Genomic DNA, 116,458 nt, shown 5'->3' on the forward strand with positions numbered 1-116,458 from the left:
AAACCCTAGGCTAGCCCTGCGCAAATAAATAGATGTGTCTTAAGCTCGCGGCGGAAGGTTCGGAGGTCAGGAAGTTGACGAAGCCTTGGGTGAAGCTCATTCCAGAGGGTGGGAGCCCCCACAGAGAAAGCCTTCCTCTGGGTGTTGCCAGTCGGCACTGCCTGGCAGATGGCACCCTAAGGAGTCCCTCTCTGTGAGAGCATACGGGTCGGTGGGAGGCGATCGGTGGCAGTAGGCGGTCCCGTAAATAACCCGGAGCGCTTTAAAGATGGTAACCAAGACCTTGAAGCACACCCGAAAGGCCACAGGTAGCCAGTGCAGTCTGCGCAGGAGTGGTGTAACATGGGAGCCACGAGGGGCTCCCTCTATCACCCGCGCAGCTGCATTCTGAACCAACTGAAGCCTCCGGATGCCCTTCAAGGGTAGCCCCAAGAGAGCGTTGCAGTAATCCAAGCGAGATGTCATGAGCGCATGAGTGACCGTGCATAAGGCATCCCGGTCTAGGAAGGGGTGCAACTGGCGAACCAGGTGAACCTGGTAAAAAGCTCTCCTGGAGACGGCCGTCAAATGATCTTCAAAAGACAGCCATCCATCCAGGAGAACGCCCAAGTTGCGCACCCTTTCCATCGGGGCCAATAACTCGCCCCCAACAGTCAGCCGCGGATGTGACTGACTGTACCGGGGTGCCGGCATCCACAGCCACTCCATCTTGGAGGGATTGAGCTTGAGCCTGTTTCTCCCCATCCAGACCCGTACGGCTTCCAGACACCGGGACAGCACTTTGACGGCTTCGTTGGGGTGGCCCGGGGTGGAAAAGTACAGCTGAGTGTCATCCGCGTACAGATGGTACCTCACCCCAAAGCCACTGATGATCTCACCCAGCGGCTTTATATAGATGTTGAACAGGAGGGGCGAGAGAATCGACCCCTGTGGCACCCCACAAGTGAGGTGCCTCGGGGCTGACCTCTGCCCCCCTGCCAACACCGTCTGCGACCGATCAGAGATAGGAGGCGAACCACCGATAAATGTTGCCTCCCATTCCCAATCCCTCCAATCGGTGCAGCAGGATACCATGGTCAATGGTATCAAAAGCCGCTGAGAGGTCTAATAGGACCAGGGCAGAGGAATAACCCCTATCCCTGGCCCTCCAGAGATCATCAACCAACGCGACCAAAGCCGTCTCCGTGCTGTATCCGGGCCGAAAGCCGGACTGGAACGGGTCTAGATAGACAGTTTCATCCAGGTACCAGGGAAGCTGACATGCCACCACACTCTCTACAACCTTCGCCACAAAGCGAAGGTTGGAGACCGGACGATAATTACCTAACACAGCCGGGTCCAGGGAAGGCTTCTTGAGGAGGGGTCTCACTACTGCCTCTTTCAAGGTGGCAGGGATGACCCCCTCCAACCAAGAAGCATTTATAATCCCCCGGAGCCAGCCTCGTGTCACTTCCTGTGTGGCCAGCACCAACCAGGAAGGGCACGGGTCCAGTAAACATGTGGTGGCATTCAACCTCCCCAGCAACCTGTCCATGTCCTCGGGAGCCACAGGATCAAATCCATCCCAAACAGTCTCAACAAGACGGGTCTCCGACATCTCACCTGGATCCACCCAACTTTGATCCAAACCATCCCGAAGCTGAGCAATTTTGTCGTATAGATAACCACTAAACTCCTTGGCACGCCCTTGTAACGGGTCATCCCGCATCCCCTGTTGAAGAAGGGAGCGGGTCACACGAAACAGGGTGGCCAGGCGGTTATCTGCCGACGCAATGAGGGAGGAGATGTAAAAACGCCTCGCTTCCCTCATTGCCACTAGGTAGGTCCTACTAAAGGACCTAACTAGTGTCCGATCAGCTTCTGAACGGCTAGATCTCCAGGCACTCTCTAGGCGTCTTCTCCGGCATTTCATCTCCCTCAGCTCCTCAGAAAACCAAGGAGCTGGTTGAGACCTACGCCGGGTCAGAGGCCGCAAAGGCACGACACAATCAAGAGCCCCAGCCGCGGCCAGTTCCCAAGCCGCGACTAGTTCTTCAGCCGTGCCATGGGCAAGATCCTCAGGGAATGGCCCAAGCTCCGTCAGGAACCTCTCTGGGTACATCAGGCGCCTGGGACGGAACCACCGTATTGGTCCCATCTCCCTGCGATGGTGAGTGGCAGTCTGAAAGTCCAGGCGGAGGAGAGAGTGATCTGACCATGACAACGGCTCAATGACTACGTCTCCCAAAACCAGATCACTCATCCACTGTCCAGAGATGAAAATCAAATCCAGTGTGCCTCCCCCAATGTGCGTAGGGCCATCCACTACTTGCGTCAGGTCCAAGGCGTCATGGAAGCCATGAACTCCCGAGCCGATGTTGATGACATCCCGGTAGATGGCAGGTTAAAGTCCCCTATGACCATAAGTCTAGGGGTCTCAACCGCCACCCCAGCAAGCACCTCCAACAGCTCAGGCAGGGCTGTGGTCACGCAGCAAGGAGCCAGGTACGTGACTAACAAGCCCAACTGACACCTATGGCCCCACTTCACAAAGAGGGATTCACAACCGGCAATCTGAGGAACAGTGGTCTCCCTCGGCTCTAGACTCTCCTTTATGACAACCGCCACCCCCCACCCCTACCTTGGGCCCTCGGTTGATGGAATGCCCGGAAACCCAGTGGGCACATTTCTCCAAGGGGCACCCCCCCTTCTGTGCCCAGCCAGGTCTCTGTAATGCCCATAAGGTCCGCGGAGCCCCCCTGTATAAGATCGCAAATAAGGGGGGCTTTGTTCACCACGGACCGAGCACTGCATAACATCAACCGAAGGCCCAAGCTCTGAGGATCCTGACCATCCGGGGAACAGGAGAGGTCTGAGGGGTCGGAGCGCATGATCGCTTTCAAACATCGAGCACGCGCTCCCGAGAATCGATACCTGCCCCTCCCACTTACCGTCTCAATACAACCACCCTCACGAATAGGAACATAGTCCTCCCCTCTGACCTCTGAACCTAATAAAAAGCCGCCGCGAGCACACGTAGGGACTAGCCCCCCACCCGATGGGTTACCCCCATTACCCGACCTTACTCTCCCACCCCTTAAAAATTCCCTATCTAAAAAACCCCACAGGTTCTTTTTTTTCGCATGCCACCTCTGTGGGTCCCAAAACCCGTCATGGAGGCCGGCCCTCGATAATGTGGAGGGCCATTCCTGCGAGGCGGGGGCACCTCGCAGGTGCAAGAGTTCACAAGAAGAGTAGCGCACGGCAATTGAAGATAAAATCGGCAATAAGGGGGCTCCATCTCCGAATGGCAAGAGTGATGATAAATGGTGGTAGTCCAGAATGATGGTAGTCCCAAATAAGGGCAGGCATAGAGTAGAAAACAAAGGACAGTCCAGATGGAGTGCCTAGTTTATCGCCTTTTTGTTCATTCATAGATAATCATCAGAGGAATTGAAACTTCAAACAGTACTAATTTTATGGACTTGGCCTGGGCTCTAGTACAGAAAACAAACCAACATTTTCAACCTCATGCCATAATACATACTTTTACAACCACAGCCTACAAACAACTCATATATACATTGATTAAGCAGGTAACAGTTCATTTGTAGATATTTGTCTATAAAATCATACAGCACATATTATATCCAATGCATTAGGGTATTTAACGTCTATTACTACACTAATAAGCAAATTCTAACTATGCTGCATAAACCAAATTCTTAGAAACATTTATTCATCATACCAGTATTAAAGAATGCTTTACATTTGTTAAATATGAGATTACATTTATTGGGAAGCTATTCATAAAAGTTTATTTGGAATCAAAGAGGATCTTTACTTGAGCCCAGTAAGTTTTGATCAGAGGAAAAGAATTATTGTTTAGAGCCTGAGTATAACTGCAACAAATAAGGGCATGGAATTAAATATGGGGCTTCTACTGATGACATTAAAGGGAGTGTAAATAAATTTCATTTGTTTTCCTAATAAATTTTAAGTTTATAAAAGAGGGAGGCATACATTTAGCTTCTACTGAGGTCAGCAACTTATGACTCTAAGAACATATGTGTCTCTTGACCTAATTGCAAATATTTGGTGATCTAATTTCAAATGCACTTTGGAAGCAATAAATTCAGAATGCTTAGACCTTTCTTTCCATTCAAGAATCATAGAATTGGAATGGGCCACAGAAGAAATTCAATCCCACCCATTGCTCAGTGCAGCATCTATGACAGGTGAGCATCCAGAATTAGTGAAGGAGAATTTATTACATAATGAGATAGCCTATTCTGATATTCAGATAGTTTCTGTATTAAGGCTTACAGGTCATACAGTCAGGAAGTTTTTCCTGATGTGTAGCCTTGAGTTCCTTGTTGTTTTAATCCATTGGTTCTGGTCCTATGGTTTGGGGCAATGTAGAGAAGTATATTCTCTCTTTGAAGACTGGTTCCCTTTGGTCATATTTTGTATAGGATAAACTTACCCAGGTACTTTAAACATTCCTGCTAGGGTTTGATTTCCAGACTCTTCACCATCTTGATAGTCCACCTCTGAACTTGCTCCAGTTTGTTATTCTCCTTTTTGGACTGTGGTGACCTGAACTGAACAATGGTACTCCAAACAGATGGATCAATTACTACCTCAGCAACTTAGGGGACAAGAGGAAAAAAACAAGAGAAAGGAGTATGGAAAGATTCAATTTTGGTTTGGGGTTACCCACCACTTGTTCCAGTTTTGCTTGCTTCAATATTGTCATGTGGTCTGAACAGATTCTTTTGAGGAAATGCAACTTTTGAAAGAAAAAGTTACAAGGGAAGTTGTTTTGGAGTTGGGTAAGACTTATATGCATCTCTTCTTTTTTAGAAACTAAGAAAGAACAACATGATATAGTCATACTCACCTTTTTACAGCTTCTTCCTCAAAAAATATCCAAACTGCACCCCACTTCTACCCTTAAAGTAGTATAAATCACAAATCGCTACTAGTTGCCAAGTTTATGAAGGTTCTTAGAGAAATTCCCCAGGAGTCAAAAATTCCATGGTTTTCTGGCTCCAGAAAACGGCAAGAGCATTCATTATGCACAGCATAAAAACACAGATAGTTAATAGAGATGTAGTATCTTTGTAGGCCTTTGGAAAGAGGCAATCACTGAACTCAAACATCATGATGTTTGAGTTCAATGATTGCCTCTTTCCAAAGGGACCCCAACATGTGGTTTATCTGGTTTGGTCTAAGTTCACTGTGAGAATCTAGTAATTGTTATTCAACAAGCCTTGGTTAAGAAACATGTTATGACAAAAACCTAGCCATTGTGGTTTGTAAACTATTGCTGATGACTTGCCCTAGCAGATGGATGCAGCTAATGTTTTATTCAATGAGCTACAGTTAAGAAAACCATGATTTCTCACAATGTGTGAACTAATCCAGTATGTGGTTTGTAAAAGGATGGGAGCAACTAGAAGTCATAGATTTAACTCATTTTCTATCTGGTAATAGTGGCACAAGCAACTAAAATTCTTATCACTCTTCCTCTCGTTTATGAATGGAAGATCCAAACTTAAAATATGTGGCACAAAAAAGACTTTTGTCCCACTTGCTACTCGTACTTCACTTGCATCTGCTGATGCAATGCTGTAATTTTTTTCTAAATTTGGAGAATTTCCGTAATGGAATACTAACCAATGTGTCTAAGCTGTTATCAGAGTGACAGATATTCATATTACCCAAACCAATCAAAGAATCTGCTGGATGAGGATGAAGAAAGCTATGAATCAAGTTATCTGGATTGACATAACACTGTAGAATACTAAACCTACCTAACATAAAACATGCAAAAATTCAGGGTAGAATGTTGGCTCATTTACTGCCAAAATTACATATAGATTATTGACAAGGCAGAACACAGAATAAACATGCTTGGCAGGTAACAGACAACTATTTTTGTACTTCTAATCAGTCTTCCCATCTCCTCCATTACCAACTTTTACTCCCTGTTGGAATATAAAATTCAAAAGCTAAATATGAGTCCATGTCTCTGTGATTAGTAATTAGATGAAGATCATCAGTTGGAAGCTGGGGACCTAAGGGAGAATTCAATACTTGCTTCAGTCATGTTTATTAAACTCCTACAATTTTTTTTCTCCTCCTATCATCCTTAAACTAGAAAAGGATGCATACAACTTCCCCAACTTTACATTCATACTAAATTCCAGACATAACACTAAGTCTAATATGATTTGCTTTATTTTGGTTCAGTACAAACCCAGTTACTGTTATTGATTTATTAAATTATAATTAAACGAACATTGGTTTACTGTGTTGTGTGACTTTCGGGAGGAAGAGAAAGAACAATACTTCTCAAAACAAGAAGTCATGCAGTGCTTGGGCAGGTTCAACATTCCTCAGATATTATTTCCATAATACTATCTTATTGCTTCCTATAGAAATGAAAATCAGTTTTTAATGTCTGAGGCTACATTTACATCTATTGGTCTGACTCCTCAAATTTATGTAAGGTATACTTTATTTAAATTGTTCTAAGAATATATTGAAAATCGTTCAGATATGAAACAGCAAATCTATATTTCATACTTTATTTGCATAGCCTTCTTCTAACTCATTTTTCTAACCATTTTGGAGTACTGTTGCAACTAGTTTTACTAGATAATTACTCCGAGAAGGAATCTGGGACAAGTTAAATGACTAATTTACTAAATCTCAAAGGCCAAGTGATATTGTTACAAAAATAATCAGTCATATAGGTTATGTCTTTTTTTACCATTCGATTAGAAATGGAGAGAAGCCTACATTTCAGGTGGACTGTATCTGGCATTCACGTTTGACCTCTCTGGTAAAAATAATGAAATGTTGTGAAGGTATGTAAGAAAAGAACATTGAAATATCAAAGTAACACTGGGGAAAAGAAGGTGTTCAGGAGAATGCTGGGAATTGAAGCATTTTATACATTTAAACTCTGTGAAACCCATCTGCCCACCAAGATTTAACATGGCCACTGACTATAGCATTTTATTGTATGAGCAGTATTATAAATCTTTGAGTTATTTATTCTTGTTGAACTATTGCAGAAATTTCATTTTTGGCATCTATAGGTGAAATAGAAAAAAATACCTAGAAATCTTATTATTTGCAGTCAGTATTAATACTACTATCCTAAATTGACTATCTAGCTTCTTCTATTCCTATCACATTATTATTATTATTATTATTATTATTATTATTATTATTATTATTATTATTATTATTATTATTATTATTATTATTATTATTATCTTTATTATCTTTATTATCTTTATTATCTTTATTCATTAAACAAGAAACTCAGTCAACTGAACATTCAAAAAGGCATCATCATCATCATCATTATTATTTACATTTTACATTTAGAAAGAAAATTCTAACTATATAATTTGTGACTGAACTGAGATTACAACTTGTGTAAATCCCAGCACTCCATTCACAGGATCAACTTGATTGTGATTACTTCCCATCTCTCAAATTTTATTGCCTCATCTTACCAAAACACAAAAATATTTTTTTATCTCCATGAGAAACAATACACACAAATAACTTGAAACTTCAAAAGATTCTTAGATTCTATGAATAATTACAATGAATGAAATTCAATAGATTTTCCACCCATTTGCTTATATTTCTATCTCAATCAGTGTTTGCAGCATTTTATTAACTTTAAAGACACGCTCAATAATCTCTTTTTTCTAAGGTGATGAGCTAACTCAACCATGTGCATTTTTAAAAAATGTACAAAACCTTTTATACTATAAGAAACTAAAATCTGATTATTATTACACTTGTATTTACACCATTAATTTAGAAATGTGTTCTAGTATCACCTTTCTGACAACAAAACTGCACACAATCCTTTCATTAAAAATACAAAATAAGTTGTAGCAAAACACAAGAATATTTTTGCCATAGACATGCAACATTGCTATATCATTATATGGTATCTCCCTAAAATTAGTGCCTTACATTTCAATCTGCACAAAAGAACACTGAAAATTACTGTTAATATTGCATCAGAGAATAAAAACAATATTTTACACCTAAGCATTAATAGACATTAAGTTTTTTTTCATCAGGATAAACTAGGTTTAAAGTACATGCAAACCTCGAGAACATCCACAAAAATAACATAATTTATATATTACAGCCGCATATTGTTCTTTGTCAACATACAAAATAGTTATAGGAATTAAAGAAAATAAAGTATTTACATACCGACTTGGAGTGATGAATCTGGCTTTTTCTTCCATATCAGAGGAAACAAATAGTCTGAAAACACCCCCTCCCGCAATTAGCAATGCTCATCAATCTCTCCCCACCTACAAAAATATTAATTATCTTCTTGTATCTCAAGTGCTCAGTCACCTGCTCCTGGATTACATGCATATTAATAACATGGAACACTTCTTGGCAGCCCTGTAGAACAATTGGGGGAGGGGAAAACCCATTTAGCTACTCATTTCTCACCACGTGTCTCTTCTAAAGATTTTTAGGCTGATTCCTGATCCATACTATTTGACAATTTTCTGTGCAATAAACTAGAAATAGTGTTGGAGAGTCCTACTCCCCATATCATATCATAACATATATTTGGCAACCATACTAACTACTGATTGCCCATGAAGGTCCTAGGCCTACAAAGTCCTTTTATCCTAAGAAGGGGAAACTGGGGCAGCCTCTAAAACTCCAAACTATGGGAAAGAAATAAAAAGGTAATGCTACCTGTCCGGTCTCCCCTCCCCTCCCCATTGCACCATCTCCACCCTTTTGGAAAAAGAACTATTTTGCATTAGTAGTTTTTAACAGGTTTCAAAGGTAAAGCAGAGGGAGAGAAGGATATAAAGTATCCGATGCTTGGATTAGTGAGAAGCTCAGAATCTCTTCATAGGGAGAGATTTCAGAGAAACAGACACATAAAACGATGTACACATTAAAAAGTGATATTGCAAGCAGAAAGACATGTGGACAAAAGAAAAAGCATCTCCCAATAAAGCATTACACCTCTTGGGAGCAGAAAAGGGATGCATTCAGCAATACAGCTGACAGCATCAGTTAAATAAATCTGGTTGGAAAAAAGCGCCTTGGCAGAAACAGGTTGATGAGAGAGGAAAGGCACCCAAAAGTGATACCGATGTGAGAAATGGATGATATGGACATGCAGGGGTTGAACAGGAATGCTTGGGGTGGAGGATGTGCTAGTGGGACTTCATGCAGAGGCAGGATCAAGCATGCAGGACAGTGTTTGCTATTGCCCTTTCTCAAGTGTAAGTAATTACTGCGGCCTAAGTATTGGTACTGAACAGCTTCCCTCCCCCCCCCATAGAAAGGATATGGCCATTCGGTGATCTTTTTGGCGTATTTCCTCACCACGTTGTCTTCGCTGAAGAGGAAGAGGGAGCGGTTGAGAGTCAGACAGTTCTGCCGAACAGGAATGGGGTTGTAGAGTGCCATGGTACGGGCTCGCTGGGCCATCGACTGTTTATATATCCTCTGGGCCCCTGGGGGACCACCTTGCCGAACGCCCCCAGCACCCCGGCCACCTCCGCCGCCTGCTGTTCCAGCGCCAGCTCCCCCTGAACCTCCTGCCCCATAGCGGGCTGGCACCTCATCTCCAAACCGAGCCATCCTGCAAAGAGCAAAGGGCCGGGGGTTATGCTGCTGAGGATGTTGCTGGAGAGAAGAAGCTCATCGCATCCCATCGGCTGCTGTCGATGCTGCTGGGGAGCTTGCAGCAGAGGGAGGGGGCACTCAGGCAGGAGCACAGCCAAGGAAAGCAGCAGAGGTCCTGGACATGGTCACTCACACCTCCCTATGTAGAATGGAAATGATGTACAAATTCTCTCCACCTCTACCTAAATGACTGCAACTGGGGAGGGGGGGACACACCCCAAGAAGAAGAAAAAATAACTCCAAATAGTAGATTGCAGTTAACAGGGAAAAATGCAGCAAACTGCTCCTAAAACAAATTGCAATGAAAAAAGATTCGATGCACCCTCAATTAAAAATATTTCAATTAAAAAAAGACATTGCCTTTGGGAGGTGAAAAGGGGGGAGGATGACAAATTAAATCAGTGACAGCAGTACCTCTATCCTACCAAGGAAGGAAAAATACAATTAAAGAAAATGAATGCACCAATTCCTCACTCCTACTTCTATATTCAAAGCCCGAGGGGAAATAAATTGAAATAAAAATAAAAAGACACCATCAAAATTAGCCTCACATCGACTCAGTGCTTCAGTTCAATTTAATGAGAAAAATGCAGGCTTCCTTTATACTGAGCAGGTTGGCAAATATCTGTCCTCACAAAAAGGAAAAAAAGATATAAAATATTTCTATCAGATTTACGATATCACTGTACTTGCCTTTCCATCTCACAAAACAATGCACTGTAAAAAAAAACCAATAATTGTTCAAAAAAAGAAAGGCAAAAATAACTTACAAATATACACACCAAAAAAAAAAATCAAAACAAAACAAAAATCCTAAAACCAAAATAAAAGCACCCCCCCACCCCAAGGTTTGTTTTCACTTTAGCTCCATCCTGCTATCTTCAGCACTGTCCAAGATCTGAAGGTGAAAGGGGTTTGGGCTCCCTTTAAGCTGCTGAAGCTGTAGGATATTCCTCCCCCCTTGCTATCCAGCGGTCTCTGCTTTCTCTTTTTTTCACCCGGTGTGACTGCGTGTATAATTTTCTCTGTGTGTCAGTTTTGCTTCATCTTGGAGCTGAATGCAGCAAAGAAATCCTGTAAAATCCAAAAATGAAAGAGACAAGAGAAGTAGTTTCCATCCACCATCTACTCATAAGGGTTCCCTGGTTGCTGCAATGTCTAGTATTTTTTCTGCCTGTATTCTTCTTCTCCTTCTTCCTCTTCCTCCTCCTCTTCTTCCTCCTCCTCCTCCTCCTCGATAAGCTAAAATAAGACTGGTGCTACGGAGGCAGGCAGGCAAGCAGGCAGGCAGAGAAATGGAAAAAAAAAAAGAAAAGGTCTGATTCACTGGCAGGTTCAGCTCTAATGTGCAGCAGTGGATCGATTTAATGCAAGCACAGAGCATCCCAAAGCCTCAGCCAGGCTTGGCACATGATGGTCTGGAACCAATAGCAGGGGCTATAGCCAAACCAAACCCATCTCAATTTATACAAGGAGAGAAACACACACACACACACACACACACACACACACACACACACACACACACACAGTATGAACATCCTGCATACAAATGATATTTCTCGACAATCTATATCATAGCATATTAGACTGATGTCAGCTTTCTGCTTAAGCTCAATTTTTCCATTGGAATGTAGATACCTGAATATTGTATGTACCTTTTCCCCCAAAGACAGGCTTGTTTTCATTTAAAAAGGTCAGAATAGGATTGTTATGTTTATACCAGATTTGTGTAGCTATTGTCTATGCATGCTTGTAAGGCAAATAAAGTTAGCAAGAGGAGTGAGAGGAGAATGCTACAATTGTAGTGTTTCAGGACAATATTGGAGACTACACAAGCCACGACCTGTTGGGTCATCATTTCAGAAATATTTGCCTACTTAAACTGAGAACAAAATGACCAAGGCAGGGAAAACAGCAGTGGGAATAGAAGACCCCTCGGACTTCCTGTTAGCTTCCCCACTGATATTTCTTGGAGGAACTTGGCAGGGAGCACTGCAAATGACAATCACGTGACTGCAGCTGCACTGAAGCAGCCACAACTTTGCCAAATTACAATCCCATAGGAGTAATGGTCCTGGAATTTCGATGCATTCTTTAAGCTAACCCATTTGAGGTACATTGATTAAAAAACTGTTGCCCCATGATGCATCATTTTGCCCTATTGAAGGTTACAAACAGACGAACACTGAGAGTTTTAAACATATGTGTGTGTGTATCTGTGTGTCTTTGTGAATATATACACACACACAGCATGCTAATAGAATGACAATCTACAAGGTAGTATAATTTTTATGAGTCTAAATGTCCTTACAAAAGTTAATGTAAAAAAAGATGGCCACCTCCTAAGGCGAAAGTATGGGAATATAAATGGATTATGTGTGCAACAGATTTCATAAACTGTAGTGGGCAAAATGCTGAGATGCCCAAGCAAATAACAGATGTGACAATCACCAGCAGCAGCAGCGTCTAAGTATTTTTCCTGCAGGTGCAGAGTCCACTTTTCAGGTAAACAAGCGCCATTTTGCATAATAAAATGCAGCATCCAGGTCCAGATGGGCATTTTTCATGTCCACATTTATTGTATCTTGCCATTTTTGCTTCAGCCTTCCATGCGGGTGGTTGCCATCTAAATTAAATTGGAAGCAATGTAGGCAATGGTGTAGGGTGCTGCTCATAGAACATGACCATATCACTGTAGACATTTCTCCCCTATTTTCTTTGATAGTGGCATAGTGTCCATTTGCTTCTGAACTGTGTCCTTGCTAATATGGTCAAGGAGAGAAACACCTAATGATCAATGAAGCATGTGCATCTGCATGGCGTGTAAAGTGTGCTCAATGCATTTGATGACTGGCCAGCACTCATCACTATATAGAGCTGCTAGGCACACCATTCTTTGACATATCTTCGATTTTAGATGGACTGGCATGCATCCATCATAGAGCACACCAGTGATCTCCCACTGTAACCATGCTTTGTTCACTCTTGCATGCAGTCTTCGTCTTTCAAGCTGCCATCACTTTCTAGATGTGACAATTAAATGTATTAAAATTGGTGTCCCAGTATCATCTTTCATACAAAAATAAAAATACCAATTAATTCTACCTGCTAGATTCTGAGCCCAGTTCTGTATGTGTAAATCATCATTAGCACTATTGTGGACTCCATGGTTAGTTATCCTGAAAATGATCTTACAAAATTACATTACACAGGTAGCAAATGAATAAATTCAGCAAATCTGAGTTCATAAACATGTTGCCTTAAATATTAGGCTATCATCTATATGTCATCACAAATGTTTTATTTCACAGATATGTGATATTAAGGAAAAAGCCTGTGGAGTTGAGCCACAGCACTCAGATAGCTCAATGCTTGGCCTTAATTTTACAGGGAATAATTTAATGGTGTCTATTCAATAGATAGTTCCATTGTTACCTTTAACATATAGCTATTTTTAAGTAATCTGCTCGATGCCTACTTTCTCTACTCTCTTACTACTTTGTCACATTGATATGTTTCATCATATGGTTTTGTCTTCTATAGCACATTTTTCTGGTAGCTACAACAGCACAATGCTATTTGTTATAGCATGGCAAAGACACCACCCAGAATTTTCCTATTAGTAGTCCCATAAGAAAAAGATTTTAGTTAAAATATAATCAAGGAAGGTTTTTGTAGAATCAGAACAAATGCTGAGCATTTTTATTGCTGTATATAGTGATGGGGCCACCAGATTTTCTGATTGCATAAGGTTGAGCAAAGCGAGATCTACAGATCTACAGATCTACCCCAAGGCTCTGTTTTAGGCCCAGTACTCTTCAACATCTTCATCAATGACTTGGACGAGGGGACAGATGGGGAACTCATCAAATTTGCAGATGACACCAAGCTGGCAGGAATAGCCAACATTCCAGAAGATAGGCTCAAGTTACAGAAAGATCTTGACAGACTTGAACATTGGGCGCTATCTAACAAAATGAAATTCAACAGTGAAAAAAGTAAGGTTCTACATTTAGGCAAAAAAACCAAAATGCACCAGTACCGTATATGTGGTACCTTGCTCAATAGTAGTAACTGTGAGAGGGATCTTGGAGTCCTAGTGGATAACCATTTAGATATGAGCCAGCAGTGTGCAGCAGCTGTTAAAAAAGCCAACACAGTTCTGGGCTGCATAAACAGAGGGATAGAATCAAGATCACGTGAAGTGTTAATACCACGTTATAATGCCTTGGTAAGGCCACACTTGGAATATTGCATCCAGTTTTGGTCGCCACGATGTAAAAAAGATGTTGAGACTCTAGAAAGAGTGCAGAGAAGAGCAACAAAGATGATTAGGGGACTGGAGGCTAAAACATATGAAGAACGATTGCAGGAACTGGGTATGTCTAGTTTAATGAAAAGAAGGACTAGGGGAGACATGATAGCTGTGTTCCAATATCTCAGGGGTTGCCACAAAGAAGAGGGAGTCGGGCTGTTCTCCAAAGCACCTGAGGGTAGAACAAGAAGCAATGGGTGGAAACTGATCAAGGAAAGAAGCAACTTAGAACTAAGGAGAAATTTCCTGACAGTTAGAACAATTAATAAGTGGAATGACTTGCCTGCAGAAGTTGTGAATGCTCCAACACTAGAAATTTTTAAGAAAATGTTGGATAACCATCTGTCTGAGATGATGTAGGGTTTCCTGCCTGGGCAGGGGGTTGGACTAGAAGGCCTCCAAGGTCCCTTCCAACTCTGTTATATTATATTACAGTGTTAAAGTGCTGTCTGCTATATGATGTGGACTGTGACAGAATCAAAGGTACTAGGTATCGCAATTGTAATTATAAGTCTCAATTTTCCGCCCACCCCACCCCCATCCCCTCTCCCTCTCTCTTCCTTCTCCATTTTCTACCATAGATTTATCATATTGAGAAACCAACATAATAGTCAAGGTGTCTTTTCGTAAACAAACAAGAAAAAGGAAGTAAAAGGAAGGAAGGAAGGAAGGAAGGAAGGAAGGAAGGAAGGAAGGAAGGAAGGAAGGAAGGAAGGAAGGAAGGAAGGAAGGAAGGAAGGACTCAGAGGAAAAGGAAGGGTGGGAGGGACTCCAGTATACCAAACTAACCAAAGAAACCTTATGTTCAGTGAGTATATGACAAGGATTCTGAGTTTCTTTCTACAACCCATCTTTACAAGTAGAATTCACACTGCAAAAATCCCTAATCACAGATAAAAATATGATAAAAAGATCAATGCCAGTTAATTTCTATAGTAATGCCTTTAAAACTACTGAAGGACCCAAAACCAGAATGGCAAATCTCAGAGTGGGTCATAGCCAACCAGATTTTTTTATCAGATCCATATCTCATCTACTACCAAATTTTGGGAAAGCCAGCCCTTATACACAGACCTAGTTTTTACCATCAATTTCTGAAGGCCACAATCACCCTAGAAACTTTCTTGCTGGCAAAGCAAAATGTTAGTTTTTAACACCATGCTTATTTACAAGAATGCTCTGGGCAATAATGTTATTCCTTTTACCAGGGCTGTCAAACTCGTAGCCTGTGGGCCGGATGCGTCCCGCATAGGCCACGCCTCATGCCCAGTTTAGGAAAGGGGGAAAAAGTCGCGATATGACACGTGACACTGTTGTGACAACATGGTTTTGATACCCCTTGCCTTATACTGTGTTTGAAATTGTAACATTTTACAAAAGGTAGATTATCTTTTAACTGGAGTTTTATTATTTGATTTTAATAACTTAATTTTAATTGTTAGCCAAAATTTAATCAGATTTTTATAGTGTTTTTAATTTATCTATATATATTGTATGAATTCTGTTTTACGTTGGCTGTGAACCGCCCTGAGTCCTTCGGGAGAAGGGCGGTATAGAAATTTAATAAATGAAATGAAATGAAATGAAATCTTGGGAAAGTAAAATAGTTATATATTCCATTTTTTCTTTTATATCCTAGCTTCTTTTGGGATGTACTCCAGAAGACTAAAAGTTTCCTTCATCCTCAATCATACTGTAGCAATTCTCAGTGGTACCTTTTCTACAAACTTCACACAATCTCACACTGTAGCCATAGCTTTTCCACAAGTTCAGTTAAAACAATACCATATTCTGCTTTCACAGCTAACTTACACTGTATGACTTCAGATGTCTTCTTGTTTCAATAATCCAATGGCACTGATCAGTATTACCAGAATTAAAGCTCAGAATTATAGCCTTTATTGCCATCCCCCATCCACTGCTTTATCACACTACAGCAAAGCTAATCGTCTTCCATGCATAAATCAGCTGGAAATGAAATGGCCTAAAGAAACCTCTTTCAAGATTTCAACCTCTTCCTTTTCTGCTGTGGTGGATGAATTAATATTCTGTTTAGATTATATTTACTAGGTTTTCTTGATGGGTGAATTTAATTGGAGGGGGAAAAAGAAAAGAAGGAAAAGAAGGTGGTTTCCTAGGTAGCTCAGTAGCTAAGACGCTGAGCTTGTCAATCAGAAAGTCTGGTGGCTCAGACTGCTAAGACAGTCTGTTATTAACAGAAGCTGCTTGCAATTACTGCAGGTTCAAGTCCCACCAGGCCCAAGGTTGACTCAGCCTTCCATCCTTTAAAAGGTAGGTAAAATGAGGACCCAGATTGTTGGGGGCAATAAAGTTGACTTTGTATATAATATACAAATGGATGAAGACTATTGCTTGACACAGTGTAAGCCGCCCTGAGTCTTCGGAGAAGGGCGGGATATAAAAATAAATAAATAAATAAATAAATAAAAAATAAATAAAAAAGGTCGGCGGTTTGAATCCCTACTATAGGTCTCCTGCGTGAGCAGTGGGCTGGGCTAGATGACCTCCAAGGTCCCTTCCAACTTTGTTACTGGAGGAAGGAAGGAAGGAAGAAGAAAAGAAAGGGAAAGTAGAAAGAAACTCCATTTTTTCCTTTATTTAATCACTGAACTTGTTAAAAATTTAAAGTTTTTCATCTTTTATTGTGAATCTGTACAAAATGGCCATGGAGGGAAACAATTAGTGGTCAGAGGAGATAGGCTGTTCCTGCCATAGGGCAGTATAACTAATTGAAGTAGAACTGTTTCACTACTATGAAATACAACTGCAACAGGTGAACCAGGCAATATCGTTTGAGATGGCAGACAGAAAATACCACTTTTGACACAGAGCAGGGGTAGAGGAAGCCATTATGTACTTGTGTCTTTAATAAATAGTTAATGTCCGTACATTCCAGATGGCTTTTGGTTACCTATATAGAGTTAGATACTGTAGCAGATGACCAGGCTGAGCCTGAGAATGAGATCAAATGCATCATCAGTTTGGAGCACTTATGTCCCCATAAGAAACATGTCCAGTTCCCCACCTCCACCCCCGATGGCTGTTGACTCCTATCTGGTGCCAATCCGCCTTGACAATTCAGATTCTTGTATAGAGGTAACATGAAAAAATTTGTAGTACTTTTGAACTCTGTCCTGGTTCCTGATTTTTTGCATCTGACAAATACCCTAGTTTGAGTTTGATAATTTTAAAATGCAGGGTAGAAGGCCATGGAGAAGCTAAGTGGAGACTGAGGTTTCTTGTTTTCCCAGCAGCATCTAAGTACACTAGTCTAAAACCTTCTTGCAGCCAGAGAAGTCTGAGAAATTGAAGTAGAGAGCTATTTGCTTCAGGGGATCTATTTCTATAGAAATAAGTAAATATGTGCTAGGTTTTTGATTACTGTTTTCAGATTTGTACTAAATGTCATTTTCCAAATCACTATGAATAAGGCATGGAACTGGGTATTTAATTTCAACCTTCTTCAGAATTGAATCTATGTCCATGAAAATATAATATGCTTTCATACTTTTTGGGAATTGCAAGGTTTTGAACTTTCTCTTGGTGATCTATAATATTTGGACAGGAAAATCTTCATTTGTAGCAGATCAGTACCATATTGTAGTCTGAACAGCATATTATATTTTTTTCTGGATTTCTTTTTAACTGATTTTCAGGTTGCCATATTGCTATAATCTGGGCAATACTGTAATTCCCTTTTTCATACAGAATGTCTACATGTTAATACTTACAATTACAGTGGGGTTATTTTTAATAATAAGGTAAAAGGATATGCAGACCCAAAAGGCTCTTGGGAGAAAAGATTTAGGATCGCTAGTCTTTTATCCTGTGAATCTCAGCATCTGTTGCTACTGCTGTATAGTCTCAAAATTCATTCCCCTGGCAAACAGAAAACTCAAATGTACTGTAAATTGTTTTAACTATTTTGTTCTCTTATCCCTTTTACTTTTGCTTCATCTGACACTTTTAATAAACAGAGCAGAATAACAGAATTGGGAGGGACCTTGGAGGTCTTCTAGTCCAACCCCCTGATTAGACAGGAAACCCTACACCACTTCAAACAAATGGTTATTCAATCTCTTCTTAAAAACTTCCAGTGGAGGCAAGTTGTTCCACTGATTAATTGTTCAAACTGTCAGGAAATTTCTCCTTAGTTCTAAACTACTTCTCTCCTTGATTAGAATAGAATAAAATAGAATTCTTTATTGGCCACGTGTGATTGGACACACAAGGAATTTGTCTTGGTGCATATGGTCTCAGTGTACATAAAAGAAAAGATACATTCGTCAAGAATCATAAGGTACAACACTTAATGATAGTCATAGCTAAATAGTCAATATAAATCTTAAGGATACCAGCAACAAAGAATAGAAAGAATAGAATTTATTTATTGGCCAAGTGTGATTGGACTCACAAGGAATTTGTCTTGGTGCATATGCTCTCAGTGTACATAAAAGAAAAGATACGTTCATCAAGGTACAACATTTACAACACAATTGATGGTCAATATATCAATATAAATCATAAGGATTGCCAGCAACAAGTTATAGTCATACAGTCATAAGTGGAAAGAGATTGGTGATGGGAACTATGAAACGATTAATAGTAGTGCAGATTCAGTAAATAGTCTGACAGTGTTGATGGAATTATTTGTTTAGCAGAGTGATGGCCTTCGGGAAAAAACTGTTCTTGTGTCTAGTTGTTCTGGTGTGCAGTGCTCTATAGCGTCGTTTTGAGGGTAGGGGTTGAAACAGTTTATGTCCAGGATGTGAGGGATCTGTAAATATTTTCACGGCCCTCTTCTTGATTCGTGCAGTATACAGGTCCTCAATGGAAGGCAGGTTGGTAGCAATTATTTTTTCTGCAGTTCTAATTATCCTCTGAAGTCTGTGTTTTTCTTGTTGGGTTGCAGAACCGAACCAGACAGTTATAGAGGTGCAAATGACAGACTCAATAATTCCTCTGTAGAATTGGATCAGCAGCTCCTTGGGCAGTTTGAGCTTACTGAGTTGGCGCAGAAAGAACATTCTTTGTTGTCCTTTTTTAATGATGTTTTTAATATTAGTTGTCCATTTGAGATCTTGCGATATGATAGAACCTAGAAATTTGAAGGTTTCTACTGTTGATACTGTGTTGTCAAGTATTGTGAGAGGTGGAAGTATGGAAGGGTTTCTCCTAAAGTCTACCACCATTTCTACGGTTTTGAGTGTGTTCAGTTCCAGATTGTTTTGGTTGCACCACAAGGCTAGTCGTTCGACCTCTCGTCTATATGTGGATTCGTCATTGTCTCGAATGAGACCAATCACTGTCGTGTCATCTGCGAACTTCAGTAGCTTAACAGATGGATCATTGGAGATGCAGTCATTGGTATACAGAGAGAAGTGGGGAGAGCACACAGCCTTGGGGGGCCCATGTGCTAATTGTACAGGTATTTGATGTGATCTTGCTTAGCTTCATCTGCTGCTTCCTGTTTGTTTGTGGACTTCAACTCCTCTGGGAGTTGAAGTCCACAAGTCTTAAAGGGACCAAGGTTGGAGACCCTTGCTGTATAGTTTTGTTTTGAGGGTAGGAGTTGAAACAGTTTATGTCCAGGATGCGAGGGGTCTGTAAATATTTTTACAGCCCTCTTTTTGACGAATGCAGTATACAGGTCCTCAATGGAAGGCAGGTTGGTAGTAATTGTTTTTTCTGCAGTTCTAGTTTCCACCCATTTCTTCTTGTCCTACCCTCAGATGCTTTGGAAAATAGCTTGACTCCCTCCTCTTTGTGGCAGCCCCTGAGATATTGGAACACTGGTATCATGCCACACCTAGTCCTTTTTTTCATCAAACTAGACATAGCCAGTTCTTGCAACTGTTCTTCACATGTTTTAGCCTCCAGTCCCCTAATCATCTTTGTTGCTCTTCTCTGCACTCTTTCTAGAGTCTCCACATTTTTTTACATCATGGCGACCAAAACTAAATGCAATATTCCAAGTGTGGCCTTACCAAGGCATTATAACGTGGTATTAATACTTCACATGATCTTGATTCTATCCCTCTGTTTATGCAGCCCAGAACTGTGTTGGCTTTTTTGGCAGTTGCTGCACACTATTGGCTCATATTTAAATGGTTGTCCACTAGGACTCCAAGATCCCTTTCACAGTTACTACTATTGAGCAAGGTACCGCATATACTATACCTGTGCATTTTGTTTTTCTAGCCTTAATGTAGAACCTTACTTTTTAAGTAAGGTTCTACATTTTTAAATATTTACTTAAAAATACATAATTTATCACTTACTTGTTGAGATTAAAAATATGTGAAAAATACAGCTAAAATCTGGCTGAGGGTCTTCCTTTCCTTTATCTTTGGCTTAATTAATGGAAGGAAAAACTGGGCAAGACTGGCAAATATAAGTTTTACTAAAGGCAACACAGCTTCAACAAACAAAAACAAAACACCAGCACTTCACCTTCCCACTTTGGTAAGCTACAATGCTATGATTATATTGCATTGAGAATGACATTACATGGAATTTCTTTTTTTAAAACAGGGAAGAAAAAGATGACAATTCCAAAGAAAGTACCCAAAGGTGCTTTTATTTTTAAAGGCAACTGGACTTTCTGATTTTTCTTTAAAATGTTCACTTCTCATCCATGAAGCTTCTTCAGTTTGAAGAAGAAAAAAGCAACTTTGGGACAACCATTACCTGGGTGACTGAGAACCTCCATAGATGTCCAAAGAATAGAGTTATCCTAGAAGCAAGCAATGAATGTCACAGTTGGAGAATATACAATGACGTCTGAAAGAGATGTGCTGTAAAAAAAAAATCAAACCTACATACATATTGAAGTAGCCATTATGATCCTGTCTTTTGGACAGGCATCATGTAAAACATGCATAAAGAATAGTAAACAGTAAATAATAAATAAAATTAAAGGCAGATGATAGAAAATAAAAATAAATCTAGTTTGTACTATTATATCTCTCTGCAGTTTTCAATTCATAGAAACGTATCTCTGCTCCACTACATCCATAATGATTCATATAGTGCATTTTGCTTCTTAAAATTCTCAAATCTCTATTTTTTCAGGATCTCATTAATCCCATAGAATCACAAATTTCTTAGTTTTCCCATTTCTCCCAAGCCAATAAATCTTCCTCAACTGATTTTGCAATTTAAACATAGTTCATTCTCTCTATATAATCTTGTATTCCACTGATATTTGGTCAGCAACAGTTCATTCTTAACCATGCTATTCTTATTTGGTGGCAGGTTTAGCATGGCTAAAATGAACAAGTCAGCACTACTTTTTTAGAATAAGTTGTGGCATATTGATTTATTTCCAAACTAAGGTTTGTTGGCAAATTTAAAATGGCCTGAGCAGTGAATGCTGGGTGAAACTGAGACAAGACTCATCAAAGTGTTCAAATACCCATTTGGAGGAAGAAAAATATTCCTGGGCCCCAGCAGGATGAGGACATGTATCTGGATTCTAAGGATTCTAAGGTCATGGTGGAAGAGGATGGAAGATCAGAAAAAATATAAAATTTTTGCCTACCACAGAATTTAGTCACTTATTGCCTCTTCATCTGGAGAGTGGATAGAACAATACAAATTAATTATATGAACTGTCTTTAGAAATAGAGGTGTAAATAGGAGTAGGACCTAGGGAATGCATGTATGTAACGAACATGCATATTTTAGGCACAGAGAAATTGTGCAAAGAATCCCTTACACTGGGGAACATACAGTACATATCGTGTTTCCCTGAAAATAAGACCCTGTCTTATATTTTTTTGAACCCCAAAATAAGCGTTTGGCCTTATTTTCAGGCAGGTCTTATTATTTTGGGGCTCGTGGAGCAAGATGGAGCTCCTCTTGCCGTCTTATCTGATATCCAGCTGTGCGTTTAAATATTTTCGGGGAGGGCTTATTTTCAGGGGGAGGCTTATTTTAGCGCATGCGCTCAAAAGCCTGATTGGTCTTATTATCAGGGGATGTCTTATTTTCGGAGAAACAGGGTAAGTTTTAACCTATGTCAATCAGCTCCTGAAGTCATGCTTATGCATTCCCAGTGCAGTCAGAAGTGTTCTTGATTCATATATATATGCTGTCCATCATAATGTCAGCTATCCCACAATCCACTACTTTTGACATGAACTCTTTATATTGTGTTGCAAGACTGAGGGAAAACCTTCTCTCCTTCTTATTTTTCATACCCTGGTACCACGTTTACCACTTGTAGTTCCTGCCGTCCCCCACTTGTGCAATGGGGGATTATTTCAATAATGTCATCTCTTGGTTGTATAAAGTATAAAGGCAGCCCATCCTTGATCTCGTAAAAGATAAAACAATCTCACCGGAGAGAAACAAAATAAACTTTATTTTAAAATAAGATAAAATATAGAAGCTTCTTTTAAATGTTGAATACTAAAATACAAATATTAAGTACTGATAAAGATAAGTTACAGAACCTTCCAAATCATAACATCTGAATTGTAAGCTGCTCAGAGTGCTTGACTGAGATGGGCAGCTATTGAAATTAAATAAAGAAGCAAGAACTGGCAAATGCATTAAAAAGGCACTGGCCTAATACAAATAAAGAGATCAATGTACAAGATTTAGATCACAAAAAGAGAAATCAAAAATTTATAAATCATAAAAAGATTCTAATGAAAAATAAATCTTTATAGCCTAAATGTGGACTGAGACTGAAATTTAACAACTCAATTTCTTGTATAGGGAGATAACAAAAATAAGTCTTAGCATAACACGGAAAATGGGGTGGGAAATAGTGTAAATTCCTGGAAATTTGCATTTATCACTTTTTACTGTATAGAAATACATTTCCCAATGCAAATATCCCTCTGCTTCAATTTCTTGTATTTGTCCAACTTCAGTACGAATCAAAACTAGGGGTTCCTACATGTCTTGCCATCAAACCTCTCTTTAGTGTAATCTTAATTACATACTTTAAAAATCCAAACATCAAAATGAATACAAGTGAAAAATGGAAACAATAGAATGAAACTTTGGGAAAGGAGGATTTATTGTACAACGAAAAGGTTCTTCACAACTCCCATGGACTCCGTCTACACCTCCCCAAAGGGAAATCCTGTCAGGGAAACCCTGCTCTACAGTAATCAGAACCCACTGGAAAAGATGGAAATCTCATTCTTCACCTAGCCTTGGGCTTCTGCCCTGTCTTTTAAGAAGATTAAAGCTTTTATCCAGCAAAGGGAGAATTTGGGGTAGCTGACATTGTGTATGTGACAGGAATTATATTCACTCATACAGGAATATATTGTGGGTATGTAATCTACAGTCTACAGTCTGGCATTCAGACTACAGTTAGAACAGAAGGGCTGATAAATCATATAAAAAAATACGTTTCAAACATTTCTGGGGAAAGATTTAACCTTGTTAAAAATGGGAGGGAAGGAAGGAAGGAAGGAAGGAAGGAAGGAAGGAAGGAAGGAAGGAAGGAAGGAAGGAAGGAAGGAAGGAGGAAGACACACCATCTTTTTCCAGATGATATGTATGCATTTAACATTCATTCATTAAAATGGTGAAAAGTATGAACAGGTCTTTTATTCAACATGAGTAAAATAGTGGTGATACATTTTAGCATTTGCCTTCATAATTTTTTTAAGGAAAATTGATAATATGTGCAATAAGGCTTATTTGAAACAATATCTTCTGTGCAGATACCCATTTCCACACATTTCAGATGAGACTGATAATGTTACCTAGTTTGGGTAATGAAATACCGGCAAGAAAACAAGCAAGGCTCAGAGAGCATCACTCATTTCAATCTGAGTGGTAAATATTCTCCTTTATCAGATTCTGACTCCTCCCAAATTGTATCTGAGGTACAACCTCATTCTTTATGTTTAAAAAATCAGGTCTGGGACAAATTTTTTGCCAATAAAATGGTATTAAATGCTCCATAGACACCACACTGCCTTACATCATTAACTTAAAGCACTTGGTACTGGGCACAGAGTTGGATGTGCCCTTTGATCTAACAAATACCTACCTACATAGAAGCATCCAAGGTTCTTAAGAGAAAATAAGCAACATTTGTATTTAAAAAAAAGATTAGTCTGTTTAATTATTTTAATATCATATAAAATCCAAAATAAGTTGGTCAGCTGTAGCTCAAAAAACTAGCACTCTGTACACAAGGAGTAATGGTTTGGTTTGTTTAAGTCCCTAACCTATTTTCCATTCTTTCTTTTCATTCCCACTGGCCTTGACGTCAGCAGGTTCTTTGTTTGAGTGTAATGCTTTTGTCCCATGCTAACAGATCTGAGGCTGTCTAAATATAGTCCTTAGGCACCATGGTCTTAAGAAATCATCTAAAGTGCAACTAAAAGGCTCTGGAATGGAAGAAAATAAGCAGCACTATCGGTCATTTTTTAGATAGTTGCCTATGGGCCTTTCCTAGCAATGGACATGAGGTGATAACAAGGTTACAAAGGAATTCCTGTTACTAAATATCATGAGATATAGCAAAACATGAATCTACCATATAGATAGTTATTTATATGAGAAACTGGTTTGTGCCATCCCCAGCAGGCAAAATGGGAGGAACGGTGGCACATTTTTTCTATATCCAAGTAATACATAGCGAACAAGCACAAAAGGTAGATTAACTTTGATCACTCTCAATCAATGTGAGCCAACATTTCTGACTCTCTTATAACGAGATCATATATCACCTTCCATATCAGTACTGTTGTATACTCCAAAAGTTTGTTTCCATTTGAAAGATATCCGCACATGGTGCAGGAATGATGGCATGCCACCGTTTTTGCAAAGTTAAAATATTCTAATGAGTACTCATAGGGAAACAAACCCATATCTGGAGATTGTCCAATCTAGATTGGGATGAATGGGTTCAGGCTCAATTCTGACAAGACTGAGTAACTTGGGTTCCCTGGATAAGGGGACTTTTCCTCTTTGGTCCTAGTAGGTAGCAGATGTGTATAGAAGGGCCTTTGTAACATAGGTCTATCTAGTTGCACCCATTGCTAGATTGGGAGGGTCTTCTGATAGTCATTCCTACCACCTATCACCTATGCAGAATGGACTATTATAACGCACTGTACATGGAGCTGCCCTAGAAGACTACTCGGAATCTATTCCTAGTTCAGAATGCAAAGGAACTGATGGATATGCTACTCTGCAAGTTGCATTAGTTGCCAGTAAGCTTCTGGGTATAATTCAAGGTGGCTGCCTATTTCCAATAATTTCTGTCAAACCAATACATTCAGCTAGATTAGGCTCACTCTAGATCTCTTCAGTTAAACAATGTCTTATATCAGGACCTAAGAAAGTGTGTTCGCCCTGTGGAAAATTATCCCTCTGGAAATCTATATGGTTCTTACTCTACAGTTGTTCCAAAGAACACCTGGCTTTGTTCCTAGGCTGGGATTATAATGACCGTCAAGTCCTATTGTTTCCTCCCTCCAACCCAAGTGTGTTGGGTTTATTTTCTCTGGACATGCTTATTTTTCCTTTACCTTTTATTGTTTCTCACTTTTAAAATGCATGCTACCCAGAGTCATCTGGAAGTTGAACCTATAAATTAAATAAAAATTGGACATTGGTCCTACCTGAATGTCCTTTCTCAGTTGGCGGGACCAGCAGCCAGGCATGAGATTGACTCGGTCTGTGTCCAATGGGATCGAGTCTGCTAGTTGAAAAAAACCTCCTCCTCCTGGTGCTTCTCAGCTTTCGGACGAGGATGATGCGGCAGATTGACGCACTGAGCTGCAAAACAAGAACTGCCAAAACAGGTTATGCCCCCCCCCCCAGCTACCGACGACCAGAGATCCCTTCCTCCCACCAGAAGAGACCGGAACTGGGCGACCTAGGGCGGGGCTGGCTGCTGGTCCCGCCAACTGAGAAAGGACATTCAGATAGGACCAATGTCCATTCTCCAGCAGGGCGGGACCAGCAGCCAGGCATGGGACATACCAAAGCTAAGTCCTATTGGGAGGGACCCACCCGGTCCGGGCTCGCACTCCCCACCAGGACTTTCTGGAGAACCCTGCGGCCAAAGGCCGCATCTGCTGACGCATAAACGTCGAGTTTGTAATGTCGAATGAAAGGGTTAGGAGAAGACCATGTGGCGGCTCTGCAAATCTCCTCTAAGGAAGCCTGGGTAGCCCAAGCGGCTGACGTGGCCGCACTTCTCGTAGAATGGGCCGTAATGTGGCTTGGGATAGGTAGCCCCTGAATCTGGTAGGCCTTGGCAATACAGGCTCTCAGCCATCTGCCTATAGTAGAGGAAGACACCTTGAGGCTGATGGTGGTTGGTTGAAAGGACACAAAGAGAGCTTCCGTCCTCCTGAGAGAGGCGGTTCGTTTAAGATAGATTCGAAGGGCTCTCCTGACATTGAGAGTATGCCAAGACCGTTCCAGCCGGTGTATCGGATCTGGAGAAAAATTAGGAAGGATCAGTTCCTGGGATCTATGGTACAGGGAGTTAACCTTTGGAAGGAAGGTGGGATCTAAACAGAGAACGACCCTGTCTGAGTGGAAAAACCAGAGATCTGCCCTGGATGAAAGGGCAGCCAGCTCTGAGATTCTTCTAGCCGAAGTGATGGCGACTAAGAAGGCCATCTTGTATGATAAATATTGCAAACTACATTCCCTTAAAGGTTCGGAGGGACTCTTGATGAGGGAGAGTAGAACCTTCGTGAGGTCCCAAGTGGGATATCTATGGATGACTGGAGGGCAAATGTTGGTTGCCCCTTTCAGAAATTGGCGAATGAGGGGGTGGTGAGCTAATGAACGCCTGGAACTGCAAGCCAAGATAGAAGAGAGAGCAGATACCTGTCGTCGAAGGGTGTTAGACGCCAGTCCCTGCTCCAAACCATGTTGTAGGAATTTCAATATAGTGACCGTCGAAGCGCTCGTTGGATCTATGTCTTTGTCAGAACACCACGTGCAGAAAGTACGCCAGGTAGAACCGTAGATGCGAATGGTGGAACCCCGACGAGCAACTTGGATGGTATTGATGACATTAGTAGGTAGGTGTCTTTTCCTCAGGATGTGCCGCTCAAGCGCCAGGCGGTCAGCTGGAACCACTGAGGGTCCGGGTGGACCAGCTGCCCCTGGCTGAGCGACAACCTGGACTGAGGGCACTGAGGCCAGTGGGGAGCCTGTTCCTCCAGCATCTTCCTGATAGCCTTGGGAAGAATTGGGATGGGAGGAAAGGTGTATAGGAGACCGGGGGGGGGGGCAAGGGCTGCGCAGAGCGTCTTTGGCCTCCGCTCCCGGAGTTGGGTACCTGGTGAAGAACCGTTCCAGTTGTTGATTGTCGTGATTGGTGAATAGGTCCACTATTGGGGTCCCGAAGCGGCGTGTGATCTCTAAGAACAACTCCGGGTTCAGTTGCCACTCTCCTTGGTCGACTGAGACTCTGCTCAGCCAATCGGCCTGTGTATTTGTCACTCCTGATATGTGAGAGGCTTGAATGGATTTCAGATGAGACTCCGCCCAGAGGCCCAGTTGCACAGCCTCCTGTATCAAGGGCTGCGAATGAATTCCCCCTAGGCCTTTGCAGCCACATTGTCTGTTAGAATGTCCTGATTGAGGACTATGTCCTGAAATGATAGTAGAGCTAGATGGATAGCCCGTAGTTCTAACCAGTTTATGTTGTGGGTGAGGTCCTCTGGGGACCATTGACCCTGAGCCATGTTTGATCCCAGATGGGCCCCCCAGCTGTGAAGACTGGCGTCTGTTGTCAGTATTAATCGTTGGGGTTCCCTGAACTCTCTGCCTTTTGACAGGGCTGGGGAGATCCACCACTGCAGGGAGTCCTTGACTTGTTGAGGAATCTGGACCCGCAATGGTAATGAGGCCTTGTGGTTCTTTTGAAATGGAAGAAGGAACCACTGCAGAGCCCTGCAGTGTAGGCGTGCCCAAGTTGGGAAAGAACCCGTAAGGGAATTGGATGTCCTCTCCTCACATCTAAGATCAGATCTTATAAGCTGGAGAGGCATTCCTGCGATAGGTAAATTAACCCCTGGAGTGTATCTATGATGGCCCCTAAATGCTGGATTCTGGTTGTTGGTTGCAGGTGGCTTTTGGATTTGTTGATAGAGAATCCGTGGGTCTCTAGAATCTGAATTGTTGTAGACAAGTCCGCCCTCGCCAAGGTCTCTGTCCGAGATTGAATAAGAAGATCGTCCAGATAGGACTGGATCCGTATTGGAATAGCCCGGATATGGGCCATGAGAGAGGCCATCAGTTTTGAGAAGACCCTGGGGGCTGAGGAGAGTTCGAACGGAAGGGCACAATATTGGAAGTGTAGACCTCCGTGGCAGAAGCGGAGGAAACGTCTGTGAGCCAGAAGGATTGGGACATGGAGATACGCCTCCGTCAAGTCCACCGACGTGAGGAAGTCGCCCTTCCTGACACTCTCCAAGATAGTCTGGAGCGATTGCATCTTGAACCGCTTGTAAATGATGTAGCGGTTCAAGGACTTGAGGTCGAGAATTGCTCTCCAGCCCCCCGAAGACTTTGGGACTATGAACAGTCGGGAATAAAATCCTTGACAGTGCTGATCTCATGGCACCGGCTGGATGGCCTGAATTGAAAGAAGATGTTTTACGGCTGATGCCATGAGAAGCCTTCTCGTCGGGTCGCGAGAAAGAGGACACCTGACGAAGTGGTTCGGGGGAGTGGAGAGGAATTCTAGGGAGAGGCCCGACCTGACCGTCTCCCTGACCCAAGCGTCCAAGGTGGATTCCTCCCATTGGCTGGCGAAAAGAGCCAGTCTGCCCCCTATGGGAGGAACTGAGGAGCCGTCAACGTGGGTGACGGAATGGGTGACCCCTACCGCCTCGAAAGGACCACTTAGAGGAACCCCTCTGGCCCTGACTTCCCTGTCTATCCTGCCTACCCTGTCTGGGAGAGAAGGACCTTTGGGGTCTGGAAGGACCGGGGCCTGCATCTGCCATTCTGAAGGGACGAAAATAAGGAGAAGGTCTAGCGTCCGAACGATGGGACATACTTGGGAGAATTTTACGCTTGTCCTTGGTCTCTATAAGTAAGGGATCCAAGGCTGCTCCAAATAATGAATTACCTGAATACGGGGCTGAGGCCAACCGCCATTTATTTTTAGCGTCCGCCTGCCAACGTCTGAGCCAAAGAAGGTGCCGTGAAGAAACTGTGGAGCCAATTGATTTTGCTGCAAACCTTGAAGCATTTAGGGTGGCGTCGGCCAAGTATTCAAGGGCAGCTACAATTTTGTTTAGGTCCTGATGGGACCGGGTGTCAGAGGCGGGCAATCGTTCCTGTAATTGCTTTAGCCACAGGAGGGCTGCCCTATTAAAGAAAGAGGCAGAGGAAGAGGCTCTAACAGCCCAGGCCGCAGCCTGATGAGACTTAACTAGTGACTGTTCTGCCCGTTTGTCCTCTGGGTGGAGGGTTTCTTCCAGGGGTCCTGTTACTACTGAAGGCCCCGCTAATGCGACCACCGGGGGGGTCTACTATAGGGACCTGCAACAACTTGAGAAAGGAGGGATCCAAATTGTATAAGCGGCGGTCTAGAGCATTGGGATTTGGGCCAGCTATAGGAGTGGCCCATTGTCTGTCAACCACTAGTTTTGGGGCAGGCACTTCTTCTGTCTCTATCACTGGTACAGAAAATAAGTCTACGGGAGGATTTGCTGCCTCAGAAGTAGGGTCAGGGGCAGGACGGGTCACCCCCAGCCGGGTGGTGACCTTGGCTTTGTGTAGTAGAGACCTAAACAACTGTGAGTTAAAAAGGCCCACAAAAGAGGGTTGGTCTGGGACCAAATCCTCATCTTCAGAAAGGTCCTATTCCCTGAAGTCACCTTCATCTGCTAGAGAAAGGTGAGTGGGTGACTGATTTTGGAAATCCTCAGCTCGTTCAGTGATATGATCACGCCCTAAACCCTGACTTGATTGAGAGGCTGCATATTCAGAAACCCATGATTGGTCCTTGGTTTTCTAGAAGCAGCAATGCCACGTTGGACCGCAGCTGCTATCATATCTGCCATCTCAATTGGATCATGAGGAAGTGGTCTAGCTTCCTGTTGGCCCGCTGAAGCCCTGGGAGCAAGAGTGGCCATGGTGGCCTCTACCATTGGTTCCTGCAATTGAAGGACCTCAGGGATAACCTCCCCTTCAGCCCTGGGGAGAGGGCGAAATAAATCAGCCAGCAGGTAGGGGTAAGGAAGATGCCAAAGAGCCATCTGGAGACAAAGAAGCCAATGGAGCTTCCGAAGCTAGAGGTGAGGCCTGCACTGTTGTGTTTTGCTGTGCTAGGCCCAATTGTTCTTGAATTTTCCTAGAGGACTCCCTCATTGCCTTTTCAATTGCCCGCTCCATGGCCTTCTGTCGTTGTAAGGCCTCTTTTTCAGAGGTTTTAGAAACCTTCTTATGTTTTAGAAATCTTCTTAGGTCTGCAAGGCCTCTGTGCTTGTAAGGGAGAGGACGCCCGAAGAACTTGGCTCTGGCTGTGGATTAGTCTGCTGAGCAGGCTGCTTTCTTTTGTTAGGCCAGGCAGGTGGAACGGCGGCCATCTTGGAAGGCTGCAGCCGTTGAATAGGCCTCTAAATGAATGTGGCCAAGGCCTGTGTGTGAGGGAGGAAGGCCTGTAGGGGTACTAACGCTAGGCCTGTTCCAATTATTAACCTGGAAGAAGGTAAAAAGTGGCAATGAGAAAGGAATTCTTTTAAAAAATTTTTTTTACCCTTTTAAGGCCTTAAGGGGACAATCTGAGAATAGAAGGGCAATCTTGCCACACGGCCAGCCAGGGCCGGAGGTGGCTAATGGGAGGTATACTCAATGTCCCTTTGGTGGATTCTCCGCGTTGCAGGCAATCGGGGCAAGCCCGGGAGCGCCTATGAGGTCCAGCAGCCCACCCCGCTCCAGTGCCTTGAGATAGGGCTGGTCGATCAAGCAGAGCCTGGAGAGACTCCCGAGTGTTATGTCTGTTGGCTCAGATAAAGTCCTCGCGGTTACGACCCGATTAAGCCTTGACAACAGCCGGCGGTCCCTGATTGGTTTAGACGCGCCAGGATAAAAGCGGGAGTTTTAGAGCCCTGTCATTGGAGGAGTTTCCTGAGGCAGCGAGTATTTAAGAGCTATCAAATGAGTTATCGTTGTTACTGTTCCTCACGTTGTTAAGTTTAGCTCGGGGTGTTAAATAAAGGTTTGAGTTCATTGCAACTTCTGTGTGGGCCCTTTCTGTACCCACTAGCGACCGACATAATACTGGCGACGAAGGTGTGGAGGGTCCGCACCACTCAGTAACCAATTCGTCGGAGCCCGGAGGTGTCTCCCCATGATGGCGAATGCCCACTCGTTCTTGCCATTCGAGCCGGCGGCTGAGACCTGGGATTCGTTCCTAGCGCGGTTTCACTGTTATATGCAGGCTCAGGACTTTGCTGATCTGCCTCTCCCGCGTAAGTGCGGCTATTTCTTAAGTCTTTGTGGTCGTGACGTGTTTGCAACGGCCAGAGTCCTGGCCGCGCCGATGCCTGTTTTTGATGTGCCGTGGGACACATTATTAGAGAAATTGCGGAACCACTATTCCCCCACGCCATCGCGTATAGCCCGAAGGCATGCGTTCAGGCAGCGCCTCCAGCGCCCAGGTGAATCGGTTAATGACTATCAATTAGATAAATAGAATAGAATAGAATAGAATAGAATTTTATTGGCCAAGTGTGATTGGACACACAAGGAATTTGTCTTGGTGCATATGCTCTCAGTGTACATAAAAGAAAAGATACGTTCATCAAGGTACAACATTTACAACACAATTGATGATCAATATATCAATATAAATCATAAGGATTGCCAGCAACAAGTTATAGTCATACAGTCATAAGTGGAAAGAGATTGGTGATGGGAACTATGAAACAATTAATAGTAGTGCAGATTCAGTAAATAGTCTGACAGTGTTGAGGGAATTATTTGTTTAGCAGAGTGATGGCCTTCGGGAAAAAACTGTTCTTGTGTCTAGTTGTTCTGGTGTGCAGTGCTCTATAGCGTCGTTTTGAGGGTAGGAGTTGAAACAGTTTATGTCCAGGATGCGAGGGATCTGCAAATATTTTCACGGCCCTCTTCTTGATTCGTGCAGTATACAGGTCCTCAATGGAAGGCAAGTTGGTAGCAATTATTTTTTCTACAGTTCTAATTATCCTCTGAAGTCTGTGTTTTTCTTGTTGGGTTGCAGAACCGAACCAGACAGTTATAGAGGTGCAAATGACAGACTCAATAATTCCTCTGTAGAATTGGATCAGCAGCTCCTTGCAGCAGTAGCGGGAATCAAGAGATTCCATCACTATCTGTACGGCCGCTTCTTTTCTTTGATTACTGACCACAAGCCGTTGCTCGGCCTTTTGGCCGGGGACAGGCCTTCGCCCCAGATATTGTCACCTCGAATGTCCCGCTGGACAGAGTTCTTAGCCGCTTATAATTATAAACTGAGTTATAGTTTGGCTCCCGTATGACACCTATCCTGCGCAGACTGCACTGGCTACCTGTGGCCTTCCGGGTGCGCTTCAAGGTTTTGGTAACCACCTTTAAAGCGCTCCATGGCATAGGGCCGGGTTACTTACGGGACCGCCTACTGCTACCGAATACCTCTCACCGACCCGTGCGCTCTCACAGAGAGGGACTCCTCAGGGTGCCGTCAGCTAGGCAATGTCGTCTGGCGACGCCCCGGGGAAGGGCCTTCTCTGTGGGGGCTCCCACCCTCTGGAACGAACTCCCCCCAGGACTCCGTCAACTTCCAGACCTCCGAACCTTCCGTCGCGAGCTTAAGACACACTTATTCATCTGTGCAGGACTGGACTAGATTTTAAATTTATAGGGGTTTTAATTAGTTTTAATATTTATATCATTTTTTAAGGATCGGGCTTTAGAATAAGTTTTTTAAATGGTTATTTTTAATTTGTATATAAATGTTTTTATCTGCCTGTGAACCACCCTGAGTCCTTCGGGAGATAGGGCGGTATACAAATACGAATAATAAATAAATAAATAAATAAATAAATAAATAAATAAATAAATAAATAAATAGGCCGGGGAAAGCAATCGGGCATGCGGATGCCCTGAGCCGCTGCCCTTTGACCGCTCCAGTCACTGACCCAGCCCCTGCGATTCCTATCTTATTAGTAGAAGAGTGGCGGACCCCGATATCCGCTGCGGATATCGCACGCCATTCAGCAGAGGACCAGACCCTGGCTCAGGTCCTGGACTGGGTCCGGAGGGGCTGGCCAGGAAGCTCGGTGGAAGGGGAATTCATTCCCTTTCGACGCAGACAGCATGAGCTGTCTGTCTTTAAGGGATGCCTCCTGTGGGGGAGTAGGGTAGTGATCCCGTCCAACTTGAAGAGTGCTATACTAAAGACCCTCCATGAGGCCCACCTGGGCATTGTCCGCATGAAACTGCTGGCCAGGAGCTACGTTTGGTGGCCGGGAGTGGACCGGGACATTGAGTTATGTGTCTCCGGTTGCCAGAGTTGCCAGCAGTCACGGCTGGCTCCCCCGGCAGTGCCCATTAGGGACTGGGAGCTGCCCTGATCGCCATGGTCTCGAATCCATTTGGATTTTGCGGGGCCATACTTAGGTCAGTCATTCTTGGTGGTAGCTGACGCCTACTCCAAGTGGGTGGAGTTGGCAAACATGTCATCTACCACTGCAGAAGCCACCATCCGAGTACTAGAACGGTTGTTCATCACCCACGGGTTGCCAGATCTCGTGGTGACAGACAACGGGCCTCAATTCGCATCGGCACCATTCCAGATGTTTTTGGCTAGGCATGGCATTCGCCATGCACCTACGGCTCCGTTCCATCCGGCGGCGAATGGCCGGGCAGAACGGGCCATCAGGTCTGCAAAAGAGGCGCTGGCCCGTTTAGGGCCCACTAATTGGCATCGCCGGATCTGCCAGTATTTACTGGCACAACATACCACCCCGGATCCGGTTACCCATCTAAGCCCGGCGGAGCTGCTAATGGGACGGCGGCTCCGGACTACCTTGGACCGACTGCACCCCCAATATGACTCTGACCACACCCGAGACTATGCCAAGATAAGCAGGTCATTTGAAACAGGGACACTGGTATTTGCTCAGAACTTCGGGTCTGAACCCAAATGGGTGCCCGGAGTGATCACTCGAATAACTGGACCCTATTCCTACAGGGTCCGGCTGGCCAATGGGAGAGAGTGGCGACGACATGTAAACCAGCTGAGACGACGAGTACCGGGCACCGAGGAATTGCACCCTGAACAGGACTACCCAGGGTCGTTGACCCAGAACGCCGACCCAGCTCCAACCGCTAGGCCTATGACCCTTATGGCCCCTTATGACAACGTTGGACCACCTTCAAGGGCCAGCCGGCCGGACCAGGGGTCCGGGGAGGGACACCAACCCTCAAACCGTAGAGCGATCTCACCGGCAAACATACGTGGGTTCTCTGAGGTTCCTGCGCTGAGTAGTCCTTCCCCTTGGGTGGAGTCTTCATCTTCAGCGAGTCCGGAAAAGGCCTCGCCTAGTCCTTCTCCAAGGGCGGAGTCGTTTTCGGCAGCAAGCCCAGCCCAAGCCTCTCCCACTCCTGCCGCAGCGTCATCATCCCCTGTGCTGAGGAGATCTGGGAGGAGCCGGCGACGCCCAGCATATTTAGATGATTTCGCATGCGCAATCCAGGAGGGGAGGGGTGTTATGTCTGTTGGCTCAGATAAAGTCCTCGCGGTTACGACCCGATTAAGCCTTGACAACAGCCGGCGGTCCCTGATTGGTTTAGACACGCCAGGATAAAAGCGGGAGTTTTAGAGCCCTGTCATCGGAGGAGTTTCCTGAGGCAGCGAGTATTTAAGAGCTGTCAAATGAGTTATCGTTGTTACTGTTCCTCACGTTGTTAAGTTTAGCTTGGGGTGTTAAATAAAGGTTTGAGTTCATTGCAACTTCTGTGTGGGCCCTTTCTGTACCCACTAGCGACCGACATAATACCGAGGGTCCTAATAAGGCCTGGCTGGACGGCTGGACGGCCTCGTGATGAGGCCAGGGCGATCGGGAAAGACCCAGGAGCACCTGAAAACTCTGCTCCCAAAAAGGCCTCCACGCGGTTTTCCGCGTGATTCAGCAGCCGCCGAACACGGCAGCAACGGGGAGGGCTGAAATGAGTCCTCTTCGCCTCCCCTGCTATCCGTGGATCCTTGCCAGCAGCGTTTTAGCCAGCAGCAGTCTTAGGCTGTCCCCAGCGGTATTAGGCTGAATCGCCCTTCTCGCTTGAGGGGGGGGAGCGCTCAACCAAGCCTGGGAGCCTCTACCCCAATTACAGCAGCCGCGGAGGGAGCGGATTACCCTAATAGGTCTAATTGTTTTCTTTATTTTCTTTTGGTTCTCTAAGAAACTGAATGGGAAGCAGCTCAGAAGGGCGTCTGTCCCAGTCAGATCGAGTCTGAAAGCTGAGAAGCACCAGGAGGAGGAGGTGTTTTTCAACTAGCAGACTCGATCCCATTGGACACAGACCGAGACAATCTCATGCCTGGCTGCTGGTCCCGCCCTGCTGGAGAATAAACATATTTTAACAAATGAAGAGGGTGATGAAATTTGTTAACCAGTCACTGTCCAGTTTTGAGAAACTAATAATAATTTTGCACAACTCCAAGGTTTAAAAATAAAAATATTCATACTGGTAGTCCTCAAGTTATGACCACAATTGGAACTGGTACTTCTGTTGCTAAGCAATGCATTCATTAAGTGAATTGCACCTGATTTTACAACCTGTTTGCGATGGTTGTTAAGAAAAAAATACTGTAATTATGCAAATCCAGCTTCCCTCATTGACTTTGCTTGTCAGAAGCTGGATGGGAAAGTATGAAACAGTGCTCCATAATGTCATGCTGGCCACATGACCATGGAAATGTCTTTGGACAGCGCTGCTTAATGGTCTTGAAGCAAGATGAGCATCACCCCTTATAACAGGCAAACAGAGGAATAAAATCCGCAGGGACTCCTTTATCTTTACTTCTACTCATTTTTGTATTTAGACTACATTAACTTGCCAACTAAACATATGGTTTATTTTTCTCCTTACATATCCAAATCTTGTTTCCATGTACTGTAACCAAGTGGACAGAATACTCCAGCCATTCTCATTTCTTTGACCTTTATTCCTCACAACATATATTTGGACATACTAATTTTCTACAACTTCTCTATATCTTAATATCCTTAGTAAACTCCCTCTAATTTTCAGTATTTATGTGTAACTTGCAGTCATTCATTCCATTTTCTTTAACAACTTTCTTAGTTTTTGAGATAGTCAATTGAAGATAAATACTCCTCATTGCCTTACACAATGTAAGCCGCCCTGAGTCTTCTGAGAAGGGCGGGATATAAATTCAAAAAAAAAATTGTGTCATATATATATGCCTGGAATGCACTACCTGACTCTGTGGTCTCTTCCCAAAATCCCCAAAGCTTTAACCAAAGACTATTTACTATTGACCTCACCCCAATTCCTAAGAGGTCTGTAAGGGGCATGCATAAGAGCACCAAGGTGTCTACCATTCCTGTCCCAATGTCCCCTTTGATTGTATCCAATTCGTATGGTTATTTCATGCTTATATATACTGTTGTGTTTGACAAATAAATAAATAAAATAAAAAATAAATAAATAATATAATCTAACTTCCTGGAAATTATTTGCGTTTGCAGCCAATTATATAGCACTGTCCATGCATAAAAGTACACGTAGATTCATATCCTCAATATCCCTCTATCATCAACCTTAGCATTCAACTATAAATACATCAAATAAGCAAGAGGACATCACATAATTTTGCCCTACTCCATACTGAAGATTGACACATTTGGTAAACATTCTATTTGTTCTGAAGCATACTTTACTTCCATATACCTCTTTCAGCAAATAACCTTTAATTCTATATTTGTGCCAAATGTTTCAAAATTCAAGCCTATTTACAATAGGCTTTCTCTAGAGTACAATACAATTTCTTTCTCACATTCATCCATTTCTCAATGATCTGTCAAGTGCATTTAATAAATCAATCCCCCTAGAGTTTCTGCATTCACTTTTGCTGCACTCCCCTTTGTATAAGGTGACAACAATGGTATTCTTCAAATCAGCAGCCTCAGATGCCTTCTTCACAAACAACCAAGTAGCACAACTTCTCTGTAAGCAATCCACACCTGTATTTTACAGTTTCTCCAGTTATATCATTAATACCTACAATATATATATAAATATATAGATGTAGGTCTTTGGTAGCACGACCACGAACACGAAGCCAAACAACAGCAATGCAGCTCACCAGCTCAAATCCCCCTGCAACTCAGATTAATCTGAGCACAACCAAGTCCCCATCCAAACAGGACACACCCCCATCCAATCAGAGCACAAAAAACCCCATCCAATCAGAGCACAGCCAAGCTCCCACCCAATCAGTTCAAACCCTCACTAGCAGTTAAAAGGAAGAAACAGCTGCGATCACACATTGCTCCCTGAAGCACGAAGCTGAAGCCTGAAGATGACGAATGAGACTTCGTCGAAACGTCGCCAAGACACTTCCAATTTTACGCGGGAGAAAACCCGAATAACCAAAGACCTACATACTAACACCCGCAAAAACCTCAGAAAACAAATATATAGATATATTTATATATATGTTTTCTGAGTTTTCGTGGGTGTTTTTGCGGATATAATTATACCATTATATATACAATTATATCATTAATACCTACATCTACATTTTTAAACATTCTCACAGGACCTGCAAGTCCCTTTTCATCAGTTTTCCTTGGATATCCTTATTTACAACCTTCATTTCAATTGCATTCTACAAAATATTACTATTATTCCCCTGCTGTTAAAACGTTCAGTTGCTTCCAATTCTTTGTAATTTGATGGACATGATTTGCCATGACTGTCTGCTAGTAACTGCTGGAATTTTTGAAGGAGCATGATTGTGTCATCAGTGAGAGTATAGGGCAATCTGGCCTTTTGTCAGACTCCTTTTCAGTTGCTTTTGATTTTTCAATCTTCAGGTTGTTCACCAAGGACTATAATTCTCATTCAAATATCTATCACTTGCCTTCCTTTTAGTTTCATCCCAAATAATTTAATCTTCTTCTTAATTATATTCATTCTGCTGAAGATTCCTTGCTTAATCCATTTCCAATTTTTTCATCAACATTACTGTGCTTTTTTCGGTTCCTTGTACTCATACATATTTTTGCAATGTTTTTCTATGCACATTATATAATTTCTTTCTTTTGTTTATTTATTTTTATTGCTTTTAAACCACTAACAGAAAAAGGGGAAAAAATCAAAAGGAACAAAGCACAAAGATATAAACATAATAAAAAATTACATGTAGAGAGTGTGGTGGCATGTCAGCTACCCCAGTACCTGGATGAAGCTGTCTATCTAGACCCGTTCCAGTCCGGCTTCCGGCCCGGATACAGTACGGAGACAGCTTTGGTCGCACTGGTGGATGATCTCTGGAGGGCCAGGGATAGGGGTTACTCCTCTGCCCTGGTCCTATTAGACCTCTCAGCGGCTTTTGATACCATCGACCATGGTATCCTGCTGCGCCGGTTGGAGGGGTTGGGAGTGGGAGGCACCGTTTATCGGTGGTTCTCCTCCTACCTCTCTGATCGGACGCAGACGGTGTTGACAGGGGGGCAGAGATCGACTCCAAGGTGCCTCATGTGTGGGGTGCCGCAGGGGTCGATTCTCTCACCCCTCCTGTTCAACATCTATATGAAGCCGCTGGGTGAGATCATCAGTGGCTTTGGGGTGAGATACCAACTGTACGCTGATGACACCCAGCTGTACTTTTCCACCCCGGGCCACCCCAGTGAAGCTGTCAAGTGCTGTCCCGGTGTCTGGAAGCCGACGGGTCTGGATGGGGAGGAACAGGCTCAAACTTAATCCTCCAAGACGGAGTGGCTGTGGATGCCGGCACCTCGGTACAGTCAGCTGCAGATGCGGCTGTCTGTCGGGGTGAATCATTGGCCCGATGGAGAAGGTACGCAACTTGGGCGTGCTCCTGGATGGTCGGTTGTCCTTGAAGACCATTTGGCGACCGTCTCCAGGAGAGCATTTTATCAGGTTCGCCTGATCCGCCAGTTGCGTCCTTCCTGGACCGGGATGCCTTATGCACAGTCACTCATGCTCGTTACCTCTCGCCTGGACTACTGCAATGCTCTCTACATGGGGCTCCCTTGAAGAGCACCGGAGACTTCAGCTAGTTCAGAACGCAGCTGCGCTGGTTATTGAGGGAGCGCCTCGAGCTCCCACATAACACCTATCCTCGCAGACTGCACTGGCTACCTGTTGTTTTCGGTGCGCTTCAAGGTATTGGTTACCACCTTTAAAGCGCTCCATGGCTTAGGACCGGCTATCTACGGGACCGCCTACTGCCGGCTTCTATCTCCCATCGTCCGCACGCTCCCACAGAGAGGACTCCTCAGGGTGCCGTCAGCCAAACAGTGTCGACTGGCGGCCCCAGGGGAGGGCCTTCTCTGTGGGAGCTCCGACCCTGTGGAACAAACTTCCCTCGGACTTGACAATTACCTGACCTTAGGACCTTTCATGAACTTAAAACTTATTTATTTCGTATGGCTGGACTAGCCTGATTTTTATTTTTATTGGATGGGTTTTTAAAATTTTGTGATTTTACGGGGGAGTACGTTTTTTAACATTTTGGGCATTTAAATTAGTTTTTTAAGGGATGTTTTTAATTATTGTGTGTATTTATATTTTATCTGCCTGTTCACCGCCCTGAGTCCTTCGGGAGAAGGGCGGTATACAAATTAAAATATTATTATTATTATTATGTGCTTAACAATAAGCAAAAAAAATCAACAAAAATAGCAAAATATGAAGTATAATAAGCTATCACAACAGTAAACAGTTATATTTTTTTATAGTTATCTAATGAAAAAAATAGTTTTGTGGTTAGGCCATCTTTGACCCAAGAGACCAGAGTTCAACTTCCAGCTACCTTTCTACCTTGGGAAAAATCTCCTAATGTTTCATCTGCCTACCTAAAATATGAGCATAACACCAACTAGAAAAGTCGTGCCAGCTTTGACTTCACCTGGATTAACAAGGTTTGCAACAGATGTCCTCAGGAACCAGGACAATCTGATGATAAATGGGCTACTGGAACAAAATAGATGAGACAAAAGAACCTGGAATTTAAAACTAAAGTGGTCCCAGTAATGGTTGCAGCACTTGGAGCTGTGACTCCCAAACTGGAAGAGTGGTTTTAACAGATTTCCAGGAACAACATCAGAGCACTCTGTCCAAAAGAGTGCAGTTCTAAGAACAACTAAGACACTGTGCAGAACCCTGAGACTCTCAGGCCTCTGACAGAGGAACCAAGATTGAGGAAGTCATAGAGGGAGTGACTAATGACTAGGGAATGATAGGAGCCAGAGCAGTAGTGGGTTTCAATTTAGTTTGCTACTGGTTTGCTCGTGTGCGCATGCGTGCAATGCTTCTGTGCATGTGCAGAAGCATCCGGGCGGGTGGGCAGAGCCTCCCACCCCCGCCACTACCGGTTCTCTTGATCCGGAGCGAACCGGTAGCAACCCACCACTGAGCCAGAGGGATTTTTTAAAATACCCTTATATAACTACCATGGTTTTGTATAAACAAAACATGGGATTTTTGTATATGTCCCACATTTCAGTATACTTATCGACATAAAGTCTATGTCTATAGACAATCCACTCACAAATAGCAAGAATAATCAGATTTTCAATCCATCGAGTAAATGGGGACATATGTTTATATTTCCAATACTGCAATATCAGTCTTTTAGCTAAAGCAAGAGCAGAGAACCAATTTACACTGTTCTATCAAATTCCATATAATAGATATGTAGTTCAAGAGAATATTAGCTTTTTTCAGAGTCATATTTATATAGTCCAGTACTTCGCCGCAATAGCAATAGTACTTAGATTTATATATCGCTTTATAGTGCTTTACAGCCCTCTCTAGGTGGTTTATAGAATCAGCATATTGCCCTCAACAATCTGGGTCCTCATCTCCAGTAAAATGCTGCCATAGTCAATCCTTTTCTGTGGAAAAGAAAATCAAGCAACAAATCTGCAAATACCTACAAGCAAACAAAGTTATAACCAGTAGCCAACATGGGTTCATCAAAAATAGAGCATGCCAAACAAATCTAATTTCATTCTTCAACAAAGTAATTAAATTAATGGACCAGAGAAATGCTGTGGACATAGTATGCTTAGATTTCAATAAAGCATTTGATAAAGTAGTCAAAGCAATCATATTTTTTCAAAGCAAATATTTATCAGTTGCCATTCTCATTCATTACTGGATTTTTAATGGTTATTTTTATAGATTTATACATTTAATTGTGTTGATTTAAATGTTGCAATAGTAGTAAAAACTCCCTCCAGATTAGGAAAGGAAGGAAGGAAGGAAGGAAGGAAGGAAGGAAGGAAGGAAGGAAGGAAGGAAGGAAGGAAGGAAGGAAGGAAGGAAGGAAAGGAAAGGAAAGGAAGGAAGGAAGGAAGGAGGGACATGGTTGGAGATTTGTTTGCTTTTTTAAATTTTTATTTATTTCCAAAGTTAAAAGTCCATAAAAAAGGAAAGAAGGTACAAAACAAAAACAGAAAGAAGACAAGTGTATAAAACAACCTATGAAACATATACATACAATACCCCACATTGAATGCTGAAAAATACATTTCAGCAATAATAATTGCACCCTCCCTTTTCAAAACAGATCCACAATTTATAAACCTCTACATCTACATTCGCAAAATTGTTATATAACATTAAAAAATATCACAAATATAGACAGCTATTACCAATTTGACCTACCTTCTATCTACTATATAAAAAAAACAGTCTCAAAAACAAAGCTTAACTTCAAAGCCCTTTGTTAATAATCTTTTTTAGTGTTTAACTTGCAAAAAGTCCACAAGTGGCTTCTACTCTTTCATAAACCCACTGCAACCGTGGTCTCTGATCTGTCCAGGATCAAATACCAGTGATCAATTCTTGACAATAAAAACAAATCCTTCCAGTTTATCATCTTTACTCTTCTTCAACATTATAAGTGGAATCTTTCCAAACAACTGCTTCCCACTCCGAATAAATATAGGTCTCCATTAAGAATATCTCCTTAACACTTGTTGTTCAGTAATTTTTGCTGCAAACTGTAACACAATGTCTCTTGACAGCTCTCTTCTAGTTGAGCATGATGGCTCTATTCTGCAGATTCTATCAACTTTCCTAAAAAGGTCCAGTTTGTTAATGCCCCCTATAGCCTCCTCTAGCAAGTTTTCAAACAAAACTTCTCTTTCAAATCTGTTAACAGAGAATTTCTTTCCAGTCTATCCAATTGCATAGCTGATTTAAATACTGCTGACTATATCTGGTTGTTTTCTTTAGGATGATTTGAAATTGTGACAAATTCATCCAACCTTTTATCTCATTTTTCATTTAAAATGTGTAAATTGGCAAACATCTTTTCAAAGTTTCCAAGGCGTTAATACATTAAAGCAATCTGAATCTCATCTTTAATATCTCTTTGGGGGGCATTGTAGAACATATATAAGCTATAATATTCAAATTTCTTAATTTATTTTTACTTTGACTTTAATATAATCCACATACTTCATATAACCAAGCTTTCACAGCAGAGTGTAGATTTTGAGGGACAAAGAGAGTAGATTTCCATAACAAAGTAACCACAGAAGAAGCTGAGATAAAAAAGGGAAGATTCCTGACTTTTTTAAAATAAAAAGACAAAGATATTTACAAAAATAAAAGTAATGGACTTCTCTTACAAAAATTAGTAAAATATAAAATCCTTAGAGTAAAAATCCAGTATAAATCAGATTGAATCACTATCATTGCAAAGAAAAAAAAAGCCTTCACACCATTGCCTTCCTTGCAGTGAAAGAGAAAGCATTTTAATACTCCGAAATAAGTTGCTAAAGTTTACATTTCTAATCAAACAAAAGTATACAAGGAAATCAGCATTCTACCAGGCTATTAACAATTAAGCTTCAAAAAGTGGTATTAAAAACAGAGGTACATCTAAATATTATATCATATTATACATCTAAATATTATATCATATTATACTTTAATGACCTCTGTGACCATATTATAAGTAATTGTGTTCTCTTCGCTGATGATGTTAAACTATTTAACACTACCAACAATACGGTTACCCTTCAAAAAGACCTTGACTTTGTGTCGGAATGGTCAAAAATCTGGCAACTCCAAATCTCAACCAGCAAATGCTCTGTCTTACACATTGGAAAAAAGAATCAGAACACTAAATACAAGCTCGATGGACATTACCTTGTAGATGACTCCCATCCCGTTAAATAATAATAATAATAATAATAATAATAATAATAATAATAATAATAATAATAATAATAATAATAATAATAATAATAATAATAATAATAATAATAATTTAATTTGTATACCGCCCTTCTCTCGAAGGACTCAGGGCGGTGAACAGCCAAAATAAAATAACAATCAATACACACAGTAAAATAAAAACACTAGTTAAAAAACTTATTTAAAGACCTTGGAGTTTTCATATCCAATGATCTAAGTGCCAAAGCCCACTGCAACTACATCACAAAAAAGGCTTTCAGAATTGTAAACTTAATCTTGCGTAGCTTCTTCTCCAAAAACATTACACTACTAACCAGAGCATATAAAACATTTGCTAGATCAATTCTTGAATACAGCCCGCCTGTCTGGAACCCATACCTCATTTCAGACATTAATACAATTGAGCGTGTCCAGAAATATTTTACAAGAAGAGTTCTCCACTCCTCTGATTACAACAAAATACCTTATGCCACCAGACTTGAAATACTGGGTTTAGAAAATTTAGAACTCCACCGCCTTCGACATGACCTGAGTTTAACTCATAGAATCATCTATTACAATGTCCTTCCTGTTGAAGACTACTTCAGCTTCAATCACAATAATACACAAGCACACAATAGATTTAAGCTTAATGTGAACTGCTCCAATCTTGATTGCAGAAAATATGACTTCAGTAACAGAGTTGTTAATGCCTGGAATGCACTACCTGACTCTGTGGTCTCTTCCCAAAATCCCCAAAGCTTTAACCAAAAACTATCTACTATTGACCTCACCTCATTCCTAAGAGGTCTGTAAGGGGCGTGCATAAGAGCACCAGCGTGCCTACTGTTCCTGTCCCAATGTCCCCTTTGATTGTATCCAATTCGTATAGTTATTTTATACTTATGCTTATATATATGCTTCTATATCTTATAGTTATTTCATGCTTATGCTTATATATACTGTTGTGACAAATAAAATAAATAAATAAATAAATAAACAAACAAACAAGCAGTGTCAGGAAAAGATGGGGATCTGACTCTCCAGCCACTCTGAGAATTGCAATCTTCTTCCCAGGCAAGTATATAGTTGTATGAGGGTAATCATGGATCATTCTCTGTTCAAATCTTGGGAGAATGCTGAGAAAGAGCCACTTTGGCAGCAGAGTCAGCTTTTTGTTGGCAAGGAGAAAAAAAATCACCTTGCTGTTCAGGGGTGGGTTTCAAAAACTTTTACTACCAGTTCTGTGGGTGTGGCTTGGTGGGCCTCGCATGGCTTGGTGGGCCTGGCTTGGTGGGCGTTGCAGGGGAAGGATACTGTAAAATCTCCATTCCCACCCCACTCCGGGAAAGTATACTGTAAAATCTCCATTCCCTCCCCACTCCAGGGGAAGGATACTGCAAAATCCCCATTTCCTCCTGATCAGCTGGCACTTAGGAAGCAAAGAATAGATGGGAGTGGGGCCAGTCAGAATTTTTACTACAGGTTCTCCAAACTACTCAAAATTTCTGCTACCGGTTTTTCAGAACTGGTCAGAACCTGCTGAAACCCACCTCTGCTGCTGTTCAGCATGCTGTTTTCTGAGGTCCAGGTATGGGTCCAGGTATGTTTTATGCATTCTCTCAACTCATCCTTTCTTACCCATTCAAGTCAACTAGCAGACTGTCATGCATTTTTGTGGCACCCCAAAAACAGAGATTTAGAATTAGACTTCTCCCCTGCTACCAGCAATGACTAGAACAAGTCTCAGACAAAGGAGAATAACCACTGAAGAACTATGCCATCATCCCCAACTCCTTCAACCAGTCCAGAAAAACACCATGATCAATTTTATCAAAAGCTACTGAGAGATCAAGCAGTGCCAGAACCAATACACCAACCTATCCTAAGCCTATCAAAGGTTAGGCACAGTGGGAGATCTGTGATCAGTAGCGTATCTGTGCTGTATCCCAGCCTGAAGCCTGGCTGAAATGAGTCTAAATAATCTACTCCTCTAAAACATTTTGGATTTGCAAGGGTACCACTTTCTCAAGATTAGACATTGGATAAAAATTACCCAATACCTACATTTTTTGTTCCCTTAATATATTTACCAATTCTACTCCATGAAATCAGAATACTTTAATTCACCTGTATTAATTCATTTTTTGGTTTTTATTGATTGTTCAGTTATATTACCACATACATACGTACATATTTCTTTTTCCCCCATTATTTCATACATTTTAACATATACTGCTCTTATATTCCAAGTTACCATAGTTGTCAATAGTTTGATCCATGAATACTTATTGGCATGGCTTTGGTCAATTAGGCCTCACATAATGCTTTTTTTTAATAAATTAAGACTAGTTTAACAATCTTAGTTATAGCTATGTTACATGTAGCATTCACAGCTAACAATAATAATGTAAAACCAGCCAGTTTGGGACATTTTGACTAATACATCACAAATGCAAACAACCAAAGTCAAGTTTTACCACAAGGATACTCATGCTGTTGTGTGCAAGGTAGGGTATCTAATCTACAAACTTCCAAATACAAGCCAATTACTGTTGTCAACATCCCACCACTTAGGAGATATGTGCAGTAGGTTGACAAATATCTAGAAAAAATATCTGCGGTGTCTTAACTGGTTGGAGTTTTCCAGAATTCTGTTTGTCCCATTTCACACAGTCCCCCACAAAGAACTAAATTCAATGTGTCTAGAAAAGTATCTATGTTTTTGGCCACTATAATCAAGACTTGGAATTTAGAAATTGGGGAAGGGGCATTGCACAGTCATGGAGTACTATAAATCTTTTGTATACAGAAATTCTTTTACAGCTGGAAAAGCTTCTCCTAGAATTTAGGGAACCATTCACAGTCAGGATAATTAACAATTAGATGGACCAATATATCTGATTTGGTATAATATCCTTTCCTGTAGCCATGTGGCACTTTACACCTACAATTTGGATAAAACTTCTTTAGCTATGACGGTCAGCCATTTACCTTCAAACAGGACTTGCAATGTATGCAGTTTTCAGTATAGGTTTCAGAGTTGTTTTGTCAGATATGCATAAATGACTCTAGCAATGTTTTAAATAGATCCATTCCAGGCAGAGTGCCCAATAATTCTATCGTAGTGCCTGAAAGCTATGGTGGTGCGGATGGGGAAGAACAGACTTCAGTCAAGCCTACCAAAACTGAGTGGCTACGGATTTTGGGAACTCCAGTCCTGGAACCTGAAGAGTTTCCAGCCTTGACTTTGGCTAAATGGCATTGACTCGCTTGGGCTCAGTGTGTAATCAAGGGTCCTTCTAGACCAGAGATGGGCAATTAATTTTCCCAAGGAGCCACATAAAAAACTGGGACTGTTGCGTAGGCTGAACTTAATTCTGCTCTATTGTGTGCGAGGTGTACACAATTATTTACCTTTGATTTCTAATTCCAATTGACCTCGTGAGCTGGTTAGGAACAGTCAAAGGGCTGGATGTGGCCAGGGGTAGTAATATATCCAGGTCTAGATTCACATTTGAGAAGAAGTGGCAGCTATGTTTGCACAATTTCTGTTCTAATTGCATTCCTTCCAGGACTGATAGGCCCTGCTCATGATCATTCCCAATAAGATTGTTGTCTCTACATGGGGCTGCTCTTGAAGATCATCTAGAAGCTACAATTGGTCCAGAATGCAGCATTCCGTATGCTAGCCTTTTGGAATACACACATTTGGGAATATTTTCATAGTTGCCAAGGAAGTATTTTTAAAGGGAGGCACTCTCAATATTGCCCAAGGAGCCCTTCGGTGTCAAATAGGACTAGGACTTGTAGTGTCATTATATTAGTGAGCCTGCATTAAATGGAAATCTTCTTCTAAATAAGTATATCAGCTTTCTTCCAGATTTTTAACCAAATATAACCAGACAGATCCCATGCCTACAATTAATGTTATTTTATGCTCTGACCCAGTTGCAAAAATTAACATGCAAGTGTTTCTCTATAGCCATTTATTCTATTAATAGTTGTGCTTAAAATATATGACCAGAGAAATAATTCATAAATTTGCCATACATATTTTAAAATACCTGATGTTGGCCACTAATGGAAATAAGTTGATTACCTCCATATATCATTTTATTTATTAGAAACATTTTACCATAATTTTTGCATTCAATATTGCATATACTGTAGGTAATTTAAAAACAAAATATTTCTTTTAGCTAAACTGTTTAGACTTCATCCTGCAGTCAGTACTACAGTCAACTTATTTGTACATGTTTTTTCAACATCATAAAAAGGGACTATTTCATTGCAGCTAATGATTGCTTGCTCCTTTTTTGCTAATCCCATTAAACCTTTTTTTTGAGTAGGAGTATATTTCATAATCACTTTAATTTTAAATGTTACTTCTTCAAAATATATTTTATGGTTATATACTCATTATGTGTTACCCCTAACCATTAAAAGTTGTGTTTCCCATATGGATGCAAAGTGTTGCTTTACTAATGAATCTATAGTATATAATATATATAGTGTATAATATAGTATGATATATAGTATGTAGTGTATAGTATACCTTTATAAACTATAATCAGGCTAGCAATGTATTAATAAGAGAGATCAGGGTAGCAAAGAGAAGCTACTCTAAAAAGCTGAGAAATCAGTTCTCAGCTAATGAATCTGCAACTGTGTGGAGAAGCCTAAGGAACATCATTGGCTACACAAGACCTCCCTCTCTTACTGAAGACAATCATCAACTGGCAGATGACCAGAATGTATTCTACTGTAAGTTTGAGAGATCACTGTCATCTACTACTACCTTCCCCACCTCAAATACACCAACAGCAGCCAAAATTCCTACATCTATCTCCATCCCTCTGGGAGGTCTCTTTTATAGAAAAAAGATTGGAAAAGCTTCAGGCTCAAATGGAGTAACTCCTTGCTTGAAAGCCTGTGCTAAACAATTGGCCCCCATCTTCACCCACCTCTTTAATAAATTACTGCAAATGTGTTATGTCCTTTCTTGCTTCAAACGCTCTACCATCATCCTGGTTGCTAAGAAACCCACATCAGTGAGCTAAATGACCACACACCAATTGCTCTGACATCTATAGTTATGAAAATCTTTGAGAGGTTAGTGCTGGCCCACCTGAAAACCATCATGGATCTACTGTAAGACCCCTTGTAGTTTGCATACCAAGCAAATAAATCAGCAGATGATGCTGTCAACATGGCACTGCACTATCTTGCAACATCTTGAATCCCTGGGGATCTATGAATGGGTCCATTTGTACACTTCCGCTTGGCATTCAATATCAACATTCCAGAAATTCTTCACTCTACACTGATTCAGCTAGCTGTGCCTGTCCATACTTGTAGGTGGATTATTAGTTTTCTGACAGATAGGAAACAGGTGAAACTAGAGAAAATTACATTTAATATCCAGGCAATTAGGGCAGATGCCCCTCAGGACTGTGAGCTGTTTCCATTGCTCTTTTCTCTATATGACTGCAATGAATTCATCTCTAGGGATTCCTCTGTTAAAGTACTAAAGTTTGCAGATGATAGAACAAGCATTGGTCTCATCTGAGATGGTGATGAGTCTGCATATAGACAAGAGGATGAACAATTAGCCATTTCCTCTGGTTGCTTGCCATGCAACCAAAATGAGTCGAGGAGGTGAGGCCGGAGTGGGGGGAAGGCAGGGACATGCCCTCCCCTCCCTGGTTTTCGCGCCGGCCAAGCAGCCCAACGCGTCCCACCCCATCCCAATGGCAACAGCAGCCTGGCTGCTTCCCTTCCCGCCGTCACTTTATCAAGAAGGGTGGTGGGGCGGGGGAGAAGCAAGATGCATGGAGCAAGACGTGGGTCTCCTTACTGTCTCTTCTTCCCCCCTCACCAGGCATGACAGGGCTCCTGCCCCTCGCTTAGCCACCTGCCCCCTTTAGGGATGCAATTTCGGGGTAGCAGGTAGGGCGGGTGAGAAGCGGGACACGCGTCTTACCTTTCAAGCTCTGTTGTGTCCAGGGAAACATGCTGTAAAAAAAGACCTTCTTGCGAGTTTGAGAAGTTTGATTGAACCGTGAGACGGCTTTCTTTTACAGCGTGTTTCCCTGGACACAACAGTGAGGAACGCAATGGAGCTGGAAAGGTAAGATGTGCATCCCGCTTCTCACCTGCCCTACCTGCCACCCCCAAATTGCATCCCTAAAGGGGGCAGGTGGCTCAGCAAGGAGCAGGAGTCCTGTCATGCCCAGCAAAGGGGGGAGAAGAGACGGCAAGGGGAGTCATGTCTCGTTCCATGCGTCTCACTTCTTCCCCGCCCCACCACCACTGCTGATAAAGAGACAGTGGGAAAGGGAATCAGCTATTGCCATTGGGGTGGGATGGGAGGTGTTGGGCTGCTCATCTGGCGCAAAGAACAGGGAGGGGAGGCGTCGGCAGTGACAGGACATCCAGTCCCACACTCGCAACCTCCGGCACCCCCAAAATAATAAGATCCCCGATAATAAGGCCAAACCCTTATTTGGGGGGGGGGTCAAAAGAAAATAAGACCCTGTCTTATTTTCGGGGAAACACGGTATCATTTAAAAAACACAACAAAGAATCTTCTTCCTTCATCAACTTAGGAAGTTCAGACTGCGCCATGAGCTGTTGATACAGTTTTGCAGAGGAATTATTGAGTCTGTCATTATACTTCTATAACTATCTTTTACAGTGGCTGAACAGGACAGGACAGACTCCAACGGATAGTTAGAACTGCAGAAAGGACAATTGCAATCAGGCTGCCTTCCACAGAAAGCTATAGGGGATGTGGATCAGGACGAGGGCTGAGAAAATATCTATAGACACATCACATGCTGGACATAAACTGTTTCAACTCCTCCCCTCGGGACACCGCCATAAGGCATTGCATGCCAAAACAAGTAGACACAGAGGCAATTTCTTCCCTTGTGCTGTCACTCTGCTGAACACATAATTCTCATAGTACTAATGTCTATGTACATTTACCCATGTTGTTTGGTTTTAGCATTATTATCTTCTTTACTATTCCCCTCTTACTGGTATTATTATTGTGATTATGATGATGATGATTACTATGTTGCTTTGCATGTACACTGAGAGCTTCTATACTGGAGAAAAATTCCTTGTGTGCCTAATCATACTTGGCCAAAAATGTATTCTGTTGTGTTCTGCTCTGCTCTGCTCTATTCTAGTCCTGGGTTATTGCTGCAGGTGACAGATAACAACTCTGTCACAATTCTAAACATGATATTTCCTAGAAGTGAAATGCTAGGCAGATTGTCCCATTGCCATGATAAATTATAATCAAATATACAAATGGTATTGATGTTATGATATGTCAATGTGAATGGGCAGAATCATTCCAAGACAAGACACATGTTGAGGATCTTCTATCTATCTTATTCAAAGAATGCCCTTCATCTAATGGCCATGAATTATTCATGACATCTCTGCACTATCCTCCCACCTCAGTGTTGAACATTTGGGGTTTTTTGGTAACTTGGTCAACTGGTCAGGCCCCATGATCACTATATTCTTTGCATGCCAATAAAGAAACTTGGTTGCAGGTCTCAGACTTTTAGTTCTTTAGAGATGGGTATATAATTTTATTACAACATGATACATAATCAAGAAAAATAATGATTGCTAACAGGAGGGTATATGCAGTCAAAATAGCTCAATCCTCTTTAAAGGAACATAAAACAGCATATAATGATATGCAAAATGGAAATGGATTGTTTAAATATTGTTCTAGATGCTTTGGAACAAAATACAATTTCTATAGTTGAGAAAATAGCAATCCATTTAGAAAGGAGCAGATAAAATTCCAAGAAAAGAAGTTGTTTAAATAGTTTAGATTCTCCCAAAAAGGAGCTGACCAAGAACAAAGGCATTTTTGGAGGAAAAAAAGTATTCCTGAAAACTGCAAAAATGACATTAAACAGAGAGATAATATAAAAATAATCCTAACATATAGGACTCATATTGATGATATTGGACATAAAACTATTTGCATTAAAGCTAGATGGAATCTACACAAGATTTTGCTTACCATAGGAAAATAGGGGAGAGCCCCAGATATATGCAAGCAACTTTCCTTGTGGTCAGCTTGAAAACAGACTCCAAAGATATCAAAACCATCCTATTTTCATTGTCATCCACCTGCTTGATGCTAGATGGTTCTTCTCCATTGTCTCTCCTAACCTACAAATGAAGTCCACATTCTTCTCTTGTCTCATTCTTGAATACCTACATGCAAAGCAAACAATATGCTAAAGAGAATTGGAATTCACCATTAGTCAAGATTTCTCCTTCTTCTCAAGTATTTGCCCAGCATGAGAGTAGCAACCGAAGCTACTGTTACATTTCAATCCTATATAAATAATTGGAAGTGTCTCACTCTATTCAGTGAAATTTACTTTCACATAGCCTGGTGGTACTTGATTTTGACTTACAGGGATTCAGTTTTTTAATTAACATAATGATTTAGAAATTGGATTATATAGATGCATTTTATTTATAATTGACACAAGATCTGAGGCCAGAAGAAAGTGATGTTTGTAACTTGGGGAAAGGGCCAATATCGCAAAGCACTATCTAGAGCTTTCTAAAATTATTTGTGACCTGCTATATCCAGTTTATGCATTTTAAATTGCTCATCCAAATTTGAATCTTTAGCTGTATCTCCTGAATTTGCAAATGCTTGTTTCAAAGGTAAAAGAGTAAGGGACAAAACTAAAAACAGAAATCAGGAAGTATTACTAAGTACATAAGATGAATCTCTCTTTTAGCCATATGCTACAATTACATTGTTTCTTGTCTATGTTCATTAAAATTGGTAGGTTGGCAGATCCTACAAGTCAACAATGAAACAGACTTACTGTAGATTTCAGATTAAATCAGCACTAATTGTAGAGTATTCTGAGAAGTAGGCTGGCTCTATATATCTATTATGTTATATGCAAGACATACGTAGAACAGAATAATAGAGTTGGAAGCAGGGGTGAAATGCTCCCGGTTCGGACCAGATCGCTTGATCTGGTAGCGATGGCGGCGGATGGTTTGGAGAACAAGTAGCAAAAATCCCTCCCCCTGCCCAGTGGTGGGATTCAGCCAGTTCGCACCTAAAACACCACACTACTAACCAGAGCATATAAAACATTTGCTAGACCAATTCTAGAATACAGCTCGCCTGTTTGGAACCCTCACCACATCTCTGACATCAATACAATTGAACGTGTCCAGAAATATTTTACTAGAAGAGTTCTCCATTCCTCTGAAAACAACAAAATACCTTACCCCACCAGACTTGAAATCCTAGGCTTAGAAAACTTGGAACTCCGTCGCCTTCGACAAGACCTAAGTTTAACTCACAGAATCATCTATTGTAATGTCCTTCCTGTTAAAGACTACTTCAGCTTTAATTGCAATAATACTAGAGCAACCAATAGATTTAAACTTAATGTCAACCGCTTTAATCTAGATTGCAGAAAATATGACTTCTGTAACAGAATCATCAGTGCTTGGAATACTTTACCTGACTCTGTGGTCTCTTCCCATAATCCTAAAAGCTTTAACCAAAAACTCTCTACTATTGACCTCACCCCATTCCTAAGAGGACCATAAGGGGCGTGCATAAGCGCACAAACGTGCCTACCGTTCCTGTCCTATTGTTTTTTCTTTTCTTCTTCCTATATACATATATGCTTATACCTCCTTATATTTACTCATATATGTGTTTATATATCATATAATCTTTTTGTATGATACCTACATATATTGTTATGACAAAATAAATAAATAAATAAACAAATAAACAAACAAACAAACAAACAAATAAATATTCGGGAGAACCGGTTGTTGGAAGAAATCTTATTCTGTTTTTTCCCTCACTTTACAGGGCTAATCCTGCAAGGAAGGCAGGAAGGAAACATTCTGCTGTTATTTCTAGCCTAATCTTTATTGCCCTGCTTACAGAAACTGCCTCTCTGGTTAACCCTTATTACATTGTAACAGCTAAAGCGAAGCGCCCATCGACGTGAGTGATGTTGAGTTGGGCACGCCCACATAGTCACATGACCACCAAGCCTACCCAGCTGGTCGTTAGGGCAGAGGACTGGTTGTTAAATTATTTGAATCCCACCACTGCCCCCGCCCCATGCCCAGCTGAGGCATGTGATCATCAGATGGGGTTTTTTTTACTTTTAAAAGCATTTTTTCCTTCGGCCGAAAAAATGCTTTTAAAAGTGAAAAAAAAAAAGTTTTAAAAAAAGCCTCTGATGATGATGATAATAATAATAATAATAATAATAATAATAATAATAATAATAATAATAATAATAATAATAATAATAATAATAATAATAATAATAATAATGTTTTAATTTGTATACCGCCCTTCTCCCGAAGGACTCAGGGCGGTGAACAGGCAAATAAAATACAAACAGAAACATACACTATAATTAAAACAACCCTTAAAAAACTGATTCAAATTTGCCAGAAAATTTAAAATAACATTACACCCCATAAAAATTACAGAAATTTAAAACCCACAATTAAAATTTAAAATTTAGAATTTAAAATCAGGCCAGTTCAGCCAAACGGAATAAATCGTGATCGTGAGGCTCAGCTAGTATCGTCAGAACCCTTTAAAATCATTTTTACAGCCTCTTCAGCTGAAGAGGTTGTAGAAAAAATGCTTTTAAAGGGTTCTGGTGATCCCACTGAATTGCCTGATCTCCAGAACCCTTTAAAAGCATTTTTTACAGCCTCTTCGGCCGAAGAGGTTGTAGAAAAAATGCTTTTAAAGGGTTCTGGCGATCCCAGCTGAGTTGCCTGATTGTTAGAACTCTTTAAAAGCATTTTTTAAAAATGTTTTTAAAAGTTAAAAAAAAAAGTTGCCCACACCCACCCAGTCACATTACCCCCCCCACCAAGCCACACCCACAAACTGGTAGTAACAAATTTTACATTTCACCCCTGTTGGAAGGGACCTTGGAGGACTTCTAGTCCAATCCCTGCTCAAGCAGAAAACCCTATACCTTCTTTCTGTATATACCTTCTATATATCAAAGATATTAGGATGCATGTACATCTGTATGAATGTATCTGCTATCAAAACAAAATGGATTTGCAGCAGTTTGCAATAAAAATAATCAGTAGTACCATCATGATAAGAGATGCATAACCAGCAATAAGTTTTAAAATAAGAGTAGAATAATTCCAACATTAAATATATGTAATTGTGCTAGCGCTTAGAATTCTTAGAGGTTATATTATATGTGTGTCTGTGTGTTTTCGTAGGTTTTCATGGGTGTAGGTATGTAGGTCTTGGCATATTCGGGTCTTTTCCTGTGTAAGGTTGAGGGCATCTTGGCGACGTTTCAACGAGGTCTCACTCGTCATCTTCAGGCTGCTGCTTTCGGCTTCGTGCTTGTGGGAGCAAAGTGTGATCGGAGCTGCCGTCTCTCTATAAATACTGGTGGGGAGGTGTGAAGTGTTGGCTTTGTTGCTGTAAGCGGGTTGTTTGGCTGTGTGGTTGCATCTTGATTGGTAAATGGGGTGGATGTTTGCAGATTAGTCGGCTGTTTCGTAGCATCCTGTGTGGGTATGGTCCTAGTTGTGTGCCCATTAGTCTTCTTTGTTGTAACGACCTGGGTAATGGGCTGACTGGAAACGTCCTGCGTTCTGGTAATGTGACTTCCTGAGTCTTGTGCTGTAACATCCTGGGCTTCGGTGTTGTGATCTCTTGAGTTCTGTGGTGTAATGTCCTGAGCAGATGGCTGTGATACAGCATCCCGGGTTTTGGTTTGGCTCTGAGTTTGAGGTCTTGTCATGTGTTCATGGCGTGTGTCACTTTGCTTTGTGTTGGGATCGGAGGGGGGCGCAGCAGCCGGTGGTGCCGACGTGGTCTAGCTTCTGGATTGTGGTTGTGTTTCATCTGTGGGATGGGTTTGGGTTTGAATCTGGTGAGGATGATTGGTGGTGGCATCGTGTTATCCTGGGTCTGGTGTCAATTTTCGTGGCTGGGACTCGTTTGTTGACTAAGGCTAGTTTCCAGATGTCTGTAGCTGGGAGTATTGTCACATTTGTTCATGTTGTGGGGGTTCTCTATTTCGATGGCTTCCATAATTATTCTCTTCTTGTAGTGTTCAGTTTTGGAGATTAATTTGGTTCCTTCAAAATCAATTTCAAGTCCTGTGGTTTTAAGGTGCTGGAAAAGGGAGAAATTTTTTCTTCTTTTCTGACTGCGTTTTTGTGTTCTGCGATGCGTGCATTTATTCTCCTATTAGTTTGTCCAATGTATGTGGCTGGGCAGATTTTGCATGGTATTTCATCGACTCCTTGGTTTTCTAGCTGGATCTTGTTTTGGGGGTTTCTTAAGATGTTGGCTATTTTTTGGTCTTGTGTTTGTGGCGAATTTTGCTGATTTTATCTGTGGTGCCTTTGATGTACGGGAGGAGGGCGATGCCGTTGTCTTGTTCTGTGTCTTGGTTCTTGGGCAGTGTCTCCCTTTGGATTAGGTTGGTAACTGTGTTTCTTTGGAATCGCAACAGCCCTGCAGATATTGAGCTGAGAAAGAATTATTGGCCCAAAGTCACCCAGACAGCTTTCATGCCTAATGCAGGTAGTACTCAAATTAGAAGCACAACTGAGCCCAAAATTTGTTGCTAATTGAGACAGTTGTTAAGTGAGTTTTGCCCCATTTTATGATCTTTCTTGCCACATTTGTTAAGTGAACTGTTGCAGTTGCTAATAATTTTTTATTTCTTACAACGTGTTTAAATTGTTTGCTATTTCACTTAATGTGCCAATAGCTATAGGGATAATAGAAGATATTTTCTACAACCTAAGCATTTCAATTGTTAGATCACTATATTTTGTATTGTGTTCTTATTCTTTTTCCTCAGTGAAGCAGGGTTTATTTTTTTGAAGAATATCAGTTCAGGAATATTTCTCCTAAGGGTCCAGCAGCAGCCAATCAGGATACTGGACTTTACTTGCTTTGGTATTTTTCCATTTTTGAAATATCCTAGTGAAATGGTTCACCACCTTTGCAATGAATGTGCCTGAGTTGTCAGGGAAAAAGTCCATGTTAGAGTCCATGAAATCATTGTTTTATATCCCATAGCTTGGTACAACTTCAGATCACTCATTATTCCATAATAGTTTCTTGTTTTATAATTTTTTAAAGGTTTTGCAGATGTTTTTGAATGATTGCCATGCAGTCTTTTCAATTTCACTTAAACCTACATCAAATTTGAACAAGAATAAGCTTTTATTGTTTCTTTTTCTGAGAACCTGCAAAAATACTTTCTTTAATCTTTGCATCATTAATCCTGAGAAATTTATTTCTCAACTACATGAATCCAGTTTCTGTTTTACCTATCACTTTAAGGAAGTTTTTATAAGCCCAAGTTTGATTTGCAAAGGAAGGAGGAAGACCATTTCAGGGTCTATAAGGGGACCGATTACCACAATTGTTTTTCCTGGAACAACTGAGGTACATTTGGCTAATTTTTCTGAACATAATGGTTTTTCCTGTACCTACTGTTCCGCTCACACAGAAAACAACCTTACTTTGCATATTTGAGCTGCAAGCCAAGCAGAAGTGTAATGACCTTCAGTTCTCTACACATTTTCATTTATATTTTTCATACTGAATGTTTTCTAAAAGTAGTTTTAGGTTCTCATATGATTCTTTCATGTTAGCAACATGGGCTAATGGTATAGATGTAATTTATTTCCATTATGAAAAAAGAAAGCTTTCAAACTGTTTTTTAGGAGCCAGTGACCAAGCACCACTCATTTATAAATGGCTAAGATTCTCTAGAACAGAACTTCTTTATAAAGTACTAGCTCATCTTCTTGGAAGAAGAAACTGATTAAATTCATCGTCATTGTGCTGGTTAGGCAGAAACACTAACAATCTGATGAATAGTCATTTGGCTCTTTCCAAACCACAGGAATGGCAAACGAATTCAATATGAACCCTTTAATCATCCTGTTAAAAGTCAGTGTGACATATGTCAATGTCACATACCAAATGTGAGGGGTCCAATTCTTATTTTAGTTATTCACTTTGCAACCAAAATAAATCCCATAGAATTTCTTGACAGATAAAGTGAGATTTCATTTCTGAAATGTAGATACTAACTGACCAAATACATAGCAGACTGTGTGAGGATGATTTAAGTTCTGTAATATGAAAACAGTACGTAGATAAGCACAACAATGTTAAAACCAAACTAATATTTAACTTGGGAACATGGAATATCCATTTAAACTACTTGCAATCTTCTCTGGCACCAGACAACAAAAAACCACTCACCAGGTAGATACTGGGCTCATGTCTATAGACAGGTGCAAATAGGACTAGACCTGCACGTTATACTGTTGTGCACTATCTGCCATGATTTCTACTTTTGTCTTGTAGTTATTTATGCTTTTTTTTCTTCTGTTCAATCATGTCCAATTCTTGGAGAGTGCTTGGATAAGTCCATGCAGTTTTCTTGTCCAGGTTGTTTTCTCCAGATGTGGTTTGCCATTGCTTCCTTCCGAGAGCAGAGAAAAAGTGACTGGCCCAAGGTCACCCGGCTGGCTTTGTGTCCAAGAAGGGGCAAGAACTCATGACTTCATGATTTTTATCCTGGTGCCTTAACCATACTGGCGCCCTTATTTATTTTGTATGCTAGAAAACAATAGTAACAGTTTATTTTGCTTAATGACTATTACAAATATACAACTATACCAGTGTTATTGCTATACTAGTGTTATTGTTATACCTGGTGTGTTGTGTTCTTAAACTACTTGACCCAACTACTATTCTCCAAAGCACCGAGGGCAGGACAAGAAGCAGTGGGTGGAAACTAACCAAGGAAAAAACCTAGAACTAAAGAGACATTTCCTGACAGTTAGAACAATTAGTCAGTGAATCAGTTTGCCTCCAGAAGCTGTGAGCACTCTAACACTGGAGGTTTTTAAGAAGAGATTGGACAATCATTTGTCTGAAATGGTACAGGGTTTCCTGCTTGAGCAAGGGGTTGGACTATGTATTGGTTTACCTTTCCTTTCAACCATTCATTTTATTTATTCATGCATGCATTCATCTTATTTATGTTTGTCCATCTTACTAAACATGACTCAGGTTGGTGTACATTAAAATATATATAAAACAGTGATATACAAAACAATCTGAATAAGTAATACCGTATTATGATTAAGAGGCAAGGAGAGAGTAAGAGATATTAACAACAATGGAAACAGCTCAGCAGTTCACTACTCCCTTGGGCCTGATGACATAAGCAAGTTTTGAGGGACTTATGGAAAGATAATGGGGATGGAGCCAACCTCATCTTAGTAGTCATTTTTACTTCTGTTACTTTCTGGATGTTATCTTTGCAAACTGCAATGAGCATTATCTTTTTGCTTGACTCGATGCAATCATTTAATCCATGTTTTTCTTTTTCAACTATCTGAGCTGAAACCACAGGGATTCCAGGAATGCTACTCCGTGTACATTATTGAGTCCTAGCTAGGCCCCAGGGTGCATGTGTTACTCTCTCAGAAATGTGCAGATTGTGTTTTTAGTGTAACATTAGCTGAGATTCTGTGGTTGAAGTGGGGTGTGGTCATTGTCACTGAGACTCCATGACAGAATCCATGACAGCACTACTACACAGCAGACCTGACCTAACCAAATTGATCAAGGCTGAAATATTCAAAATCATGACTCTTATCAACCTGTGGCTAACCATATATTTTCAATTTGACGTACAAATATATCAGCAAATCAAAGGAATACCTATGGGATCACCACTTTCAGGACTAATAGCAGAGACCATAATGCAATGCCTAGAATCTGTAGCATTTCCCTGTATACAAGTCAAAGTATTCCATCTTCAAAAGAATACAGTAACAGTAACAGAGTTGGAAGGGACCTTGGAGGTCATCCAACCCCTGTTCACAGAAGAGACTATACTAGGGATTCGAGCTGCCAACCTTTCTGATCGACAAGCTCAGCGTTTTAGTTACTGAGCCACCTAGGGAATACAATTCACTAGGGAAGAAGAAAACAACTTGCTAACCTTTATGGATATCCTCATCAGCAGCAGCAATGATAGCAAATTAGAAACACAAGTCTGTTGTAAAATTACCCACACCAACCAAGTGCTCCACTACCAAAGTAATAACCCAACCTCCCATGAGAGAAGCTGTGTAAGAACTCTATTTAGATGAGCACAAACATACTGCAGCAACCCTGTACATCAGAAAAAGGAAATAAATCATTTGTACAATATTTTCCAACAAAATGGATATCCACAAAAAAATATATATATGTGTGTGTAGGTCTTTGGTTGCTCGGGTTTTCTCCCATGTAAAATTGGAAATGTCTTGGCAACGTTTCGACGAAGTCTCATTCGTCATCTTCAGGCTTCAGCTTCGTGCTTCTGGGAGCAATGTGTGATCGCAGCTGTTTCTTCCTTTTAACTGCTAGTGGGGTTTTGAACTGATTGGGTGGGAGCTTGGCTGTGCTCTGATTGGATGGAGGTTTTTTTGTGCTCTGATTGGCTGGGGGTGTGTCCTGTTTGGGTGGGGGCTTGGTTGTGCTCAATTTAGTCTGTGTTGCAGGGGGATTATAGCTGGTGAGCTGCATAGCTGTTGTTTGGCTTTGTGGTGGTGCTACATCTTCATAGTGGGTGTCAGTCTGCTGCATGTATGGATTGGAGGGGTTTGAAATGGCTAATGTTGCAGCTGCGGTCTGGCTTCTGGTCCTTGGTCGTGCTTCTTGATCAGTGTGGGTTTGGGTCTGCTTTCTGGGTGGATGTGCGGTGGTGACATCCTGTGTGGACCTCGTGAGTGTGGGTCTGGTGTCATTCCTCGTGTTAGGGACTCGTTTGTCAATAAGGGCGGGTTTCCAAATGGCTGGTAGGCGGGAGGTATCATCTCGTTTGTTCATGCTGTGTGGGCGTTTTTCTATCTCAATGGCTTCTCTGATTATTCTGTTGTTAAAGTGTTCAGTTTTGGCGATAGTTCTGGTCTTTTTAAAGTCAATATCATGTCCTGTGACTTTAAAGTGTTGGACCAGGGAAGAAGTTGGTTCCTCTTTTTTGACTGAGTTCTTGTGTTCTTCAATGCGTGCACTATTATATTATATATATATATAGCATAACCAGCACAAGCTGTGAAAAAGATAACATTATCATAGATCAAAAACATCTCAGAAACCATCAACAAACTATTACACCCACATGGGATCACCACAGCACACAAATCAACTAAAGCCCTTCAGAACATCCTAAGTAAACCCAAAAATCCAGCAACTCCAGAAGAAGAAAAAAAGTAGTCATCTACAACATACTGTGTAATGACTGCAACAACCCCTATGTAGGACAAAAAGGCAGAAGAATAGCAGAGCGCATTCATGAACACCAGCTAGTATAGAAGACATGATGAAAACATCTTAATTTCACAATTTATGGACAGATTTAACCATCGTTTCAACTAGGGAACTATGAGCATTTTAGACCAAGCCAAGTCCAAAATCTTTAGAGAATTCCTGGAAGCCTGGCACTCAGACAAATAAGCCATAAACAAGCACATAGAAATAAACAACATCTATATACTATTCATAAGAGACAAACAAAAAGGAAAAAAAGGAAACAAAAAAAACCAAAACACCATCTCACTAGCAATCAACAGCCAGATGAGCAGAGATTGACACTAAGATTAAAATTAGACCAACAATCAAAAAGCAAACAATATTCCAACCAAGGAAATACCATCTCAGGTAAACAAACTAACTGTCCAAGCTGTCAATGGTGGTCCCCAGGCTTGAAATGGTAGGGGACTTCAGGCTACCTTTTATTGGCCTGGAAGTCAGAGGTTTGTGGCCACCATGAATCCAATCCAGAAAACTGATGTTCCAGCATGCTGTGGGGTGATCACATTAAATTTGGGACAGTGGCAACATTATCTGGAGCTGAAGGATGGTGCCATCTGTCCCTTATCCTAAACAGATCACTCAACTACCTTTGGAATTTTCTCTGGCAGCCCCTTATCCAGGAAGATGGAACCTATTTGATTGGTCTGTCCTAGTGATCTATTTGGATTCCAGAAGGTAATTTGACTGAGGCTTTAGTTGCAATGACTAAGTGTCAGAGACTTGGTTTGGATCATGTCTATGCATGTGAATCACGTGCATCTTTTGTTGCAGCAGCTCCAGGAAATGAAGCTGTGCAAGAGACACTTAAGAGTCCCACAGGAGGAAGACAAACAGTGGGTCTGATCAAGCCCAGTTAAGAGATTGTAATAAGAATTACCTTGCGACAATAGCAGCAAAATACACCTATTTTTCCATTCTTGTTGCATTTATAAAAAGCCAGCATCCACATTTAGGCTGACTTGATACCTCATAGATAGGACAGGTCCAAGGATATCTTTCTAGACATCTAGATAGGAGTCAACTAAAATTAGACTCTGACTGTGCAGATCACATGGAGTTGCTTGCTTGTTTTGGAAAAGTTTCCGCCTGTTAATCCTGAGGAAACAAATGGACAGGATCTTTGGATATAATATAATATAATATAACAACAGAGTTGGAAGGGACCTTGGAGGCCTTCTAGTCCAACCCCCTGCCCAGGCAGGAAACCCTACATCATCTCAGTCAGATGGTTATCCAACATTTTCTTAAAAATTTCCAGTGTTGGAGCATTCATATAAGATCTGGTTTTTTTCTTTTAGATTCATGTTCCACTTGGCCTCCTAGAAAAGAAACTATGGTTAGAGCCAGGCAACGGTAAACACTTTTATTAAGGAAGGGATGCTTCTACCTTCTTTGAAAGAGTTAGTGGGGGTTCATCCTGTCCTGAAGAGGATCACTGAATCAAGTAAACTTGGACAATTTTCTTATGGTTTCCAACCTTTATGCTCATAAGCAAAAAATGCAATCACCTCTTCCCTCAACAACTTTGTGCCTGATTCTATATACAATACTAATTATGTGATTTTTCTCATTTTGGCTTACTGTGATGTGTGGCCCTAGCTCTATATAAACACATTGTATGAACCTAGCAAGGTGATGGATGTTAAAATTAAAAAATGTGTTTTTCCCCTCAAGCAATATTTAAGGTGAATTTGTGCTCAGCCCTGAGAAACCTTTTTCAAAATGATGCACAGATGGTATTTAATGTTTAGATAGCTCCAGATGTTGCCTGTCCTCTTTTCTGAATGTTGGAAAGGGTATGAGGAAGTCTGTATATGTAAAAATTTTATGATATATTTTAATAAATACTATCTTAAATTGATATTTTTTCAATTTACCCTAAAGTAACTACTTTATTGTGTATAGCCAAACTTCCAGATTTTTCAGCTTACATGTTCTTTATATGTATGAAGGCTGTTGCATATATATTGTACATGGAGTAGATGCATTTAAAAGTACTCTTTCTTACAAAGCCATGACTTATCTACATGCTTTCTCAGTAGTAACAGTAGGATCAAAGTAAGCCATAATACAGAAATCTCTCTTTTTATTTAAATATACAATTCTTCCCCTTTTCTGTTAGTTTTAGGTTAATGAGAATTCATTGTATAAAGAACATGGAAATCTGCCACTTGGAGTCATTCTTAAAATGTATTGACATCAGATAATATTTGTGTTAGGATATACTGTAAAATGTCTCTTTGCTATCTTTTGCACTCTGTCTTAATCAGTCTTAAGATACAATTCTACATATTTACCTAAGAAAAGGACCTACTAAATATAATGCAATTTAATTCTTAATAAGCATGCAAGGCAACAAAAAAATCTTGCATCCTTCAGTATATGTATATACATAATTTGTGTGTGTGTGTGTGTGTACATACACACATATGAATTTCAGGGATCTCTAGCTGTCTGTCAGTTACCTACAGCTAGTCCTCAATCTATGACCACAATTGAGCCCAAAATTTCCATTGCTAAACAAAACAGTTTTTAATTTTGCCCCATTTTACAACTTTTCTTGCCACAGTTGTTAAGGGAATCATTTCACCTGTTAAGTTAGTAACATGGTTGTTAATTGAATCTGGCTCCCCATTGACTTTGCTTGTCAGAAGGTCACAAAATATTATCATCTGACCCCAGGACATAGCAAACATTTTAAATATGAGTCAGTACCAAGTGTCTGAATTTTGATCACATGATCATGGGGATCCTGCAATAGTTGTAAGTATGAAAAACAGTCATAAGTCACTTTTTTAGTGCCACTGTAAATTCGAATGGACATTAAACTAAGTGTTGTAAATCAAGGACTAAATCAAAATGTAATGTCAGTGAAATTATGCAAGAGTATTTTCATATTATTTTATTTTCTAGTTGCAAATAAAAAGTTGTGATTCTTTAATACAAAACAGATTGTAATAATAGCATTAATATTTATGTTAAATCATACTCTTGTTAAACAATCTCTATAGAATTAGAATTAAATCCAAAAAATGTTATGTTAAATACAGTTCCTCAAAGCCATTAGTACTAATTCATTCTGCCAAACAGATGAGGATCCTAGCTGCTCTGATGCAACCTGTTAATCTTATTTGTTTAGTTCCTGGCATCTTGGCTTCTAGACACACACAGTATTTCATTATGAACAATTCAGCTCTTACCCTGCTCACCTGCAGAAATGAGTCAAATTTCTGGGAAGACTAAATGTTCATTCACACCCACTAAGCCAAAGCTTTTATTGAAAATACTTTGGAATGCTCACTCAGGTGTCTTTTGGTTTCTATACTTATCCCTCCCTGAGCCAAAAAAAGAAGCAAAATTGCTAGTTGCCGGTGTAATCTTTGAACAGCATTTGTCCTTTTCAGAAAGAAGTGAATTTCAGAAACAAGAATTACATGAAATATATTTGACCCAAGTTATACCAACATTGTATTTATGGGAAGTCACTTTTTCCTTTGTTCAGATCAAAATATGCTTATTGATTATGAATTGTTTGTGATAACAACACAATGAGAAGAAACCATTTTATATATTTCAGACATAGAACTCAGTTTGGAAGGTCTGTACCCACCACTGTGGCTTCTGTTTTAACTAAATAATCCCAGGGATTCAATGTCTATAAACACAATTCAGACTAGTGGATCACAAAGAGATCAGGCATGACTATCAGACACCAAAGAAAAGGTATTCAAAATATTAAAGAGGAGATGTGTATAAAGGTTCTCAATCATCCAGATCATGGTTGTCTCAAAAGTGTTTTTCAAAAGGCAATCGGACTTTGTTTTTTCCTTAAAAACATTTCGATTCTCATCCAAGAACTTGGAAGAGGAGGAGGAGGAGGAGGAGGAGGAGGAGGAGGAAGAAGAAGAAGAGGAGGAGGAGGAGGAAGAGAAGAGGAAGAGGAAGAAGAAGAATGTAAACAGTTATTGCTTGTTTAGCAATCTATAATAAAACATCCTTGGCTAAGTATAATCTTTAAACAGATCATTGCCTACATCTGTTTGTTGACATGCACATTTATTCCCTTTTTCATAGTAAAATTACATCTTCATGGTGTTTAAAATGGTCAAGCAATTCATGAATGCTTGACTAATAAAACCATTTTACCTACCTCTTAAAATAAAATGCAGTGGTTTTTAAATTTGTTATGGTTTATTTTTCCCAAAAGGTAAAATTAGAAGCTACAGTGGGGAAGATAACTGTGATGTTTAAGTGTTACTTGTGGGATTCTCATTAGTGTTAAAGACTCTCTAGCCCTAAAACTCAATAAATAATTAGACTCAGCAGAAATCATACAAGTTTGTTTCCTTTTTCTGAAATAAAGAACTCTTTCTGTCAGGATAGAAGGATCTGTGGGTCAACTATGATGAGATAGAATGATACAATTGTTTCATACCCATGTTTATTGTACATTTCTGTAGGGAGAAATCTGAATATTTATTTATTATTACAATGTCAAGACTCCACAGCAAATCTGGGTGGCTCATAAGTAAAATATTAAACGCCACTTCACAATGTGTATAACCATCCTTTACCAATTCAAACTGAAGACTGTATATTGATTTTGTTTGGTCTTAGTGATACCGTATGACCAAACTCTGACTATGTGGTACCATAACATTATTGCATTCTCTACATTATTTCTGAATGGCTGGTGGAGAACAAAGACTGGCTCAAAAATAAAATTAAAAATTGTTTTCCTTCTATTGCCCAACATATCTTACAACACTTGAATCTGGCAAAGTGGCAATCAGCAGTTCCTAAGCTAGAGAGAAGCATTTCATCAACATAGTATAGCTAACTCCGAAGATAGTCAAGAGAGTGGTCAATTATGAATTAAATTAGAAAATAGGAGGAAAAAGCCTAGTATTTAAACCAAGACCTACATACAGACTTACCGGTATGCATTTGAACTGGAGATGGCAAATCATCTGTTGCGGATAATGCTTCATTTTTATCCATAACAATGCTGCTGCTAATCTAGATGAGATGTATCTGAGAATCTGTTCAATTTGCTGCCATGTTCTGATGAGAAGCTTGGCATACCTTCTTAGGATGGAACAACTTGCCTCCCTTCCTACTATTTCATTATTTGTGGAAAAGTAAAATAAATTACAAATTTAACCTGGTAAACTGCAAAGTCACATACGTGACCTGGCGGTTAGATAAATCAAACGAACAAAAAAATTTCTACTGCTTCACCATTAAAAAAAAAGGCCTGATTTCATGAATTCATGCTAATAAATTATTAGCATACAACATGATAATGATTTTCAATGATCTGTTGGCCTGTCATGTGGAAACTGCAACAGCACAGCTTTCAACTAAACATAAAAAGAACTATTCAGCAGAAGAAATTTCTATGGTTATAATTTGTTGCTAGAGACACTGCATTTAATTAGGGATGGAAGTCTAGTTTGACTAGTTTATATGCATGGCTATTTCACTCTCTCTGATTATAATAGTTCTCACATTGTATTAAGCCATACTTTTAACTATAGAATTTGCACAATGTTTCCACATACTACTGTCTGTAAACTATACTTTAAGTCATAAACTATGATTAAGGGACAATGATGGGCTTCACAGTACAGCAAAAGCTTTGTTTTATTATGTTATTCAAATCTAGCCTAAACATTATTTCTGTACAAACCGTTAGAGCCACTTACACAGAAGTACAATGCAGATGAAAGTTGTGAAAGCTCAAGAGATCAACATGCTATTTGACTGGATACTATAACTTTTGTAAATTATTCCATTTCTAAGAACTTCCAACAACTAAATTCTATTTGAACCAGGATATAGTAGTGAGAAAATGCCAATATCTTAAGTGACGGAAGCATTCAAATGTGTTATAACACTGAGTTTTAAGCAAAAATCGGTAACCGCAGGGTAATGATATACTGCCTTTTTCAAGTTTATCTTTATACCTTCCTAGTGTAGCAGACCTGAAACTTCTTGGTAGATTCCCATCTAAATATGAACGGGGTTCAATCCTGCTTAGTTTTGTTGTTGTTGCTGGGGTGACTGGAGGGGGGAGATCTATCATGTTGGCTTAGTGCTACTACCTACTGCAGGAGTGTCAAACTCAAGGCCCGTGGGCCAGATCCGGCCTGTGGGGTGCTTAGATCTGGCCCAAGGAGCCAGCCTGGAAATAGCAAAGGACGAGCCTGCGGTGCCTCTGCTAGCCTGGGTCAATAATTTATAGTTCTAGTCTTCCTATGGAGTCAGTTTCTTGATCTGGTTTCTCTCTCATAAGGTGATCAAGTAGATGAAGTAAGTATGAAGTAAGTTGGAAGAGGTTTTCCCCACCGCCTTGAAAGAGGCGGTGGTGAGACCCCTCCTCAAGAAGCCTTCCCTGGACCCAGCTATTTTGGGAAATTATCGTCCAGTCTCCAACCTTCACTTTGTGGCGAAGGTTGTAGTGAGTGTGGTGGCATGGCAGCTTCCCCAGTACCTGGATGAAGCTGTCTATCTAGACCCGTTCCAGTCCGGCTTCCGGTCCGGATATAGTATGGAGACAGCTTTGGTCGTGTTGGTGGATGACCTCTGGAGGGCCAGGGATAGGGGTTGTTCCTCTGCCCTGGTCCTATTAGATCTCTCAGTGGCTTTTGATACCATCGACCATGGTATCCTGCTGCACCGGTTGGAGAGCTTGGGAGTGGGAGGCACCGTTTATCGGTGGTTCACCTCCTATCTCTCTGACTGGTCGCAGACGGTGTTGACAGGAGGGCAGAGATCGACCGCGAGGCACCTTACTTGTGGGGTGCCTCAGGGGTCGATTCTCTCGCCTCTCCTGTTCAACATCTATATGAAGCCGTTGGGCGAGGTCATCAGTGGCTTTGGGGTGAGTTACCAACTGTACGCTGACGATACGCAGCTGTACTTTTCCACCCCGGGCCACCCCAACGAAGCTGTCGAAGTGCTGTCCCGGTGCCTGGAAGCCGTACGGGTCTGGATGGGGAGAAACAGACTCAAACTCAATCCCTCCAAGACGGAGTGGCTGTGGATGCTGGCACCCCGGTACAGTCAGCTGCAACCGCAGCTGACTGTTGGGGGCAAGTCATTGGCCCCAACAGAAAGGGTGCACAACTTGGGCTTTCTCCTGGATGGACGGCTGTCGTTTGAAGATCATTTGGCGGCCGTCTCCAGGAGAGCTTTTTACCAGGTCCGCTTGGTTCGCCAATTGCGCCCCTTCCTTGACCGGGATGCCTTATGCACGGTCACTCACGCTCTTGTCACTTCTCGTTTGGATTATTGCAATGCTCTCTACATGGGGCTACCCTTGAAGTGCACTCGGAGGCTTCAGTTAGTTCAGAATGCAGCTGCGCGGGTGATTGAGGGAGCCACACGTTGCTCCCGTGTAACACCACTCCTGCACAGTCTGCACTGGCTACCTGTGGTCTTTCGGGTGCGCTTCAAGGTTTTGGTTACCACTTTTAAAGCGCTCCATGGCTTAGGGCCTGGGTACTTACGGGACCACCTGCTGTTACCTTATGCCTCCCACCGACCCATACGCTCACACAGAGAGGGTCTTCTCAGGGTGCCGTCCGCCAAGCAATGTCAGCTGGCGGCCCCCAGGGGAAGGGCCTTCTCTGTTGGAGCACCTACCCTCTGGAACAAACTTCCCCCTGGTTTGCGTCAACTACCTGACCTTCGGACCTTTCGCCGTGAATTAAAAACATACTTGTTGGGACTGGCCTAAATTTTTTAAACTTTTTGAATTTTAAATAATTTTAATTGGGGTATTTTTATGAATTTTATGGGTTAAATTTGATGGTTTTAAACTTTCGGCCATTTATAGAATATGTATTTTAACTTTCTGTTTTAATCTGTATATTGTATTGTTTTTTATAATTTGGCTGTACACTGCCCTGAGTCGTTCGGGAGAAGGGCGGTATAAAAATCTAAATAATAAATAAATAAAATAAATAAATAAATTAAAAAAACAAAATCATAGAAATGTACATCTCTCTATTTTTATAAGTGTATAAAATCATGTGTGTGGAGGTGTGGTCCTGTGTCATGCCCACCATGGCCATGCCAATCCCTCAATGCAGCCTTCAATGAAATTGAGTATGACACCCCTGCTTTAGAGCAATGTTTTTGAAATATTGATTTTTTTTAAGATAATTCTTTCCAGATTGACTTGTCCAATGAGAAACTTGAAAAGGCCAATCTATAGGCCTACAGCACTGCAAATCATACTGGCCCTTATACTAACATAGAATAGAATAGAATAGAATAGAATAGAATAGAATAGAATAGAATAGAATAGAATAGAATAGAATTTTTATTGGCCAAGTGTGATTGGACACACAAGGAATTTGTCTTGGTGCATATGCTCTCAGTGTACATAAAAGAAAAGATACATTCATCAAAGTACAACACTTAATGATGGTCATAGGGTACAAATTTAACACTTAATGATACAACACTTAATGATAGTCATAGGCTACAAATAAGCAGTCAGGAAACAATCAATATCAATATAAATCATAAGGATTAGCAGCAACAAAGTTACAGTCATACAGTCATAAGTGGAAAGAGATGGGTGATGGGAACAATGAGAAGATTAATAGTGCAGATTTAGTAAATAGTTTGACAGTGTTGAGGGAATTATTTGTTTAGCAGAGTGATGGCGCTGGGGAAAAAACTGTTCTTGTGTCTAGTTGTTCTGGTGTGCAGTGCTCTATAGCGTCATTTTGAGGGTAGGAGTTGAAAGTTTATGTCCAGGATGTAAATATTTTCACGGCCCTGCAACATGCAACATGCAACATTCCCAGAAACAATTGAGCAAAAAATTTCTACTGCTTCACAATTAAAAAAAAAGGCCTGATTTCATGAATTCATGCTAATAAATTATTAGCATACAACATGATAATGATTTTCAATGATCTGTTGGCCTGTCATGTGGAAACTGCAACAGCACAGCTTTCAACTAAACATAAAAAGAACTATTCAGCAGAAGAAATTTCTATGGTTATAATTTGTTGCTAGAGACACTGCATTTTAATTAGGGATGGAAGTCTAGTTTGACTAGTTTATATGCATGGCTATTTCACTCTCTCTGATTATAATAGTTCTCACATTGTATTAAGCCATACTTTTAACTATAGAATTTGCACAATGTTTCCACATACTACTGTCTGTAAACTATACTTTAAGTCATAAACTATGATTAAGGGACAATGATGGGCTTCACAGTACAGCAAAAGCTTTGTTTTATTATGTTATTCAAATCTAGCCTAAACATTATTTCTGTACAAACCGTTAGAGCCACTTACACAGAAGTACAATGCAGATGAAAGTTGTGAAAGCTCAAGAGATCAACATGCTATTTGACTGGATACTATAACTTTTGTAAATTATTCCATTTCTAAGAACTTCCAACAACTAAATTCTATTTGAACCAGGATATAGTAGTGAGAAAATGCCAATATCTTAAGTGACGGAAGCATTCAAATGTGTTATAACACTGAGTTTTAAGCAAAAATCGGTAACCGCAGGGTAATGATATACTGCCTTTTTCAAGTTTATCTTTATACCTTCCTAGTGTAGCAGACCTGAAACTTCTTGGTAGATTCCCATCTAAATATGAACGGGGTTCAATCCTGCTTAGTTTTGTTGTTGTTGCTGGGGTGACTGGAGGGGGGAGATCTATCATGTTGGCTTAGTGCTACTACCTACTGCAGGAGTGTCAAACTCAAGGCCCGTGGGCCAGATCCGGCCTGTGGGGTGCTTAGATCTGGCCCAAGGAGCCAGCCTGGAAATAGCAAAGGACGAGCCTGCGGTGCCTCTGCTAGCCTGGGTCAATAATTTATAGTTCTAGTCTTCCTATGGAGTCAGTTTCTTGATCTGGTTTCTCTCTCATAAGGTGATCAAGTAGATGAAGTAAGTATGAAGTAAATTGGAAGAGGTTTTCCCCGCCGCCTTGAAAGAGGCGGTGGTGAGACCCCTCCTCAAGAAGCCTTCCCTGGACCCAGCTATTTTGGGAAATTATCGTCCAGTCTCCAACCTTCACTTTGTGGCGAAGGTTGTAGAGAGTGTGGTGGCATGGCAGCTTCCCCGGTACCTGGATGAAGCTGTCTATCTAGACCCGTTCCAGTCCAGTTCCGGTCCGGATATAGTACGGAGACAGCTTTGGTCGTGTTGGTGGATGACCTCTGGAGGGCCAGGGATAGGGGTTGTTCCTCTGCCCTGGTCCTATTAGATCTCTCAGTGGCTTTTGATACCATCGACCATGGTATCCTGCTGCACCGGTTGGAGAGCTTGGGAGTGGGAGGCACTGTTTATCGGTGGTTCACTCCTATCTCTCTGACTGGTCGCAGACGGTGTTGACAGGAGGGCAGAGATCGACCGCGAGGCACCTTACTTGTGGGGTGCCTCAGGGGTCGATTCTCTCGCCTCTCCTGTTCAACATCTATACGAAGCCGTTGGGCGAGGTCATCAGTGGCTTCGGGTGAGATACCAACAGTACGCTGATGACACCCAGCTGTACTTTTCACCCCGGCCACCCCAATGAAGTTGTTGAAGTGCTGTCCCGGTGTTTGGAAGCCGTACGGGTCTGGATGGGGAGAAACAGGCTCAAGCTTAATCCCTCCAAGGCGGAGTGGCTGTGGATGCCGGCATCCTGATTCAGTCAACTGCAGCCGCGGTTGACTGTTGGAGCAGTTACTGGCCCCAAAGGACAGGGTGCGCAACTTAGGTGTCCTCCTGGATGATCGGCTGTCGTTTGAAGATCATTTGGCGGCCGTCTCCAGGAGGGCCTTCCACCAGGTTCGCCTGGTTCGCAGTTGCGCCTTCCTTGATCGGGATGCCTTGTGCACAGTCACTCATCGCTCGTTACCTCTCGCTTGGATTATTGTAATGCTCTCTACATGGGGCTCCCCTGAAGTGCACTCGGAGGCTTCAGTTAGTTCAGAATGCAGCTGCGCGGGTGATTGAGGGAGCCACACGTTGCTCCCGTGTAACACCACTCCTGCACAGTCTGCACTGGCTACCTGTGGTCTTTCGGGTGCGCTTGTCCGCCAGGTCCGCCTGGTTCGGCAGTTGCGCCCCTTCCTTGAACGGGATGCCTTGTGCACAGTCACTCATGCGCTCGTTACCTCTCGCTTGGATTATTGTAATGCTCTCTACATGGGGCTCCCCCTGAAGTGCACTCGGAGGCTTCAGTTAGTCCAGAATGCAGCTGCGCGGGTGATAGAGGGAGCTCCGCGTAGCTCCCATGTAACACCGCTCCTGCGCAGACTGCACTGGCTACCTGTGGCCTTTCGAGTGCACTTTAAGGTGTTGGTTACGACCTTTAAAGCGCTCCATGGCTTAGGGCCTGGGTACCTACGGGACCGTCTGCTGTTACCACATGCCTCCCACCGACCCGTACGCTCTCACAGAGAGGGACTTCTCAGGGTGCCGTCCGCCAAACAATGTCGGCTGGCGGCCCCCCGGGGAAGGGGCTTCTCTGTGGGGCTCACACTCTGGAACGAGTTTCCCCCAGGTTTACGCCAAATACCTGACCTTCGGACTTTTCGCCGCGAACTGAAGACACACCTTTTTATCCGCGCGGGGCTGGCTTAAATTGAATTTTAAATGTCAAATTTTATTAATTTTAAATGGGGTTTTTTAGTGTATGGTAAATTTTTAAATTGTCAGGCTAATTTAAATAAGTTTTTTAAATTGCATTTTAATTGTATTTTGTATTGTTTGTTTTATTCTGCCTGTACACCGCCCTGAGTCCTTCGGGAGAAGGGCGGTATAAAAATCAAATAAATAAAATAAATAAATAAATAAAATAAAACCTCACAACAAAAATGGAAAGTTATGGACAAAATCTGGGATACCAGTAGGAAAGACTAGTAAATTATAGCACAAACTCAGGGGCATAAAATATTTCCATTCATACCTTTGATACAGCATTGTTTTATACTGCATCTATCTATCTATCATCTATCTATCTATCTATCTATCTATCTATCTATCTATCTATCTATCTATCTATGTATCTATCTATCTTCTATCACCATCATCCTCTTCATCATCAGTATTCTTCACTATATCAAGACTCTGTAATCTCTTTATTCTATAAAATACCACTCAACTTTAATTATATGAGTTTGAAACATCAAGTTCATATACCCTTAACTAAAAACAACTTAAAGGATTGTCCAATGGGCTATGCTGCTGACATCAACAATTTAAAATTCAGAGAGTTATTTTGTTACTTTCCTTGGGCTACGAAGAGAACTAAAGCTACTGAATGCATGCAACAAACACAGCTTTTTAAATTCTGCACTTAAATATACAGAGCGGCTGAGGCTGGGAGGGATGACTTTTAAAATAGAAAAATATGGAATAAAGTAGCACTAACTGGTAGTTATAGATCTGAAAAGTTAGGAAATTCTTCTTTCAGACTTAGTCTGCACCAGGCTTTTTTTTTTTTTTTTGGGGAACTGTTGCTCTCATTGAGTGTTGTTGTCGTCAGCCATTCGGTTGTGTCTGGTCCTCAGCCAATCTATGGATCAGCACTCTCCTTGCCCTTCTGTCTCACACTGCGTCCTTCAGATCCACCATGGTCATTTCAGTCATCTTTTATAGTATCCAGTTGGTGAGTGCTTGGGCAGTCCTTCCTCCTTTTTCTGCTGATCATTCACAGCATAATTGACTTTTCGAATGAGTGAGCTCTCATGACATGACTGAAGCAAGACAGCCTCTGTTTGGCAATCTTGGCTTCAAGTGATATTTTAGGTGAGGTTTGGTCTAGGACAGGCCTGTCAAACTGTCAGCCCATGGGCCAGATGTGTCACGTGCAGGCCATGCCCACCCCAGCTCCACAAAAGCAAAAAACATTGCAATATGTCATGATATATCACATGACACGATAGAGTTTGACATCCGTGGTCTAGGACTTCTTTGATATTTTTTGCATAGGATGCGCAATATTTACTTCCAACACCACAGTTCAAAGGCATCCTCCCTTCTCCTATCAGTCTTTTTCTGAGCCCATGTTTCACAGCCATAAGTAACAATTGGAAAAATTATTACTTTACCTAATCTGCATTTGGTTATGATGCTGATGTCATAACCAGATGTTATTCATGCAAGACAACTTGGGACTATTTTAGAACCCAGGAAGATGAATTCATAAGATTTGAGATTTAGCCCATTCTACATTTACAGGCCCTTAAAATCCAATAAGAAGTGTTAGTTCAATATTATTTCACAACTTATCTTCCAATAAAGTAGTTGTGATCTATTCCATAAACCATGGTTAAATATATCATGGCTTAGCATACATGAGTACTGTTTATACCTTGAAAGTGCAACTATTATAGGCATATATTGATGTATCAAATATCTGCACACGACTATCCATGCAGTAAATATTTCTAGATCAGTTATGACCAATTCTATAGAAAATATTGTGGCTATACATCATCTCCTTCTATTTAATCTTAAACCATGGAATTTGCATCTGGCATTTGGTTAAAATACCTTTTAGAAAAGCTGTCATATAATGTAAAGGCAATAATAAGTAGAATTTCAATTTTGCGGTAGATACCCAAATTTGAATCAGTGCACAAAGAACTCAAGCAAACTGGGTCACCACTCAATGGCTGGGCTTGTACATTACATTAAGTCAAAATGAAACAAAATGTTTTTACATTTACGAAATGTAAAAACCAAAATTTATTTGGTTTGTATTGTGTGAGTAGAGCCATTCCCAAATCCTTGTTAACCCAAACATAACATATCTTATGTTTAAATCCAGCTTCCCATCCCCTCTTTTACTGACATACATTTACAAAAGAGCTTTACAACAGCTCTTAGCTATAAATTTCAGTTCTCCAGACACCAAATCTCTCATTCAGTACTTGCCTTGACTACTGAAAACTCTCAGACATGATTTCGTTGGTATATAATCCTTGCTGCAAATAAGAACACAGTAAAGTCTTAAACAATAGTTAATTGTCCCTTGGAATACAAAAAAAATCCTTCATGTACTCATGCACATACTCACTCACTAACACACACACAACTAGATTTAAAAGTCTTTTTTCTCTTGTCCCTCAGAGTTGCTGGATGGCCAGTCTCTTAAGAGCTTCGGGAGGCATTTGAAAAAAAAATTATGTAACAGTTTTCTCCAACCTGGAAACTGCTGGCTTTTGCTTCATCAGCTTCAGCAATTACATACTGGAGAAAGCAAAGACAAATATGATGTATCTGTCAAGCTATTTAGGAATATTACTGGGAATTTTAACCAGAAAATGTCAAATGTGCAATAAAAAAAACTAAAGCATTTTATTTTGCCCCATTTTGAGCAACAATCCTCATGCTATTTTCATTCATGAATACTTAAGTATTGAGCCTAACTTCTACTGTGAAAGGTAAACCTTCTTTAACATTAAAAAGATCTAAGGAGTTCATAGCTCAGCTGTAGATTTTGTGTTCAATCCAAGCTTCTCCGGATATAAAAAGTCAAGTAGTAAGTGTTTAAAAAGACAATACATTTCAAATGATCATTTGGGAATCACAGACATAGGGAATTACAGGCCTGGATTATAGTACACAGACCTTAGAAATAATTAAATTTCTTTTGAACGATAATGATAATGTGTCATGTACTTGAAATTATCACATTATGGTTCAAAGGGAAGCCCAATTCTGGCACATTGCCTAGGCAATAGGAGTTGCCTCAGGCCACAAGTTTAGCAAACTTCAGTACTATCATTAATTTATGAAATCCTAGCCCTTAGATAAAGGATCTTCATAACTGATAAGATTTAAAATAAAAAATGATTCACTGAAAAACTGTCAGCTGAACAAGGGTATTCTCTCTTTTCTGTATGCCTTAATTTTTTTATCAGCTATACTGTTAAGGTTAATTAAGAATTACCATAAAAATCTATGAGCTTTGCATTTTTGTTTCACCATAAAGCTGCTTAATTCTGTTCTCTTTTTTTTACACCAAGATCAACAGAGGTGTTTTGTTGTGTCTTCCTTGAAAATTTTAACAATCCTAAACCTTAAACACAGTGCAGAAAAGGTACCAGACATATATTTTGTACAGAAAAAGAAATTGTCTTGGTATCAGTTATCCCAGATCAGTTATATTTCCAGTAAATCAATATTTTTTCAACCTAGTGAAATCCATAACATAGCTAATGAGGATACAGTGACACAGAAAAATAATCTAACTTTAACATAAAAAGAAAAAAATAGCAAAGCACCAAATAAAGGTATATTCTGGGGTAAAATAACCATTCAAACCACCTATTTTAATATTTATTCTTAGGTCAATTCATTACGATGATTATTTTATCCATTCAGTTGTGTCCGAATCTTGGTGATTCTATGGGCCAGGTCTCTCCACAGCTTCTGATCTTGCTGCTTCTTTCAGTTTTTCTATGCTCTGGTTGGTATCAGCTTTGATGGTGCCAATTCATTAACGTAAAGCATAATCCCGATTGTTTGGTTTTCGGGCAGTGTCTTGTATAGACCTAGTAATTATGGTTGTGAACTGTGATTTATTTATTTTTTATTTTTTGATTAATAAAGTCTTCCCCAATCAGGGCATTCCCCAAGTAAAGGAATCCAGGCTTCCAGGCTTCCAGCATTCTCAGCAAGGGCCATGTTGGGCTGGAAAATTCTGGATGTCATAGCACACATAGGTGAAGAATAATAGTCAAGATGTGGAAGGTTAGGTACTATTGAGTACATTAAACACCATAATTATTGTCAGCAGAACTTCAATCCCAATTGCACCACAAAATTCTGCCTGACTACTTCCTCCTTCCCAGGGTCACCAGAATAGATTTTTTATCTTCTTGAGGCTTATCCACATGCTTTTCTGAACCCAAGCACTTGTTCTCTCCTGAACATACTTATGAAGATATCCTTGGTACAAGGTATCAACTCCATTTCATTTGTCTCACTGGAAATAAACATTACACAAAATATTGCAAAGATTAAACATCATTAATGTTTTTATAAACTATATGATTTTAATCCATTTAAATATAAAAAGAGGGGGATGAATGAGGCAGTATATAATAAATAGACTTATATCTGCCTTGAAAACTATGTAATTCTCTCTGTATTATAAGATTTTGTTTCTTTGTACTATAGAGAACAATTACGATGTTTATATTGAAATGAAATTGTAGAAAGAAAGAAAAGTCCTTAATACCATACTCAACAAACTAAAAACAACCTATTAGGCTTCTTTCAGGAAAGCAAAAACTTGTACACTATATTATTTTAATGGCTTTCTGTATAAGCTGAAAAATTCCTTTTTACAAATCAGTTTGTGGAGAGGATATGAGTGCCATCCAGTGGATTTACCAGAAATTGTCCTAAAACAAGATAAAAGTGAAACAAAAAATAGAAAAATTCTAAGCAAGACTTTCAAATCTAGAGTCTAGATGTTTGAATCTATCACCAATCAACATGAACAAAATCAGATTAAAACAATGAAACATTTGTGTGCTATAGTGATGCCATGTGGTTGTAAGAGTCGGTTGGTGGTTTCTGAGATGTTTTTGATATATGGCAGTATTGTCCTTTTTACAACTTGTGATGGTTATGCAATATTGGGTTGAGTAGTCTGGTACTTTGTAAATGAAGTTGTGAGGATATCCATTTTGTTGAAATATATTGTACAGATGATCTGCTTCTTTTTTCTGCTGTTCAGGGTGCCAACAGTGTCTTTGTCCTCATCTAAATAGAGTTCTTACACAGCTTCTCTTGTGGCAGGTTGGGTTATTACCTTGGTAGTGGAATACTTGATTGGTGTGGGTGATTTTTGGGGAAATTTGTGTTTCCAGTTTGCCATCGTAGTCTCTGCTAATAAGGATATCCAAGAATGATAGGGACTTTATAGCACACAAAGCAACTAAAGCCCTCTAAAACATCCTAAGTAAACCAAAAGATCCAACAGCCCCACAAGAAAAAACAGGGCTCTTCTATAACATACAGTGTAACAACTGCAACAACCATTACCTAGGACAAACAGGCTCAAGATATCCATAAACACCAACTAGCAGTCAGAAGCCAAGATGAAAACTCTTTAATTTCATAACATAGGGACAGACTTAACGATCATTTCAACTGGGAAACTGACAATCCTTGACCAAACCAAGTTTAAAAATGCTAGAAGATTCCTGGAAGCCTGGCATCTCACAAATCAACCATCAATAAACATATATGCATGAACAACATCTACATACTGTGCAAAAGAGACAATCAACAAGGCAAAAAGGAAACAAAAAGACCAAAATACTTCTCCACCAGCAACCAACATCCGAATGAGCAGAGATTAAAACCAAGATTAACATCAGACCAACAATCAAGAAGTAAACAATGTCCTAATCAAGCAACTGCCAAACAAGTAAACAGCCCAAGTACAGAACTACCATGACCACTTCCACCAACATCTTGTACAAAAAAAAAAAAAAAAGTGGCCATCTTTTACAAAAGGTCACCGAATCTAAAAAACATTCAAGTTGCACATAAAATCGATCTTCCCGAAACTATTGTATGCGAACTGTCCCTTAACATCACACTTCGCTTCTTGCTATGCTACAGAGCCCCTGTTCTGTTTTCCTCCCCCAATACTCCCAACAAAGAGTCAGTCAAAGGCCTTCTCTTCTAATTTATTTACATAGATAAATGTCCTGGTCACGTCCTCCCACGGGCCTGCCAAGTCTCTGGAGATAACGAGGAAATTATAGATAAGGCCAGAATTACTCACGAATATATCCTTCCCTCCATAGATACAGTTTGCCCGCGCAAATTCATTGCTTTGTCCAAGACAAAAAAACAGGAAGTTCAGCCTCCTATTTATAGTCTCTGCAGATGTCACTGCATGACCATCATTCTTTGGCTTTGTCCCAACGCTTCCTCTGCTGCGCGCGCCGGTCACGTCTGCACAGTCTTGCATCACTCCAAAAGTGTTCTTGGGGCGTTGCCAAATCAGAAGAAGGCTCGGGAGAATCAGGCCTTGCCGGCCCCTCCTCCTCCTCCCTTTGGGTGGGTGCCAGGGAGGAGAGGGCCCAAGAGAAGCAGGCCTTGTCAGGTCTTCTCCCTCACTTTCTGAATCATCCGAGTCCAGGAGTCCGGGTCCAGGAACCTGGGTCACAACACTATCCCTCACCGCAGGGCCCTTCCCCGGGGCTGACGATCGGGATGCGGTCGGGCTGGGTTCTGCTCATGGAAGGCCTGCACCAGGTCAGGGGCATGAACGTCGGAGGCATCTACCCAGGAGAAATCAGTCTTGTATCCCTTCCACGCGATCAAATATTGGAAACGACCCTTCAGCTAGTGGGAGTCTCGTACGCTGTGGACTTCGTATTCCTCTGACCCGTCCTTGGCGACAGTGACAAGTGCTGTTGGGCACCGAAGGGGACTCGGTGTGGCCTCAGGAACCAGAAGGGACTGGTGAAAGACGGGGTGGATCCGCATGGATCGTGGCAGGGTCAGTCGGTAGGCTACCAGGTTGATGACTGCCTCGACAGGGAACGGGCCGATGAATCGGTGGTCCAACTTCTTTACCGAGCAGTCGGATGGGAGGTGTTTGGTGGAGTCTCCGACTGCCAGTCTCCAACTGCCAGCGGGGGCGTTGCCCGTCGGGAGCGGTCAGCAGACCGTTTGTAGTCCTCCTTTGCCCGATCCAGCTGTTGACGTACCAACTGTTGGACCGCATGCAATTCTGTCAGGAAGGTCTGCGTTTCGGAAACAGGAGAGTCCGGTGGTGCCAGAGAGAAAAGCCGCGGATGGTACCCCACATTGGCAAAGAACGGGGTCATCTGAGTAGAGGTGTGCTGAGAGTTGTTAAAAGCAAACTCCACCAGGGACAGGTAATCGGCCCAGTTGTCCTGCTGCTGGTTGATGAAGCAACGGAGATACTGTTCCAGGATACCAATGACCTTCTTTGTACCCCCATCGGTCTCGGGATGGTGCGATGACGACAGACACACCTGCATCTCCAACGCGGCCATCAGGCTCTTCCAGAAGCAAGCTGTGTACTGAACTCCGCGGTCCGAAACCACCCTGTCCGGTAGACCATGGAGGCGGAAGATGTGCTGCAGAAAGAGACGGGCCGTTTTTGCGGCTGTGGGCAGTCCGCGGCATGGGATGAAGTGTGCCATCTTGGTGAGCATGTCCACCACCACCAGCACCGTGGTGAACCCAGAGGACGGCGGCAGGTCCGTCAGGAAGTCCATGGAGATCGCCCCCCAGGGTCTGTCGGGTGTCGGCAAGGGCTGGAGGAGCCCGGAGGTACATCATGCCGCACTCGGGGCCATCAAAAGGTCCGTGTCACCAGGTGGAGGGTCTTGAAGAACCCAAAATGTCCTGCTGCAGGGTTGTCGTGGCACTGGGTCATGACGAGGGCTCGGAGTGGTCCTGTGGGCACATATAATCGCCCCCGAAACTTGAGTAAGTCCTCCTCCAAGGTCCAAGGAGACGCGGGGCCCACCTCCGCTCTCCTTTGCTGCGACCAGGCGTCCTGGCGCTGCGCCTCTCACACCTGGGCCCGCAAGTCCACTGGTTCCCGTGCCAAGGCTTCTGCCGGCAGCACCGTCCGTGGAGGATGGGGGTCCTTGGCGCAGAGGTACTCTGGCTTGCAGGACACGGCATCCGCCCTCCAGTTGTGACCGCTGGGAATGTAGGTCACGTGGAAGTTGAACCGGGCAAAAAACAACGACCACCGGATCTGCCGCTGGTTCAACTTCCGAGCTCTGGTGAGGTGCTCGAGATTCCGATGGTCCGTTCAGACCTCCACCTGATGTCAGGCCCCCTCCAGATGTTGTCGCCAAGCCTCAAATGCAGCCTTGATAGCCAGCAACTCTTTTTCCCAGATGGTGTAGTTGCGCTCAGAAGGATTGAGTTTCCGGGAGTAGTAAGTGCAGGGAAAAAGTGTGCCGCCATTCGTTGGAGCTTGTAGCAGCACCGCTCCCAGAGCCACATTGGACGCGTCCGTCTCCACCACAAAAGGCCGGAGCGGGTCGGGATGCCTCAGGACAGGTTCTGTGATGAAGGCTTTCTTGAGGGCTATGAATGCTTCTTGCTGCGGGGGACCCCACCGAAACGCGACCTTCTTCCTGAGGAGCTGGGTAAGTGGAGCCGTCAGTGTGGCGAATCCCGGGATGAAGGTCCGGTAGTAGTTGGCGAAGCCCAGCAGGCGCTGAACATCCTTCACCCAACGAGGGGCTTCCCAGCTACACAAAGCTTCTACTTTGCGTGGGTCCATGGCTATGCCCTCGGGCGAGATGATATGCCCGAGGAATTCTATGGAAGTCCGGAAGAAGACACATTTCTCCAGCTTCACATTGAGTTGTTGCTCCCGCAAGCGTGGCAGAACCAGACCGACGTGTCGAAGGTGGCTTTCCCTGGACCGGGAGTAAATCAGGATGCCATTCAGGTAGATCATCACAAACCGATCCAACATGTCTCGGAACACGTCGTTCATGAAGTGCTGGAAAAGGGCGGGAGCGTTGGTCAACCCAAATGGCATGACAGTGTATTTGTAGTGTCTGTATCGGGTGCCGAATGCTGTCTTCCATTCGTCTCCTTCTCGCATCCGCACCAGGTTGTAGGCCCCCCGGAGATCGAGCTTGGTGAAGATCGTGGCCTCCCGCAACCTCTCCAGCAGCTCCGGGATGAGCGGCAGGGGGTAGCGATTCCGCACCGTAATGGCGTTTAGCCGGCGGTAATCACAGCACAGGCACAAGTCCCCTGTCTTCTTCTTCACGAAGAGGACCGGGGCCGAGAGAGGGGACTTTGAAGGCCGGATGAACCCTCGGACCAGATTTTTGTCCAGGAAGTCCCTGAGGGCGGCCAACTCGGGCTCCAACATGGAATACAGGCAGTGGTGCATTGGGCAGAAGGTCCACGGGGCAATCGTAGGGCTGATGCAGGGGTAGTCGGTCCGCCTCCTTCTCGCTGAACACGTCGGCGAAGTCCGTCAGCTCAGGAGGCAAGGTGATGGCAGCGGTGGGGACGTTCAGGCCGGCACAGGTGTGGCGGATGTGGTCGATGCACTGCAGACTCGGGAAAGAGATGGCATTCCGTGACCAGGCCACCTGAGGATCGTGGGTCCGAAGCCAGGCCAACCCAAGGACCAAGGGAAAATGAAAGTCCGCCATGACATAAAACTGGATCGCCTCCTCATGGTCCCCAATAGTCAGGCGCAAAGGCTGGGTGGCGAATTTAATGGGGCCGGACACCAGTTCTTGTCCATCGTTGTCTCTACCCGCATCGGAGGGTCCACCGGAACCACGGGGACCACAAACTGGGTCACAAAGGCCTGGTCCATAAAGTTTGTTGTGGCCCCTGAGTCCACCAGCGCATGCGCCTGGAGCCCGTCCGACTGGTTCCCCAACCATACCCGTGTGTCCAGAATCAGATGCCGAGGGGGCCCAGAGTCTACTTCCGCAACGTCCAGTGGGGGCTTAGTACATGCCCGACCTAGGGTCTCCCCGAGGTCGGGCCTGATCCGTTTCCTGATTGGTCATGCTGTGATTCGGGGACCGGCGTGCGTGCCCCACTTCACTTTCTGGGGCAAGAAGCGGCGAAGTGGCCGGGCTCCCCGCAGTACAGGCACAATCCCCCTTGGCGCCTCCTGCTCTGCTCCTGGGCCGTCAGGCGAGGACTGGCCGCTCCCAACTCCATGGGCTCCTCCGCAGCGGTTACAAAACATGGGGTAACCCAGGGTACTGGTGGCGCAGGAAGCGGGGGTGCAGATGTCAACGGCGGGTCCCGGGGGGTGCGACGGGACGGTCGCCGTTGCAGACGGGCATCGAGGCGGAGACAAAGGGGCACCAAGTTGTCGAGGGTCCGCAGCGCCTCCACCCGGGCCAGCTCGTCTTGCAGCTCCTCTGAGAGTCCCTCCTGGAACGCGTCCACCAGCTTCGTCATTCCAGTCAGAGTCCTGGCACAAAAGATGAAATTCGGCGATGTACTCCTGCAGGGGGCGCTTCCCTTGACGGAGTTTCTTAAGGCACCTGGTTGCTGTCAGCGTCTGAACGGGGTCCTCGTACATGATACGTAGGTGCTGCCAAAAACGCTGTTGGTCCGCCAGCAGGGGGCTGTCCTGGAGCAAGAGGGGCATGGCCCATCGGGCAGCCGAGCCGGAAAGAAGGTTAATCACAAAGGCCACCTTAGCCTGGTCATCTGGGAAATCCTCTGGCCACATAGCCATGTAGAGCTGATACTGTCCCAAGAAGGTCAGGAACATCTCAGGCTGCCCAGAAAACTTATCCGGCACAGTTATCGGGCACTGGCGACGAGGAGGAGGAGTGGGAGGACGGGGGGGTGGGGCTGCAGGCAAATTCCCGGCAGCAAGTTGGCCTGCCAAGTGAGCCACTTGCTGCTGTAGCTGTTGATTAGCCGCTTGTAGCTGCTGTAACTGCTGCTGTACCTGCTGATGGTCCATCTTTGGTGGAAGATGATTTAGTCGGGGTCTTGGACAAAAATGTTCTGTTTCCCTCTCCCAATACGCCGAACAAAGAGTCAGTCAAAGGCCTCCTTTTCAAATTTATTTACATAAATGGCTGGATTAGGCTGGATTCCTCTGGCACAGAGTTGTTCTGACCATGTATATCCACGTGCCTGCCAAGTCTCTGGAGATAACTAGGAAATTATAGATAAGGCCAGAGTTACTTACGAATATATTCTTTCCTCCATTGAAACAGTTTGCCCGCGCAAATTCACTGCTTTGTCCAAGACAAAAAGCCAGGAAGTTCCGCCTCCTGCTTTATAGCCCCTGTGACTCATCCGTGACTCATAATTCTTTGACTCTGTCCCAACGCCTCCTCTGCTGCACGCACCGTTCACGTCTGCACAGTCTTGCATCAAGCCAAGATTGTTCTTGGGGCATTGCCAAATCAGAAGAAGACCCGGGGGAATCAGGCCTTACCAGCCCCTCCTCCTCCTCCTCCTGGGTGGGTGCCAGGGAGGGAGAGGGCCCAGGGGAAGCAGGCCTTACCAGTTCCTCCTCACTTTCTGAATCATCATCCCCCAGGAACCTGGGTCACAACACATTAATACAATTGAGCGTGTCCAGAAATATTTACAAGAAGAGTTCTCCACTCCTCTGATTACAACAAAATACCTTATACCACAAGACTTGAAATCCTGGGTTTAGAAAATTTAGAACTCCACCGCCTTCGACATGACCTGAGTTTAACTCAAAGAATCATCTGTTACTACGTCCTTCCAGTTAAAGACTACTTCAGTTTCAGTCACAATAATACACGAGTACACAATAGATTTAAGCTTAATGTGAACCGCTCCAATCTCGATTGCAGAAAATATGACTTCAGAAACAGAGTTGTTAATGCCTGGAATGCACTACCTGACTCTGTGGTCTCTTCCCAAAATCCCCAAAGCTTTAACCAAAAGCTATCTACTATTGACCTCACCCCATTCTTAAGAGGTCTGTAAGGGGTGTGCATAAGAGCACCAATGTGCCTACCATTTCTGTCCTAATGTTCCCTTTGATAGTATCCAATTTCATATAGTTATTACATACTTATGATTATATATATGCTTTATATAATATAGTTTTTATGCTTATGCTTATATATACTGTTGTGACAAACAAACAAACAAACACTGACAGGGCAAGCCATTAGAATATAAACTGAGAGCAAACTGTACTTTCTATTAGCACTGATGTTACCTGGTTTGAGTAAAGAAACAGCCAAGCTCAGAGAGCACCAAGGACCCCTTAGCTTGGCTTAGAACCTGGACATTAGTTTGGTAGCAAGCGGAAGAGGAGCAACTATGCTAAAACAGCTCTTAATCCCAACAAGTGTAAGCATTTTCGAGGGAGGCAAAGGATGTATGCTACTTTATGAACTTTGAGACTTTTGTTTTAAGGACTGAGCATTAAAAACTTTACATTGCTACATCAACTTGCAAAATGTAGGAAGATGAAATGAACCCAAAACAGCTGTACACTTGTCTTCTAGGCTATAGTGTGTCCAGTTCTTAGAAAACAGAGTGGAGATTTAAAGCTGGATATTATCAACATATTGGTGATATCTCACTCCAAGCTGTTTACCCAGTGGCCTCATGTAGGAGGGGTGGGGAAGGACCAAGCTTTGGGATACCCCAATAAAGAAGAGGTTGTGGCCTGGGACTCTCCCCTCTATCAACACAAACTAACCCTAGAGGAAGCAGGAGAACCAACATAATATCAAGCCACCCAATCCCAGCTCCAGAGCTGCTCCAAAGGATACTATGATCAGTATTGAAAGTCATTGAGAGGTTAAAAAGAGCAAGGATGGACATGCCACCCTTATTGTGCTCCCACCAGATGTCATTTAAGATGTGACAATGCCATCTCTGTTTCATATTCCAGCTTGAATGTTAACTTCCATTATTCCTAATCACAAGATTTGTTCTGATCAGACATGATAGGATGTATAGCCCAATGTTCCAGAGGGTGCTGCAGAAGGAACACTGCCCCCAAATATTGCATGTTAATATCATAAGAACATTAAGAGCTGTAGTTCCTTTTTAGAAGAAAAAACAGAATCAAGAATTGCTTCTGATTTTGATAATCCTTCTGAGCTTTGACTAGGCAAAACAAGATTCTGTTGGACTTCCAGTTGGCAATTTAGTAATGCAAACAAAATGGGTCTAGAATTGCCATTATATACTTGATCTGTATCATCAGCCTAGTCCTGTCCCCTCATATCACACTAGCAACAACACCCTTACCAAACTCAGACCAAAATCTGATAGTGGGGGAAAAAAATAGTGAACCTCGAACAGGGGTCTCCAACCTTGGTCCCTTTAAGACTTGTGGACTTCAACTCCCAGAATTCCTCAGCCAGCTTTGCTGGCTGAGGGACTCTGGGAGTGGAAGTCCACAAGTCTTAAAGGGACCAAGGTTGGAGACCCCTGACCTAGAAGATATTTCCAGATGAAAACCAAATGAATATGTCAATTCCTTCTTGGGAATGTCTAGGGCAGTGATGGCTAAACTTTTCCGGACCAAGTTCCCAAAGAGCGCACCTGAACCCCCAAAATGCAATGCACACGTGCCTCCTGCGCATGCGCCCTCTGCAGGTGCATGCAGACCCCATGCATGCACCCCACTCCCTATGCATGTGCGTACCCCCTCATGTGCCCCACCCCGTGCATGCATGCACAGCCCCCTACACAAGCCCCACTCCCCTGCATGCGTGGCAGAGACCCGAAGACCAGCTGGCTGGTGGGAGGCGCACGTGCATGCGCGGAGGAGCTGAACTGGGTGATGGCTCTTATGCCCACAGAGAGGGTGCTGCGTGCCACCTCTGGCGTGCCATAGGTTCGCCATCACGGCTCTAGGGCTTTAGTGTAATCAATTTCAGTAAGAATAAAATTGCAGTTCTATAAAACTACTGAATCCAGTAAGTAACAAAATGTAACATGCACGTACATACTGGAGAATTCTCTTGCCATTTTACTTTTTGGTTAATTATCAACTGACATTTTACAATGTGTTACTTTGATATTTAAGTAGCATTATGTTCTAAACATTTTAGACTACATAAATTTCTCATAACAAATTCATAAATTGTTTGTTACCAAAGGCATAGTTACGTGATCTCAGGGTTCAGCAATGGTGTATGGAGATATTCCCCTTCCTCCCAGATTATATCTCATTCTAACGTTTTAATTGATGAATGTCCCTACTGATTTGCATTTGTCTTTCTGGAATGTTTGTAGAAAAGAAATTGGAAACACAAAGTTCTCCCAGGCATAACATGCTCAGACACTGGTTTATTAAATACGTTACATAAGCATACCTCATTTTTATCTGCACACATATAAAAAGTGCTAAGGCAACTGTTGATCTGCAATTTCAAAACCACCATTAATTTTATATTTGTGTGAGACAAAGCTTAGGGAATCTCCACAGAGAGGCACTGCAGAGAAAAAAACATTAGTTTCACTAAATTTTCATTCATGATCTCTGTGAATTCCCTTTCATATATGGAAGTCACTTCCATATGCAGTAGCTGCAAAATGCCAACAACATCACGACTATTTTCATAGCAGCTTTTTCCAGGGCCAAAACCGCTGAATCTGTTAATGAAAAAAGAAAAAAAAACAGTCTTCTTCCCAATGTATGAGGAGTGCCCTTTTTTCAATCCTAAATCTGCCTATCCTCAACAAAGCAGTTGAGCCCTCAATAAAAGCAACAGCTTTGCTACAGATATCGCTGTTTCCAAGGCAACAAGCTGCAATTTCTTAGAGGCAGCAAAAAAGGAAATGACTTGGAAAGAAAATGAGGAAGAGTGGGGGTGTTCGGAAGTACCAGCATCAATATTAACTTGGGGCTTTTAGCTGACATGGGGAGGTTGCTGTACAATTGATTCCTAAAATCTAAGCTACAAGAGTGGATTCCTAGCCCTCATCTTTTGATATTGGTCAATAGCAAATCAGTCAGAGAAATCTCCCTCTGTTAGAAAAAGTCAGACACACTTTTCCACACGCTAATCATACATGCACACTTTTCTGCAAAAATGCAAGTATGTATGCATACATACAGTACATGTATGCATGTATGTGATTTATATCCTTCTTTCTGTACAAAACATACTCAAGTTACCTTACTTCCTGCACTGCTCTTTTTGTTTCTTAATCTGCTCGTTATAGTTAATTACCTCTGATGGGAAGGTGGCAAAAGAACTCAGAAAGGAGCAATTTTCAGCAAAACTCTGGAAAAGAGCCTGAATGTTATGTTTATCCGCTTAAGACTCCATAGTTAGTAAGAAGTTGGGGACGGAAAACAATCTTGTTTTTTCTGGTCTTTTTAAAATATTCAGGCTTTAGAGAAGAGCAAACCTTCATAGCATTGGCAAGCACTGATTTGTCTCAACTTTGAGACTGCAGCAAGATTATGGGGGAAGCAAAGACATTACTTTAATACTCCATATAGAACGAATGGGATATTTTCTCTCTCTCTCTGTGTGTGTGTGTGTGTGTGTGTGTGCGCGCGCGCATATACGTGTGTGCGTGTGCACACGCTCTATATATTTACCAATAGTTTTCCTAAATTCTCATCTTTTTAAAGGGTTTAAGATGTAACAACTCTTTATCTTCCTGAGATGAACTACTATCAGATGCAAAGTAGAGGTGGTATCATTAAAAGTATATGTCTTTCCAGGGGACATTCCTGCACCAACAGTGGGAAATTTGACCTTATTACTTCAAATGGTGGATCAGGATTCAGAATGGTATTAAATTAACCAAAATACTTTATCCCTGTGATTTCACTGCTATCCTAATATCTGGTTCTGAGAAAAGGCAGCTTAGGGGAAATTTCTAATACAGGTCTTCAATAACTCTCTTGCAGAATGACCTAGGTTGCCTATGCCTTTCCAGTTACCTGGGCACCAGAAAGTTGTATGGGATTATGGTGAAGTGTGTTGTCCTGACAGATATGGGATGATGCAAATGATCTCAAGGTTAGAGGGCTTTTTTTCTCCAGGGGGGTCAAAAATCAGGCTTAATATCACAAAATTATAGAGAAACATATAAAGACCTGCCTTATAGCTGTAAATATATAAAAAGGCAGAAGTATTAAATAATGATGAAGGAAACTGTTGAACATTTGTAGAATTATTTGTGTATGACATAGAGAGGTGGTACTTTCATGTATCAAGGAAGAGGAAGCCGTAGTTGGAGAGCAAGCAGGATGCAAGACAGCAATCTGCTGAACAAACTGACTAGTGGAAAGGACTGCAGTTTTTGGAGAAAAGATCATAGGTCAGCAAAAGCAACTTGACAAAAGGTGCTGGGATCCAAGAAAGCCAGAAAATACTTATTTTTCTCTCTTCTGTTCTCTTACCTAGAATAGGAGTATGTCCAGAAGTGAAAGCACAGAAAGAAGCTGTACATGTGAGAGAGGAGTGAAACACAGTAAAAATCCCCATTTGAAATTTTTTGTATAGAATTGTATATAATTATAGAAATTATTAAGCTAAGCCCAAGATGTATATTAAATACCACTATAAATAAAGTAGTGTGTATACAGTTTCTGTCCCTTCCCTCCCCCATAAACAGGGGTTTCTCTATAGTTTTAATGCATTGTTCTATATGTATTAATCAGATGGGTTTATTGTATTTTTATGTTTGGTAAGTAAACATAAAATAAGATAAAAAGGTAAAAAAATAACCTAAAATATTACATATTAAATAAACAGTTGACCTGCAAAACAAACGTATAGCTGTAACCTTTCTAAATATTCAGGCTCCTTGGGAGAATAGCAGTCTGTGCTGAACTGGTATGCATGAACAACCTAAAACAGAATAAATTTGTAAGCTTGATTAAATTTATTAAAATAAAATGTGGGCCAATATTATCCTGCAAAATGCCCTATACACAAATCACTTACTTCTAATCCGAAAGTTATGTTCAAGTGTACATTAAATGTTTTTTTGCATTTCTGTTCAGTTTTTCTGATCCAAAGAGATTAAATTTCTTTCTTTCTTTGAAGAATGTACTTCATCAATTGTCTGTTCTTTCCCACATTCTTTTGCATGTATCTCTCTTATATTCTTATGGTTTTCTCTAATCTGTGAATGAACACAGATGGAAAGCTGCATTCTTGGGGCATATTACAAACTGATTTATTTTGGCAATTGGTACAGCAGAATTTCTTATTACTTGTTAATTATTGAAACGCTTCTTCAGAAACCCTGAGAACCATGAACTATTTAAACTTGAGTTATAAGTAAGAGAGTAAATATGTATTTGAAGTAGTAGAAATAGATTTGATGTATTGCAGGAAAACATACACAATTTCAATGACAATCTTATTCCTGCTTTCTTGTGGGTCAAAACAGTTGAAATGAATAGAACTCTCTCCTGAATTGGAAGTATATGATGGCACTTTTTGCTAGCAGCTCATGAGAGTACAGAAGCTATATAATATAGTGTTGCAGCTTGATTTTTCCTTTAAAATTATAAGACATTTTTCTTCAACACAGCACCATGTACTACCCACAATGCATAGAAGACAGAGCAGTTTGTTCATTTTTCAGGATAAGGTCAGTTAGACAAAGAAGAATTCTCCAATTACTGTTGTGCATCTATTTCAGTTGACAGAAGTTCTTGTTTCTTTATAATTGCTGTCAAAGATCAAAACTATATAAACATAACATTGTAAAAACTATGAGACACGGTACAAATATTAACAGTAAACAGTACTCTCAATACAGATTCTATAGGCAATATATTAAAAGACAGTTAGGAGATTCATAACCTGTAGTGTTGATAGGAAATCATACTATGTGGAGTGCTTGTAGCTACCTACAACTAAAGAAAGATGAAACGAGGGAGGGATATAAAGGATCTCAAGACAATTTATTTATGTATATATATATATATATATTTCATGATATGTTTTTCTTTTTTTACTATGACAACATTTATGTATACTGTTGTGACAAAATTAAATTAAAAAAAAATAAATAGAATGGGAGGTTATAACTTTGGAGAGAGAAATAAAATGCCTGAAGAAGAGTGGTCAGTGGGGCACTTGAATTTACTTCTGCATACCCCTTTTTCTGGTGATTCATAGATTCCCCATCCAATTGATTCAATTTCATTCAAAGGTCTTATTAGTTTTTTGAAGAACAGCTTGCCTTATTTTACAAAAATTCCTAAGCCCATATAGACTCCATAGGCCTTCCTTGAAAATAAATATGATTAATGACTACTTTAAAGAAAAAACAAAAATCAACTCACTTTGTAAAAAGCATCTTCAGAGGCAGCGTGGTTGATGCAGAACAGTCTTTTCACTTTCCTTTCCATTCCAAAACAATTGGATATTTGATTTCTGCCCTTGTGAAACATGGCAGCCCATTTATAAAGGCATTTTTCAAGTTTCAAAATTTCAAATATCCCCCCCCCCCAAGTCACATACATGTTTGTTTAACCCTATAAATTGCTATAAATTGTTTAGGGGCAGAAGGAAGGAGACAATAGTGTAAGCCGCCCTGAGTCTTCGGAGAAGGGCGGGATATAAATGCAAAAAAATAATAATAATAATAACAATAAAATTCCTGCTGTATGGCTTTGGCCTATAATGGAAAAGACCAGTGACACAGAAATCAAATAATGAAATATATCCATACTCACTCCCACTCCTTCCGCTTTGCCTGTGGTGTGTTGTGGATTTTGTGGGCTTGATGGGCCATGATGACATCACGTTGATCCACAATTCCTCCACGTCGTTTGTATGAAAGAGGTTCCTGACCCATATAGTGGTACCAGCCACTAAAGAAAGGATACTCAGGACTTGTAGGTCCACGTCCATCGTGTACTGCTTCATAGTAACTGGGAGGGGACAGCAGGGATGAACGGATCACAGTACGCCTCGCCATCCATGGAACTTGAACAGAAACCACCAAATCCTGCCTGGCTGGCTGCCTTTATCTGTAAAGATAAAAAACAAAAGGAAATGATAGAGTAAATTACACAGATCTATCTGTACAGTGGAACCTCTGGTCACAACCATTTGTTCCATAACTTTGGTCGCAAACCAATTTGTTCGTGACCCGAACCTAATTTTGGAAATTTGGGGCTTACAAAAAAAATGGCGTGGAAGGGGAAATCGGCCGCAGGAAAAAAGTGGATTTTTTGGGTTGGAACCTGATTTGGTCGTGGTCAGAACCGTTCATGACCAAAGGTTCTACTGTATATGGTGGCACAAAATTATGTTGCCTGTTTAGAATAGTTCAACCATAACAATCCCTTCAAGACTTCAGCTGTTTTAAAGCTAAGGTAAAATATTACTCAGGCTCCACTTTTAGGACTATTTGAGTACTTCCAAAAAGTTGTTTTGGCAAAACATGGGAGTGGGTTGCCATTATTTTTTTTGCAGGATGCTTTTTCAATTTCCCCATTGATCTTTCTTCCAAGTATACACCGTACTGAACCCTTCTTAGCTTCCAAAACTGCTTTAAAATGCCCATAATTTTTTAAGAGCCAAAATGACCCATTTCTACATACTTCACTAAATAATGTAAGGCAGTTTTCATGTCAGGGTAAATAATAATATTGTTTTTACTAAGTAGAACATTGTTTGCATCTTTAAATAGCATTATCTTGGCTTTTAGTAAGTTAATTTTTGGACAGAAGGTCAAATAACTCTTAGGCGCTGGACAGAGTATATAGATGGGAAAGAAGGGAGAACTGAGGACAGAAGAAAAGGATTTCGGATAATCTGACTTTTGTTATCGGAGCTGATGGCAAGGTGTTTTCATTCTTCTACTTTATTCATACCCCTGGAAATAATTTGTACAGTAACTAATTTTAAATACAATATAGAAATAGCATTTAGACATATATGCTTCATAGTGCTTGAATCCTTTAAGATATCCTGTACAATAGCTATATAAACCCAACAACGGACCCTAAATTTAAAGTTTAAGTGCATTTGCACACCTTTACTGGGTACAGTGCCTGCAACACAACTCTCTGAATAGGTATTGCCACCAGAGAATACTGTCTCTATCAATAAGTAATAAAATACCGGTAGCAGAAAGAAGGAGAAGAAAATCAACCTTCTAGAAGAAAAATCAACTTAGTTTAGAATGATGGGTCATCCCTAGTTAGTTCTAAGTCACTTTTTTTTTTCATTATATAAAAAGATATTGGATTATTTAAGGGCAGGTTATTTTTAGGAAACCTCTACAATTATAAACTACAATTGATTAAAATTCTGGCTTTGAAAGTTAGGAGCTACTTATTTCACTATTATACTTTATACATTTGAGAAAAATATCTTTACCAGAAAGTAGTAGGACATAGTATCAGAACAGTCTATTCATAAATCTCATGAATTTCACTTTCCTAATTCTTTTCTTACTCTCTCATTCTGCCTGATTCCCATCCTGAAACATTATTTAAAGAGAAGTGGAACCTCTAACTCAGCAAGTAAACATCTCATCTAAATGGCAGCACCTAGCTGACTCATTAAACATTAGCCGCAACTAGATTAGGCTTGTATTTTTATAGCTCATCCCCATGAAACCAAGACTGGAAAGCACAACGGCAAATGTTTGTTACTAAAAAAAAAACAACTCTACATTGATGGGCCCTTGAAATTACCAGGGATCCCCACCCGAATTCACTAATTTGGAGACTATAATATCTTATTCATAGCCAAATTAAAATACTATTCACCAGTTCTTGAACCAGGAGAAAACTATACCTGTATAACATTTGCTACTCCTAGGGCAAATCTTTAACTTGTCACATGCCTGATGTAAACAAATGGTGTGATCTCTATTTACAGTGTGCAGGATGTGTTAAAGATCGGATTGATGGGTTCTTCTGGCTTTGTTTCCCTCCTGTCCCACACATATCACTAGCTGGAGAAAAGCATCCCCTTCATTTTCTTTAGCATGGGATGGGCCTGAGCAGGAGGTGAGTTCTGACAGATGGCCAGATCAGAGGATTTAGCCATCTGTCAAAATTTGTTCTAGTGTTTCAAGTGAATATGCGGAAAGGGAGCTTGGCTATCATTTAATATCATCTGACAGGTAGACTGTGTTTGGACAGGAATTTAACACTATTCCAAAATAACACTATTCTGGAGCAATGTGAAACATGCATTCAAAAGTAGCTAACAGATATGGGTCTCAATCTCTCTTTGTAGAATCGCCATTGCTACCATAAGTTAGCTGCCATTCAGATGGATTATGGCAGCCAAGCATGGAGGGGGAGAAATTTTAATTTAAAGAACTTGAATCCCCACTGTCTTAAGCAGAATGTCCTTAGAAGACTGAACTGGAGAGAACAGAAGTCATCCAGATACTGTAGATCCATGCTATGGCTAGGTAGAATTGAAGATAGTTCTCATCACTGCCAATTGTCTAACATTTCTATGAAACTTAATGTGTTTTTAAAACTGGAACCATCTGAATACTAATAAATGTCATCACTATCTTCTGAAGGTCAAAATTCACATTCTAGAGAAATATAGCCCCAACTCACAGTCCCATATCTCTTATTACTGCCTTAAACAAACAATACTACTACTATATTAAACTATTCTTCTACTTCTAAACATTTATAAATTTATTCCAAATTATATGTCAAAGCAATCCAGTATCCATACGATGACTACTACTACTACTTGTTATTATTACAGCTGCTAAAGTTGTCAAGTACACTGACCATTTGATGTCCATTCAAGTACACAGTTTTATATACATTATTCTCCTTTCTTTGATAATACAAGTAGTCCTTGTTTAGCAACCATAATTGGGATCAGCAACTCAGTCATGAAGCAAGTCGAGGCTAATTGAAACATAATGATTTTATTATTTTCCTTAAGTCAGTGGTTCTCAACCTTTATAGTGCTGCGACCCCTTTAATACAATTCCCCACGATGTGGCAACCCCAACCGTAAAATTATTTTCGTTCATAGGCCTAAGTAACTGTACTTTTGCTAATGTTATAAATCGTAATCATAATGAAAATATCTGATATACAGGATGTATTTTCATTGTTACAGTGGAGCAGATATAATTTCCTGGATTACCTGATCGATAATATCAGCAGACATGTCAGCTATTCTTCTGTGAACAGTGTCATTAGATAAGGAAATTGCACTCAATTTAGTAACAAATTCAGCTCCAATCATAACTCGAACAATGTCTTTGGCCGCTGGCAACTAACTCCTCAGCAATGGTGTGAGGTTTCATAGCTCTGGCGATTCTGAGAGCCACCAAATAAGAAGCTTCAACGGCTGCTGTGTTTTGTTTATGGTACTTGCCACCATAGTCAAGTCTGGCTTTCTTGACTCCATCAGCTTTACATCTAAAATACTGGGTCTCCTTGTTGGCAAAGCTTGGATGCTTGCTATCAAAATGACGTTTCAGTTTGTTTGGCTTCATAGATTCGGCTGATAGAACTTCATTACAAATAACACATTGGGGTTTCTCAATTCCTGCTGTAACTATTGAAGTAAAACCGTACCGTAAAAAACCGTCACTATATTTTCTTTTCTTAACGTTCATTTCCTGGATTACCGCTGTGAGCCTTTGTGGCTTACTTCTGCTGTTTAGCAGAAATTCCCTGAAAGCAACCACGGGCTTCCCCTAATGCGCTTCAGGAAGACCGCTGATTGATTTCATCGCGGTGATAGGCAGCGATCTCAGCGTGCCTCAGCAGCCGCAGAAGGGGAAAAAAAGCGGCAAACTGTTTTTTTGAATTTATCGCGCCTGAAGCCGTATTGGCTAGCGATCTGAACTGCTTGCGATTGCTTTGAGGACGGAGGCATTAAAATAGAGTCTCCTCCCCTATTAAGTTTATCGCGCCTGAAGCCAGATTAGGCTAGCGATTGGGAGTGATTGCAGCTGGCTTGAGAGGGAGACATCAGAGCAAAGATTTTTCTCTCTTTTAATTCATCCCGCCTGAAGCCGAATTCGGCTAGCAATTTGAAGAGCCTGCAGCTGGCTTGTGGAGTCAACCATTGGAGCGAGATTCTTCGACTTGCAAATATACTTCCCATATTTCCGATGGTCTTAGGCGACCCCTGGCAAATTGTCATTCAACCCCCAATGGGGTCGCAACCCACAGGTTGAGAACCGCTGCCTTAAGTGAAGAGTAGAACCCGTAAGGGAAATTTTATTTCAGACTGAGATTTCAGACTGCCAGAAAAAAAGAAAAAATAAGCCATCCACAAAAGAGAAGGCAAAGAAGAATGCCAGGATAAGTTTTGAGGAACAGTAGAAAAATCGCAATGGCTGAATTCTTGGGTAAAAGTGGAACATTTCTCTGGGTAGTGTGGCAGCATTGCATCATGAAGTAATTCTAAATTTTAATGTGCCACTCTTTGAGTAATGATTCCTGACAACCCAATACAGCAGGCCATTGGAAGAAGAAATACAGTGTAACTGCATTAAACAACAGAGCCCAAGTTGAATAGCATCAAAAGCAAAGGCAAGATTTCAGAGAAGATTGAGAAAATACAGATATTGGATACAATCCAATATTTCATTTTCAATAGCTACTATTGAAAACTGTCCAGTCCATATTAGTCACTATAGGACCTCAAGCTGCCAGCCAGTGCCTTCATTACTCGTAATGAGCCTGCCCATTATGGCTGCATGTCGCAGCACATGAAATGTGTCACCTAACAATCCTCCCATTCTTGCTATCTCCAATGAAATGTAAAACAAAAAGGCAGGTCATTAGTGGAGTGTGGGGTGCATCCCAGGTGGGGGAGGACTTTGAGGGTCTAGTACAGGCCCAGGCCTGCCTGCTCTGGCCCTCCCAAGGCCTCTCCTACCCTTGAGACACCCCATGCTCCACTTTCCATAACTTGGGTCCCAACGGGCCTTTTCCCACTCCTACAAGGTCCTCCCAGGACTTAGGCCTGATTCCCACCCCACCAGGCCAAACATCCGTCTCTTGACTTACCTTTTGAAGAGCTTAGAGGCCTTCCAGAGGACTGGAATCCATTTTCATTCTTTGGGCAGCCACATGGCACAGTTCCCCAAACCACCACCATTTTGTCTCACCCACAAAATGACAGCCACATTTGGGTCACCACCGCATGGCCTGGCAACAAACTGCTTCATTTTGCTGCCTTAACAAAAGTGCTGCAGAAGCCTCTCTGAGGCAGCAAAATGAAGCACCTTGTCTGGTCGCCGACATTTTGCTCCCACCTGTTTGTGGATAGAGGCAAAATGGCAGCCACATTCAAGTCGCTGCCTCACAGCCCAGAGACAAACTTGGTTTTGCTGCCTTAACAAGCTCTGCATGATGCTGCAGACGCTTTCTGTATTATTCAAAAACTTCTGCAGCACTGTGCAGACCTCTGTAAGAATCAAAAAAGGTTAAATCATGGCAACTGGACCTTTTAATCTTTTAAAATACTTTTGGCCTGGATGATTGAATCTTCATTTACAAGACCTCTCTAAGGCAGCAAAATGAAGCAATTTCTCAGGTGGCTGCCATTTTCTTCCAACCACAAACAGGTGGGACAAAATGATTGCTGCATTTGGATCATTGCCATGTGGCCCGGGGACACTTGGCCTGCCCTTCTTCCTCAACATGAGGTGGTTAGACCTTCACAAGGTAAGTGTGGAGCATGATGGGCTTGTGGGGAGGAGATGCAAGTGCTGCAGGATTCCAGCAGGAAGGGATGGGCACTGCAATGACTCTGTGGTGGGTTACAAGAGCAAATGACAGCAGACCTTCTGCAATCGCCATAATTTTGAAATTATGAGTCATATATAACTTTTGTGGGGGTGTCTGTGGTAATTTCAAACATTTGTTAAATGACTTGTCATACCTGAAGGATGATGATGATGATGATGATGATGATGATGATGATGATGATGATGATTATTATTATTATTATTATTTATTCGATTTTTATACCGCCCTTCTCCTGAAGGACTCAGGGCGGTGTACAGCCAAAAGTAAAAACAAACAATACAATATACAATTTAAAATACAAATTAAAAAACTTATTTTATAATTGGCCTAAGAAACTTTAAAATATATAAAACTAAAACCCCATTAAAATTAATATTAAAAAATTTAAAATCGATAAAATTTAAGCCAGCCCCGCGCGAATGAAAAGATGTGTCTTCAGTTCGCGGCGGAAGGTCCTAAGGTCAGGTATTTGGCGTAAACCCGAGGGAAGCTCGTTCCAGAGTGTGGGAGCCCCCACAGAGAAGGACCTTCCCCTGGGGCCGCCAGCCGACATTGCTTGGCGGACGGCACCCTGAGAAGTCCCTCTCTGTGAGACCGTACGGGTCGGTGGGAGGCATGCGGTAACAGCAGGCGGTCCCGTAAGTACCCAGGCCCTAAGCCATGGAGCGCTTTGAAGGTAGTAACCAAAACCTTAAAGTGCACTCGAAAGGCCACAGGTAGCCAGTGCAGTCTGCGCAGGAGCGGTGTTACATGGGAGCTACGCGTAGCTCCCTCTATCACCCGCACAGCTGCATTCTGGACTAACTGAAGCCTCTGAGTGCACCTCAAGGGGAGCCCCATGTAGAGAGCATTACAATAATCCAAGCGAGAGGTAACGAGCGCATGAGTGACCTGTACTTAACTTTGTATCCAGCAAATATTCTCTGGTTTCCACATAAATGTCTTGAAGTCTTCCCCTTTTGCCAATACTTTATATACTTTTCTTTCTCCTACGAACACTATGACCTCTGGGAAGCAAGGTTTTTATCCACAAAGCAAAGTCCAAAAGTAGAGAAGAATTCTTCTTCTCAAAATGCACTCCAGAATTCACTCAAATGCAGAACTGCATGACAGAAAGCACAAAAGCATGGCTCACTTGTCACATGCTGGTTCGTCACTGGCAATTTCCTGTCATGTAAATTAAACCTTATTTAAACATAAGAATTCAGGGCTTGTTTTTGTGGCCATACAAGTCGTAAAGTTGTTAGGTACATGAACAGTCCAGAGTTTGTACTAAAAGCAGTGAATTTTCATCAATTGAAGTTATCCCTATAGGGATTTATTGTCTACAGCAAAATTATCTCCTACCAATTTAGGAGAAATTCAGTCTATCTATTATTTTCACTATCAGAAGAAAATCCCTTTTAGAATCAGTTGATAAGAAACATGCAGGAGAGATTACCTGTTTTGGGAAAGTTGTGCACATTTTGCTGGCTTTTCAAAAGACCAGAATACTCAACTTTGCCTTGAACCACTATGTCTCTTATTTTTTAATTTCATTTAAATTAATTTAAATTAATTCACCTTTACTTTTTAACATTAATGTTAAAAGAAACTGCTTTGGAAATATACGTTTTGAATTAAAATCAACATATTAACTATTACGAACAATAATTTAACTTAAATTAGTTAAATAAAAACATAACCATTCTGATATTAACAAACTTCAATTCCCAACAGCTCTAGCTAGCTTGGGATGCTGAAAGTTGTACAGTAGTTTGATAGGATTTAAAAGGCATTGCTTACTTATTTTTGGAAAAGATAAGCTTTGTACTATTTCTTTTAACAAAATAATCAGCTAAATTTAACAATATTTTACTGATTTTTAAAAAAAAATATTAATAAAAATGAATTCATATATGTATTGTTAATGTTCCTAGAAAGCTTTTTGCCAAATATTAGAAGCACATTAACAAAAAGGTTTGAAGAAGTATGCAAAATGTTCCTTATTGCTGAGTAAACTGATTTACTTAGGTGAAATAAATAATAAGCTTATCAAACATTTGACATCTTTTTATTAAGTTTTGTTTGAAAAGAAAGCCTTAAATAATCTCACTTTCACAAATGGACTTTTATTTGAATTATAATTCTTGTCTTCGTTCTTTAGTTTGAATTCCAAACATTTTCTTATTTTATTGCTGGTTTGAAATTAAATGTTCTTATACTATTGTTACTATGAATTCAACTTTAAATTGTTTTAGGATTTTATTTGTGAACTATCTTGAAATGGTATTTTATTCTAAAGCAATATAAAAAGAGTAAATTCAATTTACATGATAAAATTTGTGTTTTCATAACTATCTTATTTATCTGATTAACGTGTTTCTCTCTTCCATATCTTATCATTCATCTATTCAAAATGAAACCCTGACTATAAGGAAGAGCCTTAGTCTACTCTTTGCTCCCCAGAATCAGCTTAATCTTAATCTTCTCTATTTGATTTGCAAACATGTTTATGTTTAAAGGAAGAATGAAAAAATCATGAACCGCAACAGCAGAGAAATAACCAGAGGGAGGGGCAGAAAATAGATTTGAGATCATGAAAATAGAGTAACTATGAATAACACCTAAGCAAACACTGTTATCTGGAGTTCCAGCTGTAGCATAAGGTATAAGTACTTGGCACATACTCAAACAAACCCTCAACAGTTTTATGTTATATATATATTAGCTTATAAAATACACTACTAGGAGGGAGCAAAACAGCATTTAAACCATGGAGAGAAGAAAGGAAAGGAAAGAAACAGCTTATAAGAAAAGATCGTGCAGAAGACTGAATGAGTTAGATACAGCAATGCAGAAAAGCTTGGTGTTGATAATCAAATGCTTTTGTTATTATTACTTTGCACAGAGCAATTAAGATGATTCTTTATAACATTAATATATAACACTGGACAAAACATTTTGGGTAACATAGAATTTAGCCAGAATTTATGTGACAGATATTCCTAAAGAATAAAAGGCAAAAATGTCCACAGAGCCTTTTTTCATTAGCTCCTAACTTATTATAGCTCAAAAGCATCTTTTGAGTACTATTTCTAATTTATGTATTTATATACTGCCATTGCTGTACATAGCGTTTAGAGCATAAGCTTAAACTATTAAGACATATAAGCTGTATGTTAATGCTTCATTTCTTTTTCCAGAAAAAAAACTTTTAAAAAATAATTTACATTAATTTTCTTTGAACTAAAGAGGATAATAATTCAAACAAAATACAATTCAAGTTTTAAAAACTATAAAAATCTAAATAAAGCAAAAATGAAAAAATGAAATAGATGAAATTTTCTTGTATTATAGTACAGATATGATTACAGCTATATTAAAATTATTGCAACTCAAATTTAAAACAACAAATTAAACCTTGTTTTGGAACCAGTAATGAAGTAATATGGTTCAAATTATCACTTTGTCATTTTTTAGCATATTTGTTACATTTTTCTCACATATTTGTTGTATTTGAATTCACTCTTTATACTATTATGCCTTGTGTGCCCGTTGTAATCATTTCTGGAGCAGAAGGTTTTACTTTCTGTTGTTTTGCCATCTCACCGGAACTTACTCTATATGGAGCTATCCTTAAAGACTCTTCAGAACCTTCAGTTAGTCCAGGATGCAGCAACTTTAGAAGTTAAGTTAAATTTAACACTTACGTTTGCTTGTGTAATGCAGAAATGGCATTAACTGCCACTTAGGTTTCAAGCACAACTTAATATGCTGTTTATTATAAATAATATAATAGTAATATGTTCCTCAAAAGATACTAATTTCATTTTTATTCTAGGTCACAGTTCACACCAAGTGATTATTAATGAACACAATCAATTCAATTGTTCTGTTGCGGCATCCTCATAAACAAATAGCTCCTAACGTTAGAAGCAAAAGTGAATGCAGCAATGATGGCAGCTTAGAGATTCAGGTTGAGCATTAAGAAAACCAAACTTTTAATAGCTCATTAAAAGGAAAAAAAAATATTATTGTACAGCCAAATCATCAAGAGTCAGCAAAGAGCTAGAAAGTCAATTGCAGCATTGCTCAGCAGCCATCAAAAAATAGTGCCTTCTTTGGTGTTAGCTGAGTAGAGTGACAATCTAAAAATAAAAATGAATGTTCTGAGGGCATGATCAGAACTGAAGTTGACAGGTAATGCGGAAGGCCAATGGCAATGCTTTCAACAAATATTTCTATCATATGTGCAATTGGCCACAACAAAGAAGACATACAGAAAATAGCATTCTTCCTAGCTGGATGCCCTGAATAATAAAATACATTCATGGATGAAGAAGACATCTTTAAAGTCTTGTATAAAAAGATATTAGCCGTGACAATTGAAGAATTTATAACAGATCTGATATTAAGATTTTGTCTTGAACTTTAGTATGTTGACTGAAACTTTGATCAGCAATTAAATTGTTTGAGGATCTTCCAATAAACTCACAGAGCTGAGGACCACTGCAAAGACCAAGGAATTAGTGAGTAGACCTTGGCAACTGTCTGGATAAGGAGAGGACAGGAGATTGCCCATTTGTGCTCTGGACAGTTGCTCCTCAGGAGAACATTACAGGACAACTGTTTTTCACAAGTTTGAGTGCCAGGAGATGACAGGATTAGCCATTTAAAAGACCTGGCTTTTCTCCCAAGTGTTGGAAGATTAAATGATTGCATATTAAAATTGTTTTGGCAACAGATTTCTGTTGTTTTTATTGCACTAATTGGTTGAATTTTATGATTTTTAGAATGATTTTATATGTCTTTTAATTTTTTATTGGGAGCCACCCACATTGGTTGAAAAATGGGTGGCTGTATAAATGTTTTAAATAAAAGAAAAAAGAAATCTTGCTCACAACCATGATGGAGGATTTTAAAGGACATTAAATTCACAAACTTCACTTTCTAATTACTTTCAGAAATTGCTTGTTAATTACTTCTAAGCTGTGAGAGACTTTTGGAATGATAAATCTGAAAATGTCAGATGAGTTTGCCTTCAATCCTGAATGAAAATCTAATCATAAGCTTAAGAATTTAAAGAATCTGATTTAAATAGCAAAAACCTATATGGGATTTTGATCTTAGAAAGTTATAAATGGACTAAAAGTCCATATAAAATTGGAATGAAACTTTCAATACAATTTTGGAATTAATTATAAACTACAAACAGCCTGCATTACATCCATGGGCTATATGGGGTCTCAGTTGGCTTCCAAGTACAATTCAAGGTACTACTTATCATCTATAAAACCAAACATGACATGGAACCAAGTCATTTGTAGAAATACCTGTCTCTGTTTCTGCAAATCCCATTAGATCCAGCACGGTGAGCATGTTCTGGATCCTGTCTATTAAATAGTCCTTGCCACAGCACTGTCCTATAGAATACAATACTTCCTGAGGTTCATAGAACTCTGCACTTCTGGGATTTCAGAAGTCTTGAAGAAGAGTTGGAATATTAAGCGAGCACATCACAATGAGTTTGCTTTTCTTTCTTGGAATTAAGTTTTTTCTTGACTATCATTATTTTTCTTATTTTTCTTACTAATAGACTTGATCTAATTTATCCTATATCTGTCAACTAGAGTCACAACTGTGAAATGAGAAGTTACACAAATTGATGCAATAAACAAAATATTAGCAAATTGTATTTGTAGCCATTTAAGAGCCTAAATTACTAAGTATAAATCACTTGGTAATGAACAATTAGAAACACTATTATGATGATACAGAAATCAGATGATTGCTAACAGGCATAAAGACTGGTTTTCTGTATTTCTTTACTGCCATCTATAGTATTGGTTACCCAGATCTTTGAGCCCAGATCTGATCACTCTGTTCCAATTTTCTAACATAAATTAGAAACATGAAGAGTTTAATCAAAGCACAAATAACAATATAGTTGAGTGTTGTGTGTACATGTAAGACTAGCTTTTCAAGGGCTCTTTGACAAAAACAGACTCTTACAATATAGGCCTCTAAAGAAAGAGTTATTCAGTATTTAAGAATACATGGCTATAAATAATATTCTGGCAGTGGCAGCAACAATACAGAACAGTCTTCAAGGGTTATTCTCCCACGCTTATTCCTATTATGAAACATCCTAGGTATTTTATGTCTATAGTTAAACGTTCTATTTTATAAACACTTTCATTTTTCAAACAACTGATGAAATTTACCAAACTTCAAGTAGCTACTTTAGAACACATTAATGACATACTATTTGTGATATTAAATAAACCATGGTTGAAGAAGTAAAAAACCATGGTTTCTCTAAACTGCAAATAGATCCAACCACAGAAATAGTAGCTCATTCCTCCTCCTGTACAGAAGCCAAAGATTTCAATTTTTTCAACAGTTGGCACTTCTGAGCCTTAAATGACTATATGCAAAGTAAAAGATGGCCTAGTCACTTAGACGCATTTTTTCCCAAATCAAAGTTCTATACAGGAGAAGTAAACGTGTGATCCACATGTATGTGTGAAAAACAAAGGAACCAAAAATAGCAGAGATGATGTTGCAAAAATAAATTCACTGGTGGTCAATCCTATTTCTTACTATATTTTCCAAATCAGTAGTTATTTAACCATGTTATAATCATTAGTCTGACACTGGACTACCAGATCATAGCTAAAATAAGCCCACATTCAAAATGTCATAAGTACCAGCTGTAATTAAAGAATAATTAATGTTACCATAATTTGATTCATGATTTAGATACCATATTAAAATCAACTACAATAAATATGGCTTGGTATGCTATACAGAAGAGATCTAGCGTAAAAACAACAGAGAGATAGTAACCTGCACACGTTTAATCACTGTATGGCAACCAGCTTATCAGATTAGATCAGGGGTGTCCAAACTTGGTCTCTTTAAGACTTGTGGACTTCAATTCCCAGAGTTCCTCAGCCAGCTTTGCTGGCTGAGGGACTCTGGGAGTTGAAGTCCACCAGTCTTAAAGGGACCAAGTTTGGACACCCCTGGATTAGATTAATATCAGAATATTGTGAACTGCTTTGGATATAAAAATTTATCCAAGAATGCTTAAAAGGAAAGAAGCAGGTCATCAAGTTTATAAACTGTTTCAGTAATATTCCCCAAGCAGAACATTTACAAAGGAAATCTAAACTATGTCCCACAACTTCATAGGAAATAAAGCAAAAATATTGCTAAGATTATCATTCCATTACAAGTGACTGCCTAGAAAAACAGTGTTAAGTTTCCTCTCCTTCCTAGACTTTATATTTCTAAAGTAACCTCAGAACCCTTTTTTTTTCCTGCAAGAGTACAGAAACAATTCTTTCAGCACTAGGCTAAGTCTAGAGCATGGGCTCATGAACCAGACCATAATTATTAATTACACCTGTGGGGGGAGTAGTTGTCACTACATATTCTGATGGTCTGCCCAATTAGCATTCTTCTCCTGCATTCCAGCCCATTAAAAGAAAATGCTGACATCTTCCCTGTTGGTTCTCTCAGCAGCTGTGCCATAAAGAACTCCCCTGGGCTTTTCCAACAACCTCATGTTTTGCTTCACAATCCAATTCTCCACAGAAAAGTATCTTGTGTGCATGTCCAGTTATATTTTGATATAATTACATAAAACGTATTTATTGCTTCTCAAGAGACAGAGGAATCGGACATATAATCTGGCAGATGTACAAATCAAAGAGAACTAAAACAGGTATTTGGGCTGCATTCTTGGACAGTGAGATTGGTGGCATATCAATTCAATAAAAATAGTCTTCCCCTCTATCAGATCATTCCTAGCTTTTTTCAAATGTTTCCTCAAAGTTTTGCTTCCACAGCATCCAGAAATATTCCCAAAGTATAATTTTTATACAAAAGGAATTTTGCAGATATGTAGAGCATGTGACTCATATTTTATTAAGAAAAAGAAAATACTCTGCCAGTGTTAAAGGACAGAATTTATCCTGTGAGCAATACAGAATTTTCCCAAAAATTAGTGCCTCTCAGATATGTTGAAACCCCAATACCTGGAAGGTAGGGAAAGAGAAAGGACTCTCTTCCTCCCCCTTCCCACCCCACGCAGTGTTGCTGAGATTGGGAACCATCCGTTCTTACCATCATTGGTAAAATAATCTGACTGGGATACCTTAGATTTCTATTTTTCACATGAACAAAATACTCAATGTGTAAATAAGCTTTATATTAGTCTTGAAACTATACTAGTTTATATTATAAACTATATTAGTTTGTATTAGAAACTATTAGTCTAGAAACTATATCCCATATTTGTTGTAAATTAGAGTGGGATGGCAGTGTTGAAATTGAATCTATGGCTTGTCTGATGCCAACTAGGGAGTTTATGACTGATGCAATACTTGAAGTAGAGATTTCATACGTTCATATTTTTTTTAAGAATAGAACATAATTTTTTTATTGGCCAAGTGTACTGGACACACAAGGAATTTGTCTTGGTACATACACTCTCTGAGTATATAAAAGAAAAGATACATTTGTCAAGAATCATAAGGTACAACACTTAATGATAGTCATAGGGAAACAGTCAATATAAATCTTAAGGATACCAACAACAAGGTTACAGTCATACAGTCATAAGTGGGAGGAGATGGGTGATAGGAACGATGAGAAGAGTAATAGTAATAGTAATCCAGATTTAGTAACTAGTTTGACAGTGTTGAAGGAATTATTCATTTAGCAGAGTGATGGCGTTCGGGGAAAAACTGTTCTTGTGTCTAGTTGTTCTGGAGCATGACTCTATGGATATTTAGAAATGTCCTGCTGAAATTATACATTGTCTCTATAAAGTGTCCCTGGAACGGCAATCTTACTTAAAATGATTTCTCTTTATAGCAAACTTTATTAGCTGCTTGGGGATGATCTTGAAAAGCTAAGCAGAATTGTGCTTGGTTAATAACTAAATGAAGATACAACTAAATACACATTTTTTGCTAAGGCATGATGTGGCTTGTTTAATTTAGCATATTGTGTGGACCAAATCATTGTAATTTGTAAACCTGGCGTTATGGTTTAATCTCAGACTGTCAATTGTGTTTTATTTAATATCATGGTTAGGGTTAGGGTAATGGTCTAAATTTTTCCAAAGAGGCAACTTACAAATGTATGCTCTTAAAATCTCAGAATTCTCAATAATGGCCAGGCTGAGTTTTAAGTCCATATCTATCTATCTATCTATCTGAAAGTTGCATAACATTATTTTAATCCCTACCTAATATTATTTTCAATGCCAATGATAAACCATCCACCATTGCTAGAGCTGGTCTTTATCAAGAGCACAATCATGGAAATCAGAAAGTAAGGAAGGGAAGACTTCTTCAGAGATAATGAATAAAACTGAAAGGTAAAAAAGCACTGGGAAGATAAAAGCATCAAACGTCTTGTCATAGTGCCATTCTTATATTTCTTGCTCTAATGTCACAATTAAACTGGTCTATGTAAAATTGCCTGCCACTCTTGCCATTATAGACATAGCCAATTTTCCAATATCAAAGGCCAAAGAGATCTAAGCTGGAGACTGCGCTGGCAGTTCCCTGACTTTCTGGCTATTCCTATTACACAGAAACAAAACACCCAAGGGATACTTGGAAATGACATATACTGTGCCTGCTGAAGGCATCTGTTCCTTGGAGCAGACAAAGTAATAGAAATACCAAATTATTTTTATCTGCAGTCCATGATATCCTAAAAGCAGAACAACAAATATGTCAGGCAGAGAGGTAGGCATAATAAAAGGCAATGGAGAGATCCGTCTTGTTTTCTAAGTTTGAGGGAAGAGATGGTGGATTTGGTATTCATCCCAGCAGCCTTGTATTCCCATCTGCTTCACTGCTTGACACAAAATATACAAGGTATATATACAGAGATAGTGGGAGGAGCAACATGGCAGGTTTGGACAGCTACTGAAAGAACAGAAAGCAATGTTGGAGGTCGTCCCATGTTTTTGAGTCTCCATTCCTTCAGTCCTTCCCAGGGTTAAGTGACATGTTTCCCCTAGGGGACAGGAATTACTGCTTGAAATATTTGCCAAAATAGATTCAAGAGAGAGCAGCTAAGCTAAAAATAAGTATTAGAATGCAATGAAAGTATTGAGGCTTCATTTAGATCTCCATCTAATCAAAACATAGAAGGTAGTTAAAATCATCTCCTTACTCTTCATGCCCACTGTTTGGTTGCAGGGAAGCCTCTAGCACAGCATTCTTCTCTCAGGCATTCCCAACACACACACACACACAAAATCAGGCATTGCCCCCTCCCCTGCATCAAGGTACTGTGTTCCTGGGTAGGTTGCTCGGGGAGTGAACCTCTCCCAGGTAAGATTTCCTTCCCTAGGAGCATGGAGTTAAAATACATTCTTCCCAAATCCCAACCTAGCCACTTCCATTCTGTTAAGGTGCCAGGGGTGCCCTCACACTCACCTGTATTTCTTCAGATATTCGTGTTGACAGCAAGTGAAGAGTTAACGCTGCCAGCTTTGCCTGGCCTCGTTCCCTGCCAGGTGTCCTGCCAAGAAATCGGGAAGCATACTTAATCCGTAACACCAGGAGGAGGAGGAGGCGGCGGCAATAGAATGGAAAAAGGTTGCGCGGCGAGACTTCGCCTAAAGCCGACCTCGGGGCACGGCGGTACCCTGGATGCCCGTGTGGCACGGAATCAGCCTAGAGAGGGAAGAGGGAAGAGCAGTTCTCAGGGCGACTCCGACGTGAGAGGAGAAGGGAATGGGAGGGCGAGGGCCAACCTGTGCCCATCCACTTTTGGGGCTGCAATCACACACGCCGGGGAGCGATTCAGGCTCCCACCTGCCAACCAGCCGGTGCCAACTCCACGCCCCGCCGATCGCTCTTTGCCGGGGCAGGCAGGCAGGCAAAGCTCGGAGGGGGCAGCCGCTCCGAGAACGACACAGACCCTCCACGAGCCCGTCCCTCTTCCCTCCTTTTGGTTGCGCCGCCAATTCCTCCTCCCCCCTCGCACGTGGTCATTCACGCTTTCTTCCTCCGAATTCCTGACGAGAGGAGCCCGCCCGCAATTATTTTATACCGTCAACAAATCCCCCCCCCCGAAGGGTAATCACCTACCGCAGCTGGAGGGCCCCAGGCAGGGCTGGATCCATTGGGCGAGAAACGGGTGAGGGCTGCGCGGAGTTACCCTCAACATCTGTGGGAGGGCGGAGGAAATGGTTCTCTTTATTTCTCCCCAAATACCGCGGAAAAGGGTAAGAGACATCAATGACCATGTGCCGTGGCGGCGGCGGCGGTCGGCGATTGCGGTGGAGGTGCACCGCTGCACTCTTTAGGCGCCCTTCCGTGTTTTGTCGCCTTCTCCTTTGGGGGGGAAAAAAGGGAACGGGGCTCGTCCATCCTAAAGGAGGACGTGCTACGTGTGCCGTTTGTGTTTTGCTACAGTTGCCTGTGGCATCAACCTGTGAGGGAGGCTGGAAACAGCTGGACTTGTTGCATGCGGTGAAGCTGACTGCCAGGGATGATTCTTGGGGGCACCGTTGCAGGGAGCTGCGGTGTTTAGGCATAATCCCAGACGCAGCTCCTTGTAAGCAGGTCCCGCTGAAGTTAAAAAGAGGTTTACTTTTCAACACGCAATCATTATGCACAGTTTGTTTCTTGGGGAGGGGTTGGGGGAAAGGTTATTTTGGAGTGAATCACATAAAAGGGGAAAACTCTGGTCATGGATGCAATCGTGGATCCTTACCCTAGAGCAGTTGTTTCCGGTGATATTTGTAACCAAGGCTAGCATCGAAATAAGGCCAATGAGAAGATTTAAAATATCCGGAGAGGGAGAAAAGCTTGTGCAAAAATTCGGCCATAATATCTGTTATGTAACGCAATATAGAAGTCCTTTTTGAGGGATGGATTTTTCCACTTTCAGCTTCAGAATGGCATAGTTAAAACTGGCATTCTCCCCAAAACTGCAAGATAGATTGGTTATAATTTTAATCATATCTTTCCTATCCTTTCATCAAGAGAACAAGTGAACAGATATGAATAGATAAAATGATTAGGTTTGTTGTAAATCTAACTCCAGTGTCAGTTTTTATACATAAAGTGTTAGAATTCATTAGGATAGCTCTCCTGGTAGAGCTTCAGACAGAGCTATGTAGTCTGAAAGTCCTCTGGGTGCTATAGTACTGTATATGGTACATTCTGAGCCCAATATGTTTTGCTCAGTAAAAGAATACATGGAAAATGATAGGTATTAGAATTTTTTAATTTTTTAATTTCAATAAAGTATAGCTATAAGAAACAGCAGAAATGTGCTATTTTTTCTTTGTGAATATTTCCTGAAATAATTGCATCCTTTACCTCTTGTTATTTTAGCATGTATTTTTTATGGATTGCTTCTCAAACTCAATTTTTTTTCCTGTAATATTCAATAACAAGCTTTGTCAGCTATGGTGTAGGTGGGTGAATCACAATTAGATTTTCAAAAGGGACTTTACCTTTTAAGCAGTTAGGTAATACTGACTGTCAATTTTGAGATTTATGCCTTTTCCATGCAACGCTACCCAAACAGACTTTCCTTGATTTAATGCCCTTCAGATAATGCCTTTCAAATCCCAGATTTTCCATTTCCATTGGTAATCCAACATACTCAGAAAGATGCTGTTCTAGAATAATATCCTCACAAACTTCTTTTATATAATCAACTTCAATTCCGTCTTTATTGAGAAACTGTTACCCAAGTCCTATTTTTGTCAGTTTGGAGCTTTCCTGGATAATTGAACCAATTCTATTGGAAAATTGTGGATTTTCAGTAGCACAATTATTAATTTTTTTCCATACAAATAAAATATGGGTATTAGGTTTCTGCTTTGTTGAAATGCCTATAACATCACTGTCCTACTCCCAAAGCAACAAATATTTCAGCCCTACCATCTGAAAATGTTACTGTCATATTCAACTGTGACCCTTGAAAGTGCATAAGTACTTTTTAAAAAGTGTAGTCCCTTTTTAAAAGAAGATCACACTCCCCACAGGAAACTCTTGAAATAGAATTCAGAGACAAAAAAAATGAAAAAGAACAATAGTGAACCCTTCTATTTTAATGACACATTATTTTGGAACAAATTTCATAGCAAATGAATTATAATTTGGAATTTTCCTATTTTTGCATAGACTCCTTTTTCTGGTGGTAATATTTCCACATGTAAATGGATATAAAGGCTAATATCCTTCTTACAGAATATTTCACTGTGATTCTACATACTGCTATCAACTTAGACATGTGTCGAAAGACATTTTTATGCTATCTCATCACAAACCTTGGCCATCATGGGATTTTTAGCAGTTTTCACTGCAGGGGAATTCACCTGTTTTTGCTGTCACCCACACAGGTTAGATTAAGTATGAAATACTGGGCTGAAAAAGCAGGCTCTGTGCAGCTAGATTGCTTCTGACCTACAGGTAGCCAACCAATATATCTATGGTCCTATTTAGGTTTTCATCAGGTTTCAGTCTTCCTTTAAAGCATATCCTGGCAATCTTACAGCCTCAAATTTCAAGTTGATTTTGTTCAGTTTCAAAATATTTCTAAACTGTTCCTCTTCATGATAATTTATTCCCAGGGCTGTCCTTCCCCCATGAAATCAATGGAAGCAACAATAAGTTGTACTGTAATTGCCCCCTCCTCTTGTCTCTTGTTCATTGCTATCATTTGCTTTGCCATGTTGCAGTTGCAATTGCTTCATGTTCATCATTTATTGGCTTGATTTGTTCTGATGCTGCTACTTGAATTGTCTTCTGCTTGTCTTGCTCATTATACGATTTGTGTACCTCTTCAAACTGCATCTGTTGCCTTTCCCAGAAACAGCAATGTGCCCTCTTTCTTGTCAGGTTAGGAACCTTCTGATCTATCAAAACTATGTCTTGACGGCGGTATTGCAGTCACTCTTATTATATTGGGTTTTTTTAATGCTGTTCTAAAAAATGATACTCAGGTGTATAAATGCAAAATACTATCCATACAGAAGGAGCGTGCTGCATTAAGAAAAAAAGTATCCCACCTATCTTCTCCAGGAAATTACTTTAAAAAATTTTCTGTTAAAAATAAAAGTTGTATCAAACATCACAAGCATCATTATGTTGTGATGATGGTATTTGTTGTGGTGATGGTATTTGATGGTGTTACTTGCATCATTTGCTCCGTCTCTTATGGCCACTTACTTCCCAAGAGTAGTTATAATCAAGAATGGATAAATAATGTTTCTTTGTGGTCATTAATGATCAGGGTTAATAATAATAATAATAACAGCAGAGTTGGAAGGAATCTTGGAGGCCTTCTAGTCCAACCCGCTGCCCAGGCAGGAAACCCTACACCATCTCAGACAGATGGTTATCCAAAATTTTCTTAAAAATTTCCAGTGTTGGAGCATTCACAACTTCTGCAGGCAAGTCGTTCCACTTATTAATTGTTCTAATTGTCAGGAAATTTCTCCTTAGTTCTAAGTTGCTTCTTTCCTTGATCAGTTTCCACCCATTGCTTCTTGTTCTACCCTCAGGTGCTTTGGAGAACAGTCCGACTCCCTCTTCTTTTTGGCAACCCCTGAGATATTGGAACACTGCTATCATGTCTCCCCTAGTCTTTCTTTTTATTAAACTAGACATACCCAGTTCCTGCAACCGTTCTTCATAAGTTTTAGCCTCCAGTCCCCTAATCATCTTCGTTGTTCTTCTCTGCACTCTTTTTTTTTTAATTTGAATTTATATCCCGCCCTTCTCCGAAGACTCAGGGCGGCTTACATTGTGTAAGGCAATAGTCTCATCCATTTGTATATTATATACAAAGTCAACTTTATTGCCCCCAACAATCTGGGTCCTCATTTTACCTACCTTATAAAGGATGGAAGGCTGAGTCAACCTTGGGCCTGGTGGGACTCGAACCTGCAGTAATTGTAATTGCAGGCAGCTGTGTTAATAATAAACTGTATTAGCCTGTTGAGCCACAAGAGTCTTGTGGAGACCAAAACTGAATGCAATATTCCAAGTGTGGCCTTACCAAGGCATTATAAAGTGCTATTAACACTTCACGTGATCTTGATTCTATCCCTCTGTTTTTGCAGCCCAGAACTGTGTTGGCTTTTTTAGCAGCTGCTGCACACTGCTGGCTCATATCTAAATGGTTGTCCACTAGGACTCCAAGATCCCTCTCACAGGTACTACTATTGAGCAAGGTACCACATATACGGTACCTGTGCATTTTGTGTTTTTTTTGCCCAAATGTAGAACCTTACTTTTTTCACTGTTGAATTTCATTTTGTTAGTTAGCGCCCAATGTTCAAGTCTGTCAAGATCCTTCTGTAACTTGAGCTTATCTTCTGGAGTATTGGCTATTCCTGCCAGCTTGGTGTCATCTGCAAATTTGATGAGTTCCCCATCTATCCCCTTGGCCAAGTCATTGATGAAGATGTTGAAGAGTACGGGGCCTAAAACAGAGCTTGGGGTACTCCACTGCATATTTCCCTCCATGTGGATGTAGTTCCATTGAGGACTACACGTTGAGTGCGGTTGGTCAGCCAGTTACGAATCCATCTGGTGGTGGTGCTGTCTAACCCACATTTTTCTACTTTATCTAGTAGTAGGTTATGGTCTACTTTATCAAATGCTTTACTGAAGTCCAAGTAAATTATATCAACAGCATTCCTTTGGTCTACTAATTTTGTCACTTTGTCAAAGAAGATTAGTCTGGCATGATCTGTTTTTGACAAACCCATATTGGCTTTTAATTATTACTTGTTTGCTTCTAGGTGTTCGGTGATTTGTTGCTTCCAGAATCTTCCCCGGTATTGAGGTCAGGCTGATAGGTCTGTAGTTTCCTGGATCTGTTTTTTTTTCCTTTTTTGAAGATGGGAACTACATCAGCTCTTTTCCAGTCCTCTGGCAGCTCCCCTGTGCTCCAGGATCTTTGAAAGATTAATTCCGTATGATAAATATATATTTGGCTGTTTCTGTGTCTTTGATATTTCTTTGTATTTTTGCTTCAGCTCACTGCCCTGAGTAGATTATGCTAGAAACAGTTGAGACCTGGTTTTGATTATTTTCATTTATTCCATAATATGGCTAGTTCAAGAGATTATACAGACAGAAGTAAATCCCAAACTTTGAAAAGCCCAAGATAAAATTGGATATTCAGTATTAAGATTTTGTTCCATTGAAGTTCATTGGAATGAAAAATACCATAGGACAAAATGGAGCCCATCTCTAATGATTATCAGCATATTTTAGAGATCTTCCTTGACCTATAAATTTATCTTTAGTAAATACTAAGAAACTGAGAAATTATTGTGTAAGGTGAAAGTGGATTGGTGGTTGAAATCCTCTTCCTAATATGCTGAGGGCCACCTAATTTCTCTCCTGAAATATTTTCCTCATTACTTTCCTAATTGAGATAAGTCTTCATATCAGTTTTAAGTAATCACAGTACTTTAATTTACTGGACTTTTCACTTTTTAAGAAAGGAGCATTTACTGTAAAGGTAAAAAGGAAAACACTTTTGGCAGTTTGTTCCATTTTAATCAATAATAGTAATGTTGCAGTCATTTGAAGCAAATGGTTAGTATTGTAGAATATTAGAATATAGTGTTCAAACTATTGGGGTTTTAGGGTGCAGAGAGAGTGAATGGAAACAAAATAGAAATATAAAGCAAAATGTAAGATATTCACAGCTGAGCCATTGATTTTAGATTGATAATGCGATGAGTTGCCATAATTCAAATATCTAGACTCAATATCTGTAAAATAAATTATTACAATAAGTCAGAATCACTAGGACTATTCCCCAGAATTATAAAGTAATTTAATTAAAAGCTGTTTTAGCACTGTGTTATCCCATTTCTCATTTCAGAGGTTTAGGGATGCAATTCATATAAGGGTTAAATTTCTTTTGGAAGAAGGTCATTGGAAGGTAATTGATATGCTGCAATATTTCATCTTATTAAAAATATATGAGCAATTGCTACCTTGGATGCACTGGTTGTTACAGTTTTGACACCCTAGGAAAACCATGCCATTAGCAATCACACCACCACAAAAAGGATTTTAAGAAATTTGATCCCCCCCCTCTACTTCTGAATATGGTGCCTTACTTAGTTTTTTGATCTATGGAACCATCTTGCCTATAATGGACTTCCAGGGAAGAAATTGTGAGCTGAATGATGATGGAATGAACAGCTGGGGAGTAGATCAGCTCTTCATAATTCCTTTTTGGACAAGGAAAGGATTTAAGATTGCCCACAGGTGCTCCAAACAGGTGCTTCTCACCAGAAGATCACAAGACAGAAATCTCTGGTGTGTTTAGAACTCTGGGAAACTAGGAAATAACCATCTTGGTCAAACAATGATTGGTGCCTTAAAAGGATATTGGATTTCCATACTTCTTTTTTCCAATCATTTTTAGAATAATTTATTATTAATTTCTTTTCAGCTATTAGGAACCTATGGATTGATAAGTATGAAGACACTATGTAAATTTTCTTGAATTCTTAGCAAAAAGAATTTTAAGTACAAGTTTAAAGACTTTTTTAAAAATGTGAAAGGGAATAAACAGCAAAAGAGTTACTTAGAACTTTGATTTTGGAAGGTTACAAACAGATTAAGGGTCCATGAGGACTGGAAATAAGTTTTGGGATTAATTAAAATAATTCTTCCTGTAGGAAAATACTTTAGTTTTACTGGTGGGATTCAGCCAGTTCGCACCACTTCGGGAGAACCGGTTGTTAACTTTCTGAGCAATTTGGTGAACTGGTTGTTGGAAGAGATCATTAGGGCAGAGAACCAGTTGTTAAATTTCTTAAATTCCCACCACTGTTTAGTTTGGAATTCATGTAAAAAAATAATAGGATGGGACTTTGAAGGTTGGACACTAGAGGGAACTAGAAGGAATGAAAGATTAAAATTAAAGGAGAATAGCACTTAAATTTGATTTATTAATTCAGAATGGAGCAAAATATTTTAAGACTATATATTTTTTTTAACTGTAGACCCAGAGGTTAATTGTGCTAATCTCTATACTGTGTTTAAAAGCTGTTATGGAAGAGGAATATTTTTTACCAGAGAAGTCTGAGGCTGAAAAAGTGACAGTCTATAAGAATAAGAAAAAGAGGTTACACTAAACTAAAATTGTTTATTTTTGTGATGAAATGGGGCATCATTTCTTTGTATACCGTATATACTCGAATATAAGCCGATCCGAGTATAAGCCGAGGTCCCCAATTTTACCCCAAAAACTGGGGTAAACTGGGGACTCGAGTATAAGCCGAGGGTGGGAAATGAGGCACCTACCGGTTGGGGAAACCCTCCCTCCCTCAGCTGAGAAGGCTGGCGGCTCCCCCGCCCCGCCCTCTCACTGCACCGGCAGGGCTTCCCCGCGCCGTCCGGTAAAATGTGAAAAAAAGAAAAAAAAAAACCTCGAGTATAAGCCGTATATACTCGAGTATAAGCCGAGGGGCTTAAAAAAAAAAAACTCGAGTATAAGCCGTATAGACCCGAGTATAAGCCGAGGGGACGTTTTTCAGCACAAAAAACGTGCTGAAAAACTCGGCTTATACTCGAGTATATACGGTATTCCTTTTCTTTTTCTTTACAATTTTTCTTTCTTTTCTATTTTTTTCCTTTTCTGAAATTTCTGCTTCTCTTTTTCTTTTAGTTTGCTTTTTATAATTGTGATTGCAATTTTTAATAAAATTACTATCAAAAACCTCTAGTCTGCTTATATCAGTCAATCTTTATTACAGTCATAGGCTAGAATAAAAGTTAAACTTTGGCACAAAATAAATCAGTAGAGCAGAACTGGACAGGATATAGTAATGTATTACAACTGATGGTGAAATCAATAGTTTACCTATATGAATGAGACAGCTTGAGCCTAGTGGTCAGAAAAATTAAATATTATACACTAACATTGCTGACATAAGATTGCTTGAGAAAGACATTTCCTATGAAGAATCTTCTTAGCTGCAAAGTCTCACAAATGTAGCTATAACTGTCTCATTCAAAAACTTTCATTTATTCTGTATCCCTTTCCCAGATACATAGACAAATATACACATTAGAAAGTGAGACATAATATACAGGTAGTCCTTGACTTATGACCATAATTGAGTCCAAAATTTCTGTTGCTAAGTGAAATAGTTGTTAAATGAATTTTACCCACTTTACCAGCTTTCTTGCCACAGTTTTTAAGTGAATTATTGCAGTCGTTAAGGTAGTAACATGGTAACCAATCTGGCTTTCCCATTTACATTATTTGTCAGAAAGTTGCAAAAGGTGATGACATGACTCCAGGGCACTTCAACCATCATAAATATGAATCTGTT

At 40.8% G+C, this 116,458-nt stretch overlaps 1 protein-coding gene across 1 annotated transcript; it reads right to left on the reverse strand.

Moving 5' to 3' along the window:
- Window positions 1–4,487: 4,487 nt before the first annotated feature.
- Window positions 4,488–108,163, reverse strand: LOC131190546 (uncharacterized). Its single transcript, XM_058167882.1, has 4 exons — window positions 107,556–108,163; window positions 91,066–91,362; window positions 9,303–9,652; window positions 4,488–4,630 (listed from the first exon to the last, which is right to left on the reverse strand). The coding sequence occupies exons 2-4, from the start codon at window positions 91,308–91,310 to the stop codon at window positions 4,488–4,490; spliced, it is 738 nt and encodes a 245-aa protein (XP_058023865.1). The 5' UTR covers window positions 91,311–91,362; window positions 107,556–108,163.
- Between the last annotated feature and the right edge of the window lie 8,295 nt (window positions 108,164–116,458).

Source organism: Ahaetulla prasina, chromosome 2 (assembly GCF_028640845.1).
Source record: "Ahaetulla prasina isolate Xishuangbanna chromosome 2, ASM2864084v1, whole genome shotgun sequence".
NCBI classification, from domain to species: Eukaryota; Metazoa; Chordata; class Lepidosauria; order Squamata; family Colubridae; genus Ahaetulla; species Ahaetulla prasina.

Coding starts and splice junctions, on each gene's coding strand:
- LOC131190546 (XM_058167882.1), bottom strand. CDS start 91,310: ATGGCGAGGCGTACTGTGATCCGTTCATCCCTGCTGTCCCCTCCCAGT. Junction 9,653..91,065: donor GCAAAGCGGAAGGAGTGGGA/GTGAGTATGGAT, acceptor TGCTCTTTGCAG/GATGGCTCGGTTTGGAGATG. Junction 4,631..9,302: donor GTACCAATACTTAGGCCGCA/GTAATTACTTAC, acceptor TTGTCCCCTAAG/TTGCTGAGGTAGTAATTGAT.